We start from the raw sequence: 121,896 nt of genomic DNA on the forward strand, positions 1-121,896 counted from the left end.
GCGGCAAACCTGCACAAGGCAACAATATTCTGAAAAGTGAACCTCGTGCAAGGATATCACCAGATCATGGTGCATCCTGATGACATTCCTAAGAAGGCCATCATCACTCCATTTGGGCTGTTCGAGTTCCTGAGGATGCCATTCGGGCTCAAAAATGTGACACTCCAGTGGCTGATGTACGCAGTGGGCTGAGACCTGGACAGCACTTTTGTCTACATCGACGATATCCTCGTGGCAAGTAGAACCTGACAGGAATACCTTCAGCACCTCAAAAATCTCTGTAGTCATCTGGAAGAGTTTGGCCTCACCAACAACCTGGCCAAGCATTAGTTTGGCCTGAACACCATCGACTTCCTGGCCACAGGATTACAAAGAATGGGGCCACACCACTGCCCAACAAGGTAGAGGCCACTCGCAGCTTCCCGAAGCCCAGTACAACCAAAGGTCTGAAGGAATTTGTGGGGATGATAAACTTTTATTTCATGTTTATCCCAGCAGCTGTTTGAGTGACACACCCTCTGTTCATCCTGATGTCCAGCAAGGAGAAGGACCTGACCTGGAATGATGAATCCACATATGCGTTTGTGGAAACCAAAGAAGCCCTGGCCAAAGCTGCACTCCTGACCCACCCCAATCCAGATGCACCCATGGCCTTCACAGTCGATGCCTCAAGAACAGCGATTGGTGGAGTCCTAGAGCAGCAGATAGAAGGAAGTTGGTACCCACTAGCTTTCCTCAGCAAACATCTGTGACCCCTGAACTAAAGTACAGGGCTTTCGATAGAGAGCTGTTGGCACTGTACTTAGCCATCCACCACTTTCAGTACTTTCACGAGGGAAGGGCTTTCACGGCTTTCATGGACCACATACCATTGACTTTTCCCCTGGCTAAAATTTCCGATCCCTGGTCAGCCCCCCAACAGAAACATTTGTCCTACATCTCGGAGTACACCACCGACGTCCAGCACATCTCGGGAAAAGACAACGCGGTCGCGGATGCCTTGTTAAGACACAGAATCCACTCCCTGGTCAACGGTCTGGACTTTGCAGCACTGGCAGAGGCAGAGAAGCAGGACGGCAAGATCCCGCAGTACAGGACCGCTGTCACAGGCCTTCAGCTTCAGGACGTTCCAGTCGGCACAGGTACTACCACCCTCCTGTGCAACGTGGCCACCAGGCAAGTTTGATCTATTGCCCCAACGGCATGGAGGCAATGAGTTTTTGACTCCATCCGTGGGCTGGCACACCCATCCATTAGGACTATGGTCCGGCTGGTGGCCAGCAAGTACGTGTGGCATGGATTGCAGAAATAAGTCTGGGGGTGGGCCAAGGCATGTACGCAGTGCCAAACAGCCAAAGTGCAGTGACACACCAAAGATCCCCCACAACCTTTTGAACCAACGGAACGCAGATTTGACGACATTCACATGGACATAGTGCGACCCTTGCCAGTCTCTCAGGGTTTCCACTACCTATTCACAGTGGTCTACCGCTTCACCCGGTGGCCAGAAGCAATCCCCCTGGCCGACACATCCACCAGGTTCTGTGCCAAAGCACTCCTCTTGTTCTGGATTGCAAGATTCGGACTGCCACAGCACATCACTTCTGACCGAGACACACAGTTCACCTCCAGTTTATGGACTGACATTGCCAACCTGTGGAGCGCTCAGCTACACCATACGACGGCATACCTCCCGCAAGCCAACGACATGGTGGAGCGTTTCCACAGGCACCTCAAGACCGCCCTCATGACCAGACTCAAGGGCTCCAACTGGGTGGACGAGCTACTACTGTGACTCCAAACAACGCCAAAAAAAGACCTCCACAAATCCTCCGCTGAACTCGTCTATGGAGCCCCACTCACGGTTCCCTGGGATTTCGTTCCACTGGAACGATAGAGGGGAATCTGCAGATGCACTGTACTTGCATTTTCCAACAGCAATTCAATAAAATTTCAAGTGATGGGCTGGTTCATGAAACATAGGCAAAGTGTGTTCCAATGAATTGATGACATTCAGTGAGTCCAATTCAGGCTGGTCAGGTGTAACTCATGGATTGATCCAAGGAGCATTCGATGATCCTTATTTATTTGGTATCTATATTAATGATTTGGAGGAAGGGTCAGAGTGCAAAGTAATGAAATTTTATAGAAATACATGGGAGAGCATGAGGATATTTGGACTTGGCAATAGGAAATGGATAGGTAAAGTGAATTGATGAAAACAACAATTGGACTTTAATTTCAGATAGTGTGACATCATGCTTCTTAGTAGGGGGAATCCAAAGGCAGACTGTAATCTCAGAGAGATTGCAAATGAATGGAATCAGAGGATGTAGCTATTTCTGTAAATGAAACATAAACACTTTAGTACAAGGAATTATGAAGGCGTGTGGCATATGGGCCTCAAACAAACATTGCAGGCAGTTCTGAAGCGATCCATTAGGCTCATTTCTGGAATGAGAATGTTATCCTATCATGAATGGCTAAAAAAGTTGGATCTCCATTCTTTGAAGTTTACAAAAAATGAGGAGAATCTTTTTGAAATATATAGGGTTCTAAAGGGACATGATTGGGTACAAGTTGAGATGTTTCCATAACAGGAGAGTTTTGAATGAAGAAACAGTGAAAAGATAAGGATGCCGTTAGTTAAAACTGAGATTAGTCCATTTTTTTTCTCACAAGATGCTGTAAATCACTGGAATTCTCTACCCCAAAGGGTGGTGGAAGTTAAATCAATGGGGGCATTTAAATAGGGGTTAAATTTTTGCAAGATTCAAGAATTGAAAGTTACGGCGAACTGCTAAGTAGAAGAAACAGGAACCTGAGGTCGATCAATCATGGCCATGTTGAATGGCTGGGCAGGCTTGAGAGGCCTGGTAGCCCTAACCCTGCTCTGACTGTCTTGTGTCTCATTTTTCTGTCTTAAAAAAAATGGAATTTTAGTCTTTAGCTTCTGAAAAATCCATCCATTGATTTCGTGCAGGCTGATGGCCAGATTTCTCTAATCTCATCTGTAAAAAGCAAAGTACATTCTGGTGACAGTTTATTTTTAACTTCTCATTTCTAGTTTGGTCGGCATGGACGAATTGGACCAAAGAGCTTGTGTCAATGCTGTTGAACTCTATAGGCCATTTCATGTCAGGCCTCTGCCTGGAGACTGGCTACAAGAGCAGATCGAAAACCTAAAACGTACCTTTCAGACAGCAGCCCTATAAGGCTGCTCCAGCATCCCATTCATATAGTGCCCTCTGGAGCTCATGGAGATGGGGTGACTGGAGCTGTAGCACCAACCGTCATAAATATGCGGCAGAGCAATGGCCGCCTTCCCTACCCATAATTTCCCATGCAGCTGGAACCGCTCTGTGGTTCCCAGAACAGTTCCAGTTCCAAGGGGGGATTATGGATAGGGAAGATGGCCATTGCTCTGCTGCATTTTGAGCTATGGAGAGCAGTGCCGAAGGCTGAAGTAGCCTGGTGTGGCTCTCACAGCCGTAGTAGCTGCCTGAAATTGCCGGCTCCCATTTGCCCTGATGTCTCCTGCTTCCCCGATAGTCCCCACTGCCCTGACAGCTCCTGCTGGATCCTGCTGCCTTGATGGCTCCCACTGATGCTCCAACTGCCCCACTGACCCCTGCTGCCCCACTTGCCCCTGCTGCCCCGCTGGCCCCTGCTGACGGTTCCTGCTATCCCGCTGGCTCATACTGTCGGCTCCCGCTGCCTGCTGGCCCCAGCTGCCCAGTCGTCCCCCTCTGCCCCGATGGCTCCCGCTACCCCGGCGGCACCCACCCACCACCCCTGCCTTGAGGGGGTCATGGAGGGAGAGGGGTGAATGGGGAGATGGGTTGAGGGCTGTACATTCAGGTCAGGTAGCAGAGCGCTGTGCTCTGCTGGTTATCCTTCCCCGGGAAGGGTTGGAATTGGTGCCTCGGAGCCGGCCATGGTGCATTCATGAAGGTACGTCTTTTGCCATAAGGGCAAAGAACCTCTGCCTTTACAGACGGGTGTTTTCCCTGTTTGAAAGTGCCTTAGGACACATTAATCATTCACATTGTGAAAGTAGTTCATAGTTCATGGACTGTGTTCTACTGAAACTAAATGTCCCGCCTGTTTAATCTAGATAATTTAACTACTTATCTGCTATTTTTTTTTAAACTTAGAGGTGCAGCACAGTAACTATGAGCCCACGCTGCCCAAATTCACTCATGTGACCACTTAACTTAGAGGAGCACCTGGACAAGGGGAGAAAGTACAAACTCTTAGCAGTAAGCAGCAGGTTCGAACCCAGATCGCTGGCACTGCAATAGCATTGTGATGATCGTTACACTAACCATGCTTTCCCAAACCAAATATGACCTTTACCTATACTGTCACAAGTATATATTCTGATCAGAGATCATTAAAAAGAGAGAAGGCAGGCCAAATTCCCATATCTCCAATGTGGAGATACTGAGTTTAAACTATGTCAACTCTGGTAATGGTCAGTTAATCAGTTGCAGAACTTAGGCAACTGAATAAAACTACACCTAGATTCTACATTAATGAGCAAGAATGCTAACAGCAAGTGATAAGTGTGTGTGGGTTCTGGCATTCATTTTGAAAAACTATGAAAATTCACAAATCAAATTATTCATTTCAAATTTCTCCAATAGTCGCGAGGGAGGAATCTGTGACATAATGATAAGGAAAATTATGACTGAGATATGGAGAAGGTACCACTGTTATTTCTAACCTTGGTTCTCCACTGCTTTTGCATTTACTGCTTGACGTGAATGAATGCTGCTGTGGGCAAAACACAAACAGTTTCGGCACTGGCACCAAGCATCTGTGCGAACAGGCTGAGTAGCCAAGAGTTCTTCTGATGTTCTGACAACTATTCCTCGATTCATATTTACTCCATAAATCAGGAGTTAATGGAAGCAACAGCATTTTAGAAACTAATAAATGTGGAGAAAAAGATGTGAATGTGAAAACAATGAGCTTATTTAAGTGGGGAGATTTCAGGTGTATAAGCTGGATAGCCACAGTTCCATGTACACTAGTTCTTGGATGCTTAGCATCTCTGAATGGTTATGTTCATAAAAATAGGACAAGCACCACAGAAAGTGCAGCTGAGAGCTGAGGAGGCAAATGTCAGACTCGTAGAGAGCTGGATCTTCTCAGGATTTCTTGTCACAGCTGCCTGCCTCAAGTTTATTTCTTATCCTGAATGCAGGTGTGAATTTAAAGTTACTTTTTAATAGATTTCTATCAAATAACTTTCAGAAATCCCAGTTACCACTATTGCTTCTTGCCATAGCTCATCATGTCATTTTGAAATTATTTGTAATTAAACCAATTTGTAGAAAATAAAGCACCAAAAGATGAAAATTTCAGCTAAGGGGAGCTGCTCATGTGACATCTGTAGAAAAAGGAACAGTTATTGTTTCATTTTGAATACCTATCATCATTTTCGAAAGGTTTTTGACCTGGAATGTTAACTCTGTTTTCTCTCCCACTGTTGCTGCCCGACAAGCTGAATAGTTAATTCAAGTTAGATATGATAGATATATTTGGGGAGTGGGTGGTGGGGAATGCTGTCTGTCCATGCTCAGCCTTCCTCGCCCCTTGTGTAATTGCCTTTGCCAACTCCCCTTTTCAACATCATTTATATTTCTGTTCTCGGCCTCAGCTGGCCTGGCCAAATACTCCTGAGCACCCCTAGGTGGGAATTCCCAAATGTGGAAGAGTGTTCAATTCCATGGAGTAGAAAGGCATCAGTAAAGGAAGGAATGGTGATGGCAGAATAATCTGGGTGAGGGATACGAGTTGCAGTATGAATTCGCTCATCAAGTGAGGGGAAGTTGAATGCCTTTTTAGGTCAGTGATACTGTTGAGGGTTGTGGTTAGTATTAAATTCAGTATCAATATCCTGAACAGAGAGGGAAATGAAGAAGGCAAGGGAAGGGGAAAGTAACTGTCAATATGAGTTGAAAAGTGAAAGGATTAGAGCCTGTAGATGATTATCAATGCATGCCAGACCTGATGTTGGGGAGGCAGAACTCTCCATTCGGGGAGTGGAGAGTTAAAAACCATAATCTTAAAATGAAACTAAGTGGGAGAAGATGCCATCCTGAAGGGTTGGAGAGGAGATGCACCTTCCCATCAGGAAAATGGCATTTTATCAGTTTAGACTGTGGCACTTGTGAAGTCTAAATATTTGTAATGCAGAAAATGCAGCAATAATTTGAAAGCAGCAAGAGACCACAAGTATGGTCATGTGTGGATAAGCAGTTGTAGTTTTCTTACGTAAGAAGGCTGTGTTAATCAGCACACTGGGGAATAGCTTCCCTTTTCATCTTCACAATAGTGCCCTTTGAACTTTTACATAGTGCCAGAGTTGACAGAGGCCAGCACTGCCTCAAATCCGCCCTGAAATGTCAACCTAAAACTTGCTGTATGTCTGTGTTGTCCGATTTGAATTCAGAGCCTTTGCCTACAGGTGCAGGAGTCCTTTAGACTTAATATACTTATGGGCCTAACCTGATGCCAATGTGAGAGATGGGAAAATTGACCTAAAATTATGAACATGGAAGAAACTAAAGTTCATCAGTAAAATGGCTGAAACCAGTTCAAACAGGATAAGCTTGGGGCTTAGGATGCAGGAAAGCAGAGTCAGCACGATTAACATAAGAATCTTCTAGCCTTTGTGACAAGACCATAGGACTAAGATAAGGAATGGTAAGGTACAATAGAATGTAGGAAGTTGAGGTAGTCTGGATCAGATAAGGGTCTCCTAGCCCTGGACAGAAGTACCAAGTCATACATTTCTAATTAGCTAACCATACACAGATTTATACATATGAAATTAGCCAACCCTAGATAGAATGAGTCAACTCTGCATATCAAGAGACTGTAGCCCAGAGAATCAGGAAGGTGTGAATAAGGACAATGACATGATGGGGCACCCACAGGATACCCCCTGGTCCTCCAAGTGTACTGAAACTGCACGTAGGCAGGAAGAATTACCTATGCCAAACCCATCCAGGGGGCAGAAGAATGTAAGGGGGAGGGCATTCTGATACTGAAATTGACTGTATAAAAGTTGGGTGAGCCCCAGTATGTGTGTGTATTCCCAGGGTAAGGGGAAGCACCCAACTTTGCATTGTTGTAGTAATAAATGTTCTTTGTTCTCAATTTTTGTCTCGAGCAATTTCTTTAAAGGTACTTTAATTCCTAACACCAATAAACTTCTAAACCATAAATGGTTCTAGTTGTTTATGGATGTTTGAATGTGACAAGTGTGCATGTATCAGACAAATTGTACATTATTTTATCTCAGACTGCACTCTCAGGTGAACAACTGAATAGATGCCTCTACAAGACTGAATATTTTTTTTAAGCAGTTGATACGATTCTGAATGCAGGTGACATTTACTTTCCTAGATAGCAAAACAAAATGTGACAAGCATAGCTCAGTGGTTCTGTTCCTGTGCTACTGCTGAGTAAGAAAGTTTATGGGATCACTGCAAAGTTCTTGTTATTTGTTATAGTCCTGAGGAAAAGAAAATGGTGTCACTGCAGGAGCTGGTGAAGACCCAGGGAGAGCAAGGAATTGAGACACAGCACTCCCCTATGGGGTCCTACTGCCCAGACCATCTGCTGTCAACTCTGTACAGCCTTTAAACAGTCTGTTAAAGATGTCGATGGTGTTTTATTTAAAATCCTGTGACTGCAGGGTCTGTGCATGTGTCTGACAGTGGCCTCGAGGTGTTGCAGTCTCTGGGAGAGCAGTGGCAGTAACGGGGAAATCACCACACCCCCCCCCCCCCCCTATCAGGAAGGAGAAACAGAGGAGATGACGCTAAGGACAGTGACCATGGTAGCGGACCATTGATGGGCTCTGCCGGTGAAGCTGTTGTTAATTTGCAGGTGAGGAACCCACACAGGCTCCCACATGACAATTTCCAACAGGCCAAGGCCAAGTTTATCACCATGAAGGAACTTGAGGTCATCCGCCATTCAAACAGCCCATGGGCCTCCCCACTCCACATGATGCAGAAGAGTTCCAGCAGCTGGCACTGTGCAGCGACTACAGGCAGCTGAACGAAGCTACAGTCCAAGACAGGTACCCTATCCCATATGTACAGGACTTCACCATAAAGCTCCAGGACTGCTGAATCTTATCCAAGATGGACCTCATCAAAGGGTACCTCCAGATCCTGGTGCATCCCAGCGACATCGTGAAAATGGCCATCATCACACCCTTCAGCCTTTTTGAGCTCCTACAGATGCCCTTCAGACTGAAGAACACAGCCCAGACATTCCAGCGACTGATGGTCGGGAGAGACCTCGACTTCATCTTCGTCTACCTGGATGATATCCTTATCCAGCCCCGAAGCTAGTACACACAGGAGGCACCTGACCCGACTTTATGACAGGCTGAAGCAGTTTGGATTCACAGGGAATCCAGTCAAGAGCCAGTTTGGCCTAGAGACAATTGACTTTTTGGGATACCGCATCATCCCAGAGGAAACCACAACACTACTGGACAAGAACTTCTCAAGCCGAGCATGATCAAAGGCCTGCAGGAGTTCCTGGGGATCATAAACTTCTATCATAACCTCCTGCCGGGAGCGGCCACCCTCATGCAGTCCCTGTTCGACCTTGTCAAGCTTGGCAACAAGATACTCCAGTGGATGCCGGACACCACAGAAGCTTTCCACGCCATGAAAATGGCACTGGCAAGGGCCACGGTGCTGGTGCATTCATATTCAACCACCTCCCTGGCCCTTACAACAGATGCGTCAGACAGAGCAGTGGGCACAGTGCTGGAGCAATGGGTCGATGAGCACTGGCACCCTCTTGCCTTCTTCGGCAAACACCTCTGGATGCCAGAGCTCAAATATAGCGCGTTCGACCGCAAGCTGTTGGACTGGCGATATGACACTTCTGATGCATGTTAGAGGGAAGGGCTTTCACCACCTACACAGACAACAAACCACTTAACTTCGCGCTCAGCAAGGTCTCAGACCCATGGTCATCGAGGCCCCAGTGTTACTTCTCCTACATCTCAGAATAAGCCATGGAAATTTACCACATCGCAGGCAAGTCCAACGTGATGGCCAGACCCACAATTGCCGCAACCTCAGGGGAGCTCGATATTGTGCAGATGGCCAAGGACAAGGCGGAGGACATGGACGTCCAGGACTACTGGACTACCATCACCAGCTTGGACGTCAGTGATCTGCCCCTCTCCAGGAGGCCCCTCCCTACTGTGCGACATATCCACAGGGTTCCCCAGACTCATCCTACCCATGACCTGGCGATGGCAGGTTTTTGACCAGATTCACAGTCTGTCCCACCCCATGGACTTCCTGTTGCCTGAAAAGTTTGTGTGGTATTGCCTCTGCCGAGACATGACCCTGTGGGCTAAAACCTGTTTGTAGTGCCAATGCACCAAGGTGCACAGACACATTGAAGTTCCACTCCAGACTTTCGAGCCGGCACAGCGCTAGTTTAAGCACGAGCACGTAGACATTGTTGGCCCACTGCCCATGAGCCAGGGTATGTTCACAACAATCGATCATTTTACCTGTTTGCTGGAAGCCATTCCCCTACCCACAAGCAACACAGAGGTGTGTGTCAGACACTTTTTATCCACCTGGGACTCACGTTTCGGAGTCCCGACCCACATCACCTCAGACCGAGGGGTACAGTTCACTTCCTCACTTTGGGCTGACCTAACTAAGTTCTGAGGCAGCCAGTGCACCACATGACGGCCGATCACCCTCAGGCAAACAGCCTGGTCATGCATTTCTACTGCCACCTAAAGGAAGTCCTGAAAGCTAGACTACAAGGCCCCAAAAAGGGTGGACGTGCTCCCGTGGTGCTCTTAGGCATCTGTACAGCACAGAAGGAAGATCTACCAGCCTCATCCACCAAGATGGTGTATGTTTTCACACTTATCATTCCCAGGGACTTTCACTTCATCCTCCTTGGCCCATAGCCCAGTGCCTTAGACATCCTCCAGAGGTTGAGGGTGAAAGCAGGTAAGCAGGTGCCTCACCACTGTTTCGACATGGCTCTTCACTCTGCCACATCCCCGCAGACCTAAATTCCACTGACTACATCTTCGTGCAGAGAGGACACCCCTAGAGTGTCCCTATGAAGGCCCATTCAAGGTGTTGCAGTGAGATGGTGTCATATTTACACTGGACATTGGCAGCCGACAGGACAGATTCACAATTGACCACCTCAAGGCAGTGCACCTGAACTCAGACCTACTGGCCCCGACCCCCAGGTCTGGCACAGAGGCTGACCACCCAGAGACTGAACAGTAACCTGCTCAGAGTGTGGTGGCGATTCTGGGGGGTGGGGGTTGGTATGACAGGCCAAGCAACCACATGGTTAGATGGGCCGAATGGCCATCCCAGTCGGCCAACTCAAGATAGGGTGGGTATCCCTTCACTCCTGAGGAAAAGCCCGTGGTTGACACCACATGTTTCCCAAGGGAACTCCCCACTTCCGTGTAGTGCTCAGCCAGCCAGAGAGTGACGCCGCAATGCGTTGACATCACTTCCGGAAGCCAGCGCACTCGTCACCGGAGGTGGGTGCTCCCCTGCATGCAGCACGAGGAATTCAAATAATAAAGTCAGTTACTGGTTGACCCTCATACCGTGTGGATGCCTCTTCATTCCATAGCGCAGCCGTAGCAGATACTACATTACGGGTGTTTGTCCAATCTTCTTTACAGCAAAATGGCTATTTTATTTTTCTATACTACTAGAATATTTACAGTGGAGTATATTTAATTACCTATAATGCTCTCTAAGATACACTGAGTTCTGAAAGATGCTAAGCAATACAATTTTTTTCTTTAGTCATGAGCTCAGTTAGAATATGCTTAAAATAAATGGGTGTTCATTTGTTTTCATTCAAGAAAGAAACATTCTTACGCTCTTCTGCTGTGTTCGAGCCTTATTTACATTCCTGGAGTGTTATGATCATGTTTTGCAATACTCTGTAGTATAAACTACTGAACAAACAATTTTTAGTCTTTGTTTTCCAAAGTCGTTAAAAAATATCAAATATGTAAAATGGTTGTTCCGGGCAATAATTTCTATCGGAACCAGATAGTATTGGTTGTGTCAATGGAAGATAAAAGACTTGTTGCTGATGGAGCCACCAAGTAGACATTCACTTAGCAAATAAATTCAGGCCTTTGAATAGACCATTCAGCTCTTCTCGTAGATTTGAAATGGAATTACATGTTATGATTCAGCCTTACTCCAGGTTTTCAAAAGCATAGAGCAAAAATTGACATTTTTTTTAACTGAAAATGATTTGCTTCCAAAATATTTTAATCCTTGTAACAACTAAAAAAAATTTTTAAATCCAACAGGCACTGTTTTTTTCAAGTAAATATTTTTTTCATGCGGATGTTCAATTGTGATGTAATTTGCAGTTGAACCCGGCCTTATTCTCAACCTTGCCCACATGATAGTAACTAGTAAAGGGCAATGAATCTGCCTGTTACTTTATTCCTCACCAGGGAAGTAGTAACAGACCATGAGTCTCCAAGTAACAGCAATTGGTGTTACACTGAGAATATTATCTCAAAGTCTCTCTCTTTTGCTTTCTCTCACTCTCTCAGCAGGGTTTAGAACAATCAGTGAACAGTTTTATTTTTAATCCAAACTCTATTTGATGTCACTGAGATTATAGGAATTATAAGATTTGTAAGCAATTTTGGCATTTAAAAATGAAACAATTCAGCTTCTCTATGCTAGAATCTCACAGCAATACATTTTGGTTTATAAACTGATTGATGTCAGCAGTTAGGAAGTAGCACTGAATGATTAATCTAACCAAACCACAAAATATAAAATGCTTCCATTGATTTTATATCCAGTCTATTCAATGCATTATTTATCATCAGACTGTCCTATGAAAAGAATTTGATAAATAAAAACATTATTTTTATAAAAATTCTCTCCAAATTTATTCTTGCTTGAAAAATAAATGCAAGAAATCAGAATATCTGTAAAACAGAATGAAGTTATACATTTGCACCTATTGGGACCCCGACTTAAATATATTTAACTTCAGAATATCAGCAAGCCACTGAAGTTGAAATTTTAACTTTAATATTAATTTAGTTTTAATTTATACATACAGCACGGTAACAGGCCCTTTCGGCCCATGAGCCTGTGCTGAACAATTACGCCCAATTGTCATCCAAAACCATTAGGTAATTTTGAATGGTGGGAGGAAACGGAGCACTCAGATGAAACCCACGCAGACATGGGGAGAATGTCCAAACTCCTAAACGACAGCACCGGATCCAAACCCTGGGTCATTGGCGCTGTCACAGCGTTGCTCTAACCGCTACGCTAACCATGTCGTCTCCAACTTCTATGACATTTTTGTGTGTTGTAATAAAAGTTTGCAACTGTTAGAAATTGGCATATATGTGCCAAGCAATTGGATGGCACTCAATTTTCATGCACTAAATGTTTGCTAATTTACTATTAAATTTGAAAATTACAATTTTTTTGAAATAAAATTGCAGAACTGTGATATCTATGGTTTAAAGGTGGTTGAAATTTACGCACAACCCAAAGTTAGAAGCAAATGATACAGGGAATTGGGGAGAATGGGTGCAGCTAAAAGCACATTTTTTCCCATGAGGAGGTACCCTGAGTACGTAATGTTCCCAAGCTCCTTTGATCTACAGCAGGAGATATGTTGAGGTATTTGTGAGTTGTAGTTATCGCTCACAGAATACAAGGGCTGCTGGCAACAATGTTTTGTAGAAATAAAAATTATGGGAGTCATGATCAATGCAACAAGTGACATTATAACTCAGGTAGGTTTCACCATTTTGGTTTGATGTACTCCCTTGTTGAAATTTTAATTTTAATTTTTAAATTTTTTTTAAAGTTTAGATATACGGGACATTAACAGGCCATTTCGGCCCATGCTGGGAGAAAAGCGGAGTCCCCGGAGAAAACCCATGCAGACCGGGGAGAATGTAAAAACTACTTACAGACAGTGCAGGATTCAAATCCTGGTTCTAATTGCTGGTGTTGTAAAGGCATTGTGCAAACCACTACACCAACCATAAATGTGTGTCATGACAGAGGTTAGAAATTGTGATGTTTCATCCAAGTTCTGCCATGAACTAAATAATAAGTAATATTGTGGTAAACCACTGTTATGCTATGATTGGCTGCTGCTGGCTGGACCCTCCTCCTGAAACCAATCCTACCCATAGCCCCTTGCATACTCCCCATTTCTCTTTGCTTCGATCAGTCAATAAAGTTGATAGTTGTTCCAGTCATTAGTTAATGAAAGCCTGATGGTTTCATAACTCCACCCTTTTGTGGTTATTGATGGTGTATCAAATGCTGTACATGTATGATTATCCAAAATCAGATTCTCCAAAATCCTCAAAATTGTTTTTTTTAAATTTCAGATAAATGAGGATATCCAAAATGATTTCAGAGCTGAACTGACTGTGGACATCAGATTCTTGACCATGGTAGCAGCGGACCTCAAGCACTTGGCACAAACTTTGCCTCAGTGGGGAAGTGTTGGTGATCAGTGGTGGCCAGAATTTTCGTTTTGGTGAGATTAAACATTATTTTAATGCTTAAAAAACTTTAGCTTGTTGTTTGTCATTGTTTAAACATTGATTCAAGTGATTTTCTGTTGCTACTGGGCTGTTTTTAAAAATTGACCAGTTGTCCAAAAAAAAGTTTATCTGAAATAGGCTCAGTCCCGACCATTTCGGATAATCGGAGTTGTACTCTATGTATGTTGAGTCCAATGGAGAAATGACAATGGCAATGGAATGAACTGTGATAGGAGTACCCAGTCCAATATTCCAGTGGATGGGGCTTTATCAGGAAATGTATACAAATATTACAAAACTTCCTTGAATCATATTATACATTTACACGTAAAAGGGGCACAAATTAATTTTCTTTTTTTAAGTAAGATATCTATTTACATTATCTTCTCTTTTAAACCAGTTATTGGACAGAGGCCAAATGTGCATTTCCATTGAGTGGCATTAATGGATGTAGGAAATTCCGGAACCAGTTTTATTATATTTATGCATGCCCACACTGGTTCACAGCTTGCCATTATAAAATGAAAATCTGCAGTTCAAAGTTTTTGTAGAGCTCTTTGTAAAAATTTCAATCTAATTGTTTTTATTTGCTTTTATCAGTTGTGATAATTATCCCTTTTCCAGCAACCCTAAATGTTCCACTCTATCCATTTTATATATAGTTGATTTTCCTAGATAAGGAAAAGGGGAAAAATGAGAAGAAATGTTAAAACACCTCTCCAAGACTCTATTGTTTATTAATAATATTTATTTTAATATATGTATATACAGTATGTACTGTGTATATGCATCACTTGTCTGTATGTGTGTTATGCCTGTGTGTATGTTTGCACTGTTTTGCACCATGGACTGGAGAACGCCATTTCATCGTGTTGTACTGGATACAATCAGATGATAAATAAACTGGAACTTGAACACGAGGGACATTATCTGTACCTAAGATATACTGCATTTTGTTATCCAAAGATAATCCAGTGAGTATCCTTGCACCCAAACTTAATGATCAAGTTGCTGATATCTATCAAAGCTTAAAGTAGATTCTGGATAAATCTTGTCACATACAAATTCTCAGTTAGTAGAGCTTGGTCCTTTCTCTTTGGCTCATAGAAGGATGAGAGATGACTTAAAAGAGGTCTATAAGATTATGAGAGGCATAGACAGGATGGACAACCAGCACATTTTTCCTGGGATGAAAATAGCAAACACCAGAGGATATCTGCACAAAGAACCGTAGGCACCTTTTCAGGGCCTTGAGGCTGTGGGGAAGGGGAGGTCCAGCAGAGGGCACATGCAGTCGGAGTCAAGCCCACGACGCAGCCAAGGATCGCCAGTCAGGTAGTGCGGAAAACACATTTATTGTAGGTCAGATTCAGGCGTTCATCAGTGGTGAGGAATTTCTGGAGTTTCACATCATGGTCTTGCAGGTCATGGCTGCAGGTCATGATGTTATCCAGATATGGGAAGGAAGCGTGGAGGTTATTTTGGTCTACCATCTGGTCCATATCCCATTGGAAGATGGGAACGCCACTGGTGACACCGAAGGGGACCCTGAAGAAGTGGTAGAGGTGATCATCCACCTCAAAAGCTGTGCACTAATGATTCTCAGGGCAGATAGTGAGTTGGTGGTAGGCAGCTTTAAGGTTTTTGTGGAGAACACAAATTACTTGATGATCTTGTTAACCATATCTGCAATGCATGGGAGGGGGTATGTGTATAGTGATTAATGGTTTACTATATTTGATCACTATTCTGCGTTTAACCCAGGTCTTGACCTCCATTACCTGAGCTCTCCAGTGGCTGGTGCTGGCCTCGATAATCCCCTTGTCCAGGAGTCATCGTACCTCCGCTTTTATAAACACCCTGTCCCCCTCACTGGATCGCCTGCTTTTTGTGGAGACTGGCTTACAGTTGGGGGTGAGGTTGGCGAATAGTGGCTGGAGATCAATATGGAGGGTAGAGAGACCACATGTCGGTTGGGCCAGCGGGGGAGGGAGAGGGTAAAGGCCGCAGAGCAGCCAGTTAATGAACTTCAGGTTGTCAACCATGAGGGGTGGGAGAGGCCCATCATATTGCATAGTGACATTCTTGAAGTGGCACTGGAAGTCTAGCCCCAACATTATCAGCATGCCGAGCTGTGGCATAATGAGGAGCTTAAAGTCCCTATATGTCGTGCTCTGCATGGTTAACATCACCGTATTATAGCTGTGGATTTCTGCGGAGTAAGACTTTGAGGCTAGGGTGACTTTTTAGGGAATCGGTTTTGCCTCAAGGGAGTAACGTTGGACGGGGTCAGGATGAATAAAGCTCTCGCTGCTCCCGCTATCCTTTATTCAACTGGTCACTGATTGAGATGTCCATCATGGAACGAGTGAGTTGTTGAGGGTTATTCTGGTCCAGCGCCTCTGAGGCCAGGGTCAGTTCATGCTCCAACCCACACAAACTCGCTGTGTGGGGACATGATGGCGGCACTCACATAGCAGTGTGAGTCTGCCCAGAAGTCAGCAACATCCAAGATGGCAGCCCTTGTATCATGGCGTAGTCATCCCAGAAGTTGCTGGTGTCCATGATGGCAGCTGTCATGCCATGCATGTGGCAGCGCTGGGGCTGGAGGGCCGTGATCGGCATTATCTTGCATAGTGGCCCTTCTTCCTGCACTAGGAGCATGTTGCATCTCTCACTGGGCAATGTTTTCAGGGGTGTTTTGCCTGGCTGCAGAAGTAGTACTTTGGGTGCTGCTGGAAGACAGCGGCTGTGGTGGGCTCATTAATCAGGCACGGTAGTGGACTGGTGACCTATCGACTTGTGTCCCAGAATGGCAATCCCATATGGGTCTGTTTGCAGAGTATGCTTCCATGTTGCAGAGGGTGATCTCCAGTGACTTCACAAGGTCAATCACCCCTTTTAAGTCTAGCTTGCTATGCTTGAGTAACCTCTGGCACACCTGATTCCTGCAACATTGGTGTCCCAGATCATGTCCACAATATTTTGGGCGGCCAATACTGACTGAAAGTTGCATGCCCCACAGGGCCTGAAGGAACTTATCGCTCGATTCGCCCGGTCGCTGTCTGAGGGTGGCCAGCATGTGCCTGGCATATACTTCGTTAACTTTCTCCCTGTATTGTCCCTTGAGTAAATTCATTGCTTCCACGTTCATGGTAGCATCCCTGATCATTGGGAATACTCAGGGTCTGACCAGGAAAAGGGAAGATGCAGACTATTTGCATCAGTGGCCACGATGCCGGCTGAGTTTTGTAGGATGACCTCGAAACAGCGTAGCCAGACTTTGAAACTGTCTGAGGCATCAGGTGACTGTGGGTCGATCTCCAGCTTGTCAGGTTTCATGAGTTGGTCCATTATTGGTGAAGAAAACATAATAAATTATGAATAAAAGTGACGCACACACTCGAGAGGCTGAGAATGAGTCTCTGATCTACAGGCTTTTATTCACAATGGGCAAGGACCTCATCCTGTGCCATGACCCAGGTACTGTCACAGAACAGGGTGGATCCAGGTAATCAGGAATACAGCAGTTCAACAGTTTACCACAATCATGTGTTGGTTGTACTGAATTACTGCTTTCAGCAAGAGTTAAGAACTGGAATAAAGGGCATATATTGCATTTCCACTGCTTCAACAAAGGCTTAGGAATTATTCTGCTTTGAAACAGGACTTTGTGTTTGAATAGGACTTGCTTCCACTCTGGTTTTGTGGATCCTTGTAGCAGCTGATGAGGGGAGTGTATGAACAGCAGACTCCTCCACTGATAGTGCAGGAAGAGGTCAATGGGGTGGGTGGGTAGTTTGTGAAGTGGCCCACTTCTTCCATCACTTCCACAGATTCATGGCCTCTCACCCTGGCCCTGGTGGCTGACAAGATTGAGGCTCTGATATGAGCTTCCAATTTAACCCTGGTGGCCTACAGGACCAAGCCTCTGATGCGGGTCTCCCCACCCAGTCCTGGAAACACACAGGACCAATTCTCCTACACGCCCAAAGTACCTGCGTGGTTTGGAGCATTGAGAGCTCGGATAGGTGCGCAGGCGGCCAGGACTACAGTTAGGTATCGGGAGCTCAGATGGGTGGGAGGATGTGACTGGGTGGTAAGTCCACGGTCATGGCATTGGGTGCTCGAAGGGGTGGGTGGGCGGCTGGAACTGGGTGGCAAGTCTGCGGTCAGAGTGTCGGGAGCTCAGATGGGTGAGTGGTTGCGGCCTAGGCAAGAGACCACGCTGGAGGCCTTTGGGAGCTCCAATGGGCAGGCGGCTGGGGCCTAGGCAAGACTCTATAGTTGAGGTATTGGGAGGTTGGATGTGCCAGAGTAAAAATAGGGGAATTGACCTTTACACGGTATTGACTATTACACATGTATATACAGTATACATACCAAATATTTTCAATCACGACCCATGCCCATTAAAGCTACAATTCTGAACATCAGCTCATACGATTCCTGTCTCAGCCAACATATTTCCAAGAGCCCCACATTATACCTGTTCATCAAAGAGCTGCATATGGATCGCAAGCTGTGGTTTGGCCACCCCTGCACTATGCAATTGCAACACATATATTGTTTATTTATTGTTTATTGGACCAGGCACCATTTTGATGACAGATGATTCATACCTATGACATTTTTATTATTATTGAGCCACAAGCACAATATTATGTTTGATACTGGGGTTGCTCATGCAGTGTATTCCAATGCATTGGGATCCTTGCTGCAGATTGTGTGGGTCTCCGCAGCATGCAGTAAGGCAGGGATCATTGCTGCCCAATAGGCCATGTATCCTGTGCCAAATCTAGGGTCATAATCTTCAAATGCCCTTTTCCACAATTGGCCAAAGACTATGCTGGTGCATTGAAGACTGAAGTAAATTATCGATGCTTTCATCCATGGAAACATGACTCCTGAGATTCGGAAAGTAGTCCACATGTTCCAGGGTCTCAGTGGGATTCTTTATTTGTTAGAACCACAGATAGTATAATAATTTACTGTGAACTGAATGAAAGTGAACCATCTCCTCCGAAAACAACATGAATATGCATCAGATGCTAATTGCTACTATGTATTAATTACATTTCTGTTCTTTTAAAGTTGTTTTCCTTTAGATTAACAAAATCTCATTCCAGACAATCATTATAATATTGACTGACAATGTTCAAAAGACCAGCACCCTATTACACAGCAGCTTCACAAATAATGGGTGCAATTTCTCTGACTCAATGCTGCTCCTTTGATTTATTTATCTCAGTGCAGATTACTTGAAGCGTCATCTAGCTTTCCATTCTCCATTGATATGGTGAATTTAAGAGCGTCAAAATGTCTTATGTACTTTACGGAAGCAGAATGCAACAGGAACATCAAAGCTGTATGAGTTATAAATGTTTTAAGGAGCCAAGGGAGATAGGATTGGGGCAGTACACAAAGGTGCTCAAGAAACTTGACAGGTCATATGGCATCTATAGAAAGCAAAAGGTTTCAGACCTGAGGTTTTGGCAGGTATTTCCAGAATTCAGGATAATGTTGGAAATAAAGGAGCCGCGGTGCCTTGGTGATTTATGAGAATAGAAGGAATTACAAGGATGGGTTGTGTATAAAACAATGGTGATATTTGCAAATGATATGCCTTCATTATCTCCTTGGTCTACTCCCATTGCCAAGTTAGTTTTTAACTAACTGTAATAGGAGAAAATCAACAATGGTGAGAAGATCAGCTAATGCAGCTCCACCTTTCACCTGCCTTGCAAAACAGAAGGAGGATCATGAGATCAGACATGTGATTAGGTGATGTATCCATTACCATGACGTGGTGGTGTGCTGAGACTATGTGGTGCAGAAGTGAGGGTGCCGCAGGGTGAGTGTGCGACAGAATGGCAAAGTGCACGAACGTCAGGTTGATCACTGAGGACTTGATCATTTTACTGGTAGGTTAGCAACGGGCTGGTGGATTGAGCAATAACTGAGGTTAAAGATGCATTTGCTGGGATACTTCCCAATCTGTTCTCTGGTGGCATGCATGCATTTAAACCACTTCTTCCTGTATTTACATTCAGAATCTTTCATCTTAAATCTTCCACTGACTGCCAAAGGACTCTTCCTCCAACCTGTCTGAGGAGAGGGTAGAAGGGGAAGCCTGCTGGCCTTCTATGAGAATCAATCATACCTCTTCCTCGCCCCTCCTCCACTAGGTTAACAGCATGAGGAAATGTGAAGCCATTTCCTCCTGTACTTGGCTATACCTGGATGTAGGGTTAGGACGAATTTCAGAATTTTTCCCAAAACCATGAACCCCACTTAAGTTGTTTTCAAGCTTCCTACTGAGATGATGTCATATACTACCGTAGTTGATTTTTTTTTTCAAATAAAGTACCTGTTCAGCTGTAGCAAATAAGAATTTTTGTACAAATGTGGATGTACAATGTTTTGTAAAAATTTTAATTAGAGGTACAGAACAGTAACGGATCCTGGCAGCTTTCAAGCCCGCTCTGCCCAAATGCAACCACGCGACCAATTAACCTACTAACCCAGTATGTTATTGGAATGTGTAAGGAAACTGGAGCAACTGGAGGAAACCCATGCAGGCCTGGGCAGAACAAACACCTTACAGACTGTGCTGGATTCGAACCCACATATATCACAATAAACATATTATCATTGCGTCCAGGAAATAGAAAGCTAATGGTCTGCTTGTGTTGTCAACAACAGCTGGTGGATAATATAACACATTGTATTTTCAAAGGCTTTTCAGTTTAGTTAATAAAAGAGCGAATATGAAGCAAAACATTGGCAGAATTCAAGCTAAATACTTTCTAGTTCTTTCGCCAAATAACCAACTGGATCTTTCATAGTTCATCATCTTCTCTTCATGTTTTAATACATTGAGCAGTTTTCTATGTAAACACCCACACATAACTAGTCTGTTTACATCATGTTAGATGTGTCATCTTTATATGAATCCTTTGGATACATGATCGAGCTGGATGGATGATGAAAGGCTGTACATAGTATGGCATCCCTCAACCATATAATCATGTACTGTATATTTAAAAATAGTTGCATGCTGGATATATAGTTCGGTAACTCCATCATCTCTAAATCTCTGCCAAAGCCCATTTGTAACTATTCAAATTTTGAAACATTCGGAATTGTAAAGCCATCTCTTCAGAGTGGTCAGCACCCATTTAAAATTCTATTTTCACCCATATATCATACGCCCAGCATAAATCATACGCCTACTCAGTGGTGGAACGAGCTCTTAATCAACAACTTCATGTTCCAATATTGAGGGAACTGAGAACCAAAATAACAACAATTAACATGGTCTCTGCTGCCCTTGTCGCCAGGCTTACTCAGTTTGTTTTGCAAATGAACGCAGTATCAATTTTGTGAAAACGCATTTTATTTTATAACACTTCCAGAAAGAATTTTCCTTCTCTTTTTACACCAGGCATCATTAATTTCAAAACCAAATTAAGATGATACAATGAAGCCTGCTGAATGCTTTGCTTTAGTGACATTTAAAGGGATTGACACTTGATCCCATATCTTTCCTTGTCTGGTAGGTTGAAAGCCGCATAACCCTTACATGCTTTCCATTAAATTTATCCATATAATCTGTCTCAATTAATCCAAAGTTCAACAACTTTACATTTCACCAAAAAAAGAGATTTCTTCTGCTCATTATTTGCATAGTCTTGATCTACTTACCTTAAAAAAAACATACAATAGATTGGATATAATCCAAACCTGATTGACCAGGCTAATTTCTTGGAATGAAATGGTTCGACAGCTTGGTTCTCTACTCTTTAGTTATAGAGTATAGAAGATATGAAATGGGGTGGTGAGTTTGACAAGTTTAATGTTCAGATGTTTCCACAAGTGGGAGGACCGCAAGCAAGGGTAAATGGCAACAAAATAAGAGGTTGGACATTTGAAACTTAGTTTACATTGATTTTCTTTCTCTCAGACAGTAACAAATCTCTGGAATTCTCTGCAAGGGAGGCAAGATCTTTCAATATATTTAAGGTGGAGGTAATTAAATATTTAAAAGGTTTGCACAGTTAGTGTAGTAGTTAGTATAGCAGCAACAATCTAGGTTCAAATCTGGCATTGGCTGTAAGGAGTTTGTATGTTCTGCCTTTGTCCAAGAGAGTTTACTCCGGGTGCTCTGGTTTCATCCCAGATTCTAAAGACGTAGGGGTTAGTGAGTTAATTGGTCGGGCTGTGAGGGCTCATGCGATGAAGGGCCTGTTACCATGCTGTATATCTAAAACAGAGGAGTTGATGGTTACGGGGAACTAGCACTGAAAAGGAGATGCGACAGCATAGATCAGCCATGGACAGATGACAAGACGGGCTTGAGGATCCTGGTGGCCTAGTTTCTTGTGTTCTTGTGGCATGCTCGTCCACACATAGAAATATTCTCCTTAATTTCTCCTGTCAGTATCTTCTAATATCAGACTCTTTACGTTAACTGCAGAAATGTCTGCTCAGACTTTCATTCCACTGTCGACGGCCCACCGCACAATGCCTTCTTCTCACATGCCGGCAATTTCCTCTGCAGCAAGTACTAAGGTTCGACTCCAGTACACTGACATCTTGCTTACTTGCCTCTCAGCAACATTACTTGCAAATACAATTTTACCATAAGCCATTTTTACCTTAATCACAGCTTCACCTTTCTGCCATGACACACACACAAATCATGGAAAATCAGGAATAGGTTAAAGATCTTTTAGCTTCACCTTAACACAGACTCACTTGGGGGTCAATTTAAAACTAATATTGAACAATCTTAAAGATTCTTTCAAATATACAGAATTTTTAACCTTGGAACGGATCTACTCCAGAAAATCTGCACAGTTGGCATAGTGCAGCAACCCAGGTTTGGATCCAGCACTGACTCTAAGGAGTTTGGACGTTCTTCCCATGTCTATGATTTTCCTTCGGGCACTCGGGTTTCCTCCTAACCTTCAAAATGTATAGGGATTGTAAGTGAATTGGTGTATTTGGGCTGCACAGGCTCATGGGCTGAAAGTACTGTTACCGTGCTGTATATCTAAATTTAATCTTCCTGATGAAGGACTTGGGTGGAAACGTGGACTGCTCTGTACTTCCTATGGATGCTGCATGACCAGTTGAGTTTCTCCAGCAAATGGGTGCACTGTACTGATCTACAACACCTGCCTTTACTTTTGAAATATCCCCATTTTCCCTCTACACTTCCCTAAATTCTGTTTATTGCCTTTTGACACTTGTAGAATTCACCAAGGACTCCTTGTTGGCAATCAGAATTCCATCCTTCCCTGCATTAAATTCTGCTCACACCTTATTTCTGAGTAAATATTTGACCCCAGAGAATTAATTACAAAGTTTTTTTGCATGTTCAGTCCTAACCTACAATCACCCTGATCACTACCACTTGTCTGTATGTCCTATACCCCCTTCTATTTTCCTTTTGGTAGAAACATTTCTATTATCACATGAACAAAATTTGTTTTTTGGAAGATAAGTTACAGTGATCAAAAAAAAACCACATTTGTCAATTGTCATAGCTCTTTACTGACACCAGGTGATCATAAAGAAACTTCATCAATACTTGTTAAAATCTGGATTAAATTTAGAAATAATAATTTTGTAACGATGGGATGGTTGGACACCCAGAACCCAAAGAAACTAGGATACATCAGCCCATTAAGGTGGGTTCACAGTGGTCTTCATGACAATTGTTTTGATGGTTCCCAAGGGAAGAGGGCTGAGCCTTTAATATCTACAGTACATCTCATTAAGAGTTGTTATTCCAATCTGATTCTATTGATATGTCCAACATGTATTGTTGCTTCAGTATTACAGCTTCAGAATCAAATACACACTGTAGGGTGACTGATCCCATGGCTTCTCCAGGAGTAGATTCATCACACAAGCAGAGAATCACAAAACAATTCAATTTCCCTTGCTGCCTGGAGGATTAATCTTTTTTCACCACTGATTTACATACTCTGATCTATAATGCACCACATAAAATTATGTATTATCTGTGCATACATGATAGATTTTCAAAACTTTGTTGTCATGTGATCAAAGGATCTGATGGCACCAGGTGGTGAGCCAAAAGAGACATTACCTGTTGTTTTCTTGGGCTTGGCTGTCTATTGGTTGCAAAGGAAGACAATGCACAATATGGGAAAGATAGAGGGCAGACTGGTTCTTGGAGTCCAGAGGATTAAGTTTCCATATTAAGCTATATATGTAAGATTTAAACATGTATATCAGTAGTTCTCAACCTTTTTTCCCCACTCACATACCACCTTAAGAAATTCCTTACTAACCACAGCACACTGATGGCACCTAAAAGGTTGAGAATCACTAATGTATATAGATGCAAGGCTGCTAAACAGAATTTAGGTAATCCCTCTTCCAGCCAATGGCAGAGAAATGGATGACCCACAACTCCTGGTTCAATCCTGCTCTGTACACACAAACATACAGAAAGATCATCAGACCCTTTCCTCCTTGGAATTTGATGTCATCTTCTAGGATATTACTTGTGCAGTTATTATTGTGTCACATGCATTGTCAAGTCATTTATTGCCATCTGATTGCACAAGTACAACCCAATGAAACAGCATTTTCCAGTCCTTGGTACAAAACACGCAGACTCTCAACACATATAACACATATACAAACAAACAATACATATGCCATATTCATAGATACAAACAAGTAAATAAATATTGCTTCAGAAATATGAGACTTGGATAGTTAGTGTTAGCAGTTTCTTTGGTTGGTTCAGCTTTCTCACTGCGCATGGGAAGAAGCTGTTCCTCACCCTGGTGGTGGTGGCTATGATACTCCTGTATCTCTTTCCCAATGGGAGCAGCTGAAAGATTCTGCATGCGGTGTGGAAGTTGGCCTCAATGATTTTGCGTGTCCTCTTCAAACAATGATCACGGTACATTACGTTGCTGGGGGGAAGGGTGATACCAGTGATCCTCTCCGCCACGCTTATGGTCTTGGGATTGACCTCTGATCCATTTCTCTGCAGCAATCATACCACACTGTGATGCAGTTTTAGCCAGAATGCTCTCGATGGAGCACCTGTAGAAAGTTGACATAATGGTGGATGGTAGCCTTGCCCACTTCAGTCTTCTCAGGAAGTGCAGTCATTGTTGCATCTTCCTGACAAGTAAGGAGATGTTGAGTGTCCACGATAGGTCACTAGTTAAGTGAACTCCAAGGAACCTGGTGCTCTCCACTCTCTCTACTACAGAATTTTTCATATGTAGAGGAGAGTGGTCATTCCTGGTCCTCCTGAAGTCCACAATCATCTCCTTCATCTTGTCCATGTTAAGACATTGGCATTATGTCACATACATTGATTTCCATTAATTTCACCATTTAACAGGAGTAGATCAAAGAAGCAATTTATTACTAATTTCTCAAGAATTATATGGTTAATCAAAAGCTGAAATAACTGCTGTGTTTGTGTATGATATATATATTATTTTACTGTGTTATTACCCTCTACATTAGAATGCCACATCATCATGAGATTAATACATGCACAGTGGTATTGAATCATATTGTTGTGTCATATGTACCAAATGACTGTGTTACATATGACCTTTTATTGTCAAACATACACTTTTACTGTGTCAAATGAACCAGATCACTGTCATGTTACAGTATGCATCCACCCTTTATCTGTCACACATATTGTTAAGCTGACAGGTGCACTATTTTATTGTCATATAAATTGTTAGACACGACAGATGATTACAACATGCACCATTATTGTGACATATGCAGAATTATGGTGACATCTGCACCATGTTATTGTGTTACAGGAACCTCCATTGAGAATATGCACCATGAGGGTGACAAATATATCACACGATTACTAAATGCATTATTATTGATATGCAGGGTCTATAACATTGTATCACATGCGCTAGATCAGGGGTGGCCAAACTTACTTAATGTAAGACCTCATACAATAATATTTTTACACGCATATTACTTTTGACCATGCCCAAAGTAACATAACATATAACATAACAATTACAGCACGGAAACAGGCCATTAGGCAGGTATTGACTATTACACGTGTATATACAGAATACATACCAAACTTCTTCAATCACAAACCATACCCATTAAAGCGACCATTGTGAGCATCAGCTCGGACAACTCCTGTCTCAGCCAACATATTTCCAAGAGCCCCACATTATACCTGTTCATCAAAGAGCTGGATGTGGATCATGAGCCGTGGTTTGGCCCCCCCTGCACTATGCAATTGCATCACATATATTGTTGATTTATTGTTTATTGGGCCAGGCACCATTCTGATGACAGATGATTCATACCTTTGACACATTTTTATTATTATTGAGCCACAAGTGCATTATTATTTTGTGATAGTAACTGTATAATTTTATCATATACAATGTATTTAGTGTCACATGCATTCTACTATTGTCACGCAGGCATGATTTTATAGCCAAATGCATTTTTATTGTAGCACTGGTTCTAAATTATGTCAAATGCACCCTATTATTCTATTATATTCACACTATTTTTGCGTCAGTGCATCTGATGCATATACAGTACAATAATATAGTAGATGATGAAAATAATGTGTGAATTCTGGTGTGGGTTTCAGTAATTTTACTAATTGGGCACAGCAATAATGCACTTATCTTATTCCATGTATTTGAGACAGTAATAGAGCAAGTAAGTGAAACAGAGTTAGTAAATGTTGCACTCGTAAACCAGTGACACTGTGTTCGTGAAGCATGAGACACAATAGCTTGGCTAAGATTGTGCAACAACAAGGTGCTGGTTTATCAGAACAGAAGTCTCCAATGTAATCACTTCTGATATTTCATTTATTGTAATAAAGAAACTTGGGTTCTTTTAAAACAACTATGTAAAAGTAAAGTACACACTGAAGTACACACATGACCATGTGGAGGCATCCATCTTGAATCCAACCGAAGCTGCTAAAATCTAGTCTCTGATTCCCTCTAGTCCCAGCTTCTTGCTGACTTGTCATCATTTGCTTTGGTCGCTTTTACAGATGCTTTTATTTCCATTCAACATCTCTGTTCTTGTTTGGGTCTGCAGAGTAGGGAAGTGATGTGCATAGTCTAGGTCTTATCAGGAACTTAACAGATGTCATGCCATGTTCAAGTGGTGAAGCTCGGTAACTCAACAGAGCTAGATAAGGATTGTGTCACTGTTTTGTGCTTTCGTGATCAGCTGTTTAACTATGTGAACTGCTTTCTCTGCTCTACCATGTCAAAAATCATAATCTTCTGCAAAGTTCTGGAATTTTCTACAGCTGTAGCATGGTCCAATGTCACTGCAGACAATTTGAAGAATTCCATGTCTTGCAAAGTTCAATTTCATATATTTGTTCACACAAGCAGTAGACATGTTAGGAAGCAACACAATCTCTGGATAATTCGATAGATAATCAATAACCAGCAAGTAATTCTTTCCATCCCTGTGGAACAGATCAGTCCCAACTTTCTGCCATGTTTAAGTTGGTAAATCAGTTATTATCATGGGTTCCTTTATCTGCTTTGTGTGATGATTCAAACAGGTCTCACAGCTTGAAACCATCTTTTCAATGTTAGCATTTATCCCTGGCCAATAAACAGAAGTTCTGGCCCTCCTCTTGTCTTTTTCCATTCCAAGATGCCCTCGTGCACCCTTTCCAGTATCTCTTGTTGTAGTGATTGAGGAATGACAATTCTGCTCTGACTGAGTAGAAGCCCATTGACAACACTCTGATGCTGCAGTATGGCTGACATTCATCATAGCTGATCCTTCATTCAGATTCTTAATCACCTTCTGTGTCCTTCTCTGTTTTAGCTGCAATCTGCTTAGATTTCATGTCAGAGACAGGAAGAGATTAATGATCAGGTTCACCTGGAGATTCACATCTGTCCCTGTGGAACTCTCATTGTGTGCTTCACTCTGCATTGTTGCCCTGGATAACACATCAGCTAATACAATAAGTTTCCCTGGTGTGTATATGAATTCAAAGTCATAATTTTATAGTTTCTTCATCAGCCTTTGGATTCTCAGTGACATTTCACTGGGATTTTTCTTGATTATGGTTATTAATGGCTTGTGGTCTGTCTCTGCCACAAATGTAAGTAGACCATATACATAACTGTGCAATTCCTTGAGTCCATAGACCAGACCAAAACACTTTTTAATCTGTGCATATTGACATTCTTATATTGTCATAATCCTTGATGCCTATGCAACTGGCTTCCAATTTTCTCCCACAGTCGGAACAAGTACATCACCCATTCCATCTTTTGAAGCATCCATAGATATTTTCATTCTTCTGGATGCATCAAAGAACATCAAAAGCACTGGTTCTGTAGTTAGAATGGTCCTCAGTCATCCTCAATCTTCCTTGTGGTTGGCATTTCACTTGAATTCACATTTATCCTGTAGCTGTTTTGGAAAACATGTTTGGTTAGAATTTACCAATGAAATTCCCAGCTCTCACAATACACCTTTTTTTTGTCAGTGGGTCTGGGCATCTCTAAAATTGTTTTCACCTTGTTCTTGTATGGCTCAACACCTGCCTCTGACAGTTTATCACCCTGAAAGATCATTTCCTTCATACAAATTGACATTTTTTTCTGTTTAACTTTAATCCACACTCTGGATGCATTGTAGCACTTTGATGACCTTTCATTGTTATTCTTTTGTGCATCCCCATAGAATCATGTCATCCATGTACACACATACCCCATTTATGCTTCTATGATGTGCTCCATTGTCCTGTGGAAATCTTCTGGAGATGAGGGAATTCCAGAAGGCATCCTCAGACAGGATTATCGGCCAAATGGTGTTATAAATGTACAGTTTTTTTTAAATCTATCTTAATGCCAAAGCCCTGGGATGCATCCAATTTAGTAAAAAAAAACTTTGCAGGACAAGTGAACTTGTAATTTCATCCTTGGTTGGAATCTGATAAGTCTTTTGGTTGCAAGCACACTCATAGGTTCTTCTTTTTGACACACACCATTGAATTCACACATTCTGTGGGCTCTTCCACTATCTTTATGACCCCCCAGTAATGTCATTCGGTCAAGTTCTTGCTTGAATGTTTCTTTTAGTAGCACCTTGGGACAAATACTACTGGATGTGTATCATTCTTTAACTGTAATTTATAGGTGAATGGTAGAACACCGAACCCCTTGAAGATGACTGGAAATTGATCCAGTATTTCCTCTATGCTGTTCCATGCATTGGCACTGTTAAAGCAATGCATTCTCTTAACTAGGCTTAAGTTTTCACATGCTTTGTCACTAAGCAGTGAGTCATGTCCATCTGGGACTACTGCAAATATGATGTGGTGCTCTTTATCTTTAATTTTCACCTTGAGTTTACATGTACCTTTTGCTCTGTCCATTATAGGCTTTGAGCTGTGCATTGATGTATGGCTTTATCTTCATTGTCCTGATGTTGTGCTCACAGATCAAATTGACCTTTGCTCCTGTGTCCAGCTTGAAAGGAATATCTGCTTTATTTGCATGTAATGACACAGTCCACTTGTCCTGCTCAACTTTGCTCATACTTGGCTGTTCAATGTCTGTTGGTTTATAATCTTCCTGCATTACCATGCCATGTGCATCACTGATAGCTTTATTTTCTCTTGTGTGTATAGGGTGCATGCTTTAACTTCTGTTTTATTTCCCTTTGTTAAAACATTGCTTGGCATAATGATTCTGCCCTTATTGCAGACTTTTCCATAGGCTGGGCATTCTTTTGGTGCATGATGAGGGCCACATCATTTACAAATTAACATGTCTCCATCTTTTTATTGTTTTCTATATCTTGATTTTGTTGACCTGTGTGGACACACACTGTGGCTATGGTTATGCCTTTGTTTTCACTGGCTTTTGAAATTTCTTGCATGCTGCCGAACTATTTCACTGGAGTGGTATAATTTCACAGCTCCAAGTAAGGTAAGCTCTGTCTCTCGCAGCAACCTCTCTCTCACTTTCTTATCTATAATCCCAAACACAATTTGATCATAAATCATTGAATCTTGCAGCGATTCAAATTTGCATGTTTTTGCTTTTAATTTCAAGTCCTTTAAAAAAGAATCAATATTCTCACCCTACAGCTGAGTGTGTGAGTAAAACACAAACCTCTTGAATGTTTCATTTTTCTTTGGTGGACAGTGTTCATCAAACATCTCGATAAGCTTGTTGAACTTGACCTAGCCTTCTACTTCAGCAAAAACCAGTGTGCTGAAAATTCCTTGAGATCCCACCACGGTAAGTAGCAGTGCAATCTTCTGTGCCATTGAATCCATGGCATGCAAGTGCAGCATGAATCTTTGTTTCGAAAACCTCCACTTGTTGATATTTCCAGCCCAATTCATAGCATCAGGATTCTTTTCACTTTCCATTTCTTTGCTGCTATCAACTGATTCTCACTCTGCACACTCCTGGTTTTCTTTCACTCACCTTGCACAGTCCTGTTACTGCGTGATGTTTCCATTATTGTAATAAACAAACTAGGTTTCTTTTAAAACAACTATATTTTATTAGCTAAAGTACACGCAGACCAGGTGGAAGCATTTATCTTGAATCCAGCCAAAACTGCCACAATCTAGTCTCTGACTCCCTCTAGTGGTCAAGAGGATCACTAGCACTCCATCATCACACTACAGGGTTTTGAGAACTGCTGGTAAGTTGGAAATGGAAGAGAACATATAATTGTCTCCACACCATGGCTCACGTAAACTGTGTTATTTTCACCATTCACTTAATTGCATGCAGCATCTTATTAAATGATATTAATAGAGCACTGACATTTCACTCAGTGCTTTAGTACTGGCGTTACATGGCAGGAATTCCAAAAATTAGTTTCCAGGGCTCATCTCTAAATAACGTGCTGACGCTCTAATTAATTTTTCATTTTTAAATGCAGGAAGCTCAATTTTATGTTGATGACATAATGATGAATCATTCGGAGAACCAATTAAGGAATGGACTGTTGAAGGTTACATTGACAGAGACCAGATAACCTAAGAAACAGGAGGACAGGCTGGGTTTTGGAACCACCGCACACTGCCCTGTGGTGAGTTACAGAGAATAGTAGAGCACTGCAATCTGGAGTAACACTGGGGTGTGATATGCACATTGCACAAAATGGGGAGTGCAATGTGGAGAATTCTACCAGTTGTTTTGGAGTAATGGTTTGCAGAAAAGAATGATTATACCTCTGGTACCACATCCAGGTAAATGGGGCTAGCTCAGAATGTCAATTCGGTCATCATGGGTGAGTTGGACCTGAAGGGCATGTTCCATGCTATGTGACTCTGTGTCTCTAAGTCATTGGCCTGCATTTGGGGTCAACCACAAATTTATAGCGTTTGATGCTCACCTGGAAAAAAAAACAGTCACAAAGATATGGTGATCTCTTTGGCATGGATTTCCTCTTTGATGGTGCTAATTTCAAGAAAACACCAAGGTAGTTCTGGCAACAGTAATACCATTATCAAATTGTGTTGCACTTGCACTGGGAAAATTCTAGCTGAAAAGCAGGATGTAAATAGCTCCAGTATTTAATACAGATTTTTAATATTTTGCAGGGAGCAAAATAAGGACAGAAATTGAATATCAAAAACATACAAAAGACGTAATTATGAGGAACACACAAGGGACTGCAGATGCTGGGATCTGAAGCTAAACACAATTTCCTGCAGAAAATGGGTAAACCCTTTCAATATAGGGCTAAGGCTCGAAATGGTGACAATCTATTTTTTTCCCACTGATCTGATTCAACATTTAAGTTTCTTTTATTGTCATGTAACATTATTGTCATGTAATATAACAGAGTTATATTACATAAAATTTCCTTCAGTCTACTGTAAGGCAAACTAAGATTCACCATCAGCAGAAATTGTCCGCTGCCCCTTACAGATAGAGAAAGAGAAGAAAAAGAGAGTCCCCCAGAGTCACTGATTGTCCATGGATTTGCTTCCAGTGCTCCCTCAGCCTCCGCAGCTACACATCCTTCAGCTCAAACCATGGACAACTCAAGCTTGAAATCCAAACCTTCAACATGAGTAGAAAGCCCTCTTGCTTCTCAGTCATTCTGGAGCCAGTCTCTAGCAGTCTGCAGCCTGGTGTATGTCTCTTGTCCACAGTCGCCAGAAGCCCACAGCCTGCCTGGATTCATTGCCTCAAGTCACCAACACCCTGCTGCCTATGTGTTCTTCAGTCTCAAAACCCCTCACTGGTCTGCCGCTGTGGTCACCATCTTGTGGGTCATCTCCTCTGCTTCTCCTTCTCAAAGGTAGGAGGGTGTGGTCTCCACATTTTCTGGTGCCCTGCATCTGTCCTCTACTTACCTAGAGTCTACAATCCTTCAAGGCAGCTGCCAATCATAGATACTGCCATCTTGGGCCATACCCGTGGTTGCAGGATTTTAAAATAAATCAAATGACCTTTGGCTCCTTTAACAGCTTGCTTAAAGCCTGTAAGAGCTGACAGCAGTCAGATTGGGCAGTTGTACCATGTGTGGCAGCATTGTGTCTCACTCCCCGCTCTCCGTCGGTCCGCAGCAGCCCGACTGTTACAGCAGCTCTAGTAGCACCACCATTTTTTTCCTGACTTTAACCATTGAGTTCCTCCAAAGATTGTTATTATTCTGAGGGTAATGGACTCCATTCAGAGTTAGTTTTTAGGGTTTTGCAAAGTGTTCAGCGATAATTTTAGCTTTGTATGGTTTAAAATCTTACTTATGCTTCATTCAGACGAGGCTTAACTTTTTCAAGATGCTCGTAGTGATAAATGGTGGCTAAAACGTCATGGTTCTTGTCATTGCAACAATGCATTGACAAGAACGGCAACATTGAACTAATTGCAAAAAGATTTACATCAGAGGTTTGACTATGTTCTTTGGAGGAGAAGGCCATTGCTGACAGTCGTTAACTACAGATGTGCTCTCAGTTAGGTACACTTTTGTCAACATCAGAGCCTCGAAATCAAGACTTTTGAGGATTAACAAAGTGCTACTTTCAATCAAGAATTTATTCACATTCTTTTTTCAGACACTTCACCTCATGTGTCTCTGTGTTACTTAGGAGGCTTCTTAAATCACTTAGAGATGCAAAATTCAAATAGCAAAAAAGATTTTACTTATTGATGTCTTTCATCATCTTAGGACACTGTTCACATATTCATATAAGCCCTTTTCACACTTGCATCCCACTAAATTGACTGTTCAGTGTCCTGGGATAGGAATGAGGGGTTTTGCTTTTCACACTGAACACTCCTAACTGGGACACTGAACACTTTCACACTTGCAAGGAGCCATCCCTGGGGTTAGGACTGTTCTACCTTGGTGACATCATGACGCATCAAGATGGTGGACCTGCCCTAAATCCTGATCAATGTATTATGATCTTATATTTGAACAAAATTAATCATGCCTAATTATAACATAATTAAGCTTTATGTACAGCGCAGTATGAGCCCTTCAGTCCCTGTTGATGTTGTGCTGACCTTACATAAACCTTTATAAGGGACTGTGGAAAAGACCAAGCAATAAATAGTAATAGCAGACTATTTTTAAACAGGGTGGGAAAGTTTGTAGCACTATCGCATACAATTTAGACAGTGTGGGAAAGTTGGTACAGGTACACGATCATTTATCCACAACCCTTGCAGGACAGTGTGTTCCAAATTCAGTCCCAAATTCGGTCCGCAGCAGCCCGACTGTTACAGCAGCTCCAGTAACACCACCATTTTTTTCCTGACTTTAACCATTGAGTTCCTCCAAAGATTGTTATTATTCTGAGGGTAATGGACTCCATTCAGAGTTAGTTTTTAGGGTTTTGCAAAGTGTTCAGCGATTTTTCCAGATTTCGGAAAGCCCACCTGAATTGTGCAGCCTTATCCACCCCCACCCCCTTCCAGTCTCCCCTAACTGCCGGTCCCTCAGCCGCCCGGCCGCCTCCCTCAACCACCAGTCCCTTGGCAGCCCGGCCGCCTCCCCCAACCGCGGTCCCTCAGCTGTCTCCCCCAACCGCGGTCTCTTGGCCACCTGGTCATCTCCCCCAACTGCTGGTCCCTTGACCGCCCGGCAGTCTCTCCCAACCACTGGTCCCTCAGCTGCCCGGCCGCCTTCCCCAACCGCCGGTCCCTCGGCCACCTGGTCACCTCCCCCGACCGCTGGACCCCCGGCCGCCTCCTCCAACTGCCGGTCCCCATGCCAGATTTTGCACCCCCTCAAAAATTACACTTTATCTCTGTAAGATCATCCCTCAGATTCCTACACCCCACCATGCATGACCCACCTTCCTCCAGCCAACCCCTTTGCTTTCCATGCTGCCTTCTCCCTTTGTCTGGCACCTGACAATCTCTGCCTCTGTCTGTCATGCTTTACCTTTCCTTGGTCCACCTCTGATCCTGCCCCTCGATCTTGATGAAGGGCTCCAGTCTGAACGGTCAATGATTTTTTTTCCTCCTGCTGATGCTACGCAACCTGCTGAGTTCCTCCAGTAGATGATGTTTATCTACAGGTAAGATTAATTTTAGAATTAAAATAACAGCTGTTCCAAATTGGGCAAGGTAAAATTTAAAGCAAATCACAAACTGATCCCAACCTACTATCAAGCAAAAGAGGATCAAAGGATCAGGAACCCATCCCTTTCCAAGATGACATGTTGGCAAATTAGATGTTTAATTGAGGTTAGCAATAATTGATTTGGGGTAAGGATAGGCACATGTATTGCATTTCAGGAGGGCTAGGAAGAGCCTTAGTGCCTTGCATTTAGCCTAGCCACGTCCCACATTGCCCTCCACCAAAATTGGAACTCTCAACCTCACTCTTACAGTCATAGATCAGGATGTCTGGTCCTATACTTGATGTTAGTCATTCCTGCCCAATCAGATGCCAGGTCTCTCAGTCAATATGATTTCTGGGCAGTGAACCAGTCAATGATAATGATCAGGCCCATTCTTATTTTAATTATTGTCTCTCTTCACTTGTCTGTGGAGGATGAAGGGCATATTTGGCGACCAAATGGCAAGTTGCGCAATTTTAAAATGTATTTTTTTTAAATCTCTATTTTTTGCTTTGTTATTCCAGTTGCTTGAGGCTGCTGGTTGCTTGAATTCCAGATAACAGGTAATTTATTTACTATATTTGGCTTTTGTTTCAGAGAAATAAATTTTTGTGCCTGGCAGGCAAATTTTGACATGTCTCGTTCCATTAAAATTCAAATGATAAAACAGTTTCCAATAATTCTTTGACAAAATATTACATACTGACTGAGGGTTTCTTGTGTGATTGTTTCATAAAATAAAAATGAAAGGTTTCAGCCTTATAATAACATGAACAGCTTAGGTTGCCTTACTTTTTGTTAAATGTGAAAGGTTATGCTGAATATTTGGATTTGATTTATTGCTTGTTTTGTTCCAGCCTGTGACCTGCATATGAAGCTCCCAAGGGAATATCTAATATGTTTTCCTCTTTTATAATCAGAATTATGACATTATTTCCACTACAGTCCACCCCTCAATCAAATGAGATATCGAAGAAAATGCTCCAGTCTTGGTATCTGTGTTGCTTCTTCACAATGACCAGCTTTGTCCTCACTGACCTGTGGTCTCAATAACGCCTGCTGTTCAATGGCAATCCCAACTGCTTAATTGTCCTCATTGTAGCCAGTGGAACAATGAATAATGCGTCCATCTACAGATCAGAAGATTGTAGATTCAGTTACTACTTTTCTTGGACTATTTCTTCTGCAAACCTGGAGAGCTGCTCTATCATTTCTTCTGGCCAAGCAACACACTTCTAGGAATCTGTCACAGAGTCTTTCACTGATTTCTTCTTTCCAAACTTTGAGACCTGTAAAAGAACCTTGCTGCAAAACCTGACACCAGTTGCTCTCACTCCTCCTAAGATCATCTCAGCAAGATAATGTGCAGCACGGGAATGTTCGACACACTGGCCCCCAGATGGTGCCACTTCCATACCTACTTCTAAAACATAAATGGAGAATGCAGGCATTGATCCCACTACCTCTAACATGCAAAGCAAGCACTCTACTATTTGAGCTAATACCCCCACACTTTTTCCTTTCACGCTCTTTTTCCCTATGGAACCTAGGGTTAAAACATTATGAAAGAAATGATTAATTAATAATTTTATATTTACTGCATGGTTCAGGGAAAAAGAGGAATGTGATTAAGTGGCAATCACAGCATGGAGCAAAGTTGGCTGAGCAAAATTGTCTGCTCCCAAATGCATAAAACGATTTAGGAGGAATGCTCAAACTGAAGGAGGTGTTGAGTAGCACAGGAGACACAGGCCAGACCAGAACAAAGAATGTCCTGCAAGAAACAAAGGGAATGGAAAACCAGTCTAGGAGGAAGATTAAGGCATGAGGAGGTGTTAAAGAGAACAGCAGAAATTGGCCAGACAGGAACAGAATGGTGATTAGAAATATCTGGGGATGGAATTAATTTCTGATCAAAACAACAGGATAGTCTGGCCTGGAGGATTAAGATGGGTGCGCTACACCCCAGATATCTGCAAAACAGGAGATGACTTGTGATAACCCTTATGCAAAAAGATCTAGCAAAGGAAGACAACTTTTGTTCTGTATGTTAAGGTTGATCTATATAAACTGAGCCAACTGGACAATAGGGGTCAGTCTTGGGGAATAGCTCACTGTGCAGGTGACCTATGAACTAACGACTGATCCAGAGCTCTGTTAAGCTTTATTCTTGTGCTGTGTAATAAATTGACTGTTGAACCGAATACCTTCTCCGATCACTTCATTCAAAGAACACGCTGGACTCAGACCACACATAGACTAAATTAAGAGTAAGGTAAAGCCAGAGTCCGACAATACCTATTTCTAAAACATAAATGGAGAATGCAGGCATCGATTCCACTACCTCTAACATGCAAAGCAAGCACTCTACTATTTGAGCTAATTCCCCCACACTTTTTCCTTTCACGCTCTTTTTCCCTATGCACCACAGCCCAACTGCAAACAACCTCAATGTACAGACATCCCTCCCTCAATTCTTCAGGCCCACAGTATCTCCACCTGTTTTTACACTAACCAGATCACAATCATTTTTCTCCATATCGTGTCACTGTTCGATTCTCCCTTGAGATGATGAACCACAGCCATGGTGCTAAGGGAGCACCCAAAGTGCGACTTCTATGGTCTGGGCAAGCATCAGAGGAAATGCTGCCCAATGAAAGATTCTACTTGCTCCAGCTGCAGGAAGAAGGGGCACTATGCCAATGTGTGCAAGTTGAAACTGCTTCCTAGCAGAGCCATGTGAAAGCTTCCGTCCTGGACACTGTCAACACCAGGGGCCAGCAGTGCCATATGCAATCCGTGGGGGCTGCCATTCAAGGTGCCATCTTTTGGACCCAGCAGTGCTGCATGGAGGCTGCCATCTTGGACACTGCAGTCTTCACAGCAGAGACCCAACACTGGCCTCCATCTCACTTGATCAGGAGAGCCCACATCAACTCAGCAGATCGATTTTGGATATTCAGGTAAATGGCCATGTGAAAATTTGTTTATTCAATAGTGGGAGCACATAGAGCTTTATACACCTAGACACAGTGTTGAGCCTTTCCCTTACAGTATTGCCAGTGAACCAGAATGTCTCCTTGGCATCCAAATCACACACAGGAACTGTTTTCCTGACTCTAATGGTGCGGGGCATTGAATATAAAGACTTTAGACTGATGGTAATGCTGTAGCTCTGTTCTGCTGTACTGCTGGACTGGATTTTCAGTGTCACCTTAAATGTGTGATGGTGGAGTTCGATGGGGCCCAATCCACCCCTCACTGTATATAACTGGCAATTTTCGAACTGACCACTGCACACCATCTGCCTTCTGCAACCCCTATCCATCGAACAACAACCCAACCACTCACCATGCACGACCTGGGGGCTCTCCATACTTAAAATAACCCCCCTGTCATTATTCACCAACCTCACTCCAGACTGTAAACCATCACCACTAAAAGTAGGCAGTACAGTGCTGGGGACAGGGCCCTCATCCAGGCAGAGGTGCAGTGCTTACTCAAGGAGGGGATTACTGAAGCCGGCACCAGCCCTTGGAGAGTGCAGGTAGTGGCAGTGAGTAATGGCGAATAGAACAGGATGGTCATTGACTACAGTCAGACCATCAACAGATACACACAATTGGATGCATACCCTCCTCTACACATCGCCAACATGGTCAACTAAATTGCCCAGTCTTGGGTCTTTTGAGCATTGACCTGAAGTTGGCATTCCACTAGCTCCCTACCTGCCCAGAGGACAGCCAGCATACAGCATTCGAGGTGGATGGCTGTATTTACCCTTCCTGCAGGTTCCCTTCAGTGATACAAACCATGTCTCGATCTTCCAGTGGGAGATGGACTGCATGGTGGATCAGTAAGAGTTGTGAACCGCTTTCCTGTACCTCCATAAGGTCGCCATCTGTGGCCATGAACTGCAGGACCATGACACCAGTCTCCAGAAATTTATGGAAGGCTCCTTAACCTTACATATAACAAGGCTAAGTGCAATTTTTGCACAACCCATCTCGGTATCCTTGGCTGTGTCATGGAGAATGGAGACATTGATCCGGAACCTGATTGCATGCAGCCACTCCTAGAGCTTCCCCTCCCACACAGCCTCAAGGCCCTGAAGAGGTGCCTTGGGTTTTTTTTCGAATTATGCTCAATCTGACAAGGCCCAGCGCCTCATCAAATCCACATCTCTCCTTCCCCCTCTTCCCCCACCCCCCCCCACCCCCCCCACCTGGTGGCAGAGGCTCGTGCAGCCTTCAAACACATAAGGTCGACATCACCAAGGCCACAATGCATCAGGTGGAAAGTCATGCATCAGACTTCACCCTGACAGCCAGGCAGGCAGGCTAGTTACATTCATTTTCACGCACCCTGCAGGGCCCTGAGATTTGACGTTCCTTGGTCAAAAAAGAGGCCCAAGCCATTGTCGAGGCAGTGTGACACTGGTGCCATTACCTGGCTGGTAAGAGATTCATCCTGCTGACTGATTTAATGCGCAATTGCGTTCATGTTTAACAATCAACGGTGGAGCAAATGTTAAAGTGACAAAATGCTGAAGTGAAGGATTGAACTGTACACCTACAATTATGATATTTTGTACCAGCTGGGGAAACCTAATGAGCCACCAGACGCCCTGTCCCGCGGGACCTGTGGCAGTGCATCGATTGGCGAGCTGCAAAACCTCCACAACAATCTCTCCCACTCATTTTGTAAAAGCCTGCAACCTGCCATACTCTATCGATGAGATCAGATAGACAATTCAAGATCTTCATGGACCATAAACCATTAACCTTCACCTTCCATAAAGTGTTGGACCCATGGTCGGCCGAGTAGCAGCAATTGCTCTCATATGAGTTCACCACAGACATCCAACACATTACAGTTAAGACCAATGTAGTGCCGATGCTTATCTTTGTGAGGTTTTTCAGTTGGTTGTTTTTCCAGACTCTTTTGTGCAGTCTTCCAAAGGCGCTATTTGCCTTGGCGAGTCTGTTGTCTATCTCATTGTCGATCCTTGCATCTGATGAAATGGTGCAGCCGAGATAGGTAAACTGGTTGACCGTTTTGAGTTTTGTGTGCCCGATGGAGATGTGGGGGGGCTGGTAGTCATGGTGGGAAGCTGGCTGATGGAGGACCTCAGTTTTCTTCAGGCTGACTTCCAGGCCAAACACTTTGGCAGTTTCCGCAAAGATAAGCGTATACAGAGCCGTTGTCATACCCACACTCCTGTTCGGCTCCGAATCATGGGTCCTCTACCGGCATCACCTACGGCTCCTAGAACGCTTCCACCAGCGTTGTCTCCGCTCCATCCTCAACATCCATTGGAGCGCTTTCATACCTAACGTCGAAGTTTTCTCTGGATCAGTGGCTGAGAGACTATATTTATAAAATTATGGAACGCATAATTAGGGCAGACAGAATGTTTTTCACATAGTCAACATGCCATTTACTGGAGGATATGCATTGGAGGTGGTGTGTAGTTTTAAAGATGTGCAGCCAAGTTTATTTTACACTGAGTGGTTGGAGTGGTCCCTCTATTGATGAGATCTACATTGAGCAGTGCATAAAGAAGGCCCAGAGAATCACTGAGGACATTTACTATCCAGCTCACGGGATCTAAGAGATACTATCTTCAAGAAAGAGGGACAGGAGCATAAAATACAGGGCAGCCAGGCTGGAAAATAGCTGCTTCCCGTAGGCGCTGAGACTGTTGAACAATCCTGGAAACCTGTAAATAACTTTGAGATTTATTTTGGATTGCTATGTATATATGTCGTTTGTGTGTAGGTGTACTGTGTGCACACTATGGTCCAGAGAAATGCTGTGTGTTAGGTTGTAGATGTACAGTCAGATGACAATAAACTTGACAATGTGAGAGATGGGAAAATTGATCTAAAATTATGAACATAGAAGCAACTAAAATTCATCAGTTAATGGCTGTAACCAGTACAAACAGGATAAGCTTGGGGATTAGGATGCAGGAAAGCAGAGTCAGCACGATTAACATAAGAATCTTCTTTGTGACAAGAGCCACTATAAGGAATGGTAAGATACAATAGAATGTAGGAAGTTGAGGGAGTCTGGATCAGATAAAGGTCTCCTAGCCCTTGATAGAAGTACCAAGTCCTACATATCTAATTAGCTAACCTTACACAGATTTATACATATTAAATTAGCCAACCCTAGATAGGATGAGTCAACTCTGCATACCAAGAGACTGTAGCCCCGAGAATCAGGAAGGTGTGAATAAGGACAATGACATGATGGGACACCCACAGGATACCCCCTGGTCCTCCAAGTGTACTGAAACTGCACGTAGGCAGGAAGGATTGCCTATGCCAAACCCATCCAGGGGGCAGAAGAATGTAAGGGGGAGGGCACTCTGATACTGAAATTGACTGTATAAAAGTTGGGTGAGCCCCAGTATGTGTGTGTATTCCCAGGGTAAGGGGAAGCTCCCAACTTTGCATTGTTGTTGTAATAAATGTTCTTTGTTCTCAATTTTTGTCTCGAGCAATTTCTTTAAAGGTACTTTAATTTCTAACAAATGGGGGCTCGTCCGGGATCACACTCCCTCCACTGACAGAGTGCCCCGACGACGAGAGTAGGTGCACCCCAGCTGATTCAGCTGGGCTCACGGGCGACGGGTGGCTGGTCAGTGGAAGAAGCGAGTGATATCCGAGAAGAGGCATTGAGAACAAACGACGGGAGGAAGCGTGCTAGAGCATTGCTACTGGAACTCGGTAAGAGGAATTTTACTTGTTTATAAGTATGGGAATAATGAGTAGCAAGGAAGAGAGTCCTGGTTCAGGATGTGAACGCCAGATAGCTACGTACAGCCCGCTTGGGTTGATGTTATCTGAGTGGGGCACGGGAAGGACCCGTGGGAAAGACAAACTGACAATGGTCAGGTATTGTTGTATTGAATGGGTTAAATGCCCGGTTAAAGGGAGCTCCGTGTACTGGCCAAAGTTCGGATCCGAGGATGAATGGATGTGTCAAGCTTTGAACATCTGGCTCTATCAAAACCAGAGAGACAATGTTGAGAGCAGGGAATATGCAGCCTGCTGGCTCAAGGGACCCATTGAACAACTGGTTTTGAATGAGAAAGAACTTAGGGATGAGAGAGGAGGAACCTTTTGTCCCTGAATCACAGGGGTGGGATGTGTTACATTCCCTCCCTCCACCTTATGTTCCTCCTATGCAGGCTCCTATCTTTCCTTCCCCTCCTATGACCTACCCTTCTGCACCTCCCCCTCCTCCCCCACCACTAGAGAAGAAAGAAGAGAACCGGAGTGGTATGGTGACTCGCTCACAAAGCGCTCGATTACCACCTCCGTTGACAGTAGAGATAGAACATTGTAATTCAGAACAGCGTGAGATCCCTCAGGAAGAAGGGGCAGAACCCTGCGATTCACTTCTCAGGGAACAGGAACACAAATCTAAGAAACCAGAAATCAACTGGATGCGACCCCTGCGGGAGGTTCCCGTGGGAGAAGGTCTTGGGTTCGTAAAAGTGCCCCTGACCAGCACTGAAGTACGTAATTTTAAGAAAGAATTAATCTCCCTGATAGAAGATCCCCAGGGATGTGCCGAACAGTTAGACCAATTTTTGGGATGCAAACCTGTATACTTGGGAGGAATTAACATCCATCTTTAAGACTCTGTTTACCTTAGATGAGCAGGGAATGATCCGACAGGCAGGCATTAGAGTATGGGATAAGGAACACCAAGGGGGGCACGAGGCGACCCCTGGAGAAGTCAAATTCCCCCTCACAAAACCTAATTGGGACAAAAATACCAGTGGTGGCCGCACACTGATGGAAGAATACAGGATTAATTTGATCAAAGGAATCAGGGAATCTGTCCCCAAAGGACAGAATTTCAAAAAAAGTCTTTGAGGTTCCCCAAGGTCCCGAGGAGACCCCCTCTGCATTTCTCAATAGATTGCGCACGGCAATTCAACAATATGGGGGTCTCGACATAGAATCTCCAGCAGGGGAACAATTGGTTCTAACGGGTTTTGTTACCAACTCAGCCCCAGACATCAGAAGAAAGCTACAAAAGACAGAAAATTGGCACGAGCAAGGAATTACCCAGCTACTGCAGATTGTTCAGAGAGCATTTGTCCAGAGGGCAGAGGATAAACAAAAAGGGAAAGCTAAAATTTTAATACAAACAGTCAAAGGAATAGTTGCTGATCATCACGAAAAAGATAAGGATTACTGGCCAACTTCTGTACGCGGTGAGGGGAGCCACGGGTGGGGAGGTGGGGACCCCAGCAGGTGGAGGAGTAGTGGAGGATTCCGGGGACGACGTGTGCCCCTTAGAAATTTTGGGAGAGATTGGGAAACAGGACCTCTTATCTGTTTTCATTGTAAAAAGGAAGGGCACTTTAAAAAGGAATGCCCACTGCGAGCAATGGACACACGCTCCTATGCCCTGATGGAAGCTGATTACGAATAGGGGGGTCACGGTTTTCAGCCAATACACACCGTGGGGCTGCACGGAGAACCATTAGTTAATTTATGCATAGGACCCCACAGTGATAAGATGATATTTTTAGTCGATTCTGGAGCCGCCCAATCTAGCATTCTACACCAACCCCAGGGGGTTAAAATAGAAGGGACAGTTACAGTTTCTGGGGTGGGAGGACGAGACTTTCCAGTCCCGGTATTGCGAGAGGTCAGAATTCAAATGGGAGATAAGATCATAATTGAGGATCTTCTATTACTTCCCCAAGCCGGAGTATGCTTGCTAGGAAGGGATTTACAGGACCAATTGGCTATCGGTACTCGACCTTTACAATCAGGCATTGGAGTACAATTCTATGTTTTAAACAAGGAAGATCGCAAATTTATAAATCCAAGAGTACGGGCAGGAAAGGGCAATAGAGGAATCCTCGATATTCCTCCACTACAAGTCACTTTAAAGGATACTCAACGAATTGTTAGACAGAAACAGTACCCGATTCCGATGGCTGGCCGAAAAGGTTTACAGCCCGTAATTGACCAGCTGATTCAGGACGGTATGTCTCCCTTTAATACCCCGATTTTACCTGTTCAAAAACCAGACGGCACCTATCGCCTAGTACAGGACTTGAGGGAGCTTAACAAATTCATTCTTGCCCGTCACCCGGTTGTACCCAACCCCTATACCACCATGAGTAAAATTGACCCTCATAATCAATGGTTTAGTGTCATTGATCTCAGGATGCATTTTGGACTTGTCCATTAGCTACAGAGAGCAGAGACATGTTCGCCTTTGAATGGAAGAACCCCTTTACTGGCCGTAAAAACCAATACCAGTGGACTGTCCTTCCACAAGGCTTTACAGAATCGCCCAATTTATTTGGTCAAGTCCTAGAACAGGTATTAGATGAAGCTCCTCGGAGATAAAATTGCCAACTCATACAGTATGTGGATGACTTGCTGATTACAGCAAGGACTTATGAATTAGCTAAAGATTTTACGGTAGCACTTTTAAATTTTTTAGAGAAGAAATGTCTGAGAGTCAGCAAGTCCAAACTACAATTTGTGCAATCCGAGGTCAAATACTTAGGACATCTAGTGAGTCAAGGAACCAGGAAAATTAGCCCAGAGAGATTCCCCCTCCCAAAAATGCCCAGGAACTCAGGAAATTCCTTCCTTGGGTTAGTGGGATTCTGTAGCATCTGGATGGAAAATTATTCTAACCTGGTCAAATTCCTTTATGATAAGATTCCCAGTATAGGAACCAAAACCCTTGACTGGACGGATGAAGAGATCAAAAATTTTAACTCTGTTAAACAGTGCCTTACGCGTGCCCCAGTTTTAGCGCTACCCGACCTAAACAAACCTTTTGATTTATACACTAATACCAAAGCTGGGGCAGCCACCGGAGTGCTCACCCAAAGCAGGGCAGGCTATAGACAACCAGTAGCTTTCCTGTCAAAGCTTTTAGACCCCGTTTGTCGCGGCTGGCCAGAGTGTATACAAGCCATAGCATCAACTGCAATTTTGGTTGAAGAAGGGCGAAAGATTACTTTCGGCGCCCCTATGATAGTTCATACCCCTCATACAGTCCGCAATATTCTATTGCAGCGGGCTGGAAGGTGGCTCACGGATTCGAGAATTTTTAAATATGAAACGATCCTAATGGATAGCAATGATTTGACCTTACTTACAATCAAAACTCTCAACCCAGCAGCCTTCCTCATCTCTCCAACTAATGACCAATCCTCAAACGATTTAGAACATGTGTGCTCAGAGGTTATTGACATACAAACCAAAATTAGGGAAGACCTAACCGATGTCCCTTTAACTGAAGGAGAAAGATTGTTTATTGACGGCTCTTCACCTTGTATTGCAGGAACCCGCTATAGTGGGTATAGTATAGTGGACGGTAAACAGGAACTGGTGATCGAAGCTGGTCGCCTCCCTGGTCATTGGTCAGCACAATCCTGTGAGCTATATGCCCTCTGTAGAGCACTCCACGAACTAGAGAACAAGGTAGGAACTATCTACACTGACTCTAAATATGCTTTTGGTGTAGTCCATACCTTCGGTAAGATATGGAAAGAAAGAGGGATGATAACTGGCAAAGGACAGAAGTTAGCCCATGAACAGTTAATTACCCAATCCCTAGAGGCTTTAACACTCCCGTCCGAAATTGCCATTGTACATGTGCGGGGACACCAGACTGGTAACAGTCCTGAAACTAGAGGAAACAGGCAGGCTGATGCAGCTGCCAAACAGGCAGCATTAGCAGAAAAGATTCACATGTACCAGCTACTGCCCACACCGATAGAGATTAAAAAGACCCCCATCTTTTCACGGGAAGAGGAGGTCTCAATGAAAGATAAGGGATTTTGCCAGACTGCCGACGGGTTGTGGTGGACAGTAGACGGACGGCAAGTCCTTAACAAAGCCATAACTCACCAAGTCATAGATCAGTTACATCAACAAACACATTGGGGAACCCAGTCCCTTGTTGATACCTTTGGACGTTTCCTTCACTGCCCGGGCATATACAATATTACTAAACTTGCTACTAGATCTTGTCCCATCTGTCAGAGGGTTAATAAGAAATCGATGCGCCAAGTAATACCTGGCGGTCGCGACATTGCCGTTCGCCCGTTCCAGCGCATACAAATAGACTTCACTGAACTTCCTAAGATTGGTATTTACAAATTTCTCCTTGTCATGGTCGATCATTTTACACGATGGGTTGAAGCTTTTCCTACCCCGAATGATCGTGCCAACACTGCCATCAGAATACTCATTGAATGTGTCATTCCACGATACGGTATGATGCAAACCATTGATTCAGATCGAGGTACGCATTTCACCTCTCAGATTCTCCAGGGTGTCTGCAAGAACCTAGGAATAGACTGGCAACTACATACCCCATGGCATCCCCAAAGTTCGGGTCGAGTCGAACGTATGAATCAAACATTGAAACTTCAACTCACCCGGCTTAATGAAGAGACTGGTCTTTCCTGGATTAAATCGTTACCATTAGCCCTGATTAGAATTCGGACAGCCCCTCATAAAGATCTTGCAGTCTCACCGTACGAGATGATGTTTGGGCTCCCATTTATTGGGTTCCACACTGATTCTCCCATTCCTGAGGCTAATGACCAATACATTTCCAAATTTTTACGAGGGCTTTCCACTTCCATCCACGATTTGAAACAAAAGGGACTATTAGCCCAAACACCACCCTTAGACTTTCCTATACATTCTATTAAACCTGGTGATTGGGTTTATGTAAAAGCATGGCAAGAGGATCAACTAAAACCTGCCTGGGATGGTCCCTTCTGTGTACTTTTAATTACAGACGCCGCAGTAAGAACAAGAGAGAAAGGCTGGACCCACATTCAAAGAATCAAACCAGCTTCTGAACCACAACATCACGACACACAGACTCAACCCTCAACCTGGCGTGCAGTTCCTCATCCTTCAGACCTGAAACTTACACTGCGCCGTGACAGAGTGCCGTAATGTTACATTTATTGTTGTATTTTTTTAACGGTTTATACATTTATTGTCGTATTTTTTAACTGTTTATACATTTATTGTCGAATTTTTTAACTGTTTATACATTTATTGTTGTATTTTTAACTGTTTATTTTTTTAACTGTTTATTCATTTATTGGGGTATTGTTTGTTAACTGGATATGTCACTTCAGTACTCGCTATGTTTTAAGTCCTCCTGGAATAGGGGCAGCAGAGGTTACAATTGTGATACTTTACAGTGTAGACAGGGCATAGATTTAGGACAATTTTAATACGGACCGGGGGAACACAGTAGCGATAGTCAGTTAACAGCCTACATAGTTGTTAGAAATTAAAGTACCTTTAAAGAAATTGCTCGAGACAAAAATTGAGAACAAAGAACATTTAGTACAACAACAATGCAAAGTTGGGTGCTTCCCCTTACCCTGGGAATACACACACATACTGGGGCTCACCCAACTTTTATACAGTCAATTTCAGTATCAGAGTGCCCTCCCCCTTACATTCTTCTGCCCCCTGGATGGGTTTGGCATAGGTAATCCTTCCTGCCTACGTGCAGTTTCAGTACACTTGGAGGACCAGGGGGTATCCTGTGGGTGTCCCATCATGTCATTGTCCTTATTCACACCTTCCTGATTCTCGGGGCTACAATCTCTTGGTATGCGGAGTTGACTCATTCTATCTAGGGTTGGCTAATTTCATATGTATAAATCTGTGTATGGTTAGCTAATTAGATATGTAGGACTTGGTACTTCTGTCCAGGGCTAGGAGACCTTTATCTGATCCAGACTACCTCAACTTCCTACATTCTATTGTACCTTACCATTCCTTTTCTTAGTCTTATGGTCTTGTCATAAAGACTGGAAGATTCTTATGTTAATCGTGCTGACTCTGCTTTCCTGCATCCTAACCCCCAAGCTTATCCTGTTTGTACTGGTTACAGCCATTAACTGATGAATTTTAGTTTCTTCCATGTTCATAATTTTAGATCAATTTTCCCATCTCTCACATAGTGATTAATCAATGTTCATTCCACACACAGGGAGAGACTCACAGGCAAGCTGCAAAATACAATAAATTCACGAGAAACAATCCCCCCCCAGCTTGGTCTCTTTTCATCACCCTGTGAAGGGGAGCACCAGTTACCAACAACGTGAGCTGCTTGGCACCTCAATATCAGACTCCAGACAGCCTTCGGAGATCGGTGGCCCTAGGGTTCGGGGCTGAAGAGGACATCAGATACTAGCCACAATTCAACGGAACCGCCTGACTCTCGCTACTCGTTCGCTGCTGAAGGCAGCGTTTCTCACAGACTGCTACTCGTTCGCTGCTGAAGGCAGCGTTTCTCACAGACTTCATCAGGACAATGCTTACAAAAGTCGGGTGGTTAAAAGACACTGCTTCAATATTTCAACGTGAATCTGCCCATGCCCATGTTCAGACGTGGCAACTTCAGACTGATGTGGGATGGACTAGACTCTTTACTGAGAACTGGAGCCTGATACTCGCAACCCTAATAAGCAGCTGGACTCGCTACTCTGGCCTTCATGGTGCTCCCCTACCTAAAGACTTTACACAGGTATTACAATTCGGTTATTGACCAACTGGGTAAAACATTACCTTACACTTGAAAGATCAGTATTACTGATCTAAAAGAAAAGTGAGGGGGGGGGGGGAGGGATCAGTCACACTGACACCAGTAACCAAAGATCAGTAACACTGATCATGGTGAAAGATCAGTATTACTGATCTAAAAGAAAAGTGAGGATTGTGAGAGATGGGAAAATTGATCTAAAATTATGAACATGGAAGCAACTAAAATTCATCAGTTAATGGCTGTAACCAGTACAAACAGGATAAGCTTGGGGATTAGGATGCAGGAAAGCAGAGTCAGCACGATTAACATAAGAATCTTCTTTGTGACAAGAGCCACTATAAGGAATGGTAAGATACAATAGAATGTAGGAAGTTGAGGTAGTCTGGATCAGATAAAGGTCTCCTAGCCCTTGATAGAAGTACCAAGTCCTACATATCTAATTAGCTAACCTTACACAGATTTATACATATGAAATTAGCCAACCCTAGATAGGATGAGTCAACTCTGCATACCAAGAGACTGTAGCCCTGAGAATCAGGAAGGTGTGAATAAGGACAATGACATGATGGGACACCCACAGGATACCCCCTGGTCCTCCAAGTGTACTGAAACTGCACATAGGCAGGAAGGATTGCCTATGCCAAACCCATCCAGGGGGCAGAAGAATGTAAGGGGGAGGGCACTCTGATACTGAAATCGACTGTATAAAAGTTGGGTGAGCCCCAGTATGTGTGTGTATTCCCAGGGTAAGGGGAAGCACCCAACTTTGCATTGTTGTTGTAATAAATGCTCTTTGTTCTCAATTTTTGTCTCAAGCAATTTCTTTAAAGGTACTTTAATTTCTAACAACAAGAAACAAGTTTGTATCACCTGCAAACTTACTGGCCCATCCCTCTAATTCTTCATCCAGGTTTTTTATAAAAATCACAAAAACTAGGGGACCCAGAACAAATCTCTGCAGGACTCCACTAGTTGCTGACATCCAGGCAGAGTACTTTCTGTGTGCTGTTAGTGAGTAAAATAGTGACCAAGAGAATTTAATTTGTAAAAGATCAAGAATTGGAGATAAATAATACAAAAGATCAAGAATATAATTTATATCTTAAATCAAGAATTTTAAAATGCACTCCTTCATATCTTTTCATACATTCCACGTAGCAATTGCCACACACATAATGCAATCTGATTGGAATTAATTTGCATAAAAATAGGCTCTCAGATCCCTGCCCAATGTTGTATTTGCCAGGCACCTTGCATTGTTACCTCAACTAAGCAGAAGTGCATGAAAATTTTTTAAAAATTGCAAATCCTGGGAATCTGAAAATAAATAAAAAAACAGCAAATCCTGGAAGACTCAGGAATTCAGATAACTTCATCAGGTCTTCAACGTGAAACATTAATTCAGTTTCTCTTTCAACTTATACTGTCTGATCTGTCAAGCATTTCCAATAATGTGCTGGTTCTGCTTAGTGCAATGTGCGGCCCAAATCCAGCAGTTTGCATCTGAATAAATTACCACGGGGCTTTTCCCATTTACACATAATATCAGTGAAAAAGACAAACCCAGAAATAGCAGCTTTGGTTATTTCCTAAAGAATTCCAAAACTTCTGTATTTGCATTACACTGGATAAACTATAAAGTGCTGTAGTCAGCAAGTGGTGTCGGACAGTTTGTCGTCCGCAGTTTGGCAGCGGATATTTTGGTGCCTACATTTTGATGATGGACATTTGGCTACCAAACATTTTGGCAAAAAAAAGATGTAGCCCTTGGACATTTTGTTTCTTTTTCAATCTTTTTATAATAAATACAATGCAATGAAGAAAAGGAAACAAAACTGAATATACAATATCACATATATGTACATATCAAGATAAAACTTCAAACAGTATAAACTCAGTCCCGTCCCCCCCTTCACTGCACTGGGTGAAGACAGAAAAATCAAAAAAAAATATAAAAACCAAGCCCTAGGACATTTTGGTGCCAATTTTTTTTTAAATTTCTTCACACCACTTTTTTCTACCAAAAGTCAAAATCCTGCTATCAGTTGACTGACCATCTCTGAGTAGAAATGGTTCACTTCCATTGCATGTTTCATAGATCTTAAAACTATCTCGAATTTATAGATCAAGCAAATGTGTTGGATTGGGAGGTGTCTGCTACATTTTAATGTGCTTCCTCCTTTTGGTCCTTTTCAAGGGATCAGGACACAGAATGGATCTTTAGACTGCCTGCGACACATCTGCCAAACATTGGTGAAGAATCACAGAAGTAGTTTCAAAAATTTCTCGAGTATGGCGCTTCATGTTGGTTTTAACCTGTGCTACTTTGACTGATACAGCAGAAGAACCGTGGTTGTGCTAATTGGTTTCACAAATCACTTCACCATTTTTCATATAGTTTCTCCTTTGCATGTATGCCTACTTCCACACCGCCAAAACACAATCAGATCATCTTACTGCACTTGTCAAAAATATAAAGCCAGCCATTATGGGTGAATTTCTCTTTGCCTCTTGTACTTACAATGTCAGCCATTGGAGGGTGACACTGAAAATTAAAAAAATGACGAGGATCCAAGACACCAAAGTTCCGGCCTAGTCAAATGCAAACAAGTCCATCAACTGAGAGTGCATGATTTTACATATCATTCTATAAGCACTTAAATCGTGGTGATCACATTATAAATCACATGAGCCTTAGTGATTATCTACTGCCATGACAGCACCCACCCACTTGTGACCCCATGTGGGCAAGCCTTTAGGGGCCTGATTCGCCTCACCAGTCACTAGCCACCAATCTCCCATTTGATTTTGAAGTCAAAGGATGAACAACAACAATAATAAGTGAATAAATTGCAGTGAAATCCACCTAATTGTTAGTGCCAAAACATCCAGCACCAAACTGTGGGCTAAAAAATTGTGGACACCAAACTGTGGAGGCAAAAATGTCCTAGGCCTGTCAGCATGAATGCAAGTCACATTCATAAAATATATATATTTTTAACATGCATGATCTGACAGAGTGAAGGCCACTTAATTTTCACTTATGACCTTTTCCTATGGCTGGATAAATTAAAAAAAAAACAAAAATAGACTTTAATCACAATAAATTATTTACAAAAGGAAAACCGTTCAAATTCTCTTCCCATCCTTAGTTTTGTATCCAATCAGTTCCATCATTGTACATTGTTAAATTAATTTATATTTACACCATTACCACCACTGTGGCCCCTTGTCATTACTCCCCCATTGTGTGAAGGGCTTCCCCACAGACTCAGCCCTCAATGCCTGGTAACAGTGGGAATCTAGACTTTGCTTATTCCCCATAGCGCCCTTGTGTTGGCTGCACCAATATCAGTGCATCCCTTAGCACGAACCCCAGCCTGGAATGTGTCAGTCAATCACCGTGTGCTGAAAGACCAACAGGTTAGGACAGACCAAAGTACATGTCTTTCACTAAGTTGATGGTGTTCCACCAGTTCTGAATGTCTGACTCCAATATGTGTCCACAGGAACAGCACAGAAATCAGAGTCCTCCGTCCAGCTGCAGTTGGGGATGAACCATAACAATGACCCTTGCATGGTCATTGGGAGGGCTCTTTTTACTCCCAGCCAGGCAAAGTCCTGGTGCTTGTTCCTGAGCACTGACGATGAGGTATTCCACGAGATGACCTGGAGTTCAGCTCAGGGAACAACCCCACGGTGTCTTTCTAGTCCTCATCTCAGTGTCTGCAGGATACCTTGTACTAACCACTTCCTGATGGCCTTGTGATCAAAGGTGTTCATCTGAAGAAACTTCCACGAAGGATAGATGGTATGGCAAAGTCCCACTGACTGGGTCATTGCATGGCAGCAGGGCCAAGCCCATCCTCTCTAACACCTGGGAGAGGTAGAACCTCACACATAGCAGCACTTGGTGCCCTCATACTTTAGTTCCATGCAGTCTGACGCAGTCATCAGGATGTGGGCCACGTTGGGTATGCCCTTGCCCCTATTGACTGGCAACTTGTACATGGTGACCCTTCAGACTCTTTCCATTTTGGATCCCCATATGAACCAGACAACTGCTCTGGTGACTGCCAGGGCAGTGTTGTGGAGGATGCACCACATCTATGCCTTGTATAGCAGTACTGAGAACACCCTGCACCTGATTACCAGGTTCTTCCCTGTAACTGAGAGGGAGTGTCGCAACCACAGACCCAATTTCTGGTGGACTTTTGCGATCCGCTCTGACCAATTTTTGTTGTACTTCTCGGCCACTCCAAACCTGATCCCCAACACCTTCAAACAGTCAGACCATGAAGGGGATGATGATTCAGTCAGACCTGTTACTGAAGAGCATTGCCTTGCTCTTCTTCCTGTTTACCCTAGCACCTGATGCAGAATCAAATAGGTCACAAATACTGATGCATCTGTGGATCGATTATGTGTTCAAACAGAAGGCATCAAAGTTGTCCATGTATGGGAGGCTTTTGACATGAGTGCCTTCACTGCCTGGCAATGTCAGTCCTCTTGTGCTTCATTCTTCCAACAAAGGGCACTATGCAGCACACAAATAAGACTGAAGGGAACATGCAACCTTGCCTGACTCCAGACTTGATGGGGAGGCTATGTTTCCCACCCATTGATTTGGATGGCACCGATATGCCATAAGCAAGGACCAGCCTTGATCAATTAACAGAAGAAGCCACCTCTACTGACCAGTGGGATAAGTTGCACCATCTGTTATACCAGTAGGGTGGAGCCAATCTACATTCATAACCAATAGCAAGCAGTCAGCATAATACATTACATCACTACATTCACCGCGCCCTCCCCCCTAAAATTAATCAATTTTAAATAATAAAAAAAGGAATCAAAAGGGTTAAAAACACCACTGAAGAAGAAAAAATCAGCAGTGGGGTTTGAAAAAAATAGTGAGAAATGCAGCAATTAAAACTTATCATGAGTACGGCATTGGGGTGGCCTTGAAACTCTGAGACAGATGCAAAATAACTGGAGAGGACTCCTGTAAGAACTGCTTTTTTGGCAGATAAGAAGTGATTGGTAGCAGGTGTTATTTGGGGTAAGTCTCTGTATGCTACAGACTGACTATCAGGGACAGAGACAGGCTGTTATGAGGAGAGCAAAGGATGATTAGTGGTAGTGGGGAAAAGGTTAGAAGCTGCAGGCAGAACCCCTGGCGAAGCAAGATCCCTAAGGAAAACAGTGTCTTGTCTCCTATCAGGAAAAGCAATTTGAGCATATTGAGGGTTAGCATGAAGCAGTTGTACACGCTCGACTAATGGATCCACCTTGCTCTGTCTAACATGCTTTCTTAGTAAAACTTATCCAGGTCTACAAAGACAGGCCGGCAAGGTCGATCCAGTCTTCGACTTTCTGGGAAAAGAAAAAAAACGCTGATGAGGGGTTTCATTAGTTGGCGTGCAAAGTAAGGTACGGATAGAGTTCGAAGCTTCAGGCAACACTTCCTGCCAGCGGCTGGTGGGGAGACTCTTAGATTTGAGTGCCAAGGTAACAGCTTTCCATATTGTACCATTGCTACATTCAACTTGTCCATTCTCCCGAGGGTTGTAACTGGTAGTGTGACTTGCGGCCATGCTTCAGTCAAGAAGATATTGCCGAAGCTCTGAGCTCATAAAGGCTGAACTTCTGTCGCTATGAATGAAACTCGGATAACCAAAAATACTAAAAATGGAATCAAGACATTTAATTACAGAACCAGCAGAAACATCAATACAAGGGATAGCGAAAGGGAAACGAGAGAATTCATCAATAACACTGAGAGCAAACATTTCTATTATTTGATGGCAGTGGCCCTTTAAAATCTACACTGAGGCGTTTCAAAGGGTCTAGAAGCTTTGATCAATGAGGAAGGCGAGGGTTCGTAATAACGTGGTTGGCATTCAGCACAGACAGGGCATTGTCCAGTTAGGGTTCTCACATCCTCTACTGTATAGGGCAGATGAGAGATTTCTCATATGATAAAATCTGGTGACCTCCGGGTGGCACAGCTCTTCATGAAGAAATTTTAATCGGTCTAGCTGCAGACTCGCACAAGTTGCGCAAGAGAGAGAGAGCATCAGGAAGATCATTGAATTTTCCTGGATGATAGGGTAGGTCATAGTGATAGGTAGAAAGTTCAATGCACCATCACGTAATGTTATAATTTTTAATCTTGCTGTTCAATTTAGTGTTGAACATGAAGGCCACAGATTTCTGATCAGTTAACAAGGTGAACTTCCTGCCAGCTAAGAAGTGTCTCCAGTAGTGGATAAATTCTATAATAGCTCGTGCTTCCTTTTCAACGGATGAATGTTTTAATTCTGGCCCACGTAATGTGCGAGAAAAGGCTACAGGTTTGCCAGCTTGATTTAGTGTGGCAGCTAGAGCAAAATCAGATGCATCCGATTCCACTTGAAAAGGTAAATCCTCATCAATTGCAGACTTGGAGGCCTTGGCTATATCCTGTTTAATGTTTTCAAAGGCTAGGAGGGCCTCATTACTCAAGGGAAAATTGACGGTTTTAAAAAGAGGTCGTGCTTTGTCAGCGTAGTTTGGCACCCACTGAGCATAATAGGAGAAAAACCTTAAACAACCTTTTGCATTGTTGGAGGGGGTAGCTCCATGAGTGGTCGCATTTACTCTGGATCCAGACTGATTCCTCCTTTACTTACTACGTAGCCTAATATTGGCAGAATCTTCTTGCGGTACACACATTATTCAAGGTTAAACACAAGGTTTTGGCTACTTGGAGGAACGGTTGTAAATTCCGATCATGATCATTCAAGTCTTTGCCACAGATGGTAACATTGTCCAGATAAGGAAAAGTGGCCTTCAACTTGTAGGTATCCACTAACCTAACTATCTCTTTTTGAAAGAGATAGTGATGCCAAAAGGAATTCTCTTAAACTGGCAGTTTGCCATCTGCCTCAAAAGCCTTATGGATGGGAACTTGGTGTTAAGCTGATTTCAGATCAATAGTAGAGTATATCTTGTATTGAGCAATTTGAGTAACCATGTCTGAAATGCGAGGCAGGGGGTAAGCATCTAGTTGAGTGTATCTGTTTATAGTTTGGCTATAATCCACAATCATTCTAGGTTTCAGGGAAGTATCCATAATTTTCTTCTGTTAATAAAATTGACATGCCATAAGCAAGGACCAGTCTTGTATCAGACTATAGGCTTTTATTAACAGAAGAAGCCACCTCTACTGACCAGTGGGATAAGTTGCACCATCTTTTATGCCAGTAGGGTGGAGCCAATCTACAGTCATAACCAATAGCAAGCAGTCAGCATAATACATTACATCACTACAGGCAATACAAATGTCTGTGTCGAGCAGTTTAATCCAATTCCAGATTGCCTCCCCAATTAAGTACTTTTAAAGAGTGAACTTCATGAAGCATTGCACTCCTGGTAAAGGTACTACCATAGTACTATTGGGCAGAGAGTTCCAGGATTCAGATCAATTGATAAAGAAACGTATTGCAAATCAGGAAAGGGCTGGCAATATATTCCAATTCAGATGGGTTAATGGAATTTAACTTAGATAAGCATGAGGTGATGCATTTTACAAGACAAACTAGGGCAGGACTTGCATAGTAAACTGTGGGAACCTGAAGAATGTTGTGGAACAGCAAGACCAAGGTTACACACACATCATTCATTGAAAGTGGCAAAACAATTGAACAGGGTGATGAAAAAAAAAGCATTCAGCATGCTTGCTTAATTGATCTGGGCATTTACAGGAGTAGGATGTCATGTTACAGCTATACAAGGTGTTGGTGAATCCACATATAGAGTACTGGGTGCAATTCTGGTTGCCCAGATATAGTTAGGATGCCATTAGGCTGAAAAGAATGCAGAAAAGATTACTGAGGATGTTGACAGAACTGGGGTGCTGGAGATATTAAGCTTGGACGTTTTTCTGGAGTGTAGGATGCTGGAGAGTGACCTTATGGAGGTATATAAAATGATGGGGGGGGGGGGTGGATGCATAGATGAGATAAATAGACTTTTTCTCAACTAGAGGACATATCTTTAAGGTGAGAGAGGAAATATTTAAAAAGGATCTGAAAGGCACTTTTAATCCTCACAGTGAGTGGTAGGTATGTGGACAAGCTGTCAGAGAAAGTGGTAGAGACAGATACAATTGCAGTATTCAAAAGACATTTAGGTACATGGATAGAAAAGGTTTAAAGAGGTATAGCCCATTTGCAGGCATATGGGTCTAGCGAAGCTGGACAACTTGGTCAGCGTGGATATGTTGGGCCAAAAGGCCCATTTCCATGCTGTGAACTATGACTGCGTGTTTCTGCGGCACATAATGCAGATGGTACTCATACACCAGAAATGGAACAAATGAATGTTTAGGGTGGTGACTGAAATGCTAATGACGTAGACTGCTTTACCTTGATGTCAATTTTCTTGAATGGTATTAATGCTATAGTTCTCCCTGAAAGTGAGTTTTGCACATAAACAATGGGGAGAGAAAAAAAAAATCGCACGATGAGTCATTCACTGTGAATCACACAATTGGTCCAGTTAAATTTCTGATCAGTGGTGATACCTTCAGAATATTGATCGTGAGGGGGGTTGTGGAGAGAAGGAGATCCAGCAATGGCACTAATACTGAATATAAAGAGCAGGTTCTTACACTCTTTCTTGTTGAAGATGGCTAGACCCCCTCATATCAAAGAGTCATTTAGACATACAGCAATGGTACAGGCCCTTCCGGCCCACGACCTGTGTTGCTCAAATACACCAATTAACCTACACACCCTGTATATTTTTGAAGGATGGGGGGGGGAGGGAAACAAGGCGCACCCAGAGGATCCCCGCACAGACACAAGAAGATTGTACAAACACCTTACAGACAGTGCCAGATTCAAACTAGAGTCACTGGCGCTGTAATAACCCTGCCACCCTCCATATGCAGCAGTTCAATTGCACAAGCAAGTTAGCCATCAGTCAGTGTCTGAATGTGCTTGTTTTGTTGGATGTTGGGAGTTTATTCCCTTATTGACATGTCATAAGAATCGTGCAGCATGGATACAGGCCTTTTGGGCCAACTTGCCATCACCAACCAAAAACCTCCATCTACACCAGTCCCTCCAGTCTGCATTTGGCCCATAGCCCTCTAACTCTCTCATATCCATGCATCTTTCTAAATGTTTCTTAAACATTGCAATAATACCTGCCTTAAATACCTCCCCCAACAGCTTGTTTCATACAATCCCCCACCCTCTATGTAAAAATATTAGAATAATTGGCCCTATCTTAATATCAATTGGTGTAAATAGAACTTTGTTAATAATGTTTTCTGTTAATAATTAAACAGTGCTTTCTGACAAGGAATGCTCAGAATGAAGAAACTACATATCATGCACTTGGTAATTCGATCTTCTGTCTGCAGAATCCAAAGGAGCCTCGTTGTACACTCCTTTTGGTTTTTTTTAAAGTTAAAGGCATGGAAGGAGAGCTCAGTCCAATTTGTTTTATGGTCAGTGGCATGTGGGAACTCTGAGATGCTCCCAGCAGTCTGGAAGATCACATCTGGAGGAAGTATTATTGGTTTCATCTGTGGGTTTTAGAGCTCAGGTTCCAACTGGAGTCACTACAGTACATCTGTGAGGCTAAAAGCTAAGTAGACTTCATGTGGTTTGACGTGGTCATCCTGCAGACAAGAAAATGTGGTTAGAGAGGGAATGGATAACTGCAAGGGAGACGGAGGCGGCAGACAGGCATTCGGGGAAGTCTCAATCCACATCTTACTCCAGAATTGCTTAAGCATATTTGCACCCACCAGGCAATTGTTACTGAAAACTTACTTCAGGTGTTGTTTGATGAGATTTCCTTAAAAAGAAACAAAATATAGATTAGATCATGAACATAAAGCCGTAATTAAAAATAACTACATACTTTTTACTTTCCTTGTATTTCGTGAAGTACTTCCCAGATATGACCTCTCCTGGTATCTCAAAGCATCTTAAAATCTTAAGATTTAAATTTGCCCTTGAAGATCATGGAGAGCAGTGCTATTACAGAAGCTACAGTCTCATCAATTAAGAATCAACTACCCAGGAAGCAGAGGTATAAGTATCTGGAGCCAGTCACAAGCAAGCTGAAATGTTCTTTGAAAAATATTTGCATTCATTCAAATTGTCAATAACTAGCGATCAGGAAAGTGAACACTGACTGATTCCAGGTTGTGTCCTGAGTGCTTAATTTCTTAAATTTGTTTTATTTCTGCCATGGCAGATCTCAAACGTGCTTCTGGATTCTAGTCTAATAAGATTACCACAGTGTTAATTTGTTTTAATTATTATATTGCATGATCTCTTAATACTACACTAAATTGTTTAATTGTTATGCATTCTTATGTGCTTTGCCTCCTATTTGAAAGTATTTGGTTTTTTTTCAGATTGCATAACTATCAATTATTTATTTTCCCATCCAATCATTTCTTTATTTATTAGATTTAGTAACTTTGAAATTGAATGGAAGTGTGAATTTGTTTTCCGGTTTGTTGTGAATTGCACAGGCCGCCAGTGAGATGAATTTGTTCTTTCGCAGAACACTGAAGACAATTGACCAAGTTTTTACCTTTAACTGGGAGTTAATCACTGGGATCTGAGATGTTGGATCAGAGATAGAGACAATGTCAGAGCTCATAATCAGAAAATCAAGCCAAAACATTAGTTTTGAGCAGGGATAGGACCAAATGATCCAGAGGCCAACCAGATAGAAAACAAAAACAAGGCAGGCTTAGGCTGGTGCTGCAATGGCCCATATTCTGGTGGAGTCATGTGATTGAGGCTGTTCCTCTGAGCTTTAGCACTTACATTTTCTTAGTGACAGATACCAGTCACAGAACACTACCTAAACCAGCAGATGGACATCGCGTGAAATCAGTTAGTTTATATGGTAAGCCCGAAAGACTAATAATTCCACTACTTGCGATTCTTGTCCTTTTCCTGCTACATCACCAATTTTCACTGAGCAGAGCTTCCATAGAGCACATTCTCCCATTAGTAGATCAAACGGCTTTGGACCTCTGTTAATCAGAGGCTCCGGATTGATTGTTTGACCAGTGTGGGAATATATTGCAATTCTAGCATATCCATTTCAACTCTTCTGCCAAGCAGAACAAGTTAAAACTCACAGTTTTGTTTCAGGTTTTAAAACCATAAATGTTAAAAAAAAATCAGTGTCACAGGCAAGCATCAAGTGGGCTTCACCTCCTCCTGATTTTGCTGAAGGATTTTCAATTTGGAACATTAATTCTTTTCCCTTTCTCCACAGACGCTTCCAGGCCTGCTGAGTTTTCCAGCATTTTCTGTTTTAATTCGACCTTTCCTGACTGTTCAATCTTTTCATGCTTGGCATGCAAACCAACAGATTTCATGCAACATCTAAGTGCCGGGTTAGGGACTGTTTTGTAACTGTTATGTGCCTTCCTATTCAAATAGAGTCATTTTCAACAAGGCATGCCATATAAAAGCTTCTGTAATAAATAGGAGCAGGACTAAGCAGTTCAGTTCCTTGAGCTGTTCTACACCTTAATTAGATCTTGTCAGCTACTTATTTCAACTCAATTTACCCAGCTTGGATCAATAACTCTTGATACCTTACCTTCCCCGCATCGGACTTGTCAGCCACAAACGAGCCTGCAGCTGACGTGGACATTACCCCTCCATAAATCTTCATCCGCGAAGCCAAGCCAAAGAAAAGAAATATTAAACTTAAGATTCAAAATTTTCAGTTGACCTTGTCTATAAGGATTTTGTGGAGATAATTTAATTTTATTATCCCCTAAGGGAAAAATTAATATTACTTCTGAAAAGCCCCAATTCTTATGATGAGATAGAGGCCCACTTTCTGGGTTCCACCTTCCAAAATAATCAACTCAATTAAATTGCCCATTAATTTTCTATATTCAAGAGGGTGCAAAGTTGGTATTTACAAACTCTCCTTTTTGTTTACCTTCAGTCTAAATTTGGGGATTTTGCACCTCCCCCAAGACCAATGCATCCCATCTTCAGTGAGATCCCAGAAGCTTTTATTTGAAATGTTCAATTTTTTTGTGTGTTTTCTTATACTATAGCAAATCTATTAGATTTTTTTTTAAATTAAACTCAATAAAGATTTTTTTTTAAATCCCAGAAGCAAGATCAATATTTTAAGTTGGTTAACACTGAATCAGGAATGTAGGGCAGATGCCATTTCACTTAATCCTTTTTCCCCAACTCTGGGTTTACAGAACTTCCTGTTTATCCTGATACTTAAAATGTATGATGGACTTTTCCTTTTCATCACCAAGATGGAGAAGCTGGCAATCTCTTTCTGCAGTTCTGATTTAATCTTTCTTCTTGCACCTTCCCTCTCTGCTGGAGAAATAGTCGTTCCCATTGACACTACCTTCACCTCTCATTCACACCCACTCCAGAAGAAGAGGGACCCTATTCTACCTGCTTTCAGGGATTTCTGCATTTGGACGCCCATACTCCCAATTCACACTCAGGATTCAAGTATTTCTGTGCATCTGTTCGGCTGTTTTCATTAGAATGAAAAAAAATAATCAGTGAAACGTAAACTGCCATCCTACCTCCGTCTGTGTGTGATGCAAGACTTTCTGCGATTTGATAAAACAGGGATATGCCGATTTTGCTGTAGCTGTAAAATAAAGGTATATTGGAATTCAGCTTTATAATTTTTTAGGCTGATGATAAAGAAATGGTGGAGTAAGACTTCTTACATACTCAGCACAACTGTGAACAACAGCATTGTGGTAATTAACGCAGCAATCACTCCTCCCAGAAAGCACCTATGAAGAAATAGCATATCACAATGATTAATGAGGAATTTATAACAAAATTGAAATCAAAGTCAAATCTCCAGTCAATCTCAAAATTACCAAACCTTGCAAATGCAGCAATGCCTATGGAGAGGGCCAAAATGATCAGATGGCAAAGGAAGTTTTTGATATCTGAAAAAGAATAAATACCTTCAAATATGAGATAGCATCACAAAGCCTATCAAATGTGGTTAGATCTGAATGGCCTTAGTTCAGGGCCAGTTAGGGACAGATGTTTAATGATGGCATTGTCATCAATATCCAAAAAAAAACACTTTACGCTTTATAGCTCAAAGTAAGATACAAAGCTGCATCTGAAATACTTCTCGTCTCATCCTTGTCAAAATTTGGTTAAATAAAGTGAAAAGAATGAGGTTAAAAAAAGGTTTTCCAGTGAAACCCTAAATATACAATATGCTTTATAGAGATTTATTTTAGTTGCAATATCAGGCAATCTTTCCATTATTATTACAGTATAACTCACAGAAAATGAGGAATATCACTAGCCAGCATCTCCATTTATTTATGTACATACAGCACAGACAGGAAATATTCCTGAAAATAGCAGATATCGGTCAACATAAGGATGAAAAACAATGGTTTTTTTCAAGCCAGTAGCTTCATTGGGACATGTACATATTTTTTTTAAAAAATGTTGTTTACAGGATGCTCTCTCTGTTTATTGATATTAGCTGTAAAGAGATTCAATAATTGAAAACTGCCCCAATTTTTTTTTAATGATCCCCTTGACTACTAACTTCCAGTTCAATTCTGCAGGAGTTTCTTGGAATTGCCATAGATTGGTGGCGAACTGGTTTGATACTCTCAACTAACTCCATGTAAACATGGTACTGTAGCGACACATCAACCAAGTAGAGCATGAGATTGAAGTAGAACGTTAATCAGCCAAGAAACCTAACACAACCTTGCCTCTAGCCGGGAAGGTCAGAAGTATTCAAGAGGCGATTGGCTCACCTTTAGATAGTGAGTGACCACAGGTGACACCCTGTGGCCAAGTGATGAAATGGCAGGTATTCATCTCATCACAGGTATAATCATTAAAATTACCTGGGACTGTTAGTGAGGATGTTGATTCGTCCACTGAATCAAACCACCTGTATTTAGAGATAGTTAACATCAAACTCAAGTTCCAGGAATTTTCTATGACTGCTATTTTATTTTATCCAGTGACAGCTACCTTTATTGTAGTGATACAATATGAATGCTGCCCTTTCTGTGGACAAAGAGCTATCTGTACATCAGGATGACGTCTCAGTGGAGGTGAGGCAAACTTGGAAATGGAGCATTAACAGCATATTTTCAACTCTGAGTACAGTGCTCATGACCTGCGGAAGCCCAAATGTTTTGTTCTTTTGTTGCACGGGAAAATAAAGTTTCCTGGGCGGTTTTAAATTAATGACAGCTGTAATAATCTGTTTCATAGGTTATAAAACAAATGCAACAGAACAAAAACAGGAAATTATGAAAAATCACCATCTCAGTCACCAAGTGGCACATCAATGAATAGTTTTCACTTATCCTATCACTTTTAACCACATTTAGAAGCATCTCTCCTCACCTGGGCCTCTTCGCAGGTTTCTGAAGCAGAATTTTGGAGGATGTAACTGGGATTGAGAAGGAAGATCCAAGAAGCCTTCTGATCTGTTGACCAATGGGTCGTCATTGGAGTAAGCTTTGGCGTCAATGAGTGGCAGAGCGTCTTCTAATAACCAAGATTTATTGAGGGTGGACAAATCTGCATCGGTTGGGTCTGAAACCACAAAGTGAGTTCTAGCATTTTAATCACATACACGTTTTAATTTGTAGAACATTTAAATTTTACATTTTCTTTCCATAATAGTTTACTCTGGCAGTAGGAATAAAAAGAAAGATGATGCAAATACTGGAAATTTGATCTAAAACTCAAAAGACTTCAAATGTTCAAGAGATTCAATCTACATTAAAAGTATTTTCAGTAGAGTCACACTATCAAAATTTTTTTTTGAGATAAAGTAATGAGTTTATTGTCATACATATAAGTACAATCTACATTGTGCCACAATTCTTACTTGTTGCAGCCAATCTGGTACATGTAAAAAAATCTATAATAGTATACATTAATTTACCCCAGTACACAAAGAGATAATATAAAAGATAGATAATAAACAGTAACAGTCCAAAAATATTTCAGTAAATGCAATAGTGCAGACAATTCTTTCTATGGTCCTGAAGAGTTTATGATTCAGGTAGTAAGGAAAGGTCCAAGTCACTATCAAAATATTTTGATGCTAAAATAATCACAAAAGGTGGTGCTTTGGCAGAGTTCCTGAGCAGAAGAATCCTGCAGTCCTCAGAAGTATTCGAGACTACCATCATCTTAATAATAGGCAAGATGCCTGGTGCTGCCCATTTTTGTCAAGGGGAGAGTAAAGATCCTTTCTTACAGATGTAAAATGAATAAAGCCTCTATTCAAGCATGGCCTTCAGGTGCCAATAATTTGTTTTTACTGATTTGAAGTGTCGGCAATTTACCTGTAATCAGTATGGCGTCAGCTAAGCTGGATATCTGTTGTGATTTCAGGTACGCTTGAATTTTTTTATTTTAGAATGAGGTGCAAAAATATTCACACCCTACAACAAGACCTCTAATGGTAATAATTCAGTAAAATAATATTACTACAATATTATTTTTCTATCCACTTGCATTCAGTTCAATAACATACCCTGCTTATTACTGAAGCTGGTGTCAAAGTCACTTCCTTCACCAATCCATGAAGATTCTGCAAGAGGACAGTCTGGTCCACTGAACAGATGGCTGTTTAACCATGAACTAGGGGAATCTATGGAAAAAAAACTTGCAAAGGATCGACGAGCCTTCCTTCTCCGACGAAAAATTCTGCAAGATTAGAAAGAACTTAATTTAGCAAATGACTGAAGGTAGAAGATTGTGCTGGATACTAGTGTTTTCAATTATATTTTTACAATCCACCATTTCCTCTAGAATTGGACTAGTCTAAACTGGAACACTTCACTCACTGTAACTGTATCTCTTCAGATCCCCTCTGAATGAGAGGTGATTTCATCAAACAATAAGATTCTGAGGGGTTTTGACAGGGTATTTGCTGGGAGTGCTGAGGGGAGATTTTCTCGTGAGAGGGGGAAGATCTAGAATTGGGATCATAGTTTCAGATTAAGGGCGGATCACCCAATTCACACTAAGTTGAAGAAACTTCTCACTCTCAGATTCAAGACTGTGAAATTCTCTATCTCAGAGAGCCGTGGAGGTTGAATCATTGGATTTATTCAAAGAGGTGAATGACAAACATTGGGAGTCAAGGATATGGGAAAGTTAGAAAGGATGTTGAGGAAAGGATTGGATCAGTCAGAGTACAAGGTGCCATTATTCAAGTTTATATAGGTATTGTTGAAAAGACAAGTCAGAGTGGCAGTGGAAATTAACTTGACAGGCAACTGGAACGTGCATTGCTTTATAAATGGGATACTAAGACAGTGAAAGCCTTAAGCGTTAAATTTCTTTGATTTTCATTGACAAAATGTGGGATATTGAAAACATAAAACAGAAATTATAAATTTAAATTCAGATATACAGCACAGTAACAGGTCCTTCTGGCTCACGAACCTGTGGTGCCCAACACCCCAATTAAAGTACAACACTCCTACGATTTGAAGTGTGGGAAGAAACTGGAGGACCCAGAGGAAACCCATGCAAAATGGTAAGAACGTACAAACTCCTTACAGACAGCGCCGTATCCAAACCAGTGTTGCTGGCGTCATAATAGTGTTGCATTCATCGCTATGTTAACCATGCCACGCCACCAAATTTTTTTGCAATGCTCTACAGCAACCACTCTCAATAGGGGTTATACGGACCCCCTCCCCCTCCTTACTGGGGTGAGGTCCCCCAAGGTGTATAAAGGGGCATGGAAACTGAACAGATTAAATACTTTTGGGGGAAGGAAAGGGCTTTGCTGTATATTTGCCAAGCAACACAAGATTTTTTTTCCCCCAAGGTTAGAGGTATTTGGAGACAGCCCAGAATGACTTGGATAAATGCAGAAAATTAACAATGTTTTCAAGGCATTCCTTGCTTTGACATGATTATGTTTGACTGACATGGAACCAGCTTTGGCTACGAATTGCCTTCCACATAGTTTTCCCCTTTTGTTCTATTGCCTGCAATTCCAGGAAATACGATTGCAGGTCAAAGGTTATGCTGCCCATTTCTCGCATCCACAAGCACACTCATTTTGTTTCGATGTTTTTGTGACGTATAGTGAATGTATATCTCCTGCTAGTTTGTATTGAAGAAGGTACGTGTTGTTTATTATTTTCTATAAAATTTAAGCCGGGTTTTGAGATAACCCTTGTAAGAAGTGCTTTCATTTTGTAATAATTAATTTTTCTTTCTTTGTCAATAAAGTGTCGGCAGTATTTGGTGGAATACTCATAGTTTAATTACGTCTCTGCTAAACCTTTCTCTCCCTGTGTTTGATTTGTTTGAATACATTTTCAAAGGAAAGCATGAGCCCAAACATGCTGAAATAACATTTAGACTGCACATAAAGGGAGGAAAAATAAACCCTTGGATTACTTCAAAGCTTTTCAAGATAATTTCAAGAGAAGGTCAATGCTCAATCAGATAATTACTGAAATGTCACTGAAATTGATGTGTCCTCTTGCATCATACAAGTATATTGTTTGCAGTGGAAACGCTCCTAATGTTGCTGAGTCACTTACTTTGCTTTCAGTGTCCATAATAATTTCTGATGTCATGAACTTAAATGCCAAAGAAGATATTTAGGCAATTCCTTTGAGTAATGCCACTGTTTCTGTAAGAATTGAAGAAATGGCAAGGAATGGTGAAAAGCAGTCATTTTATTATAATCCAAGAAATTCTCTTTACAATGAAATGAATCCACTCTGCAAGAGAATGTTAGTCTTCTCATGGTTGATGTTGTTTTCCCAGAAGGATTAAAATAGATACTAAGGAACTATTTGTGAAGAAGTTAAGAATTACAAAGACGTGAACAGTGTTCTACTCGAAAACTTGTAGCCTGTGGAATGGATGGTACTACTCCAATGGTTGAACAGTAGAGAGGGTTCATCACATGCCTGAAAAATGCTATACTTTTACTCTTTATTGTTCTTTGGGTCAACCATAGGGAGCACTTAGAGGCTAAAGACTTAGGAGGGCATTTAAATGCTTTACTTTCAATTGTTAAAAAGACTATAAACATTATAAAATTTCATTCCCTTCAAGACCATCTATTCCAGCAGCTGTGTGAAGAAAATGATGAACATTTCCAGACACTATTGCTGCTTACTGAGATGAGGTGGCTGTCCAAAGGAAATTGTCTTCATTGTTTTGTGACACTCTGGTATACAATTGTTTCCTTTATTTCTCTTAATGAACATAGAGTAAAAACCTGATGCTGCAAAGGCAGACCTATTTTATCTGGCAGATATCTTTAACAAATTCAATTTTTTGAAAAATACCTTACAGGGTAAGCACATGAACCTCATTGATAGAAAGGAAGCCATTGTTTATTTCATTAAAAAGGGTTTATTGGAACAATTTAATAATCTGTTAAACCTCAATATTCCATATTGGATATTCGATCTATTTGAGAATATCCCAACATTGTTGATGCAGAAATTCAAGAGAGATCAATTAATCTTCAGAGAGATGTAATTACTTGCATATAATTGCAAATTAAATCCATTAATAAAAGATTTTTGGGTTAAGAGTGATCTGCCAAATAGATTTCCAAAACTATGGGAAAAGACTGAAATATTTTTAATTGCCTTTCCCCTCGACATACTTAGTTGAATGTGGATTCAGCAAGGTTGTTTCCTTAACAAATCCGGGAATAGTCTTGATATCACCGCAAGAGATAACCTTTGATTATCACTGTCCAATTTGGAGCTCGACATCAAAAAACTTGCACATGAACATCAAGCTCAAGGATCTCACTCAAATTTTCATTTTATTAGAATTTTTTTTTACAAGTTATTTTTATTGTTTTCACATCTTTGAGTTTATGCTTACAGTTCCCTCATTGTATACCAACTGTTGTGCTCCAAGAATCTTTTTTAAATATTTTATTTTAAAAATCATATAATCATATTATTACAAAATTATTGATTTAGATAAAGAAAAAAACTACAAAAAAAACATCTAAACCCTCCCTCCCAATCCCCCAGCCCCTTCTCCCCCCACAAAAAAACTAGCATCTAAATTACTAAAATAAATAATGAATATGATTATATATTGAGTTGGATTGATTTAGGAAATGCTCAAAGATCCCAAAAACATTTCACAAGAAATCATTTATTTATTAAGGGAAGACTTCTCCAGTCCAGAAGATTCAAATGAATTATTTATAATTTCAAAACTAATGTTCCAGCATATGGGCTCCAAATTTGTAAACATAAAGAATATTTACCCCTAAAATTATATGTATTCTTTTTCTAATGGAATACAACTTTGTACCTCTGTTTGCCATCTTCCTAGTGTTAAAGAACCATCTGATTTCCAAGTGACAGCAATACATTTCATTACCAGAGCTAATTTAACAAATTTCAATTGTAAACCTGATAAATGTAATTTAGGAGTTGAATTTTCAAAATTTCCCATCAAAAATAACTCAAGATTCAACAGAAAAACAACACCTGCAACCTGTGGCAAAATTTTACTAATAGAGGTCCAGAAAGTTTTAACTTTTGAACAAGACCGGGAGAAAAGGAAGAAAAGTTCCGACATCTTCACCACATCTAAAATATTGATCAGATATGTCCGATTACCATCTTTTCAACTTCTGAGGTGTAATATATAACTGATGTAAAAAATTGTAATTAAGTAATCTATATCTTACATTCTTCTTTCTTTCTTCTTTCTTTGGCTTGGCTTCGCGGACGAAGATTTATGGAGGGGGTAAAAAGTCCACGTCAGCTGCAGGCTCGTTTGTGGCTGACAAGTCCGATGCGGGACAGGCAGACACGATTGCAGCGGTTGCAAGGGAAAATTGGTTGGTTGGGGTTGGGTGTTGGGTTTTTCCTCCTTTGCCTTTTGTCAGTGAGGTGGGCTCTGCGGTCTTTTTCAAAGGAGGTTGCTGCCCGCCAAACTGTGAGGCGCCAAGATGCACGGTTTGAGGCGTTATCAGCCCACTGGCGGTGGTCAATGTGGCAGGCACCAAGAGATTTCTTTAGGCAGTCCTTGTACCTTTTCTTTGGTGCACCTCTGTCACGGTGGCCAGTGGAGAGCTCGCCATATAATACGATCTTGGGAAGGCGATGGTCCTCCATTCTGGAGACGTGACCCATCTAGCGCAGCTGGATCTTCAGCAGCGTGGACTCGATGCTGTCGACCTCTGCCATCTCGAGTACTTCGACGTTAGGGGTGTAAGCGCTCCAATGGATGTAGAGGATGGAGCGGAGACAACGCTGGTGGAAGCGTTCTAGGAGCCGTAGGTGGTGCCGGTAGAGGACCCATGATTCGGAGCCGAACAGGAGTGTGGGTATGACAACGGCTCTGTATACGCTTATCTTTGTGAGGTTTTTCAGTTGGTTGTTTTTCCAGACTCTTTTGTGTAGTCTTCCAAAGGCGCTATTTGCCTTGGCGAGTCTGTTGTCTATCTCATTGTCGATCCTTGCATCTGATGAAATGGTGCAGCCGAGATAGGTAAACTGGTTGACCGTTTTGAGTTTTGTGTGCCCGATGGAGATGTGGGGGGGCTGGTAGTCATGGTGGGGAGCTGGCTGATGGAGGACCTCAGTTTTCTTCAGGCTGACTTCCAGGCCAAACATTTTGGCAGTTTCCGCAAAGCAGGACGTCAAGCGCTGAAGAGCTGGCTCTGAATGGGCAACTAAAGCGGCATCATCTGCAAAGAGTAGTTCACGGACAAGTTTCTCTTGTGTCTTGGTGTGAGCTTGCAGGCGCCTCAGATTGAAGAGACTGCCATCCGTGCGGTACCGGATGTAAACAGCGTCTTCATTGTTGGGGTCTTTCATGGCTTGGTTCAGCATCATGCTGAAGAAGATTGAAAAGAGGGTTGGTGCCAGAACACAGCCTTGCTTCACGCCATTGTTAATGGAGAAGGGTTCAGAGAGCTCATTGCTGTATCTGACCCGACCTTGTTGGTTTTCGTGCAGTTGGATAATCATGTTGAGGAACTTTGGGGGACATCCGATGCGCTCTAGTATTTGCCAAAGCCCTTTCCTGCTCACGGTGTCGAAGGCTTTGGTGAGGTCAACAAAGGTGATGTAGAGTCCTTTGTTTTGTTCTCTGCACTTTTCTTGGAGCTGTCTGAGGGCAAAGACCATGTCAGTAGTTCCTCTGTTTGCGCGAAAGCCGCACTGTGATTCTGGGAGAATATTCTCGGCGACACTAGGTATTATTCTATTTAGTAGAATCCTAGCGAAGATTTTGCCTGCAATGGAGAGCAACGTGATTCCCCTGTAGTTTAAGCAGTCTGATTTCTCGCCTTTGTTTTTGTACAGGGTGATGATGGTGGCATCACGAAGATCCTGAGGCAGTTTACCTTGGTCCCAACAAAGCTTGAAAAACTCATGCAGTTTGGCATGCAGAGTTTTGCCGCCAGCCTTCCAGACTTCTGGGGGGATTCCATCCATACCTGCTGCTTTGCCACTTTTCAGTTGTTCGATTGCCTTATATGTCTCATCCAGGGTGGGAACCTCATCCAGCTCTAGCCTTAGGGGCTGTTGAGGGAGCTGGAGCAGGGCGGAATCTTGGACTGAGCGGTTGGCACTGAAAAGAGATTGGAAGTGTTCTGACCATCGGTTGAGGATGGAGATCTTGTCGCTGAGGAGGACTTTGCCGTCTGAGCTGCGCAGCGGGCTTTGGACTTGGGGTGAGGGGCCGTACACAGCCTTTAGAGCCTCGTAGAAACCCCTGAAGTCGCCAATGTCCGCGCTGAGCTGTGTTCGTTTGGCGAGGCTAGTCCACCACTCATTTTGGATCTCCCGGAGTTTGCGCTGAAGATGGCTGCATGCGCGACGGAAGGCTTGTTTCTTCTCTGGACAGGATGGCTTTGTAAGGTGAGCCTGGTGGGCAGCTCGCTTCTTTGCCAGCAGCTCCTGGATTTCCTGGCTGTTTTCATCAAACCAGTCCTTGTTTTTCCTGGAGGAGAAGCCCAGTACCTCTTCAGTGGATTGCAGTATGGTAGTCTTCAACTGATCCCAGAGGGTTTCAGGGGACGGGTCCGTGAGGCGGGTTGCAACGTCGAGCTTTGCTTTGAGGTTTGCCTGGAAGTTTCCTCTCGCTTCGTCTGACTGCAGTTTTCCAACATTGATTGTATTAAAAATAACCTTACATAAATTTTGCCAAATTTATTGAACTATCAATATACTTAAATCTTGTCCCCATATTTATTTTGACATAAATAAATCTAATTTAGGTAATTATTCTTGTAACATCATATATGCTATTGAGATAAGCTTTTTAACCATTCCATCAACAATCAACTGTTCTAAATCTGTACAATCTTTGAATACCATATCTGGTCCTAATTTCTCTTTTAAATAGGCTCTCAGTTGAAAATAACAAAAAAGGGTATTATGTGGGGGATATGCCATAAGCATGGGCCAGACATATTTCTATAGGCTTTTATTAACAGAAGAAGCCACCTCTACTGACCAGTGGGATAAGTTGCACCATCTGTTATACCAGTAGGGTGGAGCCAATCTACAGTCATAACCAATAGCAAGCAGTCAGCATAATATATTACATCACTACATTCAACCCCCTCCTTAAAATTAACCAATTTTAAGTAATATAAGAAAAAAAAAACAGGGAAGCAAAAGGGTTAAAAGCAATAGAGAAGAAGAGAAAATCAGCAACAGGTTTGACAAAAAAATTTGTGAGAAATTGATCATCTGTTGGGGTGGCCTTGAGACTCTGAGACCGATGCAAAACAGCTGGAGAGGACCCCTGTAAGCTAATAGGAGAAGCTGCTTTTTTGGCAGATAAGAAGTGATTGGTAGCAGGTGTTGTTTGAGGTAAGTCCCTATGTGCTACAGACTGAATTTCAGGGACAGAGACAGGCTGTTCTGGGGAGACCAAAGGAAGATTAGTGGTAGTGGGGAAAAGGTTAGAAGCTGCAGGCAGAACCCTTGGTGAAGCAAGATCCCTAAGGAAAACAGTGTCTTGTTTCCCATCAGGAAAAGCAATTTGAGCATATTGAGGGTTAGCATGAAGCAGTTGTACACACTCGACTAATGGATCCACCTTGCTCTGTCTAACATGCTTTCTTAGTAAAACTTCTCCAGGTCTACAAAGATAGGCCGTCAAGGTCGATCCAGTCTTCGACTTTCTGGGAAAAGAAAAAAACGCTGATGAAGGGTTTTATTAGTTGGCGTGCAAAGTAAGGTACGGATAGAGTTCAAAGCTTCAGGCAACACTTCCTGCCAGCGGCTGGTGGGGAGACTCTTAGATTTGAGTGCCAAGGTAACAGCTTTCCATATTGTACCATTGCTACGTTCAACTTGTCCATTCTCCCGAGGGTTGTAACTGTAGTGTGATTTGCGGCCATGCTTCAGTCAAGAAGATATTGCCGAAGCTCTGAGCTCATAAAGGCTGAACTTCTGTCGCTATGAATGAAACTCGGATAACCAAAAATACGAAAAATGGAATCAAGACATTTAATTACAGAACCAGCAGAAACATCAATCAATACAAGGGATAGCGAAAGGGAAACGAGAGAATTCATCAATACACTGAGAGCAAACATTTCTATTATTTAATGGCAGTGGCCCTTTAAAATCTACACTGAGGCATTTCAAAGGGTCTAGAAGTTTTGATCAATGAGGAAGGTGAGGGTTTGTAATAACATGGTTGGCATTCAGCACAGACAGGGCATTGTCCAGTTAGGGTTCTCACATCCTCTACTGTATAGGGCAGATTGAGAGATTTCTCATATGATAAAATCCGATGACCCCCGGGTGGCACAGCTCTTCATGAAGAAATTTTAATCGGTCTAGCTGCAGACTTGCACAAGTTGCGCGAGAGAGAGAGAGAGCATCAGGAAGATCATTGAATTTTCCTGGATGATAGGGTAGGTCATAGTGATAGGTAGAAAGTTCGATGCACCATTGCATAATGTTATCATTTTTAATCTTGCTATTGAATTTAGTGTTGAACATGAAGGCAACAGATTTCTGATCAGTTAACAAGGTGAACTTCCTGCCAGCTCAGAAGTGTCTCCAGTAGTGGATAACTTCTATAATAGCTTGTGCTTCCTTTTCAACGGATGAGTGTTTTAATTCTGGCCCACGTAATGTGCGAGAAAAGGTTACAGGTTTGCCAGCTTGATTTAGTGTGGCATCCAATTCCACTTGGAAAGGTAAATCCTCATCAATTGCAGACATGGAGGCCTTGGCTATATCCTGTTTAATGTTTTCAAAGGCTAAGAGGGCCTCATTACTCAATGGAAAATTGACGGTTTTAAAAAGAGGTCGTGCTTTGTCAGCATAGTTTGGCGTAATAGGAGAAAAACCCTAAACAACGCTTGAGGGCCTTTTGCGTTGTTGGAGGGGGCAGCTCCATAGGTGGTCACATTTTCTCTGGATCCAGACTGATTCCTCCTTTACTTACTACGTAGCCTAATATTGGCAGAATCTTCTTGCGGTACACACATTATTCAAGGTTAAACACAAGGTTTTGGCTACTTGGAGGAACGGTTGTAAATTCTGATCATGATCATTCACGCCTTTGCCACAAATGGTAACATTGTCCAGTTAAGGAAAAGTGGCCTGCAACTTGTAGGTATCCACTAACCTAACTATTTCTTTTTGAAAAATGGATACCCTGTTAGTGATGCCAAAAGGAATTCTCTTAAACTGGAAGAGTTTGCCATCTGCCTCAAAAGCAGTAAAACTGCCTTTCATCCTTTTGGATAGGAACTTGGTGTTAAGCTGATTTCAGATCAATAGTAGAGTATATTTCGTATTGGGCAATTTGTGTAACCATGTCTGAAATGTGAGGCACGGGGTAAGCATCTAGTTGAGTTTATCTGTTTATAGTTTGGCTATAATGTACGACCACTCTAAGTTTCGCGCCATTTCTGACCACTACTACTTGAGCGCACCAAGGGCTTGTGCTGGGCTCAATTATATTTTCCTTTAACAAGGTTTTTGCCTCATCCTTAATAAAGAATCTGTCTTCTTTGCTGTATCACCTACTTTATGTAGCTATAGGCTTACAATCAGATCAAATTAGTGAAGGTACAAGGGGGTTTAATTTTTTAGTGTAGACAAACTGCAAAACTTATTTTTCGAGACGGTGATGGGTAGCAAAGGGCCATTAAAAGCCAATATGATACTTTTCATTTGGCATTGGAAGTCTAGACTCAGAAGCATTGGAACACATAGGCCAGGGAATACAGAAATCTGAAGTCAGTATACTTGATGTCATGAATTTTCAAATTAATTTTGCAATAATTTGTTGTATCTTGTTTTAGTCCAGAGCAAGCCATTGTGATTGTGCGCTTAAACAGGTATAACGCAAAATTTAGTGGTCTAGCGATTGAAGGGTGAATGTAACTGTTTGTACTGCCCAAATCAAATAAACAGTTAATAGGCTGCCCATTTACCTCCACTTTCATTAAGGATGGCTGCAGATTGTAGGATTTATCCTGATTTACCTTCATGGAAGCCAGGATTGAATCTCCTTGCGGCAGTGACATGTAGGGCCTCGCCTCATCACTGGTCGATCCACTGGATGATTCAGAAGAAGTCGAAGAAGTTGAAGTTGGGTTAGATGAATCATTGACTCTCCAGCTCAGCATCGTGGCGTTATGACGACGACCTTGCTTAGTATCAGCGGTTGAGTGCTTCTTCTCCTTCTTCTTCTTACTCCTCTGCTTGCCACAAGTGCCAGGTGTTGACTCTCTAGCTTGGCAAGCTCTGGCCCAATAGCCTTTCTTCCCGCAGTTAGCGCAGGTATCTTGCCGTGCAGGACACCAGTTGCGGGTGTGTAGCGCCAAGCCGCAGAAGTAGCACTTTGTGGACCGGCTTTTGCGTTGCGGTTTTGTAGTGCTCAGTAGCGAATCTTCACTACGGGTCGGTCTGAGGGGTGCCGCTTCTGCACTTCTCCCTTGCTCTAATGCTTTCGCCCCTTGTAGCACAGTTAGAAGCATCTTCGCTTGTGGCAGAGCCGCATTAAATGTCAAGCCCGGAGTCTCCAGTAGATGCTGTCTAACGTATCCGGATTTCAGACCACTTATGAATGCATCTAACATCAGGGACTCACGGTGGGCTTCAGCCATGATGGCAGCACTGGCACAGACCCTGGATAGCCCTTTCAGGGTGAGCACGAAAACATCTTTGCTCTCACCTGACTTGTTGCTTCCGAATGTGAAGCTGGTGTCTTGCAAAAAGGGTGTTCTGAGGCATATCATATTAGGCTCTAAGGAGATTCGCTCCGTTCTGATAGCCAGCTACCTCTCTGACCACGGAGTAGGGGATGTCTCCGAGAAGATCCATGAGATGGTCCATTTTCTCGACGTCTTGCATGACATTGTTCTTTCGCATGTACACTTCAAAACACCGGAGCCAGTGGTGGAACTTCTCCCCGGCTCGGGTAGCATCCTGATCTATCTCGAGTCTTCCAGGTTTCAGGGAAGTATCCATGATTTTTCTTCTGTTAATAAAATTGATATGCCATAAGCAAGGACCAGACTTATATCATTCTATAGGCTTTTATTAACAGAAGAAGCCACCTCTACTGACCAGTGGGATAAGTTGCGCCATCTTTTATACCAGTAGGGTGGAGCCAAACTACAGTCATAACCAATAGCAAGCAGTCAGCATAATACATAACATCACTACAGTGGGATATCATATTTAATTGTTACCTGATCAAATGACATCAATCTACCATTTTCATAACAATCTCCTATTTTAGAAATTCTTTGAGTATACCAAATATTTGAAAAAAGATCATCTTTTGGAAAAACTATAAGAATTAATTAAGGGTTTTTTTTTAATGACAAAAGGCTTCCACCATTTTCTAACTTAACCTTATTCCAGATATTAATCAAATGTTTTAATAATGGAGCATCTCCATCAGCAACCATTTATAAATAAATTCCTCAGGTATAATTTTGCCAATTTTGTTTAACTCAATTTCCACCCATGATGGTTTAATATTTCCAAATAAAGAAGCAAGAAACCTTAATTGTGCTGCTTTATAATAATTCTTAAAATTAGGAAGTTGTAATTTACCTAATTCATATTTCCATGTTAATTTTTCTAACAATATTCTTGCCACCTTACCTTTCCAGAGAAATTTCCTAACTTGTTTATTTAAATTCTGAAAAAAAAATTGAGATATAGAAATGGGTAAAGTCTGAAACAAATATTGAATTCTTGTAAAAATATTCATTTTAATACAATTAACCCTTCCAATTAAAGTTCAAGGTAAATTTATCAATTTTTCCAAATCTTCATTTATTTTCTTAAGTAGTGGAATATAATTTAATTTATATAATTTTTTTCAAATTATTATTTGTATGTATTCCTAAATATTTAATCCCAGTATCAGTCCACATAAATTGAATAGCTTTTTGACATTGTGAATAATCACCCTGTGTGCTAATTCCATTACATCACTTATCCGAATTTATTTTGTAGCCTGAATCTCTTCCGTAATCTATCAATTGTTTATTGTAATAATAATTGTGGTTGAGTTAAATATACCAACACATCATCTGCAAATAGATTAATCTTATGCTCAGCTTGATTTACCATAAAACTTTTCAACTGCTGGCCTGTATGGATCATTTGTGCAGGAGTTCTCTAGCCAAAGCAAACAAAGATGGAGATAAATGACATCCCTGCCTACTTGATCTAGTCAAATTAAATGATTGTGACATCTGTCCATTAGTTATTGCTTTAGCTTTAGTATTTTTATAAAGTACTCTGATACAATTTATAAAATTAAGTCCAAAACCAAACTTACCAAAAACCTTAAATAAAAAGTCCCATTCTAGTCTATCTAAAGCTTTTTCTGCATCTAATGCAACCACAATATTTAAATATTTCTTTTTTTGTGCTAAATGAATTATACTTAATAACCTTAATATATTTTCAGAACTTTGTCTATTTTTAACAATGCCCATTTGATCTATATTTATTAATTCAAGAAGACAATCGTTTATTCTACTTGCTAATATCTTTGCCACAATTTTATAATCAACATTTAACAATGGAATAGGTCTATATGAAGCTGGTTTTAATGGATCTTTTTTTTTAAAGGAATAATCGTAATTATCACTGTGGAAAAAGTTTCTGGAAGTACATACAACCTAAAAGACTGCATAAATAAAAGAATTATTATTTTTTAAAATTCTTTATAAAATCCTCACCTGGAGATTAATTGTTGGATACAAGCCCGCCCTCAGCTGGACATCATGATGCCCACATCATAATGTCACTCTTCCATGTATAATCCTGTGTGTTAATCTAATAGAAGTGAAGGATGAGAAAGAATCACATCTCCTAGTCTTACTTGTGTCAGTGCACACACAAGAATGGTGACGAGGAACAAAATGAACCCTACACATACTCCATGAATCAACCATGAGAAGGAAACCAACAGAAGGTAGAAAATAACTACCTAACAACCCCAACAAATTCCCGCCAAAAGATCAAGGCGAAAGGACACCAAGATGGTGGAGAGAAAGTTTGGAGAATTCAACGAAGTAGAAGGAAGTTGGAATAACTACTTAGAACTGCTTCACCACTACTGTGTAGCCCACAATATTTTGGAAGGTTCAGTAAACCGCAAACTTACCCTCTTCCGCAGTACAATGGGCAGCAAAACATTCAACCTCCTTAAGATCTTGCTATCCCCAGAGGATCCAGGGTCGAAGACATTCAATGAATTATGGACAGCTCAAAGCAACCATTTAAGCCTCAAACCACCAGTTATGGTAGAAAGGCAATGATACTATGAAAGGAGACAAGGACTAGGAGAAACAGTCAATGAATACTTGGCATCGTTGCACAATTTGGTGGAGCACTGTCATTTCAAGCAGTTTCTAAATCAAGCACTGCAAAACAGATTAGTGAAGGGGCTGGCAAATTGCCAAGCAAGGCAAAAATTATTAGCAATGAATGAAGACATTACATTACAAATTGTGTACAAGGTTGTCTGCAGCTCTGAAATGGCAGGTAAAAACTTGGATGTGGGTCAATGAGACCTACTGGTCGGGAGATCTTCCCTCCAACAGTGTTTCTGTTGTGGGAAATACAACCACTGACCAGAAAAATATTTCTTTAAAAATTCTAAATGCAACCATTGCAAAACAGAAGGACATATCAAAGCTAAATGTCTGCTTCTAAAGCACAGGTGGCTTGCAAATAAACAGGCAGCTAAAGTCAAAACAATTACAGAGAGAGAGAGAGAGAGAGAGAGAGAGAGAGAGAGAGAGAGAAAACCTAGCAACATTCAAGCTCCTGAAATTTCAGCTCCTGAGATATTACACATCCAAGGAATAAACAGTAGAAACACAGCAACCTTTATACAGCTAAAAATAAACAGACACCCCTGAAGATGGAGTTAGACACAGGGGCAGAGATGTCCCTAATGCAGTTACATGCAAAGGAACACTTGCTACCATGCCTCCCAATAAAACCAACTGAAATAACTCTAATATCTGTTACAAGAAGACAGTATCAAAATGTTTGGAAAATTTTCGGCCCAAGTACAAAACAAACAACAGTAACCAAAAACACTCTCTCTCTCCATCATAGATACCAAGGGACCAGCACTTTTTGGAAGAAACTAGCTACAACACATTCCCCTAGACTGGCTGGAAATTGGTTCAATACTAAATGTAAATGGACACCTCCCAGCCAGAACTCGACCAAATCCTCAACAACCACGAAATGGTTTTCCAACAAGAATTGGGGGAAAATCAAAAGTGTTCAATCCAAACTGCAATTAAAAGGTAATGCAGAACCAAAATTCTTCAAAGCCAGAACAGTCCCAATTGCTATGAAAGGGAAAATTGAGGCAGAATTAAATAGACTAAAACACAAAGGCATATTAGAACCAATTGGGCAGCGCCCATCAAAATCCGTACGAAAAGCAATTGGCGAGATTCGCATTTGCAGTGATTACAAAGTCACCATCAATCCATCACTCAAAATACCCAAACACCCCATGCCCAAGGCAGGAGAATTGTTGAAGCACCAAATGGAGGGCAAAAATTCACAGAACTAGATTTGTCACAAGCATATCAACAGATAGAATTGGACAAAAAAAATCAAGGGAATATGTGACAATCAATACCCATCGGGGACTATTCACCTGACGGAAGTTCAGCAGCACCTGGGATTTTTCAAGCAACAATGGACAAATTACTACATGAACTCTCAGTTGGGGGTTACCTAGATGGTATCATCATCACGGGCCGAAACGGCAGTGAGCACTTACAAAACCTTGAAAAGGTTTTAACCAGATTACAACAGATTCATATGATTATGAATGGACAAATGTGTCTTCATGCTCCCCTCAGTAACATACCTTGGGTTTACAAGAGACAACGAGGAAGTGCGAATGAATCCAGCAGGAACAGAAGCCGTTCGCAAGGCCCTATACACAACCAACAAATCGGAATTACAGCCCTTCCAAGGTCTTGTGAATCATGACTAAAAACATATCCCTAATATGTCTACACTATTCAGCCCGCTGAACCAATTACTCAATAAAGATCAAACATGGTATTGGAACACAGAAACTAAAAATGGTCGATCAACTAAGGGAAATACTAACGTCAACAAACAAGGTGCTGATCCACTACGACCTTAGTAAAGAAGTTACACTAGCCGTGGATAGTTCACCAGCAGGACTAGAAGTGGTACTACCCCAAATCACAGCAAAAGGTGAGCAATCAGTAGCGTTTGCTTTGTGAACATTAACCACAAGCGAATGCAATTACACCCAACTAGAAAAAGAAAGATTGGCAATAGTTTTTGGTGTAAAAAATTCCATCAATATCTTTACGGAAGAAAATTCACCCTGATCACAGACAACAAGCCTCTTAGTTTAATCTTGGGCCCACACAAAGGTATACCAGTATTAGCTGCGGCAAAAATTCAAAGATGGGCCATGCTACTAACCACGTATAACTATGAAACACAAACCTTGAACACTCAACAGCCATGCGGATGCCTTATCATGCATGTCTCAACCAAGACAGAACAATGAGAAGAAATTATTAAATGGAGAGCGGAGGCAGCAGCTGTCAACCAAAAACAACTTCAACAACTGCCCGTGACAGCCCAGATGATTGGAAAGGAAACCCGAAAAGAGGCAATAATATGCAAGGTTCTAGACTTCACCCTTAATGGGTGGCCCGAACCTGAAGATCTAAAACCTCACTATGCACTCCGTCATGAACTATCAGTTGAAGAAGGATGTTTACTGTGGAGTACCTATACAATTATTCCAGCCAAATGGCAAACTACCATGTTATCAGAACTACACCACAACCATCTGGGAATGGTCCATAAACAGAGACATTAAAACAACAGCATGTCAGTCAATGCAGCCAAAAATGCTGCAAGCCAAAGCTAACCCATGGGAATGGCCATCCAAACCCTGGCATTGGATTCATGTAGACTTCGCTGGACCATTCATGGGTGAGACTTTCTTAATAGTTGTGGATGCACACTCCAAATGGGCAGTAGTTTCACAGCTGAAAAGCACCAAAGCAGATCCCATGATTGACTATCTATGAGCTATCTCTGCCACTTACAATTGCCTCATGAATTAGTTGCAGACAATAGACCTCAATTTACATCAGAACATTTTTTAAAATTTATGTGCGACAACAATATCAGACCTATTTTGTCCACACCCTATCACCCAAGTACTAATGGGGAGGCAGAATGTTTAGTACAAACATTCAAAAAACCAATGAAATCCATGAAACTTCCAAATGCCTCCTAGACACACAAAAATCACAGATTTCCTATTGGGGTACCGAAACACGCCGCATTCTACCACAAAATGCACCCCAGCAGAACTGGTGTTTGGCCACAACCTGTGGACCCTGCTGTCCACAGTTCATACAGATCTGGGTCTCTTATTACAAAAAACAGCATCGCCACAAACATCACCTAGAACATTGGAAGTGGGTGAGAGAGTTCTAGAACAAGATTATAGACAATAAAAAGGCCCATGGGTGGTAGGTGTAATCTTACAAAAATTGAGCCCCTGCCAATACTCTGTGCTAGTGCGGGACAGATTGTGGAAGTGAAACATTGACCAATTACGAGCACTGACTGACACTAAGGTCCATGAAATGCCTCATGAGCTGGAGGAGGTGGGAACAAACCTGCCATGGCCTGCCCCGACCATTCTACCCCTCAGACCAAGTGAAGGGGGTGGCAGAGACAGTTTTAGAGCCAAGCAGTCCAGTGAGGAGTCCAGTAACTGAGTCATGCAGCCAGGAGGCAGCGAAGGTCGGCAGTTGCAGTCAACTCTACTATCTACAGGTCCCAAGCAAAGACCAGCACAGCAAACCACGCCAAGACGGCTCAAAAGAGAAAGAAGACCACTTGAACGCTTTAAGGACTATGTGCCCTGATTATTATTAAATACTTTCCCTTTTATAATTACTCATGAGATGTATTCTAATTCTCACTTGTAGTCCTGAGCCTGATGTAATCTTATTAGTTCGAAGGGGCCCAGTCAGCATTTACTGCACCTGGGCGAGGTGGTGGTGGGGGGGGGGGGGGGGGGGGGAAAAGTGTTGGGTATAACCCCACGTCATGATGTCACCCTTCCATATATATATATAACCCTGTGAACCCTGTGTGTCAGTAGCCATGTTAGTCTAATAGAAGTAAAGGATAAGAAAGCATCATGTCTATGAATCTTAATTTGGTGAGTGCATACACAACATTTATATTTTGTAAACAATTAAATGCTTCATTAACTTCTTGCTCAGTAAGTGTCTGTCCAAATGATCTTTTTCTATCTCAATTAATCTAGATCATGTAATTTGCAATAAATAATTATCTATAATAGTTTCATCCTGTAATGAGTCTGAAGTGCATAATTTTTTATAAAATTCCATAGAAGTTTCATTTATTTCTTAGGGTTTAAATGTCACTTTTTTATTATCTCGTGGTATTGCATTAATTGATCTCGAAGTTTGTTCTGCCTTTAATTGCCAAGCCAGAATTTTATGAGATCTTTCCTCTAATTCATAATATTTCTGTTTAGATCTAAGGATCATTTTCTCTATGTCAACATTGTATTATATTGTAACTTCTTATTAATTAAACATCTATGTTTATCCTCTGACAGAGATTTGAGTATCTTTTTCCAATACTGTTATTTATTTTTCTAATCCTTCTCTCTCTTATAATCCTTTTTAATTGTTGAAGTAAAACTTACAATCTGTCCTCACAGATAAGCTTTTAATGCAACCCAAATAATAAAGTTATCCTCTATTGAATGTAAATGTATCACAAAATAATTCAATATGCTTCCTTATAATAGCACAAAAATCATTCCTTTTTAATAGCAAAGAATTTAATCTCCATGTATATACTGACTGTTGTTTTTCAGTAAATACCAATTCCATCAATAATGTAGAATGATCAGATATTATTCTGGTTTTATAATCAATATTCAAAACTCTTGACTGATTTTGAGCTGAAAATAAAAAAATTCTAGAGTATGTATCAAATCAATTAGAATCATCTCTATCCCTTGGATGTTTCTTTCTCTATATATCAATTAAACTTAAATCCTTCATTAAATACAACATAGCTTTAGCTGCTTTAGCATTAACTATTATTCTTGATTATCTATTTAATAAAGGATCCAAACAAAAATTAAAATCACCTCCTACTAAAATATTTTCATAGACATCCACTAAATTAAAAAAAAATATCTTGTATAAATTTTTCATCGTCTAAATTCAGTCTATATATATATATATATATATCTTTCTTTTTTTCTTTGGCTTGGCTTCGCGGACGAAGATTTATGGAGGGGGTAAAAAGTCCACGTCAGCTGCAGGCTCGTTTGTGGCTGACCAGTCCGATGCGGGACAGGCAGACACGATTGCAGCGGTTGCAAGGGAAAATTGGTTGGTTGGGGTTGGGTGTTGGGTTTTTCCTCCTTTGCCTTTTGTCAGTGAGGTGGGCTCTGCGGTCTTCTTCAAAGGAGGCTGCTGCCCGCCAAACTGTGAGGCGCCAAGATGCACGGTTTGAGGCGTTATCAGCCCACTGGCGGTGGTCAATGTGGCAGGCACCAAGAGATTTCTTTAGGCAGTCCTTGTACCTTTTCTTTGGTGCACCTCTGTCACGGTGGCCAGTGGAGAGCTCGCCATATAATACGATCTTGGGAAGGCGATGGTCCTCCATTCTGGAGACGTGACCCATCCAGCGCAGCTGGATCTTCAGCAGCGTGGACTCGATGCTGTCGACCTCTGCCATCTCGAGTACCTCGACGTTAGGGGTGTGAGCGCTCCAATGGATGTTGAGGATGGAGCGGAGACAACGCTGGTGGAAGCGTTCTAGGAGCCGTAGGTGGTGCCGGTAGAGGACCCATGATTCGGAGCCGAACAGGAGTGTGGGTATGACAACGGCTCTGTATACGCTTATCTTTGTGAGGTTTTTCAGTTGGTTGTTTTTCCAGACTCTTTTGTGTAGTCTTCCAAAGGCGCTATTTGCCTTGGCGAGTCTGTTGTCTATCTCATATACTATATATATATATGTATATTCAAAAAAGTCCATTCCTCAAAAAATATTTGACAATTTACCATTATATATCTACCTGCATGATCCGTAATCACACTCTGAACTTTAATTGGTAAATTTTTCTTAAATAAAATCTCCACTCCCCTGGCTTTAGAATTAAAGAAAAAACTACTTGGTCTACCCAATCTCTTTTTAGTTTTAGGTGTTTTTTTTTTGGTAGTAGCACATCTTTGTATGTATTTACAGGGCAAATATATGAAAAACCATTTTTGTATGTATAACAATAAACTGAATCCTGAATCATTTAGAATATGATCTTCCAGTATTTACCTGCTCACAATTCCCAGAGTACAGGTACTCCCCGACTTATCACCGTAATTTGGGCCCGAAGGATGGGTCGCATCTCAGAATGGACACTTCAGAATTTTGCCCGTGTGCTTGGAGTCTTAAAGCAAATTTTTTAAATCAAATCTTTCTTTCATCATAGATTTTTGTTGTATTTGATAAACTATAACAAGGATAAAAAATATGCAAGAGTCAAAATGTCCATACTTACCTTGTTAGCATTCCAGGGCTCATAGCCTGGGCGCGGCCATCTTGATTCCTGTGCACATGTGTCAGTCTTCAGTTGGCGCATGCGCAGTGGGTTCACAGATGGAGTTCGGTTGGTGCATGTACAAGAGTTAACAGTGCAAATTCAATATAGTCAGGGCGCTTAATTTTTGAGCATGTGTCAACTGAACTCCAATACGTGAAACCACCATGCATGTGCCAACCGAAGGCTCGCGCATGCCCACAGGAATCAAGATGGCCATGCCCAGCCTATGGACCCCGGAACACTGTTGAACAAGTATACAAATTTTGGCTCTTACATGCCCTGTATCCCTGTTATAGTTTGTCAAATACGACAAACTACATAAATTTTATATTTTTCTTATTTTAAAAAAAAATTCAGTCGTATGCGAGTAGGTCGAAAGTTGGGGAGTATCTGTAATTTAAAGTGAAACTAAAGTGTGACTAATGGTTAGATGCTATGGCGAGGCTACCTGAAGTTGAATATCATGTTTGAACCACGTTGAACCCATTGCCTTTGCCATAGTAATTATGGAAATTGACACTCACCGAACCAGATTTTCCTTGTAGCTAACATTGATTTTGGAAGGAGTTAGGGTAAGATTCCCTTCTTCATCCATGAAGCTCTCTTCACTTATATCATAATAACCATTTGTCAACAGCCGCGGACTCCGACGACACATGCAGGGGGAGACACCCAAAGGATTTAGAGGACAAGGTGAACAGGAGCTCTCACTGGCCCTCAATGAAATCCTGGAAACAACAGAATACAAAACACAGTTTATTGATGAAAACAACCAGTCTTATTAAGGAGACATAAAAGACTGTAGATGCTGGAATCTAGAATTAAATTAAAAAATCTGACAGGAAGAACTCAGAAGATCAAGTGGCATCTCCCAAGATAAAGGGATGATTAATGTACTGGGTCTAGCCCCTGCTTCAGGGCAGATTGTTGATGGAAGATCGTAGCCAGTATCTAGAAGTGAAGGGGAAGGCCGAGACAGAGGCTGGTAGGTGATAGCTGGAATGCAATGGAGGGGTACTGATGGGCAGATGGAACCATGATGGGGGGAGGGGGTGAGGGATAAGAAAGAGGGTGGCATCTTCATAGGCTAGTCTGTGATAAGCAGAATCAGAAATGGAGAAATGATAGGCAGATGGAGTCAGGTGGGAGAGGGGAAAGAAAAGATTAAGCAAAAGAGAAGAAACCCAGGTAGATAGGCTTGTGGGTGATGGACAGATGGAACCAGGAGGGAAAGAGCAATACATCCTAGGGAGAAGGGAATGGGGAGAAAATGTACAAAGGGAGATATCAAAGGTGGACTGATGGAAGTGGGAAAGAAACAGGGGAGTGGATTACTGTTCACAACAGGCCGTAGGTAAAATGCAATACAAAGTACAGTTCTTCTAGGCATTGGCCTCACCTCAGCAATGGAAAAGGCAAAGGACAGACAGACCAGTGTGGGAATGGAAAAGGCAGTTGAAAAGACATGCAACTGGAAGCTCAAGGTAGTCACTGCAGGTAAAGTGCAGGTGTCCTGCAAAATGGTTGCATAATCTATCCTTGGTCTTGCTGATGTAAATGATGCCAAATCACAGCCACTGAAAGCCTTAGAGCAGGTTGAAGGAACTTAAAACACATCTTTGCCTTACCTGGAAGGGCCATTTTCTTGAGTCTTTGCCTTACCTGGAAGGGCCGTTTTCTTAAGTCTTTGCCTTTCCTGGAAGGGCCATTTTCTTGTCTTTGCCTTACCTGGAAGGGCCATTTTCTTAAGTCTTTGCCTTACCTGGAAGGGCTGTTTTCTTAAGTCTTATTCATTTTGAGCCTTATTTAAGTCTTATTCATTTTGAGCCTTATTTAAGTCTTATTCATTTTGAGATTAGTTAATTCTACCTTCTTTAGAATAACAACCCACTTTTTAAAAAAACAACTCATTACTGGTCAGATAATTTAAAAAAAATAGAAGTTATGAGTGGCAGTGCAGTTTTTCAAGGCCTCAAACAGCAAGTTATTTTACATTTCCTTCTCTCATCAGTCCTCTAGGGTTTGAAAACCAGGATGATCTCTAATCACTGTTTTCCGATTTCCTTCTCTCATTGCTTTCCAAAAAGAAAATTCGCTTGGGCCTCAATCTGGCCAGTTAAGCAAACCCAACTAATCAACACACTAAACATGTATTTCTCATGCAAGTAAACTGTAACATGCTTCTGAATACCTTTGAAGGATCATTTCAGGAGACATCTCGTTCTGAATTTCTTCTGGTAATACCTGTGTAGCTGCCACAGCAATAGAGGTTTTGTTAGTCATAAGAAACGGTGAGAAATATTGATTCAAACAGCCATTCTCATTGGATTCCCTATAGACACCCCCCCCACCACCACCACCCCAGAGGCCATAGCACATTTAAGTGAAAGCCTTATTTTCTTATCACCTCATGTAACATAATTTTTAAATTTTACTTTTATGTGGTCAGTAGGAGAGAAACCAAAACTTGACTGCTTCACAGGGAAGGGGGCCCATAAACTTAGAGCAGAGTCCTCAGGGGGGCAGAGCCATAAAGGTTGAGAATGGCTGGTTTAAACTAACACATCCAACAATCTCAAAAATATGTTACCGACATGTGCACAAAAACATTCCGAAATGATTAAAACAAATAAACTGTAATGGAGGGTGATGGAGGGAAAAAGCCTTTGATCAAGATATTTTATTAGGTTGGAATTGAATGTATCAGTTATGCCTTCTTTAGAAGTGCAACCTGCTTTTAAAGTTAACATTTTAGCAAATATAATGATTGGTATGGTAAGTAATAGTTCCTAATAAAATAAAGCAATATCAGGAACAAGGCCTTTAACGAAAAAAAACATGGTCACGGATTCTTGCCATTGTTCCAGCAGCAGGCAATACTGTCAGGTTTTAATTTCACCTCAAACACTCTTGCACAAAGCCAACCTTAGTCAGGGAACCACAGAACTGGAAGACCAGAGAGCTGAAGCAAAAAAATTCCAATCTTAGAGATGGACCACATTGTGGTGCAACACTGTGCTGCGGGCATATCCGGGCACATCCTCACTGGGCTGGGCAGGCTGGCCCGCCTTCTGTACTTGTTGGCCCTCCCCATAAGATCCCCTCCCCATAAGATCCCCTAATGAAGACTGAGAGCTCTAGTTTCCTCCCGCATACCTGCCTTGGACCTGAGCCAGCAGCTCGTAGAGGCATGTCTGGGTCTTCTGATCAATAAACCCTTTGACTACCTGCTTTGTGTCTATTGGTGGTCATTGATCATGCCACAATTTATTGATCAGAAATTTTAAAGTGCCATGGACAAAGCAATCCGACTGGAGAGGCTGGAGACCAATCCAAGGATCCAGAAGCCTCCGAAAAGTTTGATATCTGGCTACACAGTTTGAAGGCCTACCTGAGGCACCATGAAATCACAGCCTATGGTGATCGGTACGACCTGCTCTTCACAGCTGTGGGCCACCGAGCATACCAATTAATTCCCAATTGCACTGAATATGAAGAGGCAATGCCCCTACTCCGACAGCAGTTCAGAGCCCCGAGTGCGCTTGCTTCCAGCTTAGCTCCCAACGCCAGGGTCCAGGTGAGTCGGTCAATGATTTTGTGAGGGCCATGCGGGAGCTGAGATGAGTCTGCGGGTGCTGGAACGTGACTGCAGCGACCTACCAGGAACTCATCTACGATGGGCTAGTTGCTGGATTCCACTCCCATCAAATACGGGAACCACTCCTGGAGAAAGGCAATCTACAGGAAGTGGTGCAGATGGCCCAAGCAATGGAGACTGCTCAAATGAGCATGGAAGCCTACTCAGCAGGCCTTGTGGCCATCAGGTGGGGAGAATGGGTGGTGCCATCTTGGGACACGGGACCCCTGACTGCTACCGGCGAGCACACAAGATGCAACTACTGCGGCCAAAGTAAACACCCACGGAAGTACTGCTTGGCCTATAGCACATCCTGCTCGAACTGCCAGAGGAAAGAACACTATGTCAGGGTATGTCATTCTAAGCCCCTCTCTAGCAGGGCTGCATGCTGACGGCGACCCGTGTCGCCATCTTGGGCCAACCCATTTCCGTCATCATTTCTGGTTGCTGAGACCCGAACTTCCTGGCCGACGGCGCAATGACATGGAGGGACATCACATCCAGCTTCAATTCAGGACTCCACCATATGTGATCCAATGGGGGTGGCCATCTTTCCAATCTCCTGGGTGACCATCTTGGCAACAGCCAACCCACCGACATAACAGTAGCGATTCAGACAGTGAGTTGATGTTGACTTCCATCATGCTGGACCAGAGCAGAACCACCAGCCACAATCCCCGCAGGAACGAGCAGGTGTAAAGAGAGAATGGTACGATTTGGAAGGTCTTCAAGTCGAAAGGGATGCCCCTATCCCAGTAGCAAGAGGTCCTTCCTGAAGCGCTGCACACCACCAGGTCCTTACTTTGCATGGCAACAAACGCAACGCCCCAAGAAAAATTGTTCTTTTTCCCTAGGAGGTCAGCATCAGGAACCATGCTGTCTGTCTGGCTGACAACCCCAGGGCCGATGATTCTCCAGAAACATGTTAGAACTGAGATTGTTCCGATATCTATTAAATATTTTTTTTTCTGGATATTTGCAGAATAGAGACTGGCTGGTGGTATTTGTGCTTTATGTGAATGTTATCATCAGTACATCGTTCTGTTCTTGGGTGGCCATTTCCAACTTTCCAAAAGGAGGACATGCAGGGTCGGCATCAAAAGAAATCTGATCGAGGAAGTGCACCTCCTGCATGCGAACCCCAAGAATGTGCTGATAAGGTACCTGGATGGACAGAACAATACAGTGTCCATTCAGGACCCGGCGCAAGTGAGGGACCTGGCACGGGAGGTGCACATGATACCCCCCGGGCAGTGACCAGTCGGCCCCAGGGATCATCCTGGCAGACAAAGTAGTGATCCCACCTCCAACACGGCCCTCTCCCCCCCCCCCACACAGAGCTTTCCCCACCACTGGAGTGTCTCTCCCTCTTCTGAACCCCCCTCCACTGTTACAAATTTCCCACCCCCTACAGCCGAGCGAAGAAGCTACCATTACTCTGGAACCAACGATACAGCCAGCAGTACTTTGGAGATCTCAGCACCGAATAAAGTCACCGGAGAAGCTGAACCTGTGAACTGTATAGACTACAAGTCTCGTGCCGATGGACATTGACCCGCATCACCTGCCGGACTTCACTTAAAAAAAGGGTTGAATGTGGTGGAACATGGTACTGCGGGCAGGTCCTCAATGGGCTGGGCAGGCTGGCTTGCCTTCTGTACCTGAAGCCCCGCCCCACAAGGTCAACTAATAAAGGCTGAGAGCCCTAGTCTTCTCCTGTATACCTGCCTTGGACATGAGCCAGCACCATGTAGAGGCATGTCTGCGTCCTCTTATCAATAAAGCCTTCAACTCTTGCTTTGTGTCTGCGAGTGGTTATTGATCGTGCCACACACATGTCAGAATTGGAGCAAATCAAAATTCACAGAGGGTTTTGTGCTGATATGGTTTCAGACAGAGGAAGGTTTGATACCATGGAGGGATTTGACAACAAGGAAGAAAAATAAACAACTCTCAGGTGTTGCTGGACCAGGAGCTAATGTGGTGCAGTGAGTGCAGAGCTGGTTCAATACCAGGACATGCAGGTGAGGATACAAGCTGCATACAAGTTCAAGTTTGCAGAGGATAGGTGAGGAGACTAAAAAGGTCAGAAACACATGGATAAAAAGTTCAGAAACAAATCTTCTGAGATGGATAATATTGTGGAAGAATTACAATGCTTTTAATACATCAGATTAAGATAAATGAGGGAGACCTTGATATTTTCATAAATTATATGCTGAACAATTTAATGTATTTTAACTCTGTTCAGTTGATTTTTTCTTTTAAAAAGTTACCATGTAATGAGCTTGATATATAATGTGATCCTGGATACATTTCTGCTGTTCGAGTACTCTTCAACAGTCAAGAATGAATGAAGACCTATTGGAAGAAATATAAAATAAATAAATCAGTTTTACTGTTAAAAATTTCCAACTAATATCAATGCCCTATAAAAATTTTGGTTACAAGAACTATCTTTTTTTTTAATTTAAATTTTTAATTCTCTAATTCCAAAAGTGGTAGCAGAAATTGCAATCCTGTTATCTTGAGATTTCTCAATCACAAAATCTGAAGCACAATGAATAAGGTTCTAATAGAATCTTCAGGAAACATTATTGCAGTTTTCAGAAAAGTATAAATGTTTGAACATTAACCGAGAACCAAAAAAATCTAATACAAAATAGCAGGAAAGATATTTTAAAACCCAAGTGCTTAAAAATCTCTCATACTCTGATTTTTTTTAAAAAAGTACAATGTGTCCACCCAGCTGAGATTTCAAAAGACTTCAACCTTTTACATTCCTGTTTTTAAATATCAGAAACACCTGGGAAAGGTTTGAGGGGGAATGGAGCAGTGGAGAATTCACTCTTTCACATCTGTAACCTTGGATAGGTGCAGTGTTTTGCACCTATAAAATAACAAAAGGTTCCAAACTGCATCAAAGGAACTTTGAGGGAGGTAATCAAACAAAATTTGACACCAAGTTTAACAGGTTTGGAAATATCATTCCTTGGGTTTTCATAGGAAACTTTTTCAAAATAAAGAATCAAAGATTCAGATTGTGGTTTCCTTCAGTTTTACTTTTCCTGTTCCTTTAATTTTCTGCATATTATTGTTCACAAATTAGCTCCTTCCTCCATGCTGAAATAATGCATCCTGCAACAAAATGCTCTATCCAGAGAGAGGATAAAATTTGGATCCTGATACTACAAGGAGCAGATGTGGTGAAGTGCAAGCAAAAGGCAAAACAGAAGGGAGCAGAATAGGGTGGCAGGGCAGTCTGGCTTTTGAGGACACTGTCCTCCATCCAGCGCCACCTCGAGCCAGACATTAATTTGTCTTCCATTTGGGGGTGTAGGCCTTACAGCAGTGTTGGTGCCGAGGTGAGGGGGGAGGGCCATCTATGGGCTTTTCCCCCAATCAAGGTTCTGTGCTCCCCCAATACGATTGCGGCCATAGTTCGCCATCAGACCCACCCCACCTTCTCCTGCGTCATTAGCGTGCGACAAGCGTCACTAGCATTAATAAAAGCAACACCCTCGTCTCCTACAACAGAGGGGCGGATGATGTTAATATTCATTGGCAGGTAGATCCCAGCAAACAACAGCAAACTCCCTCCCCCGTGCTGAGCGAGTTTATGAGCATTCCACTGTCCCTCCCACTAACATGCTAATACCCTCCTCTAACATTAATTCTGGCACCGACCCTACCCTATCACCCATCCATCCACCCCAAATGGACAATAAATTAAAAGGCAGAAACTGCAGAGGGGGAAAGGAAGAGGGAACATACTTGTCAACTGAAGCGATAGCAGTGTCCCGGGGTCCATAGGTTGTCCATGGCCATGTTTCTTTTTGCATGCAGACGTGAGTGCTGGCTGACACATGCATGATGGATTTGAGTACCAGGGCCAGCCAGCACAAATGTGGTGAGTTATTTTACTGGGATCGGTTGGCACGTGCATGGTGGGCCCAGACGGGGGAATTCAGGAACGTTTAGCGCAGTGTGCAGGCACTTAATTCTGGCACGATCTTCGGCAGCGCTACTTCAGTCAATGTCAAGTGGAGTGTGGAGTAGTGGCGCGCGGCCAGTTTTGATCTTTGTAGGAGGGTGAGTGATGCTCCGTATATTTTGTCAACCATTACATAAACACATTACATTAATGCAGTAGAGGTGTGGAGAGTTGGAGACAGAGTGGGTGACTTTTTGTTCTTTATTTACACTGTATGAATGCATATATTGTATGTAATATGGAGATTGAAAAATCATTGAATAGGGAAAAAGGGCTCTCGCAGATCATTGCTAATTTATGTTGAAATAGCCAAGTTTTTGCTGGATTTATATAGGCAAAAAAAGGTTTCACGTCAGAAATTTTATTTAAATAACTAAGGTGATCGTCTGTTCGCATTTGTTGTTTTTGCAAGATGGCTTAAATTTTATTTAAAAATATTTTTTGAAACACTGTATATATGGCCATGTCCTCAGGAGCGGCGGGGGTGGGGGGGTGGGGGGAAGAGAGCATTCGCAGGCATTGCCATGCCTCCAAATGAGTTATTGCACGCCCACACCATTAGCATCAGTACACGATGCAACACATCCCACCACTACCCCCCCCATTGAGAAAGTCTTTGAAAGTTAGTTTGTTCCCTCCCCACCCCCCCCCACAGTTACCCTAATGCCCTCTATTAGATTTCTTTTGATGCCGACCCTGCATGTTCTCCTTTTGGAAAGTTGGAAATGGCCACCCAAGAACAGAACGATGTACTGATGATAACATTCACATAAAGCACAAATACCACCAGCCGGTCTCTATTCTGCAAATCTCCAGAGAAAAAAATTAATAGATAACGGAACAATCTCAGTTGTTGGCATGCAGCTTTGTAAACAGAACAACACAAATCAGGTATCTGAACTGGAACAATAGTATTGCTGCATTGAATGCTTTCCAAAGACGTTAAATTCTCCAGTACTCCACATCATTTTTATTTATAGTAGTTGCACATTCCCATGAACTGACATACACTTAAATCTGGCCTGACCATTTCCTTTCAAAGTCTAACAGAGCTGCCCAGACAGAAGGAAGTCATTTCAAGTTAATATTCCTACCTCTCCCCTTTTTGTAACAGTAACAATTTAAGTTGCACACCTCTTTACAATTTAAGGGCATACACGAGTTTTGAAACCTCAGTGTCTAATCTTAACATTCAATTTTTAAAAAATCACTGTTAATGTTATAGACCTTTATCAGTAGCTATTACCATGCTTCTCAATTTGAATTTCACTGCATCAGTTTCGCTGCATGCCACAGGCTAAAAGTTGCTTGGCTCCTCAATGGTCATAGTAAAGCAGTCATATGCAGAGTGCCTAGGCAGATATATTCTATTCAGTAGAAGGCCTAATAAGTCATGGCAGTTGCAAGGTGCTTATACAAATTCTGCATCCATGGCTTTTCACCTGCTTGCTCTGCCACTTCAGAGTTAAAAGAAGAAAAAGGGCTGCAGTTTGTTGGGAGATGACAGCAAAGATTGGGTTTCAGCCACAGGCCCTGTACCCTCTAAGATGGGCACCTGCGCACGCGCACACTTGTTTTGCAAATAGCGCAAAGGAAAGACACCTAAAATAAAGTAGTAATTAATAATTATACGCAGTGAAAATAATTTCTTAGCTGTTTCTGTGAATAAAAATAACTGCACAACTAAAATATGTATGTTATTCTGTGCAGTTTTATGTCAAATATTTTGTAAACCTATATAAACTGTGCCATCTAAATGAGTGAGTTTTGATTTAGTCATTCCCAGCAACTTTAATAATAATGATCTGAATTGATGGGTGTTATTGTTAATAATTTATTTAGGCATTGCATCACAAAAATAAGAAATGCTCATTGATTGATATTTATTTAAGGGAACAACAAAGTAGTTCAAAGTATAGAATAAAATTTTAAATAAATACATTACTTTGTAGAATGCAAACATACTTGTATTATATTAAGACGTGCCAATACAGTTTTATTAGCCATGAGAGATAGGCTGTGTCAAAATCATCCTGAAAGAATTTCAAGTTTACATTTGCACAAGCATTTGGTGTGCACATACTTTTGTCACAGGAAAAAGAAATTGCACAATACAAGATTTTTGCACATACTGACAACTTTAAAAAAAAATTAGAGGGAACATTGGCCACAGCGAAACATAAGTGGTTTGGATGAACAGACATTCAGGCTCAGATTGGTCAGATAGACAATCTGGGTATGCATGAACATTAATAACAGCAAAGATGTGCGAGCAACTGCTCAGCCAGCTCCATAAAGGAGGGACTACTTGGAAGATAATGAAAGCCTTGGTCTCATGGTAAACATCCAAGGCCAGGTTACAGCTTTGTTTAATTAATCCTTCAGTCTGATAGATGCTTGCTTCAATGTGCAAGCCCCACATTTTCTCACATACCTTTCTTCTGTGCACATGACACAGCCCTCATTTAACCAGAGATGTGTGCAGGTGACATCAAAAAGAGTGTCATGCATTGTTTACTGTCCCTTTGCAAATGCACATCATAACCTGAAACCCAGAGCAAATTTCAACTTGCACACTCCTGGCACATTAAAAACGTAAATGCAGTTTTCATCAAATTCAATTATGTAGGAAATTGAAAAGGAAACTTCTGATGTTAATGTCCTGATGTTACTTGTTTCTCTCTCTACAAATCTGGAGTTAGATTTATTGGTCTCATTTAATTAAACTGCTTCAACAGATTATCAAACTCAGATTTTGCTGCTTTCTTCTGTTTTAGGGCATTGCTATTATATTTGCCAGAGCCTGCACCCAGAGGCAATTCATTGTATGAAGTTCTCTAACTCAAAAGACAATTAGTAGAATGTTAAAGTCCCCGATACGGGCAGGAGCAAGGGGGAGACGGCGGCCCCAGTCCGGGCACAGGGAGAGCAGCAGCGGCCCCGGCCCCGGTCCGGGCGAAGGGTAAACGGCGGCGGCCCCGATACGGGCAGGAGCAAGGGGGAGACGGCGGCCCCAGTCCGGGCACAGGGAGAGCAGCAGCGGCCCCGGCCCCGGTCCGGGCGAAGGGTAGACGGCGGCGGCCCCGATCCGGGCAGGAGCAAGGGGGAGACGGCGGCCCCGGCCTCGGTCGAGTGAGGCAGGCGGAGGCCCCGGTCCGGGCAGGGAGTGGGAGGCGGTGGCCCCAGTCCAGGCACAGGGTGAACTGCGGCGGCCTCGGCCCCGGTCCGGGCAGTATGGACCGACCTAGGAGGGGAGGCAGGCCCCTCCAGCCCGGGTAAGAAACCTGCATAGGAGAAGGCCACTCCGATATAAAACCTACGACCCAAGGACCTCGCTGCCACGTCCCAGCTTGCTTGGCCACGGCACACGAACCATGGGTGTAAAGGGTGGGGCCAGTACTGCGCGCACTGCACTCCACCTAAAAGCTCCTTTGCGCAGGCCCGAGGACAGGTCCACGTCCTCCCCCTCAACGTCCTCCCCCTCCACGTCCTCCCCCTCCACGTCCTCCCCCTCCACGTCCTCCCCCTCAAAAGATGCTCACAAACTCAAGCTAGCATGCTGGAACATCAGAACCATGCTAGACAAGACTGACAGCCACCGACCTGAACGTCGGTCTGCCCTCATTGCACATGAACTCCTCAGACTTGACATCGACATAGCCGCTCTCAGTGAAGTCCGCCTGGCAGATGTAGGCAGCCTCCAAGAACGCGGCGCGGGCTACACACTCTACTGGTCTGGCAAGCCTTCGGATGAACGACGCCTATCTGGTGTAGGCTTCATGGTCAAGAGCTTCATTGCCTCCAAATTCGAAAACCTTCTGACAGGCCTCTCGGACCGAATCATGTCCATGCGACTCCCACTTCAAAACAAGCGTCACATCACCCTCATCAGTGTCTATGCTCCAACCCTCCAGGCGGAACCAGCAGAAAAGAACAAGTTCTACACCGACCTGCGCAACCTCATCCAACGTACCCCTACAGCTGACAAGGTTGTCATCCTGGGCGACTTCAACGCTCGTGTCGGCAAAGACTCAGAAACCTGGCCAGGAATCCTGGGCAAGCATGGCGTCGGCAAGTGCAACGACAATGGGCGCCTCCTGTTGGAGCTCTGCGCAGAACAGCGGCTTGTCATTACAAACACCCTTTTTCAGCAGAGGGACAGCCTTAAGACCACCTGGATGCATCCCCGATCCAAACACTGGCACCTCCTGGACTACATCCTGGTGCGAGAAAGTGACAAACAAGATGTGCTCCACACCAGGGTCATGCCTAGCGCGGAATGCCACACTGACCACCGGCTGGTTCGCTGCAAGCTCAACCTTCACTTCAAGCCAAAGCCCAGGAACAATAAAGCCCCCAGAAAGAGGTTCAATGTTGGAAAACTGCAGTCAGACGAAGCGAGAGGAAACTTCCAGGCAAACCTCAAAGCAAAGCTCGACGTTGCAACCCGCCTCACGGACCCGTCCCCTGAAACCCTCTGGGATCAGTTGAAGGCTACCATACTGCAATCCACTGAAGAGGTACTGGGCTTCTCCTCCAGGAAAAACAAGGACTGGTTTGACGAAAACAGCCAGGAAATCCAGGAGCTGCTGGCAAAGAAGCGAGCTGCCCACCAGGCTCACCTTACAAAGCCGTCCTGTCCAGAGAAGAAACAAGCCTTCCGTCGCGCATGCAGCCATCTTCAGCGCAAACTCCGGGAGATCCAAAATGAGTGGTGGACTAGCCTCGCCAAACGAACACAGCTCAGCGCGGACATTGGCGACTTCAGGGGTTTCTACGAGGCTCTAAAGGCTGTGTACGGCCCCTCACCCCAAGTCCAAAGCCCGCTGCGCAGCTCAGACGGCAAAGTCCTCCTCAGCGACAAGATCTCCATCCTCAACCGATGGTCAGAACACTTCCAATCTCTTTTCAGTACCAACCGCTCAGTCCAAGATTCCGCCCTGCTCCAGCTCCCTCAACAGCCCCTAAGGCTAGAGCTGGATGAGGTTCCCACCCTGGATGAGACATATAAGGCAATCGAACAACTGAAAAGTGGCAAAGCAGCAGGTATGGATGGAATCCCCCCAGAAGTCTGGAAGGCTGGCGGCAAAACTCTGCATGCCAAACTGCATGAGTTTTTCAAGCTTTGTTGGGACCAAGGTAAACTGCCTCAGGATCTTCGTGATGCCACCATCATCACCCTGTACAAAAACAAAGGCGAGAAATCAGACTGCTCAAACTACAGGGGAATCACGTTGCTCTCCATTGCAGGCAAAATCTTCGCTAGGATTCTACTAAATAGAATAATACCTAGTGTCGCTGAGAATATTCTCCCAGAATCACAGTGCGGCTTTCGCGCAAACAGAGGAACCACTGACATGGTCTTTGCCCTCAGACAGCTCCAAGAAAAGTGCAGAGAACAAAACAAAGGACTCTACATCACCTTTGTTGACCTCACCAAAGCCTTCGACACCGTGAGCAGGAAAGGGCTTTGGCAAATACTAGAGCGCATCGGATGTCCCCCAAAGTTCCTCAACATGATTATCCAACTGCACGAAAACCAACAAGGTCGGGTCAGATACAGCAATGAGCTCTCTGAACCCTTCTCCATTAACAATGGCGTGAAGCAAGGCTGTGTTCTGGCACCAACCCTCTTTTCAATCTTCTTCAGCATGATGCTGAACCAAGCCATGAAAGACCCCAACAATGAAGACGCTGTTTACATCCGGTACCGCACGGATGGCAGTCTCTTCAATCTGAGGCGCCTGCAAGCTCACACCAAGACACAAGAGAAACTTGTCCGTGAACTACTCTTTGCAGATGATGCCGCTTTAGTTGCCCATTCAGAGCCAGCTCTTCAGCGCTTGACGTCCTGCTTTGCGGAAACTGCCAAAATGTTTGGCCTGGAAGTCAGCCTGAAGAAAACTGAGGTCCTCCATCAGCCAGCTCCCCACCATGACTACCAGCCCCCCCACATCTCCATCGGGCACACAAAACTCAAAACGGTCAACCAGTTTACCTATCTCGGCTGCACCATTTCATCAGATGCAAGGATCGACAATGAGATAGACAACAGACTCGCCAAGGCAAATAGCGCCTTTGGAAGACTACACAAAAGAGTCTGGAAAAACAACCAACTGAAAAACCTCACAAAGATAAGCGTATACAGAGCCGTTGTCATACCCACACTCCTGTTCGGCTCCGAATCATGGGTCCTCTACCGGCACCACCTACGGCTCCTAGAACGCTTCCATCAGCGTTGTCTCCGCTCCATCCTCAACATCCATTGGAGCGCTCACACCCCTAACGTCGAGGTACTCGAGATGGCAGAGGTCGACAGCATCGAGTCCACGCTGCTGAAGATCCAGCTGCGCTGGATGGGTCACGTCTCCAGAATGGAGGACCATCGCCTTCCCAAGATCGTATTATATGGCAAGCTCTCCACTGGCCACCGTGACAGAGGTGCACCAAAGAAAAGGTACAAGGACTGCCTAAAGAAATCTCTTGGTGCCTGCCACATTGACCACCGCCAGTGGGCTGATAACGCCTCAAACCGTGCATCTTGGCGCCTCACAGTTTGGCGGGCAGCAGCCTCCTTTGAAGAAGACCGCAGAGCCCACCTCACTGACAAAAGGCAAAGGAGGAAAAACCCAACACCCAACCCCAACCAACCAATTTTCCCTTGCAACCGCTGCAATCGTGTCTGCCTGTCCCGCATCGGACTGGTCAGCCACAAACGAGCCTGCAGCTGACGTGGACTTTTTTACCCCCTCCATAAATCTTCGTCCGCGAAGCCAAGCCAAAGAAGAAAGAAGAAAGTCACTTATAGCTTGGTGAATGATCAAGTGATACCTGGAGAGTACTGTGGCTATAAATCACAAAACTTGCCAGAGCAGTTCCTTTCAAAGTGTTCACGTTGCTAGAAAAACTCTTTATGAAGAGTGTCGTGAATGCGCAGAAATGTTGGTGACTCGAGGTGAGTAACCCATGCAAGCTGCAGGTAACTCCGGTCGAGGGATTTGTATCAGGCCGTGTGGACTGCTAGAGATGGGCTTGAGACTAGCTGAAGGGGAATCAGGTATCAGAACTCGGATGAGAGGGTGATGAGGGTGCCGAAAGGTTCCTGATCGTGTCGGAGGTTCGTATCTGGAACTCGGGCTGCTGATGGTTTGGACTGGACTGTGTGGCTACAGGGATGATTAAGGTGAATCCTTGGACACATAGTGACTCTGAGGGTGTTAAGAAAACAAACAGCAGAAAACATAACAGAACCAAATAAGCATACAACAGCTTCTTTACTTCACCTTGGTAACACATTCAGGAGTATGGGGAATAATAAGAAAGTGTTTAATAACTCATTCTATACATTGAACCCACACGAAGCATTGGAGTGTTCATCATTCATTTATATACAATTTTGGGTGGACCCTCAAGTTTGACATGAGCCTCACACACCTTTGTTTTGTGTTTACCATTACATGTTACCTTATAATGCCTACAAAAGTTCTGGGAAAGTTAGAGTGTCCTGATTCAAGGCTTGTGGACATGTCTGTGAACTTAGTTATCTTACCACAGCACAGATGTTAAGAAAGCAATTATATTCCCATGTTTGTACAAGCAGCAGTTACTGAAAGCCTTCCCTAATCTATTAATCATTTAGTCACCATATTCGTAAAACGTATTCTTTCACAAGGGGGTTCTCTTTTGCTTCTCTTTCGCTGTCTGTAAGAGACACATGCTGATGGCATATGCTGATGGCACATGCTGATGGCATATGGTCTGTCTTAGAGCAGATGAAAACAAATTTGTATAATATAGCACTGTCTTCATTACATATCAATAAATTGAATCTTGAAAAAAAAAGGAGGCAGGGAAAGGGCATTCTATGTATGGAGTAATACAGCAAGGATGAGGTGATAAATGTATACTTCTTATCTGTGTGCACCAAAAACAGGTAGAGGAAGGTAAATCATCTGATTAGTTCAATACAAGGAAGTGGGGGCATTAATTGCTATGGGATGCTTTAAGGTTGATGAATCTCAAGGGCTGGATGAGATCTATTCCAGGGAATGTGAGTGGTGCAAATTCTGGTTTGACAAATTGACCACCAACTCACAGAGGACACATTTCAGATGATTCTTCATACCTCCTTCTGAATCATGATCCCATATCAGGTTGTCTCAGAAACCCTTTGATCTCCTTATCCTTCCATTTCTATTCCTTTTCCCAGATTTTCAGGCAGATCCATTGCTTCAACTAGCCCTTGCTTTATCAAACCAAGTGTTACGAGCCCAGAGGACCCATAAACCCAGCAGCAATAGATATTCACCAAGACAAATCATTACTTCAACAAAAGTTGCTTTTAACTATCTTTAAACATGAAAACAGAATCAAATTTTAACTTATCTATTAACTTATCTAATTCTTAGCGCACGTGTATGTAATGTGTGTGTAAGTTCAGAAAAGTTATTTGGTTCACAGTCCAATCTCACTTCTCATTCCTCCAGGTTCACTGGTTGCAGGCAATTCTTATACTGTGCACAGAATTTAACATTTATAAAGTTCACCAGGCTTTGGTGCTTGAAAAGTAAATGGTTACCGCTCAGGAAAGTTCTTGTTGGCTTTCAGAGAGAGATTCTTGTTCAAGGACATCCACAACTCCATTCTAGTGTCTTTCTGACACAACTTGCCCCTTCAGGGATCTCCAGATGATAACCTCTTTTTTTTCAGGTCACAACCGAGTTCCTTTTTGTTTCTCTTATTCCAAGTGAAACATTAAACAGCCAGTCTTCTCACATGAGCCACAAGGACTTCGGCTAGACTGTCTTCCAAAAGCTTGCCACCTTGTCCTGTTCCAGTCCCCAATAACTTTTTTCTGGTTGAAACACTGTCAAGTGCTCTGTCTCTCTCACACTGAGACTGAGAAAGCCTGTTTGACTCTCTCTCCTTACAAAAACCACATGACCCTCCTACAATAGCAAATTATCCTTTCAGACAGCAGCAGCTCCAGCATGCTCTTTCATATGTTGCCTTGATAAACAATAATCCTTAGTGACATCACTTGAGCGCTCTTCAAAGCGCTTTCAAAAAAGGTGTGAGAAGCCACTATGTCTCCAGTATTTCAAATAAGATTTGTTTTAAAATGTTTGCACATGACCTACTCTAACAAACCTTTCCCAATTTATCTCCCCAAAACATTTCTATATACTCTGTCACACAAGCTAAATGTTGACTGCTGGCACAGGATACATTCTCTAGACGATCTAGAAGCTTCTTAAATGCTACTATCATATCTACTTCCACCATTCCTGGGAGTCCTTTCCAGGCACCCTCCACTCCCTTGTGTAATAAACCAATAATAAGCTTTATGGGTTGAGACTCTTGGCAGAGACTTTAACAGATGGGGCATGAAGTGCCCAACAATGTCATGTGGGCATGTAGTTTTAGAGGTATTTCCAGTAAAATTGGAGGATGATGTGGAAACAACATTCGATCTTCAAATACCCTTTGTGTCAATTAATCCAGGTCTGTGCCATTGCATTGATGAAATTCATTGAAATCTGCCAAGAGGTGGCATCTGATATTCATTTTCTCTATAACATTGAAGGAAGCATTCAACAGAGCAATGCCATCTCCCCACTCACTTCCTGGTAACTTATTCTGTCACATGCTTATCAATTCTCCCACTGATTCTCCAAGAACTCGCATAATGAACAATTTACTGTAACCACATATCCAGGGTTTCATCTAGAAATGTTATTGTTCGAGAGTAGTATAGTGCAGTAAAAGTAGGTTAATAACAGTCCTTTGTCATAGATGTTGAGTGTACAGTGATGAACTAAGTGATGATTATCTAGGCTTTTTTTAAAAAAAGTATAGAATTTGCAACAAAGAAAGGGGTTGTTCTTTTCAAATTGTTCATGCCAATAAATATGTTCTACATGACTCCACTTTCAACCCATTGCATATGAAACTATCAGCTTTTTTTAAAAATTCTTCCCTAGTTTACATTTCTTTTTCTTTTTCTTTGGCTTGGCTTCGCGGACGAAGATTTATGGAGGGGTAAAAAGTCCACGTCAGCTGCAGGCTCGTTTGTGGCTGACCAGTCCGATGTGGGACAGGCAGACACGATTGCAGCGGTTGCAAGGGAAAATTGGTTGGTTGGGGTTGGGTGTTGGGTTTTTCCTCCTTTGCCTTTTGTCAGTGAGGTGGGCTCTGCGGTCTTCTTCAAAGGAGGTTGCTGCCCGCCAAACTGTGAGGCGCCAAGATGCACGGTTTGAGGCGTTATCAGCCCACTGGCGGTGGTCAATGTGGCAGGCACCAAGAGATTTCTTTAGGCAGTCCTTGTACCTTTTCTTTGGTGCACCTCTGTCACGGTGGCCAGTGGAGAGCTCGCCATATAACACGATCTTGGGAAGGCGATGGTCCTCCATTCTGGAGACGTGACCCAGTTTACATTTACTGGCTGCTATTTTGATACTGAGTGGGGCCTGTACACTGGCTGCTATTTTGATACTGAGTGGGGCCTGTACACTGTTATTTTCCCTCCAGCAGTAAAAGTACCCCAGTAGTTACTTAAAATTAAGGACACAATAAATAGAGAAACTCTCCATTTTTTGGCTGAAAACACAAAATTCTGTTTCAAACCCGCACAGGATATGCAGTATCACCAACTTGTGGGAAACTGGGTACATTTTTGGTGATATTTATATTGATAAAATATATTTTTTTAAATTCTTAGTAATTTCAAATAGGAATATAAAATAGGAGAGAAATCTAGTTCATCATTTACTAAACACATTAGAGCTTTTAAAAGACAACAGTTGAGGGTTTTACTGTCTCTGCAGATTATTTATTTTCAAATGCAAGCTCGCACTATGATTGCAAGATGAACCCTGTGGTTACCACGGAAATCATCTTGGTTTCTGCTTTGCTGAGCAAAGCCTGTAATTAAAAGGAAGGAAATTTTTAAAAGCAAAAGGAGTATTTTGCTGATAAAAAAAAACTCTTCTACATTAGATAGCAACATATTTACTAATCTTTTCAGAGTGATCACGGCCTAAATGAGGATCGCATATGTCATTCCCTCAGGGGATTGCTGTAGAATCATTGGTGATGTACAATTTAAGAGAACGAGCCAGTATTTATGAGAGTGTTAAGAAACTAAAGATTCTGCAGGAGGGAGCTATTTTTAAATCTCCACACAAATATCTGTTGCTATGCTCAGAGTCAAGGCAACAATATAGCAGACTAGAACAGGAATACAAACGGCATAATCCATTTCGCCTCAAACTTTTTTTTCAGCGCAATGGTGTACACTACCAGTCAGATACAATCAGATCTTTTAAGAGGCTGTTAGATAGGTACCCAGAACTGAAAAAGGAGGGTCATGCAGTAGGGAAATTGTAGGCAGCTATTAGAGTACTGTAACATGAAGGGCCTGTACTGTGTTCTACATTCACTATCCTTCAAGATAGTAGGCTAGGCTTGGGTAGCTGTTTATCCAGGTACCAAGTTTCCACACCTGCTGTCAAACATGGAAGTCCTGGATTTACTGACAGATTCTGGCATCCTGTCTTACTGAAATAGCTCAGCATTTATGCTGAAAGAATTGCCTTGCAAAAGCAATGCCATGTTACACCTCATGCAGAATCCAAAGTTGTATTGATTTTGTTAGGGATTCTAGAGTCACCAAATGAGGTAAATTGTTTAAGTTGCAAGAGTTATTTACTTTCAAATAACTTAAATTTGACTGTCTCCATCTTTTACAGTCGACAAAACTGGGTAAGGGTTTGCTGGCAAGCAAAGAATTCACGGCAGTTTCAAGGGACAGAGTTGTTGAAGGCCTTGATGCTGGAACACACTATTCTCCAAATTTAATAACCTGATAAGATTACGGCACTGCCTGTAACAGTAACGCTGCCACTGCTGCAGACTCAATGAGAGCACGGGTTGGAGACACAGCGCTCCCCTGCGAAGTCCGACTGCCTTCGGCTCTGTACAGGCTTTAAACAGCCTGTTAAAAAAGCCAACAGCGGTTTTATTTAAAATCCTGTGACCATGGGGTCTGGATTCAAGATGGCATTGCCTATGGTCAGCAGTAGCCATGAGGGTTTGCAGACTCCAGGGAAGCAGAGGGCTGGCACAGGACCCCAGAAAATGAGAACACTCCCCCTCCTCCCCCCCATTTGAGAAGGGGAAAGCAGAGGAGACAAACTCACAGCCTAGTGACCATGGCAGCAGACCAGCGAGGGGCTCTGCAGTTGAAGGACACACAGTTGGCGGGATGATTGCAACTCGAGCAAGGAACCCATGCAGGCTGCGGACTGCTGGAGACGGACTGAAGAGGTACCAGGTATCAGAACCGGATGTGAGAGGGTGTCAAGGGCACTGAAGGGTTCTTAATCATGTCAGACCTCGAGTTGGATTGGAGTTGGTGTGGCTGTGGAACCTGCGAAAGCACTGGAGGAGAATCCACACACACTCAGTGAGTCTGGAGGATTCTTGCTTCTCTTTCTCTGGTTGTAAGAGACGCTGAGCAAATTTCTTCTGATGACACATCTGTCTGCCTTGCAGCAGACGAAAGGACATTTTGTGCAATATTACACTGTTTTGAATTATGTGACAATAAAGGAATCTTGAATCTGGCCTCACCAATGTCTTATACAACTTTACCACAACATACCAACTCCTAAACTCAGTCCTTTGATTTATGAAGGCCAATGTGCCAAAAGCTCTCTTTATAACCCTATCTACCTATGCACCTCTTCCAGGGAATTATGTATCTGTATTCCCAAATCTCCCTGTTCTCTCTCACTATTCAGTGCCTTACCATTTACTGTGCACATCCCACATTAGTTGTCATTCCAAAATGCAACACTTCACACTGATCTGCATGAAATTCCATCTGCCATATTGTAACTCATTTTTCCAGCTGGTCCACGTCCTTCTGAAAATTTTGAAAGCCTTTCTCACTGTCCACTACACTGCCAATCTTTGTGTAATCTGCAAACCAGCTGATCCACTTTACCACATCATCATCCACATCATTGATATAGATGACAAACAACAATGGATCCAGCACAGATCCTTGAGACACACCACTAGTCACAGGCCTACAATCAGAGAGGCAATCATCCACTACCACTCTCTGGCTTTGCCCATAAAGCCAATCTCGAATCCAGTTCACTATCTCACCATGAATATCAAGCCACTGAACATTCCTAACATCCCATGTGGAACCTTGTCAAAGGCTTTGCTGAAGTCCAAAAAGACAACATCCATAGCTTTATTTCAACAACTTTTCTGGTAACTTCCTTGAAAAACTCCACAAGATTTATGAAATATGATCTACCACACACAAAGCCAATTTGACTATCCGTAATCAGTCCCTGACAATCCAAATACTTGCATGCCCAATCTTTTAGAACACCATTCAATGACTTGCTGACATCAGGCTCACTGTCCTAGAATTTTCTGGATTCATTTTGGAGCCTCTTTTAAGCAATGGAACAAAAATGGCCTACCCTCTAATCCTCCAGCACCTCATCTGTGGCTGACATTTTAAATACATCTGCCAGGATCCTTGCAATTTCAAGGGAATATCTCATTCAGCCTTGGGGATTTATCCACCCTTATTGATTTTAAAACAGCAAGCACCTTAATACTCTTTAATCATGTGCTGTGTCCTTTGCTGGCTCTATTTTTAAGTTACAAGATATAAAGACAATATTTTAATTCAACTTGAACAAAACTGATAAAGCAGCATACAAAATTGCAAACACTAATTATTCTCAATATTCCACACTCATTGTTAAATACAGGTTTACAATTAGGGCAGTTACAAAATGACATTTGTTAATCAGCAAGTCTCCCAAGAGTGAAATTCATCCAGGATTCCTCACATTACAAAATGAATGGTGCACACTTAAAGTTTGGAAAGGACTATAAACTTGTTGATTAAATCAAGTTAGTGGAGTCTGATTTACAAAAGCCAAGATTATCCTTTTTATAGGATGATTATTTAAAATGTATTTGTTTTTTTTTTAATTAAGAAACCAGTAAATATACTTTGGCAACTGGATGTGCTAAACAACATGAAGTTAATATGTAGATGAAGCAAGTAAATAAGGACATGTATAGAAGTCTTACTGTACTGTACTCAACCTTGGTGAGACCACAGAAAGACAAGTCTGATTCAGAAGAATGAGACGCAACCCAATTGAAAAATATTCCAATTCTAATGAGGATTCAGGAAGAAGATGCCAAAAGGTCATTACCTCTGGCTGAAGATCTGAAAATTAAAGAATAACAGCTGGCAAAACTAATAAGAGCTAGGATACCTGTGACAAGGATTTGATGGACACGGTGGGGTGGTTCCCTGAGCAGACTGTCCAGGTCATCTGACAGAATGCCACATTGCCAATGCTCACGAACAAGCACTAGGACTTGGTCTGGCTGGTGGTGAGAGGTGCCTTCCTTATCAAATCGTTCCTGTACAACCAGAACATCACCCATAATACACATTGTCCCTGAGATGACTGTGGTGGCATAGACACCTTTTTGCAGAATCCAAAATTGCCAAAGTGTGTGGAGAAGGATGCAAGAGTCCTTCTCAAAATTCATCCCCAGCAGCAGTTTGACAAAGGACTCTTCGATTTACAAGCTGTCTCTGGGGATGCACACAGAATTAAACATCCAGAATTGCTGGGTGATCATGGTGAAAAAAACACTTTGGTTAGCCCAAGAACAAAAAACCTGTTGGTCTTTCAGATGTCGATGCTGGAATGCTTCTGACTGGAACATTCCAGGCTGCAGGAGTACATGCTGAGGGACACGAGGCTTGGTGCAGCCAAAGTGAGGGCACTGTGGGGGAGGACCCACAGTGTAGAGTTTATTGTGAATAAAATGTATTTTTGTTATTTTAAAAATGATTCTTTATTCAAAGGGTTATGAATCATTGGATTTCTATACTCATAGCTTCTAAGGAAGCTTATTGCTGAGAATATTTCAAGAATTAATTCTCAGAATTTAGAGGAATCAAGGGATAAAGAAGTCTCACAGGAGAGTCAAGTTAAAGAATCAGGTGTGGCCCTGTTGGAAGTAAAGGATCAAATATAATATTTAATGAGTACTTAGTCACCTGGGACCTCACTCTATGCCAGGGGTGGCTAAACTTGCTTAAAAGAAGAGCCATAACATAAACTTCAGATGTTTGAGAGCCGCAAGACATGAACAATTACACATACATTTTTACTCTTATATTGTTACAAACATTTTATATACATAACATATTGGTTCACTTGCATCCTTCTTTTGAGCAAACATTAGCATTACTTTATATCGCTGACAAATCTAGAAATCTTGTTCTGATGTTACCTGTCTTATTTCAAATCCTACTTGCATGTTGATTTGAAAAAGAATGATGTATTTTATACTTATTTTTGGATTGGACCCACCACTGTCAAATCGGTTTATTGTGATATCAATGCATATCACTATAAACTGCCTTTTGCAAAGGTAAATTTAATTAAATAAACAATATTTTAGTAAAAAAACCTTTTGTAATGTTTGATCTTGTATTATCAAAATTATTGCATTATTCGATTCTGCAGAAAGCTCGTCTGTTTTATCAGGCATATCCATTTACTTGATGAGGATCTCAACAAATGACTGCGAAGTAAACTCATCCCCTTCTCTTAGCCTCCAGTACTTTGACGTTAATTATGCCACAGACCAGCCCTGCTTGCAGTGTGGGAAAGGTATAGAAGTGAAGCCCCATCAATGTTTTGTTTTACTGGTCCTGCACTGCAAACGATTGGCAGATACCTTACCTTCAGACCACAAGCGATTCCACGCCTGCCACCTTCCCACTTGGTTTCTATTTGTTTTTGGGTCTGCTGTCTCTTTAAGATTTTTTTCCCCTCTGCACCGGTTACCAATGAAACCTGGATGAAATATGAATGTTTATGCAATTAATGCTGCAGTTTATAACCAAAGTCATTTATTAAAGTGTATAAATGTATTTTTGTGTTTGAGGTGCATTTTTAATTGTTGTTTCACCCACATCTTGAACATGCGCATTATTGCCACAGCAGTGTATTTATTTTTTGGGGGGGCTTTAATAGCATTTGCAACTACATCTTCCATGAGCCACGCGATATGCCAAAGTGTAGCATGTGGCTCGTGACCTGTGGTTTGGCCACACCTGATCTATTCCTTCTCTTATTTCTAGTGTTTTATATTGATCACCTCAATTTAAAGACACAGATGTAAAATTGAGAAGAGACAATAGGAAATTATAGGTAAGGATAGCTTTCAATGAAGGATATTCTTTGGGCAGAAGGTTCAGAAGCCTCAAATTTAGTCCTTCTAGATTCAAGGACTGTTTACATACCTCAGGAGATTGACAACAGGAGCCACCTTACCTACCTGACTTACATTCCCCGGGCCAGTCCTACTCCACATGGACACGAGGATGCACAAGTCTGACCCTTTGGTTGAGAGGGTCCAGTTGCCTCACATGAACCCACAGTACGCTGATGTGGCATTCCCAGACAGGCACGAGGTCATGGCATCTATCTGGGACCTGGCACACATGGGAGCATCTTGCTCACCACCCCCCCCAAACCAGCCGACAGGTATGTCCCCTCCTAGCTCTCCAGGGCCTAATGTCCCAACCCCCACCACCCCAGCCAACCTGACATCTCACACACACACACACACACACACACACACACACACACACACACACACACACACACACACACACACACACACACACACACACACACACACCCAGCCCAGCCAAGTACCCCACCGAGCCAACCGGATGGATTAGCTGAAACTGATAGAGACCGCTACAGACCCCTGGACAGGGACTCTCGCCAGTCACAATGCCAAAGAAAACTGACTGAACATGAGGGTCGGTTGACCACACCACACATGCTGGGACTTTCTTTTAAGAGGGGGTGAATGCGGTGAAACCACCACTTTTGTACCTATTCCTTATGTGTAAATTGCATGACCTAGTTGACCCTGCTCTCAATGGCCGGCTCGTGACTCCTCCCCTTTCTTCATGCCACAAACCTGCCCCCAGTTCGAGTCCGGGTCAGCGTGAGCGACCAACACAGGGATGCTGTCCATCTCTTGCAAATCAAAGCCTTCAGTTTCGATGATTTCAGTCTTTGTGCAACTGATCATGCATCAAGGCTCAGGCCCGAAACGTCAGTAATATATCTTTACCTCCTATGGAGGCTGCGAGTCCTGATGAGTTCCCCCCACCATCTCTTATGTTTTTATTACAATCACACCATCTGCAGACTTTTGTGTTGCACTGCTCTCAGGCCAGGACCAGGATCTCCCAGATACATATCAGGGCATGCAGTTCTGATGCCTCCAATTTACTTAAAATATTTTCCCCCTCATTTCTTTATCTCGGTCTCACTATCTCTGGGAAGCATTTAATTTAAATGATATCCTTCTTGATCCCAGAGGAGATGGGGATCCACAGCATCTGGTGTAAGCAACTAAATTTTACATGTCCAAACTTGTCCAAAAAAAAATTGCCATTTGTACATCTGTTAGTTTGGTGGAAATTCATAGACATACCAGTGTCAGGAATTGCTTGACGAAGTCTTCAAGGCTATTTCAACAGACTATGTATTTAAAAAAAACCATGAATTCACTTTTAAAATGTGAACACTTTTGCACACATGGTTGTCAACTATCAGCGAAAATGTTACAACGTTCACCAAGAGTCGCACAGAAACTGCAATGAGGAATTTATGCGGAGTAAAGAATTCTAATTGTACAGGGCTTTTGCTTGGAAGTTCTCACCAACAGTAAATCCATGGCCCAGACTTGACATAACTTTCAAACAGAACAGTCAAAAGACGACTTCAAGGGGCGGGTTGCATTGGTAACAGGTTGCTCCAGTGTTCATCTCTGCAGTAACAGAACTTGGGACTCAAGAAACGATTCACCTTGCCTGAAATTCACTCCGCGTGAAACAAAGCTTCGAGATTCTTTACAGAGTACATTTGCTTTGTCACTGAACTCAAAGGATTACTTTATATATAGAGATATACCTCTGTCTAGAGATATAGACATCTTTGGGCAGAAGGTTCAGAAGCCTCAAATTTAGAGCTCGAGATATAGACATATTCATCTAAAATGAATGGGATCCTCGACAGCGGGGTTGTGGCTGAAACAAGCTCATTCTCATACCTCTGGTTGCAGAGAAACGGAAAGAATGGAAGATTTCCAGCGCTGATTTCAGTTTACTCGCACCGTGAGACGCTCTCCTCTCCACCTTCCGCCTTCACACTGCGACACGCCTTGCCTGCACACAGGAAAAGCTGTCAAGTGAAGTTGGTTGCTTGCATTTGCCCTAAAACGGACGCTGCAAAGCCTTGTTATCTTTCAAAGTGCGGCTTGAGACTTGGAATTTCCACCTCAGAGCGCCCCGGGTCCTAGAGCCCGGACGCATCCTGCGCTCTCTTTCAGTGAGGGGAAACGGACATTTCACTTCAAAGCAATTTTTAAAATGTTTTAATGATCTCTATTGAAAAAAAATTCAAATTTATCCCATCACTTAAATTTAATGAAGGGTAAAACAGAACCCGAACTTATTTTACTTACCGTTTCCCCCGAATGAAGTTGAAAAGTGGTAAAAATGCAAAGATTACTGAACTTGTAAAAATTTAAGAGTGCTGATGTGGGGAATATGACCAAAATTATTTATTAAACATTTAGCATGAATACCTTCTTTTGTGCTAATTAGCCTCAGTTAAGTGCAGACACAAGGACGAATACAGCGTATGGTTGATCTGACTCATTAACCTGCTGAGTAGTTCCAACATTTTCTATGTTTATTCCTGGTAATTCAATGCAGTTTTAATTACTCAATTTTTAAAAAATATATTTTCAGGGCTGGCCTTAATCAAGTGTCATAAATAGCCACTGAGAGAGAAGGCAGAAATTCACCTGTTCTGACCAAAGCAAGTTACATTTGCCTGGCTTTAGCAATATCTTTCAAACCATGGCCCTGTCCAAATTTATTTTAAACGTTGTAATTATACCTACCTCCATTACTTATGGCAGTTCATTCCGCGTACTCTCCGCCCTCAGTGTGAAAATTTTACCTCTCAGATCCCCATATAAGACCGTCCCGAATAAACCGTCTGAAATCCAGGAGAAACTCATTCATCTGCTGAACAGTCAGCAAATGGTACCTGAATAACCCACTGGGCTGTTTAAGGCAAACAGCAGCATTGCATTTAAGAAACACCCAGACACTTACATGAAGGTAATGTTAGTCGAGTGAAACAAAAAAAATGACTGGAAGTATTTGTATTGGGTGTAATGGTCTACTCTTGTGTAAAATTTAAGTCAATAGAGATTTTGGTACTGAAACTGAATCTCAGTTTTGATTTTGAGTAATTAAACCAAATAATAAACGTGTGTAAATCTTTTATTTTGCGATGTGTGACTTGCGATAAGCGACCATTAACGTGATTGATAACTTGCAGCATGGATGAAGATTGTCAAAGGAGCAAATTGTTGCTTCACTCTTTTCATACATATTTGGAGATTGATATAAAATTTTACTTAAATAAACATTCTAGCAAACAGCTGGAACTTTTCTCCAACTGTGTAAATTCAGATCTTTACTGTGACAGAATTTCTGTTTGTTTCTTAAGCCTTTGTATCTTCATAATGTTAATTTACTTTTTTTAAAAACTTTTGATTAAGAATTCACAAAGTGAGTGAACATTTCCAACCATTAGAACATGGAACATTGCTGCACAATGCAGGCTCTTCGAACCACAATGTTCTGCCAACCTATATAGATATACTCAAAACACTAAACCTTCCCAACCCCACACCCATGACCCTCTTTTTCTTCCATCCATGTGCTTGTCTAAGAATCTTTTAAATATCCCTATTGTGCCAGCCTCCACCACCACCCCTGCCAAGACATCCTGTGTGGCCTCTACTTGCTGTGTAAAACACCTGACGTCTCCCCTAAACCTTGCTCCCCTCACCTAGTACAGATGTCCTCTGGTGTTTGATCTTATTGTATTTCAGATTTCCGCTATCCACAGTATTTTAGATGGTAAATCTTCTTCCTGTTATACTTCCCCACCCCCCCACGTATGATCATGACCAAGTTCTTTCACTTGGTGTAATTCCGCCCCCCCCCCCCCCTTTGGCGTTTAATCTCTCTCTCTCATTTTAGATTCTATTGCAGGTGAGCAATGTTGTCCCTCTTTTTCTTCTGTATCCTAAAACCCGTCTCTATCTTTGCCCACTTCCGACCAGCGTTTCTCGCTTCTCTGTCCATTTGTCCCCTTTCACTTTAGAATCCCAATAGCTCGGCTTTGGAGGCACATTCTGTTCTGCTCTGTGATTTGATAACATTTTACCAATTCAGCCTGTGGTCCTTCTGTGTATTCCCCTTTTTTTAAAAAAAGCCTACCATGTACATTGAAAAACGCTCAATAAAGGCTAAACCTATGCGGAGATTAATGATGAAGATTATTCTACGTGTCAAATACGACCTGATAGGTCGTAAAAGCTTGTTTGGAAGCTTCAAACGTGTCCTATCGACATAAAAGAAGCAGGGCATTGAGACCGCGAGGAAGTCTTTCCTCAGTTCACTAGCGAGATGCATTGCATCATTTGAGTCACTACTGAAGCCAGTTAGTGACTACAACGTTTTGGACGTCGTCGAAAAGTCTGACCTTTTGGTTGCAAAGCATTCGTGGTTCATAACAAAACGTCTCTTGTATGAATGCAGATGCTGCAGGAAACAATGCGTGATGCAAAACAAAAAAGTCAGTGCTTGAAGAACACGGAACAGATTAGTGGATTTAGAATGAATTTTCATCCCATGACTTCATAAATAGAGTCAGAAATGCAACGAATAGGAATATTATGTGCAGGGAGTAGTTTTGATTTACACTTTAAAAGCGCCGATTTAGAAGTATAGCCAAATGAATGGAAATTAAGTCTGCTCTGCCTCCAATTAGATCAAAGCGAACCCGCACTTTAACCCTATTCAGCCCATCGAACAGAGAGAGAGAGCGATTGTCCAATGAGCTGACAGTGCAGGCATCTTTTTTTTGATACTGCTTTCCTCTGAAGAAGTTTAACTCATTTGAGAGGTGAAGCTGGTCTCGGTAAACAGCAAATTGTAGCTTGTTTTATGCACATTCATGCAGCGGGGCTACTTTTTTAAAAAAAATAATTTTTCACACTATGAACCATACTAGCCAAAGTACGCACAAACATTTCCCCCTTGGATATACACAATGTCATTTTCTACCCTTTTTCCCCCTCCCTTTCCTCCCTCCTTCACACCCCCCCCCCCCCCACCCACTCAAATGCATTAAACCCATTAAACAGTCATCACACAATGAAAATAAACAAGAAATTTGTGTCTTCTACTTTTACATACTGGGTCAGTTCATTTCGTCTTCTTCTCCTTCTGTCATTTTAGGCGGTGGAGGTCCACGGTAGGATTTCTCTGTTGTGTTCCATGTACGGATCCCAAATTTATTCGAATACTGTGATGTTATTTCTTAAATTATATGTTATTTTTTCCAATGGAATACATTTTTATTCATTTCTATGTACCATTGCTGTATTCTCAGCGGGCTACTTGAAGTATCAGAAATCCCTACTGTGGCGTCCACTGCTGTAAATGCCTGCAATCATCTCACTGCACATGATAAATCTTGGTAGTCTAAACATAAAGCAACGGTGGAGTGAAGGTTCATATATACAGGCCTCAGAATAGTTCCCTCCATTGACGATAAGAATTGGGACATAATTTTACGAGGCCACATTGGGTGTTTGGTGCCCAGCTCTGGTCACCACACTAAAGGAAGGGCATGAGTTGGTGCAGAAAAAAAATCACAAGGATGTTGTACACAAAACTGCTGGAGAAATTCAACAGATCATGTGGCATCCATGAGAAGAAATAGGCAGTTTGAGCCCTTCTTCAGGTATTCTGAAAATCAAATAAAAAGATTAGGGTGGGGGGGGGGGGGTGGGAAGCACCATGCAGATATATACCTGAAGAAGGGCTCAAGCCTGAAACTTTCTCTGCCTATTTCTTTCCATGGATGCTGCATGGTCTGCTAAGTTTCTCCAGCACTTTTGTGCACTGCTCTAAACTCCAGCATCTGCAGATTTCTTGTTTACCTTCACAAGGACATTAACTGTATAGGAGGACTTGAGTTGTAAAGAGAGATTAAATAGGCTGGTTGTGGTAAACCACTGTTATACTATGATTGGCTGCTGCCGCCTGGACATACCACCCAAGTCCGAGGCTACCCATAGCCCCTTGCATGCTCCCCATTCCACTCTGCCTTAATCAGTCAATGAGGTTCATGGCTGTTCCAGTCTATAGTTAATAAAAGCCTAATAGTTTCACATTTCCAGTCTTTTGTGATTATTGATGGTGCATCACTGGGTTAGTTTTCCAAGGAGCAAAGAAGGCTGAGAAGAAAGGTGATAGAGGTGTATAACATTGGAGAGTCATAGGCAAGGTAGATATCATTACTCAGTAAATGTTTTAGAAGAAGTATGAGCATTTCTTCTCCTGCTCCATCAGCCAGCCTCATAATTGGAACATCAGTGTGCAAAACCTAAGAAGGAGGCTTGCTGGATCTTTACCTCTTGAAGGTCTTCCTTGACATCCATCCCCCATCGACTGCAAGAGGAGCACATTCTGCTGTCCGGTACCACCCTCTTTCCTATTAGCCTTCTGGTCTTTCTGTCAGTGACAGGTACCAGTAGGATCAGAGTAAATAATCCTCTTGAGCTGAGGTTCCAAACCCAGATCCTATAAATTGCAAAGACTGCCTCCTAAATTAATGGTGAGAAGATATCCCCATAATCTAGTCTTGATTAGGAGCCAACACAAAGGACTTGACCAGATATTAAGTTCTTTGACTTGGCTCCCAATCAAGACTGTCTTGGGAATATTGTTCGTCCTGATTGTTCAAACATGCTTTCCAGTCCTTTGCTTTGTGGTTTATGATTCCTGGGATGAAGAATCAACTTTGTCTACCAGTGTAATACTTCTGATGTTTGCACAGAAGTTGAACTACTTCTAAATAAAGGCTTGGTCTCACGAACCTGTTGAAGTGTGCAGATGTGTCTCCATTGACCCAAGTGGTGTTAAGCTGACCCCAAATAGAAAATAAAATTCTGAACAAAGACAGGACAAAGAAAACAAGGACAAAATCTAAAGCTGGTAGAAAGAACAATTTCAGTAGGGAAACACTTCACTTCTATAGCTTCAAGACTTAGCCAGTGTGGTAGAGCTGATGCAAACCACTAGTTAGCCACAGAAAGGATGGCCAGGATACAGTTTACCAAGAAGTATTTAAGAATCTGCAGATTTCTGGAAAGAGCTCTTGTGGACAGATGAAACTAAGATGAACCTAGATCAGTGTGATGGCAAGAGTGAAGTGTGGAGGGATAAAGGAGCTGCCCAAGATCCAAAGCATATCACTTTGCTATGGTTTGCTAGCCTCTGTATTTCTGTTCTTGAAGTCTTCTGGCGACAGTAGTCATTGACATATCCACACCTGGCTCCTGAAGAGTGGTTCTAATCTGTCGGACAGGTTTTTGGGGATTTTTATTCATTATAATGAGCGACATCATACTGTAACCAGCAGCAGAGACCTTCTTTGGAATATCAGTCCCTTGGGGATTACAGGGCTCACCAGTACACTCTTTCTTCTTAATGATGTTCCAATCTGTTGATTTTAGTAATCCTAAGGGTTGGGTGATGTCTCTTAATGTTCTTGTTTTTCAGCCTCTTAATGGGTTCTTTGACTTTCATTGGCACAAGTCTGGTCCTTATGATGAAAAATAGCAACTGCAGACTCCAAAGGTGATGAAAAGCTTAGAAGCGAGCCTGGCTCTCTTATACCTGCACCAATGAAGCAATTAAATATACCAGAGTACTCACAAACCTTTGTGAAACAAAATGTCCCAAACATTATGGTGCCCTGAAATGAGGAGACGATGTATAAAAAGTGCTGTAATTTCAACATGGTTAAACCAAAATGTTTACAAATAATCTTGAATAAAATCTGGAATGTGCACTTTATTGTTTAATTCCATTAGGGACTAACCAGATGTTGATTGGTCAAATTGCCTCCTGTACTGTATCAAATCAGCTATTCTGCCTTTTGGATCCATAGTTGAAAATTTGAAAGTGAAGTCTATTCTTTAGTGTCATTTAGTTACATTTACAGTATATCTTGTTTATATGATTCACACAGCAAATCCAAAAGGGAAACTATTTTGGCCATAGTCATTAGTCTGTGATAAAAGATGCCAAACACATGTCAGATAAATGTCAGATATGGATTAACCATTTGATTATAAAATTTAATCATAAATCTTTTTGACAGTGTGAATAGAAATAGAATGAGGTGGAGGATTAACAAGTGGCTGAAGGGGTGGAGTAAGGGGCAGGGTTTTAAGTTTCTGGATAACTGGGACCTTTTTTGGGGGAGATGTGACCTGTACAGTAAGGACGGGTTACACTTAAATCCCAGGGGGACCAGAATCCTGGCAGAGGTATTTGCTAGGGCTACTCAGGATCCTTTAAACTAGAATGGTTGGGGGGAGGGAACAAAATAGTACAGAGCAGTAAGGAGAAGGTTAGAATGCAAACAAAGAAAGTTTGTAGTAAGTATTTGAATATGGATGGGCAGGTGATAGAGAAGGGAATTGCTCTGGAAGAAGATGAAGGGCAATTGGCAGGAAAAGTAAATAATGTTGTTGTTAAAGATGAGGGAAAACAGGGATTAAAAATTGGGAAATCTCTGAAATTCATATATTTTAATGCCAGGAGTATTGTAAAAAAGGTGGATGAGCTGAAGGTGTGGATTGATACTTGGAAGTATGATGTGGTAGCGATTAGTGAGACATGATTGCAGGAGGGACGTGATTGCCAACTGAATATCCCTGGGTTTTGTTGTTTTAGGTGTGATAGAGTCAGAGGGGCAAGAGGAGGTGGGGTTGCATTGCTTGTCAGGGAAAATATTACAGCGGTGCCTAGGAAGGATAGATTAGAGGGCACATCCACGGAGGCTATTTGGGTGGAACTGAGGAGTAGGAAAGGAGAGGTTACACTTGTAGGGGTGTATTATAGACCACCCGGAGGGGACCGAGACCTAGAGGAGCAAATCTGTAGGGAGATAGTAGATATTTGTGATAAGCACAGGGTTGTAATTATGGGAGATTTTAATTTTCCACATATAGATTGGGAAACACATTCTGTGAAAGGACTGGATGGGTTAGAGTTTGTGAAATGTGTGCAAGATAGTTTTTTACAACAATATGTAGAGGTGCCGACCAGAGAAGGAGCAGTGTTAGATCTACTGTTGGCAAATGGGATGGGTCAAGTGATGGAGGTTAGTGTTGGCGAGCACTTCGGGTCCAGTGATCATAATGCCATCAGCTTCAATGTCATTATGGAAAGAGAGAAGTCAGGGCCAAGGGTTGAGGTTTTTGATTGGGGAAAAGCTAGATTTGAGGAGATGCGAAAGGACTTGCAGGGTGTGCATTGGGACAATTTGTTTTATGGGCAGGATGTAGTAGAGAGATGGAAGTCTTTTAAAGATCAGATTTTGAGAGTGCAAAAGCTTTATGTTCCTGTTAGGTTAAAAGGAGGGGCAAAAGGTTTGAGAGAGCCGTGGTTTTCAAGGAATATTGGAAACTTGGTTCAAAGAAAAAGGGAGGCGTACATTAGATATAAGAAGCATGGAGTTAAGGAGTTGTTTGAAAGATACATTGAATGTAAGAGGAATCTTAAGAGAGGAATTAGGAAAGCTAAAAGAAGGTACAAGGAAACTATGGCAAGCAGGGTGAAAACTAATCCAAAAGAGTTCTACAAATATGTTAATGGTAAGAGGAAAGCTAGAGACAAAATTGGTCCCTTAGAAAATCAGAGCGGAAAACTGTGTGTGGAGCCTAGAGAAATGGGGGAGATATTGAACAGTTTCTTTTCTTCAGTATTCACTAAGGAGGAGGATATTGGGAGATGTGAGATAAAAAAAGCAAATTGGGTAAATATGGGGAATATAGAGATTACAAAAGGTGTAGTTTTAAGGCTTTTGAAGAATATAAAGGTGGATAAGTCTCCGGGACCAGACGGGATCTTCCCCAGGACATTGAGAGAAGTGAAGGAGGAAATAGCAGAGGCTCTGGCGGTAATTTTCCAAATGTCATTAGATATGGGGATAGTGCCGGAGGATTGGCGCATTGCGCATGTGGTTCCGTTATTTAAAAAGGGTTCAAGGAGGAAGCCTGGCAACTATCGGCCTGTAAGTTTGACGTCTGTGGTAGGTAAATTAATGGAGAAAATTCTTAGAGATAGTACTTATAAACATCTGGATAGACAGGGTCTGATCAGGAGCACTCAACATGGATTTGTGGGAGGAAGGTCATGTTTGACCAATCTGATTGAATATTTTGGAGGTGACTAGGAATGTGGATGAGGGTAGTGCAGTGGATGTTGTCTATATGGACTTCAGTAAGGCCTTCGATAAGGTACCACATGGAAGGTTAGTTAGGAAGGTGCAGTCTTTAGGTATAAATTTTGAGATAGTCAAATGGATTGAACATTGGCTGAAAGGGAGAGGCCAGAGAGTGGTAGTGGATAATTGTCTGTCAGGTTGGAGGCCGGTGACCAGTGGTGTGCCTCAAGGATCTGTATTGGGCCCATTGTTGTTCGTTATTTACATTAATGATCTAGATGATGGGGTGGTGAATTGGATTAGTAAATATGCAGACGATACTAAGATAGGTGGAATAGTGGATAATGAAGAAGGTTTTCAAGGATTGCAGAGGGATTTGGGCTGCTTAGAAAAGTGGGCTGAAAAATGGCAGATGGAATTTAATGCTGATAAGTGTGAGGTGCTTCATTTTGGTAAGAAGAATCAGAATAGGACATACGTGGTAAATGGGAGAGCATTGATGAATACAGAAGAGCAGAAAGATTTAGGAGTAACGGTACATCGTTCCCTGAAGGTAGAAACTCACGTGAATAGGGTGGTGAAGAAGGCTTTTAGTATGCTGGCCTTTATCAATCATTGCATGGAATATAGGAGTTGGGAGGTGATGTTGAGATTGTATAAGACGTTGGTGCGGCCTAATTTGGAGTTCTGTGTGCAGTTCTGGTCGCCTAATTATAGGAAGGATATAAACAGAGTGGAGAGAGTGCAGAGAAGGTTTACCAGAATGTTACCTGGGTTTAAGCATCTAGAGTATAGGGAGAGATTGGACAGATTAGGTCTTTATTCTTTGGAGCGTAGAAGGTTGAGAGGGGATTTGATAGAAGTATTTAAGATTATGAAAGGGATAGACAGAGTGGATGTGGATAGACAATTTCCGTTAAGAGGAGGGAAGATTAAAACAAGAGGACATGAGTTAAGAATTAAGGGGCAGAGGTTTAGAGGTAACATGAGGGGGAACTTCTTTACTCAGAGAGTGGTAGCCGTGTGGAATGATCTTCCGGGAGAAATAGTGGCGGCGGAGTCAATTGTATTATTTAAGAAAAGGTTGGACAGGTATATGGATGAGAAGAAGATGGAGGGTTATGGGCATTGTGCAGGGAGGTGGGACTAGAAAGGGGTGTTTGGTTCGGTGCGGACTAGAAGGGCCTAATGGCCTGTTTCCGTGCTGTAATTGTTATGTTATATGCTTATGTTATGAAGGTAATAGAGAATGTTCAAGCCAACATTTTATTCAAGTGATACCAAACGCTTATCATTATCTGATATCAGGTGTCATCAACAACAATCCTTGAACAGGTAGTTCACGGGGCTTTAATAGATAATGTGCATTAAGTCCTTAACCTGAGGCCCTTCTCTTTTGCACCCTTGCAAGGAAGGCTTTGGTCCTTCCTTAGTTCATAGTGCTGGACTTCAGACCAGGACAGCTGGCTGTGTTCATTCATAGATAAATGTCATGGAAATTAACCGAAGTCGAGATTCACTTTAAGATTTTATTAACATGATATCATTCAGAATCTGCAGCAGTCCTCACTACCATCAGAACTCTAAATTTCAGTGGCTACAAAGTTCATATTTATACAGGAAAACAGATAAACTGGCATGATTCTTTCTTACATTCCCCCATTCTGTGCCCAATAGAGATGTACCAATTAATTTTTGAGCTCAAAAATTCTCTCTATACTGTATTATCAGGACTCAGAAGTTTCTCCAGACACCTGCACCCCTTGGTTTCCAGAGACATCATGTCTTCTTCATTTTGACCTCTTGGGACCACGTTTATTACTCAAGGCTACTCTCAACTAGCACCAGCTGTTTTAAATTCAGTTTGCTTCTGAATGGGCAAGTATCCACTCATTTTAACTATTTATTTCACAAATCCCCCCTTGTTGATCATTCTGATCAATCTCTAGAGGTTCTTCTTCCTGAAAAGAAGGCTTATAACTCATTGGGTATGAGCGTATTTTTACGCATCCCTCTTCATCTTAACCATCCTCCTCTTCCCCAGCTCCTGTGTATCGAGATTGTGCATAGAATAATGCCATCATCTCCTTTGTCTTTGCTCTTAAATGCGTGCGGACATGGCAAAGGCATAGTTGTAAGATGCATCAAGTGACCACCGCTAAGCTAATCAGGGCAATAAGCCCTTAGGGGCGTGAAGGATGAGCACCTGAGGAAAATCCAAACCAGTTAGACCCTCATTCTGAACACAAATAGGCTAGAGCCAGGGCTTTGTGCGTTTATACATTCATGGGACCACTCAAGCCAGGGTGTCCAAAGGAGATGACTTGTGTGACAAAAGGTAACTTGTCAACGTTAAAGAGGGCTTTAAAAAGACTCGTGTGACAGAAAGTCACTATTAACCCTAAAAAAAGGTCTTTGGAGGAGTGAACCTCATGTGGCGACCAGTAGGTCACTGTGAAATTCCCAGGTGAAGAAAGTAAAGGTGGTTGTTGCCCCATTCAAAACTCAAACCAGTCTTGTGTTCCCTTGACAAGGTTACAAGTCTATAGGGACTATAGTCATCTGGATACAGCCTCAAACTAAAAAAAACAGTGGGTGAGGAAACAAATAATCCCAAGCCTGGAGATCAGATCCGTGAGCTATTCCTTTTTGACTGACAGACTTGACGTGACTGACTTGGGGGCTTTTGTTTTGGGAATTTTGGTGATTTTTTTGGGGGAAATTCAGTTTGGACTGAAATGGTTGTGTTTTTTCCACATACACTATATAATAATCTGTTGTTTATATAGAGTTGTCATTAAGGCGGGTGTTCAGGTGTTAAGTTTATGGTGTTGTTAACTTATTAATAAATTTTGTGTTAAACTTAACCCATTAATTTATGTGTCTCTCAATTGCTGCTGGGGAATGTAACATAAATTGGGGACTTGACCGGGATAGCAACCAAATTTTGGAGCTTATTTGTGTATGTGCAAAAGCAAGAGCACAGAATTTGGAATTTAGAGAGAGATTAAATTTTGATTGATCAGCTAAATTCCTTCTGCAAGCTGTGACAAAATATGTTGTGTTTTATATTGTATATAGATATGATTTTGGGAGATAAATTGAGGCAGTTTTTTTTAGTGTAGGTCACACACAAACACCTCAAAACAGATCTCATTTAAAATACTGGAGCTCTGCTCAAGCCAGACAGTCCAGCTCCGAATACCTTTGCAAAAGCTTTGGGGAGGGCCCAAGGGACTTCACTAATGGGTTGTTGTTTTGGAAAGGAACAGATGAAAGAACTCGTTGGAGCTGCAGGCTGTCTGAGTGCCGCTTGCTGTTCTAAGAGGGTCATGCGGTTCTGCAAGCAGAGAGAGAGTAAAACAGGCTTTTCTCTGATAGAGAGAATTCAGTTCTGCAGCGCTAGAGTTTAGCAGCAGCAGCTGAGATTGAAACAGGACAAGCTGGCAAGCTTGTGCAAAACCCCATTGTGCAGACAGGTTGTGAGTTCTTAGTTCAGCCTGGTCAAAGCCCTTGTGGTCCATACAAGAGGAGAGGACTGGCTGCCTAATATTTCTCTTGAAATAAGAGAAAGGGAAAGGAAATCTGTGGTGAACTGAAAGAAAGAGGTTATCATCTGGAAAACCCTGATGGGGCAAGTTTCTTCCGCAAGACACTGACGTGGCTGATTAGAAGGAATCAGTTTGTGTCCAGTGAACAACAACTCTCTCTCTGAAAACCAACAAGAACCTTCCTGAGTAGTAATTATTTACCTTTCAAGCACCAAAGCCTGGTGAACTTCAGAAATGTTAAATACTGTGCACAGTATAAGAATTGCCTGCAACCAGTGAACTTGGAGGAATGGGAAGTTAGATTGGACTGTGAATCAAATAACTTTTCTGAACTTACACACACATTACATGCATCTGCTCTTAGAATTAGAAGGGGGTTTAGTTAAGTTAATAGTGATGTTAAAGTTTGATCCTGTTTTCATGGTTAAAGATAATTAAAAGCAACCTTTGTTTAAGTAACCATTTGTCTTGGTGAATATCTATTGCAGCTGGGTTTTGGGGTCCTCTGGGCTCATAACAAAGCTCATTATGAGGCTTGTATGTGTGGAAATATCAGCAGCAATGGGTGTGCAGTAATTTCTAGAGTTCCCTCTCTGAAAAAGTTGTGGGGGCAAGAAAGCAAGAATTGGTGGCTATTGCCCAAAAACAAGGTATTATTTCAGCAAAGCCATCAATGAAAAAGGTGGAAATTGGGAGAAAGATTGCCAAGCATTATATAGCAGAAGGACGATGTGAAGAAGATGTGCTAAAGCATTTTCCTGAGAGTCTAACCTCTGAGCAAATACAGATAGAAATGCAAAAGATTGGATGTGGAAATAGAACTTAAGAAATTAGAAATTGAAGCAGAGGAGAGAGCTGGGCTACATGAGTTGGAGAAGTTTAGAATGGAGAAGGAAAGCAAAGAAAGAGCGCCATAGATTCCATCTCCAGATCTTGGTGGAGGGTTTATAGCTAGCCAAGAGATTAGGTTAGTTCCAAAATTTGATGAAGCTGGAATAGACAAATATTTTCAATATTTTGAAAAAGTAGCTATAAATTTGAACTGGCCAAAATGCCAGTGGTCCCTTATGCTGCAGCGTGTGATTAGGGGAAAAACTCAAGAGGGTTTACTCTGCCCAGACAATTGAACAAACTGCAGATTATGATGTGGTAAAAGGAACCATTCGTAGGGGCTATGAGTT

The 121,896-nt window shown here is 42.3% G+C and overlaps 1 protein-coding gene across 8 annotated transcripts; it reads right to left on the reverse strand.

Moving 5' to 3' along the window:
* Window positions 1–53,505: 53,505 nt before the first annotated feature.
* On the reverse strand, window positions 53,506–109,060 carry LOC138755569 (transmembrane protein 71-like). Of its 8 annotated transcripts, none has more exons than XM_069921779.1 (13): window positions 108,880–109,059; window positions 106,485–106,598; window positions 88,955–89,039; window positions 85,233–85,293; window positions 83,566–83,769; window positions 63,402–63,574; window positions 62,258–62,449; window positions 60,744–60,810; window positions 60,584–60,648; window positions 60,430–60,497; window positions 59,457–59,525; window positions 57,653–57,677; window positions 53,506–57,498 (listed from the first exon to the last, which is right to left on the reverse strand). In XM_069921779.1, exons 3-12 carry the CDS (start codon window positions 88,992–88,994, stop codon window positions 57,654–57,656), a joined length of 963 nt encoding a protein of 320 aa, XP_069777880.1. In that variant the 5' UTR covers window positions 88,995–89,039; window positions 106,485–106,598; window positions 108,880–109,059; the 3' UTR covers window positions 53,506–57,498; window position 57,653. The 8 variants fall into 8 exon arrangements, with proteins under 8 accessions (XP_069777880.1, XP_069777881.1, XP_069777882.1 ...); XM_069921780.1 differs by lacking the exon at window positions 108,880–109,059 and adding an exon at window positions 108,741–108,870; XM_069921781.1 differs by lacking the exon at window positions 106,485–106,598 and having other exon boundaries at window positions 108,880–109,060.
* Window positions 109,061–121,896: the final 12,836 nt, after the last annotated feature.

Source organism: Narcine bancroftii, chromosome 2, assembly GCF_036971445.1.
Source record: "Narcine bancroftii isolate sNarBan1 chromosome 2, sNarBan1.hap1, whole genome shotgun sequence".
NCBI lineage: Eukaryota > Metazoa > Chordata > Chondrichthyes > Torpediniformes > Narcinidae > Narcine > Narcine bancroftii.

Excerpts from the sequence above, each read along its gene's own strand:
- LOC138755569 (XM_069921781.1), bottom strand. The coding sequence starts at position 88,994 with ATGTATCCAGGATCACATTATATATCAAGCTCATTACATG. Across the intron at positions 62,450-63,401 it reads CAGCTTCAGTAATAAGCAGG|ACCCAACCGATGCAGATTTG; the intron begins GTATGTTATTGA and ends TTGTGGTTTCAG. Across the intron at positions 60,649-60,743 it reads GGCATTGCTGCATTTGCAAG|GTGCTTTCTGGGAGGAGTGA; the intron begins GTTTGGTAATTT and ends ATTTCTTCATAG.